The sequence below is a fragment of the Arachis ipaensis genome, chromosome B3, assembly GCF_059453495.1.
Source record: "Arachis ipaensis isolate K30076 ecotype BB chromosome B3, ASM5945349v1, whole genome shotgun sequence".
In the NCBI taxonomy this organism is placed as follows: Eukaryota; Viridiplantae; Streptophyta; class Magnoliopsida; order Fabales; family Fabaceae; genus Arachis; species Arachis ipaensis.
The window spans coordinates 8,397,056-8,519,537 of record NC_142438.1 but is presented as its reverse complement, the minus strand read 5'-3'; the positions used below and the strand labels follow the sequence as shown (position 1 = coordinate 8,519,537).

The 122,482-nt window shown below is 31.9% G+C and overlaps 22 protein-coding genes, 1 long non-coding RNA gene and 2 pseudogenes across 26 annotated transcripts; 15 read left to right on the top strand and 10 right to left on the bottom strand.

The window, feature by feature from the left end:
• Nucleotides 1-14,481: 14,481 nt before the first annotated feature.
• Nucleotides 14,482-14,799, bottom strand: LOC107632262 (auxin-responsive protein SAUR21 pseudogene; annotated as a pseudogene).
• An 8,322-nt stretch (nucleotides 14,800-23,121) lies between these two features.
• LOC148569768 (auxin-induced protein 15A-like) lies at nucleotides 23,122-23,861 on the bottom strand. The gene has a single exon (XM_088509611.1). The coding sequence runs from the start codon at nucleotides 23,616-23,618 to the stop codon at nucleotides 23,322-23,324; it is 297 nt and encodes a 98-aa protein (XP_088365737.1). The 5' UTR covers nucleotides 23,619-23,861; the 3' UTR covers nucleotides 23,122-23,321.
• A 2,726-nt stretch (nucleotides 23,862-26,587) lies between these two features.
• Nucleotides 26,588-27,077, top strand: LOC148569767 (auxin-induced protein 15A-like). The gene has a single exon (XM_088508349.1). The coding sequence runs from the start codon at nucleotides 26,660-26,662 to the stop codon at nucleotides 26,906-26,908; it is 249 nt and encodes an 82-aa protein (XP_088364475.1). The 5' UTR covers nucleotides 26,588-26,659; the 3' UTR covers nucleotides 26,909-27,077.
• A 371-nt stretch (nucleotides 27,078-27,448) lies between these two features.
• Nucleotides 27,449-28,001, bottom strand: LOC148569766 (auxin-induced protein X10A-like). The gene has a single exon (XM_088508346.1). The coding sequence runs from the start codon at nucleotides 27,912-27,914 to the stop codon at nucleotides 27,660-27,662; it is 255 nt and encodes an 84-aa protein (XP_088364472.1). The 5' UTR covers nucleotides 27,915-28,001; the 3' UTR covers nucleotides 27,449-27,659.
• Nucleotides 28,002-28,786: 785 nt separating this feature from the next.
• LOC148569765 (auxin-induced protein 15A-like) lies at nucleotides 28,787-29,283 on the top strand. Its single transcript, XM_088508350.1, has one exon. The coding sequence runs from the start codon at nucleotides 28,878-28,880 to the stop codon at nucleotides 29,151-29,153; it is 276 nt and encodes a 91-aa protein (XP_088364476.1). The 5' UTR covers nucleotides 28,787-28,877; the 3' UTR covers nucleotides 29,154-29,283.
• A 2,486-nt stretch (nucleotides 29,284-31,769) lies between these two features.
• LOC107628824 (auxin-induced protein 15A-like) lies at nucleotides 31,770-32,334 on the bottom strand. Its single transcript, XM_021118002.2, has one exon. The coding sequence runs from the start codon at nucleotides 32,211-32,213 to the stop codon at nucleotides 31,947-31,949; it is 267 nt and encodes an 88-aa protein (XP_020973661.1). The 5' UTR covers nucleotides 32,214-32,334; the 3' UTR covers nucleotides 31,770-31,946.
• A 410-nt stretch (nucleotides 32,335-32,744) lies between these two features.
• Nucleotides 32,745-33,448, top strand: LOC107628823 (auxin-induced protein 15A-like). Its single transcript, XM_016331427.3, has one exon. It carries the CDS (start codon nucleotides 33,042-33,044, stop codon nucleotides 33,306-33,308), a length of 267 nt encoding a protein of 88 aa, XP_016186913.2. The 5' UTR covers nucleotides 32,745-33,041; the 3' UTR covers nucleotides 33,309-33,448.
• An 8,807-nt stretch (nucleotides 33,449-42,255) lies between these two features.
• Nucleotides 42,256-42,925, bottom strand: LOC148569764 (auxin-induced protein 15A-like). Its single transcript, XM_088508347.1, has one exon. The coding sequence runs from the start codon at nucleotides 42,865-42,867 to the stop codon at nucleotides 42,613-42,615; it is 255 nt and encodes an 84-aa protein (XP_088364473.1). The 5' UTR covers nucleotides 42,868-42,925; the 3' UTR covers nucleotides 42,256-42,612.
• Nucleotides 42,926-43,718: 793 nt separating this feature from the next.
• Nucleotides 43,719-44,308, top strand: LOC110269930 (auxin-induced protein 15A-like). Its single transcript, XM_088508342.1, has one exon. The coding sequence runs from the start codon at nucleotides 43,843-43,845 to the stop codon at nucleotides 44,116-44,118; it is 276 nt and encodes a 91-aa protein (XP_088364468.1). The 5' UTR covers nucleotides 43,719-43,842; the 3' UTR covers nucleotides 44,119-44,308.
• Nucleotides 44,309-45,314: 1,006 nt separating this feature from the next.
• Nucleotides 45,315-46,184, bottom strand: LOC148569763 (auxin-induced protein 15A-like). The gene has a single exon (XM_088508348.1). The coding sequence runs from the start codon at nucleotides 45,718-45,720 to the stop codon at nucleotides 45,466-45,468; it is 255 nt and encodes an 84-aa protein (XP_088364474.1). The 5' UTR covers nucleotides 45,721-46,184; the 3' UTR covers nucleotides 45,315-45,465.
• Nucleotides 46,185-46,206: 22 nt separating this feature from the next.
• Nucleotides 46,207-46,882, top strand: LOC148569762 (auxin-induced protein 15A-like). The gene has a single exon (XM_088508343.1). The coding sequence runs from the start codon at nucleotides 46,455-46,457 to the stop codon at nucleotides 46,728-46,730; it is 276 nt and encodes a 91-aa protein (XP_088364469.1). The 5' UTR covers nucleotides 46,207-46,454; the 3' UTR covers nucleotides 46,731-46,882.
• A 1,131-nt stretch (nucleotides 46,883-48,013) lies between these two features.
• Nucleotides 48,014-48,518, bottom strand: LOC148569761 (auxin-induced protein X10A-like). The gene has a single exon (XM_088508345.1). It carries the CDS (start codon nucleotides 48,424-48,426, stop codon nucleotides 48,160-48,162), a length of 267 nt encoding a protein of 88 aa, XP_088364471.1. The 5' UTR covers nucleotides 48,427-48,518; the 3' UTR covers nucleotides 48,014-48,159.
• A 415-nt stretch (nucleotides 48,519-48,933) lies between these two features.
• LOC107628816 (auxin-induced protein 10A5-like) lies at nucleotides 48,934-49,723 on the top strand. Its single transcript, XM_016331421.3, has one exon. The coding sequence runs from the start codon at nucleotides 49,317-49,319 to the stop codon at nucleotides 49,581-49,583; it is 267 nt and encodes an 88-aa protein (XP_016186907.1). The 5' UTR covers nucleotides 48,934-49,316; the 3' UTR covers nucleotides 49,584-49,723.
• A 1,720-nt stretch (nucleotides 49,724-51,443) lies between these two features.
• Nucleotides 51,444-51,967, top strand: LOC107628817 (auxin-induced protein X10A-like). Its single transcript, XM_016331422.3, has one exon. It carries the CDS (start codon nucleotides 51,505-51,507, stop codon nucleotides 51,769-51,771), a length of 267 nt encoding a protein of 88 aa, XP_016186908.1. The 5' UTR covers nucleotides 51,444-51,504; the 3' UTR covers nucleotides 51,772-51,967.
• A 2,309-nt stretch (nucleotides 51,968-54,276) lies between these two features.
• On the bottom strand, nucleotides 54,277-55,945 carry LOC148569760 (auxin-induced protein 15A-like). Its single transcript, XM_088508344.1, has 2 exons — nucleotides 55,753-55,945; nucleotides 54,277-54,838 (listed from the first exon to the last, which is right to left on the bottom strand). Exon 2 carries the CDS (start codon nucleotides 54,784-54,786, stop codon nucleotides 54,517-54,519), a length of 270 nt encoding a protein of 89 aa, XP_088364470.1. The 5' UTR covers nucleotides 54,787-54,838; nucleotides 55,753-55,945; the 3' UTR covers nucleotides 54,277-54,516.
• On the top strand, nucleotides 55,632-56,301 carry LOC107628813 (auxin-induced protein 6B-like). Its single transcript, XM_016331418.3, has one exon. It carries the CDS (start codon nucleotides 55,857-55,859, stop codon nucleotides 56,127-56,129), a length of 273 nt encoding a protein of 90 aa, XP_016186904.1. The 5' UTR covers nucleotides 55,632-55,856; the 3' UTR covers nucleotides 56,130-56,301.
• Nucleotides 56,302-57,472: 1,171 nt separating this feature from the next.
• Nucleotides 57,473-58,017, top strand: LOC107628822 (auxin-induced protein 15A-like). The gene has a single exon (XM_016331426.3). The coding sequence runs from the start codon at nucleotides 57,607-57,609 to the stop codon at nucleotides 57,847-57,849; it is 243 nt and encodes an 80-aa protein (XP_016186912.1). The 5' UTR covers nucleotides 57,473-57,606; the 3' UTR covers nucleotides 57,850-58,017.
• A 594-nt stretch (nucleotides 58,018-58,611) lies between these two features.
• On the top strand, nucleotides 58,612-59,360 carry LOC107628802 (uncharacterized). Its single transcript, XM_016331405.3, has one exon. It carries the CDS (start codon nucleotides 58,767-58,769, stop codon nucleotides 59,136-59,138), a length of 372 nt encoding a protein of 123 aa, XP_016186891.2. The 5' UTR covers nucleotides 58,612-58,766; the 3' UTR covers nucleotides 59,139-59,360.
• A 2,430-nt stretch (nucleotides 59,361-61,790) lies between these two features.
• Nucleotides 61,791-65,705, top strand: LOC107632265 (disease resistance protein RUN1). The gene is given in 6 exon segments (XM_021118001.2): nucleotides 61,791-62,348; nucleotides 62,538-63,639; nucleotides 63,718-63,993; nucleotides 64,131-64,661; nucleotides 64,663-64,884; nucleotides 64,975-65,705. Coding segments are annotated over 6 exon segments (3,213 nt in total). The 5' UTR covers nucleotides 61,791-61,848; the 3' UTR covers nucleotides 65,557-65,705.
• A 3,984-nt stretch (nucleotides 65,706-69,689) lies between these two features.
• On the top strand, nucleotides 69,690-81,228 carry LOC107628789 (disease resistance protein RPV1). The gene is made up of 5 exons (XM_016331390.3): nucleotides 69,690-70,331; nucleotides 70,439-71,546; nucleotides 71,626-71,913; nucleotides 79,423-80,457; nucleotides 80,535-81,228. The coding sequence occupies exons 1-5, from the start codon at nucleotides 69,829-69,831 to the stop codon at nucleotides 81,117-81,119; spliced, it is 3,519 nt and encodes a 1,172-aa protein (XP_016186876.1). The 5' UTR covers nucleotides 69,690-69,828; the 3' UTR covers nucleotides 81,120-81,228.
• A 4,952-nt stretch (nucleotides 81,229-86,180) lies between these two features.
• Nucleotides 86,181-86,951, top strand: LOC107628807 (auxin-responsive protein SAUR21 pseudogene; annotated as a pseudogene).
• A 6,693-nt stretch (nucleotides 86,952-93,644) lies between these two features.
• LOC148569759 (disease resistance protein RUN1-like) lies at nucleotides 93,645-97,714 on the top strand. 3 transcript variants are annotated; one of them, XR_015907257.1, is made up of 6 exons: nucleotides 93,645-94,352; nucleotides 94,544-95,648; nucleotides 95,726-96,019; nucleotides 96,121-96,873; nucleotides 96,949-97,578; nucleotides 97,637-97,714. XR_015907257.1 is itself a non-coding variant. In XM_088508338.1 (5 exons), the coding sequence occupies exons 1-5, from the start codon at nucleotides 93,853-93,855 to the stop codon at nucleotides 97,504-97,506; spliced, it is 3,210 nt and encodes a 1,069-aa protein (XP_088364464.1). In that variant the 5' UTR covers nucleotides 93,645-93,852; the 3' UTR covers nucleotides 97,507-97,645. The 3 variants fall into 3 exon arrangements, 2 of the variants coding, with proteins under 2 accessions (XP_088364464.1, XP_088364465.1); XM_088508338.1 differs by having other exon boundaries at nucleotides 96,949-97,645; XM_088508339.1 differs by having other exon boundaries at nucleotides 93,774-94,352; nucleotides 96,966-97,645.
• A 2,573-nt stretch (nucleotides 97,715-100,287) lies between these two features.
• On the top strand, nucleotides 100,288-104,308 carry LOC107628793 (disease resistance protein RUN1). Of its 2 annotated transcripts, none has more exons than XM_016331397.3 (5): nucleotides 100,288-100,911; nucleotides 101,104-102,208; nucleotides 102,286-102,579; nucleotides 102,723-103,487; nucleotides 103,638-104,308. In XM_016331397.3, exons 1-5 carry the CDS (start codon nucleotides 100,409-100,411, stop codon nucleotides 103,686-103,688), a joined length of 2,718 nt encoding a protein of 905 aa, XP_016186883.1. In that variant the 5' UTR covers nucleotides 100,288-100,408; the 3' UTR covers nucleotides 103,689-104,308. The 2 variants fall into 2 exon arrangements, with proteins under 2 accessions (XP_016186883.1, XP_016186881.1); XM_016331395.3 differs by having other exon boundaries at nucleotides 103,586-104,308.
• Nucleotides 104,309-107,142: 2,834 nt separating this feature from the next.
• LOC110271604 (uncharacterized) lies at nucleotides 107,143-113,216 on the bottom strand. The gene is made up of 2 exons (XM_088508340.1): nucleotides 112,120-113,216; nucleotides 107,143-107,168 (listed from the first exon to the last, which is right to left on the bottom strand). Exons 1-2 carry the CDS (start codon nucleotides 113,153-113,155, stop codon nucleotides 107,143-107,145), a joined length of 1,062 nt encoding a protein of 353 aa, XP_088364466.1. The 5' UTR covers nucleotides 113,156-113,216.
• Nucleotides 113,217-113,647: 431 nt separating this feature from the next.
• LOC148569758 (uncharacterized) lies at nucleotides 113,648-115,938 on the bottom strand. Its single transcript, XR_015907259.1, has 4 exons — nucleotides 115,780-115,938; nucleotides 115,634-115,688; nucleotides 115,417-115,545; nucleotides 113,648-113,988 (listed from the first exon to the last, which is right to left on the bottom strand). It is a non-coding gene; the product is annotated as an uncharacterized LOC148569758 (long non-coding RNA).
• Between the last annotated feature and the right edge of the window lie 6,544 nt (nucleotides 115,939-122,482).

The window sequence follows — 122,482 nt, the reverse complement described above, 5'->3', positions numbered from 1 at the left end:
TGATGCGTTTCTTCTTATTTCGTGAGGCACAACCAGCATGATTAGGAATTACTCTGATCTGCTTGACAAAATCAAAGAGATGTTCCAGCGCAATTAGATAGCTACTTTAGTGCTCATCCAGCGCACAGCAAACAAAACAGCTAATTTAATGACTAAAACTGTTGCTTTAAACAAACAGGTGTACCTATAATAGTTACTGTCCCCTAATAATTTAGATATTATTATTAGAAAAAAGTGCTACTTTTTCTCTTGGATCTTTTTTTTATGTTATGTTCAATAAAAAAAAAAAACCACAATTCTAAGCTAAAATGAGTCTCTTCCAAAAAAACAAAAATCTCATATCTCACAATATGTTAGAAAGAGGTACTAGAACAACTCAAAATTCAACAACTATTTAAATTTCTAATAACACACTCAAACTTAAAAAAAAAAAAAAACCTCACAGCACAATTAACTTTAAAATTATTATCTATTAAATAATGTAAAATAATAATAATAGAGAAGTGCTTTTATTATTTCAACCTCTTTAAAATTATCTTGAAACATTTTTCTTGTTTGTGTCACTTTTAATAAAAATTGAATTTGTCCACTGAAAAAAGCCAAAGATCAAACAGATGATGCATGTGGACATGTGGTCACTTGATATGGCAAGAGATTGAAAAGATGCTGAGGAGGGACATTATTATTCTTACAGGAACCAATGTTAATTTTAAGTAATTATTATACGGCATGTACCATAATGCGTCCTGTACCCCTTCCCAAAGTGGATTCTCTTAAATTTTTTTTTCCCATCGGTAATAGTGCTTATCTTCAAGTGATCTCTTATTATTTTATACTTTTTAAAATTTATAAGTGAAATATAGAAGGAATATATGAAAAGACTTTGTTTGAAAAGACTTATTTTATACTTTATTTTTGTTGTCTTTAAATTTTTTAATTTTTTTTTTCGTTTTAATTTTTTAAGAATATTTTTATTGAGTTTAGTAAATTAATTAATATGTATCTTAAAAATAGGTGATACATTTATTATTAAATTTGTTATTTAATAAATACAAAATAAATATATTAAAATTTTTTTTTTTTGTATTTTCAATAAATTTTTTTAATTTATAATTTTAATATATATTTTTAAAACACAAAATAGATAGATTTTATTTTTATTAGTATTTAAACTTTATATTTGGAGATTTTTTTTCGGTTACTCCAATAATAATAATCCAGGTTGCCGACGGCCAAATATGATGATTAATGAAAGTTATTATTAAGAGGAATGTTAGGGGGCAGTAATTTTGGTATTTTGTAACTATCAATTGGCTATTAATAGTATTTTTAATAGTGTGAGATTATATTTAATAGTAAAAAATTACTCACTTTTATTTTAATAATTAAATGCTGACCAAAAAATACAAAAATTGCTACTCTTAGACTTTTTCTATTATTAATATAAGGAAGGAATTGAAGAAACCAAAGTAACTGATGATGTCTATAGTATATACTCCTCTCTTTTCCCGTCACAATATTTATTTTTTATTTTTTATTTTTATCTCTCCAAAAGTTAGATAGAGATAGAATACTGAACTAAACTTTCTCTGGTTTTTATTGGATTTTATTGTTGATTCTATTTTTTTTCATTGAATTAATAAAAGACACTGCATGTGAGCATGTGGAGCAAAAAGAAGGGAACACATGTGGTCATGTGGATACGTACGTAACTAGGAGCGTGGTTTAATTTGAGAGAACCAACACAATCATGCATGCCTCTCAAAGTAGTTATACCATGAGTTTGATTTAATTAATTAACATCGTCCTTTAGCTGTATTATCCTTAATTTGATATCTAATCATTCATTTTTACATGCCACAAACAAATTAACAATATAGTTCCATATCTTATTATCAAGCTAATTAATTAAGGACCACGCAATAAAAATGGAGTATCTATTATCTCAGATAAATCCAAAGATATATAATATGAATCGATGTATTAAATTTAACGGAAATATTTAGGAAGAAAAAAAGTTAGCAAAAAATACTCGTAATTTATCTTATTTAATATTTATTAATTATTGTGACAATTAATAAATATTAAATAAGACAAATTCTGACTATTTTTTTTTGTCTTCATAATATTACCGATTATTATTTGAGCTACGCATACAACTATATATATCATTTTTTTTTTTTTTGGTATTCACTTTCTTGAAAATTTCAGGTTTGGCCAGATTTTTTTTTTCTTTTCTTTTTTGTGGATATACAAAACGAAATCAAATTAAACCAAATGCAGGCCTACCTAAAATATACACAAATACTAATAAAGATATTTTTTTTATAATCACTATGTTTTTTATAGTGGAAGAAAACAAATTAAGAGAAGATATAATTAATAACAACTAACAACATCTTTATGTTTTTTTTCATCCTTATTCAAATGAGAAGCAAACAAAGTTTGCAATCATATCATTTTCTTTTTGAAATTATTGCTTCTGTCTCATCCTAATGTCAAGCTAACAATAATGAAATTGAATATATTACACACTACTATTGCATGGTACAATGTATTTCCTCCAAAAATTTAAGTTGTTAGCTAAGAAATTAAATTAAATATATATCAAACCATATCTAGTTGGTGAAGTTCACACACTACTATAGTGAGAGTAGAGGCATGGGGGACCAATTTGATAATTTATCATGTAAAGATTTTTGTCTATATGTATCTTCCGATCCATATTAAATCTGACAAACTTCCAATAAATAGATATAGAGTCATCACATACAGAATTTAATTATATTACCAATGCAAAATTGCAAATTGTATCTTGGATTATTTCAAAAAAAAAAAAAAATTAAATATATAAGCAATATATAACCATGCAAATTGCATATTGATGATTATTATTGTTTAAAAATTTGGTCTGCCTACAAAAATTGGGATCTTTTGTTGGATATGGCTGGTTTGCTAAATCTATGGGCTTATATTAGAGTTGATATACATTTGATATATGGTCCTATTATATGTGGGGTGTATTTTTTTTTGGGATAGCAGTAATATTTGACCCAAAGACCAAAAACAGAAATATTTTATTTATTGACGAGTAAAAGAGAAATTATTAAATTAACATTAATAATTTGATATATTGTTTTTGGAGGCTTATTTGAATTGTATTCAACAAAAAATGGAGGCTGACGATGATCCGATTTTGAAGCACAAAGAAGAAGAATTGAGAGCTGAGTATAATCTAGTTTTGGCCCAGGAAGAATTGCTTTGGTACCAGAAGTCAAGAGATCAATGGGTTCGGTATGGTGATAGAAATACTAGCTTTTTCCATATGCAAACCATCATTAGAAGAAAATCTAACAAGGTTCATGGGTTGCTGGTCAGTGATGGGTCCTGGTCTGATGATCCGGAAGTTTTGCAAAGAGAGGTCGTTCATTTTTTCAAAAATATTTTTTGCTCTACTGAGCCTGTTGAGGTTAATTGCATGGGAGAAATTCCTATGCCATCTCTTAGCCAGGATGCTTGTGATAATTTGTCTAAACCAGTAACAATGTTGGAGGTTAAAGAAGCTCTGGATAATATGAGCTCGTTCAAAGCTCCTAGGCCGGATGGTTTTCAAGTTTTTTTCTTCAAGGAATATTGGGATGTGGTGGGTCATGAGGTGTGGCGTACTGTTCAGAAAGCATTCTTAGGGGAGACTTTAAGCCATTCTTTGTTAGAAACTTTGATTGTTCTTATCCCTAAATGCGACCCTCCAACTAGATTGAAGGATTTTCGGCCAATAAGCCTTTGTAATGTAATTTATAAGCTAGTGACTAAAGTGCTGGTTAATAGATTACGACCTTTTTTGGATGAGATTGTTAGCCCAACTCAGGGAGGGTTTATACATGGTAGAGGAGCGCCTGATAATATTATTGTGGCCCAAGAAGTTCTTCACTTTCTTAAGCGGACAAAGTCTAGAAAAGGAGCTATGGCTTTTAAGATTGATTTAGAAAAGGCTTATGATAGAGTTGATTGGAATTTTCTTGAGCACACTCTTGAATCTTTTGGCTTTCCTTCTCTAATTATTCGGCTTGTAATGAATTGTGTTCAGGCTTCAAATCTTTCCATCCTTTGGAATGGGAATAGATTGGACAGCTTCCAACCTCGCAGAGGGCTCAGGCAAGGAGATCCAATTTCTCCTTATTTATTTGTTTTGTGCATGGAAAGATTGGCGTGCTTCATTTCCAAACAAGTTGACGAGGGTATTTGGGATGGTGTGGCTGTTTCTAGAGGAGGACCTAGAGTTTCTCACTTGATGTTTGCAGATGACCTCCTCCTTTTTTGTAAAGCAAAGAAAAATCAAGTTCGGAATGTTGTGCACACCTTGGAGTTGTTCTGCAAAGCTTCAGGTATGAAGGTTAACATTGAAAAATCTAAAGCTATTTGTTCTAGAAATATCTCTAATAGAAGGAAGGAAATGTTGTCTGGTGTTTCTCATATTCCTTTTACTAGTGACCTAGGCAAATACTTGGGGTGAACCTTAATCATCCTCGAGCTGCTAGGTCTATTTTTGCGGATTCTTTAGAGAAGATCAAGAATAGGATGGCTAGTTGGAAAGGTCGGCTCCTTAACAGAGCAGGCAGGCTTTGCTTAATTAAATCTGTTGCTTCTTCTCTTCCTATTTATCAGATGCAAGTGACTCTTTTTCCTACTTCAATTTGTCAAAAGATTGATTCTGTGCTTAGACAATTCTTGTGGAAGGGAAAGGTGGGGGAGCGATGCTTAAATTATGTCAAGTGGAGCAAAGTTGTCACTCCAAGAAAATATGGAGGCTTGGGAATTAGAGATACCCAGTGTGTAAATTTCGCTTTATTAGGAAAGCTTGTTTGGCAATTACTGCATAATAATGATAAGCTTTGGGTAAGAATTATGTTGGCAAAATATTTATCTGGGAGGTCTTGCTTTTCATCCAGTTTTTCTAATAATGTTTCAAGCACTTGGCGAGCGATTTATAAGACAATAGAAAAGCTTCGTGATGGTTTTGATTGGTGTACAGGCAGGATGTCTCAATCCTTTTGGTATCATGCTTGGCGACCATGTGGAACGCTAGCTCCTTTGGTTCCTTTTGTGCACATCTCTGATTCTCACTTGAAGCTAGAAGATGTCTGGTACCATGGACATTGGCGGTGGGATATTCTTTGCACAATGATTCCGGAAGAAGTTAAACTTGATTTGATGCTCTTTGATCCTATCAAGCAGGCAGGAGATAAAACAGGTTGGTTTTGGACAAACTCAAATACTCTCACCTACTCGACTAAAAGCGGGTATGAATGGCTATTGAAGAAGAAATTTGGCTGGAACGATAATGAAAATTGGCTTTGGCTTTGGCGCTTGAGAATACCGGAGAAGATAAAGTGTCTGCTCTGGCTTTGTCTCAACAACGGAGTTCCCACAGCTAGTTACCGGTTTCAAAGAGGTCTTGCTACTTCTGATTTTTGTCAGCGATGTTATCTTGCTCTAGAGGATATTAACCACTGCTTTAGGACTTGCCAAAAAGTTCGTCAGATTTGGATTAGCTTAAATTTGGGAATGACCGCTGAGGACTCTAGTTTGGATTTTGTGTCTTGGATTCGTTCTAACCTCAACAAAAATGAGTTTCTCTTTGCAGCGGCCTTTTGGTGGATTTGGAGGGATAGGAACAATGACATCTTCCATCAAGATGATCCATGGAGTAAGGAGAAAATTGTTCACTTAGTTCAACATGCTGCTCGCGATTTCTCTAAGGTTGTTACTAACCAAAAACATATTATTCCTTCCTCTTTGCAATATAACTGGGAACCACCTCCAATGAATGTCTGTAAAGTGAACTGCGATGCAAGCGTTTTTGAAAATGGGCAATTAGCGGGCTTTGGATGTATTATTAGAGACAGCATGGGAATTTGGATGAAAGGTTGTTCTGCCAGTATACCTCTTTCTAGTGTTCTCTCTTGTGAGCTTCATGCTATTTGGAGAGGGCTTGTTATGGCTTGGGATTGCGAGTATAAAGAGGTCATATGTGAAACTGATAATCTTGATGCATTTCTTCTTGTTTCGCGAGGCACAACCAGCATGATTACGAATGACTCTGATCTGCTTGGCAAAATCAAAGAGATGCTTCAGCGCAATTGGACAGCTACTTTAGTGCTCATCCAGCGTACAGCAAACAGAGCGGCTGATTTAATGGCTAAGACTGCTGCTTTAAACAAGCAGGTGTACCTAGAGTGGTTACAACCTCCTAATAATTTAGACATTATTATTAGAGAGGAGTACTACTCTTTCTCTTAGGTGTTTTTTCTTTGTGTTATGTTCAGTCACCAAAAAAATTTGATATATTATTTTGTTATATTTTTTTATCCAATTAATTATCTGCAGCGGCTAAAGATGTGGATCATAAAAATGGAACACCATTTCTTTAGGAAAAATTTTAAGTGTACCGAAAATATCGGTGTTTCAGTTGTTTTAACCGTTGATTTTTAATTTATATATATTATATATATTGTTTATAATTCAGATCAACGGTTAAAACAACTGGAATACCGGTGTTTTCCGTACATTTGAAACTCTTCCAATTATATAACCGGAAATATTGATAGGTTCTTTTGGTTTTATTTCACAGCATTTTCACATACAGGAGTTAGCAATCAAATTAATTATTTCTCGAATAATAAATGTATAATTAAATTATCGTGAAAAAATAATTAAATAATGAAAAAAAATGTTACTACATGTATATATATACTCTACTTAGTAGCAAAGCTTATTATTACCTAGCTTGTAGCTTAATACTATATGATAACATCGTCCAATCATATATGTTGCCGAAATGTTAAGAGAATTTTATTTTAATGATAATAACAATATATAAAAACGTTCACATTCGCCATTCGCCATATATACATTGAATATGAACTCTATAAGATATTACGTAATCATATATATGCAAAAAAACTATATATATTTGGAAGTTATGTTGGTTGCAGGCATGTGAGTCACATATATATGCAGGCAGCAATCATTGATTTTGATTGGGGAGTATAGTAGAAGAAGGAGAAGAAGAATAAAATAATTATACATGCTACATATTCAAGTAATATATTTTCCTTTCGGCCAAATCAAATAATAATAAAGTGCCAAAGTATCAATAATATATTAGCTAATTAATATAGTTATTTTAGTTTGAAATAATATACATAGATGATTACAAGTTTACAACATACTACTCTTCGTCTTATATGTTGTTATTTCTTTTTGTGTAGATATGAAGCTACATAAATTATTTCTACCTCGAATAATTAATTAAGGAATAATAATAAAAGATCAATAAGGTAGTATTTAAAAGAAGGAGGCCACTCAGATAAACATGCCTAAAACGTCTTTTTTTAAAGATGTCTTTATGTTGTGTTTTAATTGGTTTTGGTATAATTTATTCGGTGTTCCTCATCACATATTATTAAATTCCTCAAAAGATTTTCTTTCCAAAAACAATAAAAAACATTTAATTTGGACTAAAACAAAAAAGGTAATAGATTAACTATTAGATTTTTTTTTAAAAGATTATTTACATAAAAAAATATATCACATTCATCAATATATATATATATATATATATATATATATATATATATATATATATATATATATATATAAAAGCTCTTAAAAAATTTTATAAATAAAAAAATAATTAATTTTTATTCGTATAATATATAAAATAATTACTATACTATTATCATATTATAGATTAAAATTTACTAATTTAAATTTTGTTTTTATTTTTAATATAAGCATTAGAAATAAATAATTTTTTTATAACAAGATATATTGTAATAAAATATATATAATATTAATTAGTTTTTAAAAAATTCTGAAAAGATGATTTTTTCTAATAAAGTGTTATTAAAAAATTAACATTATAAAAACTAATTTCAACCAATATGATATAATATGATATAATAGGTTATTAAATATATTTAATACAAAACACATTGAATATAAATTTTTATTGAGTTTAAATTTTAAATAATTTTTAATTAAATTTCAAATATTTTTATTTTAAAGAGTTAGAATATTTTAACATCATTTTTTTCTTATCTTTTTAATTGAGTCTTTGATTTTTTAAATTATAAACCTTATTTATAATTAATAGTAATGTTTTAACACCACCAATTAGTCACACATATAAAAATACAAGAACAATTCTATTATCATAATTATAATCTAACTTTATAAGCAATACAATACAATGAAACTATATATAAGTAATATAACTAAATTTTATCTACTTCTATAGTCACATTTCATAAATAATATAATTAAATTATATTTATGTTTATAATTAAAATATGAATAAAAATACAAAAAAGTATCAAGATGGTTAATTTTTTTCATTCATAATTTTTTATTATTTTTGTTGTGAAAAATTTAATTATTTTAATAATTAATTATTTTTTAAAAAAAGATAATTGAATAACACAAAAAAGTCTTATTAAGAGTAATTTATTTATGGCTTTTTTACTTAAATAAATTAAACCAAGTTCTAAAATTACTCAAATCCCCTAAATCAATTTTTGATACGTAAATACCCTAATCCTAATATTATATAAATCGTGCTAGGGGAATGTGATTTATATAATATGTTAACCATTACACCTTGGAACGATTTATGCATGAATGATTTCTGAGCAATAACACATAAATCGTCTTAAGGTTGCCAACTTTATTAATTGTATGTAAATCGTTCCAGATTAGGAGGATTTACGTGGTTTCAGGCAAAAACACAAGACTCTGCCACGATTTATGTGTAAGTTATAACTCCAGCACCCTACCACGATTTATTTGTCAGCTATAATCCCCAACATCCTGCCATGATTTATGTTTGAATATCACACCTAAGACTTAACCATGAGTTACCCACAACTCTTAACATTACACACAAAAACATACAAAAACCTCCATTTTCACCATATCTAAGCATTCAGTGATAAGGTTGGAGAGAAAGAGAGCCCGCAGCGATTAGAAAGAGGCATTGAGTGACCGCATCTGGCATACAGCAGTGGGAGAATGGGCATTAAGAATATCAAATTAAATAAAAATAATTCAAGAATATACCGTAAAAATATACAAAGTCAAATAAAAAATAACAAATTTTTTTTATAAAAAATTTGTATAAATAAAAATAATAGAAATAAAAAGGTCTTCCTAATAGGATCAATAATTGAAATTATAAAAAAGGTATATTTTTATTTTTTAAGTTAAAATTTAGATAGAGATAATTTAAATTTTAAATTTAATTAAATTATATCTATTTAAATTTTAAATTAAAAATTTTAATTAATTTTTTAATTTAAATTATATCTATTTAAATTTTAACTTAAAAAATAAAAATATATTTTTTTATAATTTCAATTATTGATTCCATTAGAAAGACCAAATTAAATAAAAAAAGAGTACTGACAAATTATAATCAAAAGAATACTAAATTTTAATATATATATTAAATTTTTTTTAAAAATAGTCAAAAGGTCGTTAAAAAATATAATTTTGCATAATATAAAGTTTTTAATATTCATTATTTATATAGTTTTTTAATTATTTTTATTTATACAAATTTTTATAAAAAAAATTTGTTATTTTTTATTTGACTTTGTATATTTTTACGGTATATTCTTGAATTAATATGTACTTTACTTACTATTGTTATTTATTTATAATATAAATTACTTTTTTTTTACCAAAGATAGGAGACTCAGAACCCGCAACCTCTTAATTGAATGTGGGGAGACTATACCATTTGAGTTATAACTCATTAGCTATAATATAAATTACTTATTCCATTATAAAGATCAAATTAAATAAAAAAATATTAAAAGAGAATATTAAAATTAAATAAAATTAAAATTTTTTAATATTAAAATATTAAGAGAGAATTTAGGATTTAAAATTTATAAAAAAATTAATATAAAATTTTTAATACTCATTGTTCATATAATTTTTTTTAATTATTTTTATTTATACATATTTTCTATAAACAAAAATTTGTTATTTTTTTATTTTAACTTTGTATATTTTCACTGTGTATTCTTAAATTAGTATGTACTTTACTTACTATTGTCATTTGTTTATAATATAAATTATTTATTTCAATTGAAAGATCAAATTAAATAAAAAATACTAAATTTTAACATATAATTTATTTTTTTTTAAATTAAGAGCAAAAAATGTTGAAAAAAAATATAATTTTGCTTAATATAAATTCATGTATTTTTGAGTAATATAAATTTAAGTAAAAAATATATAAAATTTAAATTATTAAACAAAATTATGTGTCAAAATTTTAATTATAATTTTTTAGTATTCTCTTTTAGTATTGTTTTTATTTAATTTGATATTCTTAATGTCCATTCTCCCACTGCTGTATGCCCCACTGCTGTATGCCAGATGCGGTCACTCAATGCCTCATTCGCATCGCTGCGGGCTCTCTTTCTCTCCAACCTTATCACGAAATGTTTAGATAGGGTGAAAATGGAGGTTTTTGTATATTTTTGTGTGTAACGTTAAGAGTTGTGGGTAACTCATGGTTGGGTCTTAGGGTGTGATATTCGAACATAAATCATGGCAGGATGTTGGGAATTATAGCTGACAAATAAATCGTGGTAGGGCGCTGGGGTTATAACTTACACATAAATCGTGGCAGGATCTTGTGTTTTTGCCTGAAACCACCTAACCTGGAACGATTTACATACAATTAATAAAGCTGGCAACCTTAAGACGATTTATGTGTTATTGCTCAGAAGTCATTCATGCATAAATCGTCCCAGGGTATAATGGTTAACATATTATATAAACCACATTTCCCTAGCACGATTTATATAATATTAAGATTAGGATATTTACGTATCAAAAATTGATTTAGGGGATTTGAGTAATTTTAGAACTTGTTTAATTTATTTAAGTAAAAAGCCTTTATTTATATATGATTAAAAAATAATTGAATAATTATATACGGTAAAAAATTAATATTATTAAAAAATAAAAATAAAATTTATTTTAAAATTAAAAATAAAGTTTATTTAAAAATAAAATTAAAAATCATGGTTTTTTTTCTTTTTTCCAAAATTTATCTACGAGTAATTCTATAAATATTTTATGATGAATAAAAATATTAAACTCATACTAAAATTTATTCTAATAAAATTTATTTTTATTCTACTAAACGTTAAATAAATTATTGAAAAGAATTTTGTTTCCTCTATTAGAGAAGAATGATAAACTTCCATACTTCTATTATGTTATGGCAATAATTTGGCCTGTTATTTTTTAATGTACATAATAATAATAATAATAATAATAAAAAACAAGTATATCACAGTAAAAAAGAAAGCACGTCACCAAATAATTTATCATCCGAATTATATATGAATCAAATTGATAATATGAGAGCTAACACTACAAAAATCGACAACAAAGTTAGAGACTTACAAAACCTTTCTTAAGATCATAGAAAAAAAAAACGTTTATATTTGTGTGATATACAAAACAATTATCATATTATTATTATTATTATTATTATTATTATTATTATTATTATTATTATTATTATTATTATTATTATATGAGCAAAAAAAGTCCAACTGTATGTTTTAAAGTAAATTTTTTTTTAATATTTGATTAAATGTTCTTGTATTTAGTACTTTTTTTGCACTTCCTCTTAGTTAAAAATATAATCATTATAATTTTTTAGTTATTATTGCTAGGGGTGTTTACAGATGGGATATGGCTGAAATTTCGATCCAATCCACACTAAACTCATTAGATCAAATTCGATATTCGCACTTTTTATGTTTGGATCAGATATCAAATATATCCATAAAATAAAAAATATAAAAAAAATTTATTTTTATAAAAAAAGTCAATAATTTTTTTTGTTTACTTTTTTAAACATATTTATTTCTATCTGATTAGAGTGTGGATCCGATTCGATCCAATCCGATCATTTTACAGATCAGATCATATTCTCAAATTACAGATCAGATACGGATAAATACTGTGGATTTATATGGATATGATCTAATCTATGAACACCCCTAACTATTACTATAGGTTCATTGTTGCAAAAGAATGTTTCTTTTATTATAAACTATTATTAGATTTTAATTACCATTAAAACAACTGAATTGTCAACTTAATTACCATTATTATATCCATAGTTGTAAAAACCGAACTGGATCGGTTGGTTCGACCAGAAAACTAGTGAACCGGACTAGAACTGGATTATAGTCCAGTTCGGTTTACTCTTTGGACCGTTTAAGGAATAAAATCGGTGTGAACTGGTAAGAACCGGTGCAAACCGGTCTAACCAAACTGGTCTGCTTGAAAATTTTTTTAAAATATCTCCACAAGGTCTCGAACCAAGAACCTTGGAGCAAAAGTAACCTCTACTTGCCACTTAGCCATTGCACTTCTAAGTACTATATTTGACAAATACTAATTATATAGTATACATAAATATCTAATTTAATTTAATTTTTATTTTTTCTATTTTTAAAATTAATTATATTTTAATTATATACCATTATTAATATAAATATAAATTTCACTAAAAATTTATTAATTTACTTGATCTATTTTATTGCTAGTATTGTGATTAAGGTTATTTGTTTTGATGTTAGTGTTCAAATCTACTGATATTATAGTTAGATGATAGGCTTTGTGAATTAATTATTTGTTTATTGTGTCAAAATAAGACATTATTGTAGTATTAAAATTTTATGATTTTTTTATATTAGTTATTTTTAGAAGTTGAGACTTGATTCTTCATAAAATGTTAGTGAAGATATGTATTTCAAATTTTAATTTTAAGTTTTTAACTATTTTATATTTTATATTTACGTGAGACCAGTTTTATCGGTTCAACCAGTGATTTATCAGTTGAACCAATAAACCAGTGAACCAGTAGCTTGATCGGTTCGATCACTGGTTCAGTTCTAACAATTATATTTCAATCTAATTTCAAAAATTTTGATTTACTCAATTTAATAGTTATGACTCACAATTGGTTCCTAATCAAGCAACAACAAATTATGTCTCCCAATTGGTTCCTAATCAGTTCTAACAATTATGTCTCCCAACTTAATAGTTATGACTCACATTGGTTCCTAATCTTATTTTTGTCACTGTCTCACAAAATCGTTAACGACATGCTGAAATGGACTAATGACTACTACATTATACATTCTAGCGACTATTTGATGTGACAATTAAAATTTTTTTACCTTATTTTTTATTTTCAACTAAACACTTAAAACCCTAATATGAGTCACGGATACCTAAGTTAAAAAATCAAACTAAGTAAATTGAAACTTTAAAAATCAGATTAAAGCTCGAATATAACTTCAAAACAGAACTTTAACTTATGTAGTGATTAATTTAAATGAAAATCAAATAAATCAAAATTCAACATAATTTTTGTCAATGTTTTTAAATTCGAAATTTCTATACCAAAATTAACTAGGATTTTTCTTTAAATTAAAAATTTAATGAAATAGTGACTTTAATTATCTTAACCAATGTCCTAATTAATTGCTTTTATGTCTTAAAAAAACCGTATATGAGAAGAAAATAATTAATTTTTCTACTTTAATAAATAGTTATTTTACTAAAATGAGAAACTATTTTTTTAAAATTTTTAAGAACTAATTAATATTATATATATTTTGTTACACTACATTTAATTATAAAAATTTTATTTATTTCTAATACTTATATTAAAAATAAAAAAAATTAAATTAGTGAATCTTAATCTATAATATAATAATAATATAGTAATTATTTTATATATTGTACGAATATAAATTAATTATTTTTTTTATTTATAAAAATTTTTAAACGCTTGAGCTTGTTTTATATATATATATATATATATATATATATATATATATATATATATTTATGAATGTGATATATTTTTTATGTAAATAATCTTTTAAAAAAATCTAATAGTTAATCTATTACTTTTTTTGTTTTAGTCCAAATTAAATATTTTTTAGTATTTTTGGAAAGAAAATCTTTTGAGGAATTTAATAATATGTGATGAGGAACACCAAATAAATTATACAGAAACCAATTAAAACACAATATGAAAACATCTTTAAAAAAAGACGTTTTAAGCGTGTTTATCTGAGTGGCCTCCTTAAAAGAAAGATTCAGTATTATATTTAGTCTAAAATGTATAGGACTGCATTAGGTTTCAGTATTTTATTTGATTTAAAATAAGTATAAAGACTAAAACAAGTGAAATGACCAAATTACCAAAATTGTTGCATTGTAATAATCTTCACTCTTTCTCAAATTAAATACAATAATATTAATGTATGTACATAGGAAATACAAAGTTGTGGGAATGAATAATAACTAATAGTGAATCAAGCACAATAATTAGGTAGCTAGATAATTAATTAACTACTAATTAAGCTAGTTGTTGGTGATTCGAGAAGTGAGATCAAGGAAATGATCAACAGGACAAGGAATAAGAAGATGATGATTTCCCATTGGTTGGTGAAAGCCAAATTCATCCTCAGCCTTTTTCAACAAAGCTTGGAACATTGGCTGCTTCAAGAAGGAAATAGGAACCACAAACCGCTTCATGTTATTATCTTCATCTCCCACATACACCGCAAAGTGCCCTTTTGGCACATCAATTTTGTTTGCAAAACTATGATGATGAGACCTCAATCTTAGAATTTGCTTTGCATGTTGGATCATCGTCTCTGGAATCACACGAACACCCATCTTTAATTTCTTTCTCTCTTTCTTCTCTCAAATGAATATAATTCTATTAAGCTAACAACCTCTCTATATATATAGATACCCAAATGAAAGGAAAAATAAGATATTGTATGTATTTCAATTATTTATTTGAGTCTAACTTGGTCCATGCACTTATTATTAGTAATAGTAACAGTATAAGACTATATATATATATCATTATGATAAATGTGTCAGAGGAGGCATTCCCATGCAACTTGTGTATTATAGTCATGAATCTAATAGCTCCCTCCCACAGTTTTGTAGTTAATTGTTGTTGTTGTGTTCTCAATTTCCATTTCCATACAAATTAAATAACAGAGTATTGGGGGAACTTGCCACGTTCACTACGTCCCACTCTACACTCACTATGTCTATTGTCTACTTTCATATATATCATATATGTACTTATACATTATATATATTATATAAATTTATTTAACATGTGCCCTAAAGTTAGATGTTTAGGCACAGGTAAAAATTTATATAAACTACCAAAGAAAAACCCATAAAAATAGTTGAGGTTCGTTATCACATTAACAACCACAATAAAGTCTTCCTCTGCTTTTCAGCCCTTGTTCATCTTCCATCTTATCTATTCTTCTAATTGAGTGTTATGTCGGTCTTTTTCTTTCAAATCACTTGAAACGCGATTCTACCATCTTTTTCACAATGGATGCTACTCCAACTCTCTCTTATATATTCGTTCCTTATTTTATCCAATCACGTGTGACACTCATCCGTAAAAAAATTATGAATCCCGCTAGGGAGCCAATAGAGTATTTGTACAATGTGTACAATGGACTACAAACCAAACCCAGAAAAGGGGCGTACATCATAGAAATTCTTATGCTTTCATTCAAACCTTTTTGTTTTTATTATTTTAGATTATAGAATCGTTTGCTTTAATTAACTGACAGAGACGTATCATATATCCATTATTTTTATTATTCAATTATATAAATAGATATATTTATTGAATTGATATATCAATACGCACTTTAGAGAACGACATGGATTACTTGTAATCCCTTCATTCATTATTGCCAAATCAATTAAAAAATGAATCCATCAATACAAAAGAAATTAAATAAAGAAAGAGTCTTTTTTTAATCTTTTTTTTATTTAATCGTTTTTTATATTATACTTAGAGATCCTAATAAGGATCTAGATCATTAACAAGATTTGAATTTTATATGTATATATGGTCCGTAAAAAAAGATCCCTAAAGATTTATCTCATTTTATTTTCTCCCATATCTGAGCATATCGGCCATTTCCGGAGAACAACAAATGGTTATATCTTTTTATGGTGGATCGGCAAATTATTGGGTCGAGCTGGATTTGAACCGGCGTAGACATATTGCCAACGAATTTACAGTCCATCCCCATTAACCACTCGGGCATCGACCCAGGAAGAATCAATTTGATTCTTTTTAGATGATCCATGATCAACTTCCTTTCGTAGTACCTACCCCCAGGGGAAATCGAATCCCTGTTGTCTCTTTGAAAGAGAGATGTCCTGGACCACTAGACGATGGGGGCCCACTTTTCCGACTGCCGTTATGCAATGTTCTTAGTATAAACAGTTTTTTTTAATTGTCAATAGATTGGAATGATATGATTCGCTCAGAAGGATCTCCCCTCCCTTTTTGAAAACTCCATACCATATATTTGGATGCACGTGGTTCCAAGTTAATGCCAGATAAAAAAGATTTTGGTTATAGTTTTTCTTGCGATGGTCCGGGACGAGGTGGTACTTGTGATATTTCGGCTTGGAACGCATTTTATTTGGCAGTTTTCTGGATGTTAAATACGATTGGCTGGGTTACTTTTTACTGGCATTGGAAACACATTACACTATGGCAGGGTAATATCTCACAGTTTAATGAATCTTCTACCTATTTGATGGGATGGTTAAGAGATTATCTATGGTTAAACTCTTCACAACTTATCAATGGATATAACCCCTTTGGTATGAATAGTTTATCCATCTGGGCATGGATGTTCTTATTTGGACATTTTGTTTGGGCTACTGGATTTATGTTCTTAATCTCCTGGCGCGGATATTGGCAGGAATTGATTGAAACTTTAGCATGGGCTCATGAACGCACACCTTTGGCTAATTTGATTCGCTGGAGAGATAAACCAGTGGCTCTTTCCATTGTGCAAGCGAGATTGGTTGAATTATCCACTAGGTCAGTCTGGTTGGTTCTTTGCACTCAGTTTTGGTGTAGCAGTTATATTTCGATTCATCCTATTTTTCCAAGGATTTCATAATTGGACATTAAACCCATTTCATATGATGAGAGTTGCTGGTGTATTGGACGCTGCACTACTATGCACTATTCATGGTGCTACCGTGAAAAATACTTTATTTGAAGATGGTGATGACGCAAATACATTCCGTGCTTTTAACCCAACCCAAGCTAAAGAAACTTATTCAATGGTCACGACTAACCGCTTTTGGTCCCAAATCTTTGGGGTTACTTTTTCCAATAAACGTTGGTTACATTTCTTTATGTTATTTATACCTGTAACTGGTTTATGGATGAGTACTCTTGGAGTAGTCGGTCTAGCCTTGAACCTACGTGCCTATGATTTCCTCAAAAATTATTGACAGAAATCAAAATTGGTTGATAATCATAACTATATCAAAAAGTTATTCGGTAATATGATATTTTTTAATAATAACGTTAGTAATTGAAAAAATAAATAAAATAAACACCCACAAAGTTTAAATTCAAATGCATATGTGATACATTTATTTAAATAAAAATTAGAGTTAATCTACTAATCATAATCTTAATTAACATGTGCTTTTAGAATTCATTTAGATGCTTTAAGCATTTTTGCTTGGATTGAATATTAGTCAAGTTTAGAATTTATTAATTTTGAATGTTTATTTAACCTATTCTTTTTTTTCTGAAAAAAAAAAAAATTGGGCAACAGGTTGCCGGAAAGTGGCCGTCAACAAATGACTGCTACAAGTGGCTACATGTGGTTTTAGCAGAAAAGAAAGAAGAAAGAAAAAATAATGCTAATTAATAATGTGGGAGATAAATAAATAAAATTTTAAAATTTAACTTAATTCTCTTATTTTCTTTTGTACTCTTATCTTTTAGAGTATATACCAATTTTGGTCCTTAAAAAATTTCAAATCAGACATTTTAGTCCCCAACTAAAATTAATTACTCGATTGGTCCCTAACAATTAATTCCGTCAGTCACTTAGGTCCTTGGATCCGTCAACTCTAACGGAAGACAAAATAGTCCCTGAAAACTCTAACATGAGACAAAATGATCCCTGACAACTCTAACAAGGGACAAAATGATCCCTGACCCCTTTATTCTAAAATGACATTGTTCTTTCCCAATTTTCATCATATTTCGCATAACCCTAACATTCATACTCTCCTTCTTCACCTTCACAGTCTTCTTTTCCATCTTTTCCTTCCTCCTCTTTAGCTCCAAGATTAAGCCATGGTGTAATTGTCACACGTGTCACACCTACCTCAACATGTCATGGACCACACACTTCCTAAATCTTTGTGACTGGTACATCCACCTCCTCTGCACTTCATCCACCAAAAGCATCCACTTCCACGTCTTTGATAACATCATCTCCAACACCGACAACGTCCACGACATCAAGACCAAGTTCCACAACTATTCCAAGGGCACGCCTTTCTCCACTCTCTGGCAAGCAATATAGATTGTTGGACATTAGGACATCATGAGAAGATTCTTCTTTGACATCATATGCAAATTCTCATTTGAAATAGACATCGAGTGATTCATTCCTTCTCTTTCGGAGTCTTAACAAATGACTTGCTGTCTGGATTCATGGGATCCATCGAAGACGACAACTAGTTGAGAGACAGGCATTAGTTTCCTGAGTATAAATTGGTTGAGAACAAGTTGAGGATTTTTTTTCTTTTTTTTAGATAATTACATCTCCACCCAATTCCAAACAAAGTGGGCGTAATTCCAAAAATAGTAACAAAAACATAGCAATAACTACAAAGAAAACATAAAAACTAGCATAAAACAGCAAATAGGGAGCAAAAGAATATAATGATTTTAGCTCTTTCAAAGACACTTCAAGATGAAACCGATCAGTTATACAACATCAAATCATGATCATTCTCCTTCCAACTTTTACTCTGCAGAATTATTGTCCTTTTTCATAGATCAGTAAATCATGCATCAAATATCAACTTCATATGTCTTCTTATTCACCTTAGACTTGATATTTGCACTCATAAATACATCAATTACTCCTATATTGTCGATCTTGATACCATCGATTTGTGCATTCTACAACTTTCTCGTTTAACTTCTCTAATACCAACACTCCATTATTAAAGACAATGTTATTTTTACATCTCCATGTGCACCATATTACAGAAAAAAATAATACCATCCACACTTCCTTCATATCTTTTCTTATCTTTCTATCCATCCACACCTTAAAGCATTCTTTGGTGGTTCCTGGCCAAACCCAAATCACACTCCAATCCACCAAGATTGATCCCCACAACATCCACATATGATCACATGAAAAAACAAGTGATGTACCATCTCTAATCTATCCTTACATAAGACACAAAAGGATTCTGCTTCTGGTACAATCTTAAACTTACATAATCTATCTCTAGTATTTAATCTTTCTAAAATTACAAACTACATCAGCAACTCAACCCGTGGAGGATTTTTTCTTGTGAACATTAAATTTATAGAGTGTGCATTGTATAGTTTGAAGTTACAGTGTTAGACTGTTAGTGTTATACAAGATATGATGAAAATTGGAGAGAACAGTGTCGTTTCCGAACAGAGGAGATCAGGGACCATTTTGTCCCCTGTTAGAGTTGTCAGGGACTATTTTGTCCTCCGTTAAAATTAACGGAGTAAAGGACCTAAGTGACTGACGGAGTTAATTGTTAGGGACCAATCGAGTAATTAATTTTAGTTGGGGACTAAAATGTCCAATTTAAAATTCTTTGAGAACCAAAATGGGTATATACTCTATCTTCTATCATACATATAATGCCAACATATATATGATAACCAGGCACATGTGGTTCTTCTGGAGTTTATTTATAATAATGTGACCGAAACATTATGTATAAATATCCACAATAAAAAGGTGTATGAATGACAAATAATAATTATAGTTTGCAACTATATACGTTGCCATTTTACATTATGTGTACGTAGGTGCATACCCCCTACCAAATATCAATGCTTCAAGTAGCTTGTACTGCACTCGTTTTACCGAATCTATATATATACATATACATTCAAAACCAATTTGAATTGGTCGAAATTTAAATAATAATCCAAAATTATCATATTTTATATTCATTAATTAATTTAAAATAAATATATAATATTAGATATAATAAATGTGTAATTTTATATTATTGTGTGTCTAGTATTTACGGATATGAAAAATATGAAAAGATGCAGTGTATTATTGTTTCAAGTTTCAACCATCATGCTGCTGCTGGTGGTGGCGGCGGGTACCAGCTGGCACCAAATTATTGAAGAGAGTATGCAACATCATGAGATTAAAAGAGCATATCATCAATGTGACACAGTTAAGTTGTTGCGTTGGTTGTTACTTGTTACTTTGGTTTGGATTTTGGACCTCCAGTTCCCAAAAGACTAAATCCTTGTTATTTTAATTTAGTTTCTACAATTCCTTAGTTTCTTACAGGGTCACAAGGAATTGAACAAATTGCAAATATAAATATTAATTAAATCTGTTTCGGCCCATCCCAACAAGAACTGGAGTCCATCTGAGGGATCCATGACTTGCTTGAACGACAGTGTTCTTCACATAACAAATTTTTTTTGGCAGTGAGGTTTGTACAGTTGGTAGAAACTTTTACACAAATGATTTTACACAGAAAAGTGTATTCGATGACAAAGAATAAAGGAGGGGATAAGTCGCTATTATCCTAATTAGCTGTTTCATCGCATGAACGTTTACTTTAGCATTAAAATATTTTTACAGGAGAGAAACTCTACACCCACGAACTGCAGACACCATTAGGGGTGAGTATGGGTCGGTTTTGATTTGGATTTATAGTAAAATTAGAACCGAACCGATCAAAATATAATTAGTTTGGTTTGGTTCGGATTTACATTTTTTGTATATGTATTCGAACTAAACTAAACCGATTAAGAATGGATTGGTTCGGTTCGAGTAATTGGATACCCGATGACTTTAAAATTCATAAAAAAAATCAAATTTTTATCTTAAAAATTCAACAAGTACAATAAACATGTAACATCAATAGAAATAATCCAAACATATTAAACACCAAATAAATTAAAAACTAAACTCATTAAAATCCAAATATATTAATAATGAATAATCATTGTCTAATGAAAAAGTCATATATATTTTTTATTTTTTTATTTAATTAATATATGATTGGGTTTGCAGATCGGTTCGGGTTTCGCACTCCCAAAACTGATATTCGAACCAATTACTAATAAAAGTCATCAATTTAGTTCGGATTGGACCCGATTACCCATTGACTTCAGAACCAATTTAATTGATTCGGTTCGAATTCAGACGGGTAATTGGTACCCATAAACCGTGCTTACCCTAGACACCACACCTCTTCTCAAGTCTCACGCTTAGTCGCTTAGGCCCCGATTCACACTCCTAACGGCCTCTCTCCAATTGGCCCAACCAGCAACCGAACAGAATCCTTTTTTTAGTTTATCTTTAATAGCATATTATAAGTTAGTCACCGGTAAAAAAAGATAAACTGAAATATAAAATAACTACACTTTTTATTGATAGTCAAACTTTATAGACAGTATATAGTTAAAGTTTATAAATAACAGAAATATTATAATATAATTTGAATTTATTATTTTTTGACTATTAATTAGTTATCAATATTTAAAATATAAATTAAAATATATTATTGAATTACTAAACTAAAGAAATTAAATTAATGACTGAAAATAATAATTAAAAATAATAAATTTTAATAGTTCTCTAATATTTTTTTTTAAATAATATGTAACAAATTTTGATTCACACTTATAATCAAGATACAAATGAGAATATAAACACAGAATGTTGGCTGCATGTAGGTGTTTATTGAAGCTTGATTATTCTGCTGCAGGGTTTTATTAGTTTGATGGTGATAATTTTATTTAAAAAATATATAAATTAATATATATATATATATATATATATATATATATATAATAGATGATTTGGTCGCTAAATTTTGTGTTTATAGAGCATTTTTGTTTTAGTCACTTAGCATAATTACTTTTTGTAGAAAAAGAGTTAGTTCTTTATGTCATTTTTAGCTTGTTTAGGAATTAGTTATTTTTATCCACTGACTTTATTCTTCTTTCTCTTTTTTTTTCTTTTTTTTTTGTTGGTAGAAAAAAGTATGTTTAGAGATTTTTTAAGTGAATACTCCTATAAAGACATTTTCATATAAAGATTGTATTATAAACTAATAAATGGTTTGATATATTTTGATCGAATATATTGACTAAATTATCTAACGATTCACAATAAATATCATCATGTGAGTATTTTCTTTTTTTATTAGTAAGTTATTAATTAAATATTTTTTTTATATTTATAAAAACTAAATAGGTATCTTAGCATATATAATAATAAAAATTTATAATGACAAGGAATAAAAAAAAAAGACAGAGGGACCAAAGTCAATGCAAAAATTTAGAGGTACTTAAATAAAAATGAACTGTATTTAAAAGAACAAAAAGAAATTCTAATCGAAATAATTATTATATAACTATATGATTACTATTAGTTTCTAATATGATACTATTTATATTTTATCTTATAGCAAATAAATAAATAAAATCCAAGTCACTAATTTATTCATTACTAAAATATTGCAATGTTTAGCAATAAGATTGTCAAAAACAACAAAGTAAATGCTAAACAGTCTCTCTAGAAAATAATATTTTCATTTTGATCATAATTATGTTCTCACTCTTTTTTTTGGTAGATATATATTCTCACATAATTAAACGTAGTAAATCAGATTAAAATATCATCTATGGCTAAACCAGATTAAGAGATCATGATATTTGGAAATTTAAAAATAATGTGCATATATATGCATCCTAAAATCAATTTTATAGTGAAGAGTAAGAAGTAAGAAGTTAGATATTAAAGTAGAGAGAGCACTAGTCAAAACTCCAAAGTTATTGAATTCTAAATTCAAGTTCAAAATGCAACTCCAAACCCAACAATCCTTAAACAAAAGATCTACATTTTGCAAGATAAGAATTTGCTTGGACTCAGTTGCCAAGAATTTATGTACAATTTTTGTAGACATTACTTGAGGGCAATCTCCAGCACAAAATGAATGGAAATGGACCAAACTTTTGTTGCTCCTATCTAATTAATGACATGATAGAAAATCATAATCAAATCAAATAAAGAAAAAAAAATAAAAAAGAGCAATGTCCAAATGATTTAGACATTCAATTAATGAAGAGAAGAAATTAGACTAATAAAGTAATCCTCAGTGCATGGAATTGTGAGACCCCCAGTTGGGTGATTGAATCCAAATTCTTGTTCAGCCCAATCCAACAAATCTCTGAACAAAGGTTGACTCAAATAAGATATTGGAATCACAAACCTCTTATGATTCTCTCCAACATACACTGCCAAGTGGCCTTTTGGAACATCAGCAATGTTTGCTGCTGAAGCCATTTTGATTCTCTGTGACAGAGTCCTCTGCAGTTTCTGTGTTGCATGAGCAATTCTGTTACTAGTTCTCATGATGTAGAAAATTTTTTTTAAAAGGGTGTGTGGAAGTGGAGTTAGAAGACTTGTTGGAGTGTTGAAATACTGTCTTTAGAAGGTGAATATTTATAGTGTGTTCAAGCCATGCAAGTAACTAAACTTGTTTGGTTTTGATTATATGAAGAATGTTTTAGAAACATGTCAGGTGGAGGAATTAGGGTAGGTTCACATGAGTGTGCCTAATATGGACCAATACATCATGCCCCACCAGTAACGGATCTAGAAAATTTAAATAACGAGGACAAATATATAATGCATATATATAATAACATAAACAACAACAAAGCGTTATCTCATTATGTGGGGTCGGCTATATAGATCAAATGACAACATTGTCACTTATCTGTCTTCTATCTGAATCACTCTTCTAACTGGATGCTCTACCGATCTTTTTCATTTGTCCAAATTACTTGAGACGAGATTCTACCATCTTCTTAACAATAGGTGCTATTCCAACTTTCTCTCTCATAATAAGATATAAAAACAAGATATATATTCATATTTTAATAGGGATACATCATACATATCTGAAAAACTTTATAATTGGATCCAGTCTTTGTGATCCACTAACTTAGCTTGAGGAGCCAAAATAAAAGTGTGGTGCTGGTCAAAAGTTACAATGCCTTGTTGAATATTGTTTCTTGATTTGTACTAATGATGCTATGGAAATTTTTCTTTTTTTTTTTTTTTATTATAAGTTTGTGGCATGTTCAGTGATGTAAAATGACAACATGATGAATAGGAGAAAATGTTTGCATTGGTCATATCTGTTTCTGAGGAGCTTTGTATTTAGACTTGTGGACTACTTTACAGGCTATTTCTCTTGTCACTACTTGACAGCATATGATGTAATAATAGATAGACTTGATGTCTTCTGTTGTGATAATTGTCACTTTATTTCGTTCTCATAATTTGTAATTGGACTGAACTTTTCTTGATTCAATCTAATTTGATCAACATTGACTTAATCAAACAATCTTTTCTTTTCTTTTTTCTTTTTTATTTTAATTTTTTAATGCTACTGTTTCTACACTCAGTAGAATGTTCATTTTTCTAACGAAATTCGGTTATAGGATTCATAACAAACATAATATCATGTTGGGACTATTCAAGTAGAAAAAGAATTCCTGTCTAAAGACTCATAATAAGTCTTCAATCATTTAGCAGATAGATTCCCCTTTTCTAGACATGCCACATTCATGATTTGTTCATTCAGATTCAATAGTAGGTTAAATTATATACTCTCTCTCTCTCTCTCTCTTTTGTGTGAGTGTTATTAGATAACATTTGATTTTACTGTATTTCATAAAAGAGTTAAATTTTGATACACTGATTGTGTAAACTATTTTAAACCGTCATCTAATTATATTCATTTTTTAGATGACCATTCCTGCGACTAGTGTAAAAAGTAGTTATTTTTGTTGACGTGACATTACGTGATTGAGTGCATGTGTAGAACTGCCTTATGAACAGTGCATCAAAATTAAACTCTTTAAATATGAGACTGGGCTGCCTTATAATAGCACAAAGAAATTTGCATACAAGTATGACATATCAAAGGATTCGTGTAAAATTATTTAACCACAAGGGAGGTCAATGAATAGTATGATAAAATATAATAACATGATTGTATGATATAATAAAATTGTATAATTTGCAAGAATTCTATGGTTATTGAAGGCTATGCTTTAAAGAAGAATAGTAGATTACTGTGATTAAGTTACCCCAGTTTTGCACCAATTTATCTCACTTTTCTTTCACTGAAGGAGAAATATTATTGTTCTTAACCAATGACTTACACCAACTATTTGTGAATATTAGAGAGATCAACAGTTAAGTAACATGCAGAAAGAAATAGTCATAGATGAGTAAAGTAACTAAATCAATGTGATATCCTCTTACAAGATTTCACCATTAAAGTAACAAAAGGGTTAAGTTAAAAGATGTACTATAGTGTTATAATTCTGTGGATATTCCAATGGTATTTATAGAATCTACTACTGTTAAGTAAAAGTACTAACCATGTGATTGTGTAAAAGATGTTTTCTTTTTCAGCACAACATGTGAAATCTCTCGTGCTCCGGAAGATTTGGACCCGATTTTGAAGCCTCAGTGACCCCATTTTTGTTTTCAGCAGCAATTTGGCTAAGTACAATTATTCTACAGTTTTATCTCTAAAGAACATAATTTACTACCTGAATTGCCAATGTAAAAGACAGTTAAACTTTCTGCTACAACATTATCTAATGGTTATTTCAATTGTACTATTTTCTTGGTTTTAAACTTTTAATAATATATTCTTCCCATTTGGCCCTAAGTACCTAACCACCATTGCACTTATCAGAGCTGATTAAGGTTCAAACATGCATGATAAGCTTAAAAATTTGTCAATGACGTGCTTTGAATTTTTATTTTTCAGTGACCATGATTATTTGTCTCAAGTCTCAACCACTTCACATTTTAATTCTAAAAGCAATGTTAGAAGAATTAATTTCCTTGTATTATTGTAAGCAAATGCTAACAACCTCTAGTCCTTATCCAAAATAATAAACTTTCTGATTCATGTTATCAATATGAAGCAAACAACATGTCTTAACCTTGTCTAGGACAGATCTTAGCCATTAAAATTGTTTTAACATGCATATGGTTTTTGATATTACATATTTCTGGTTATTTTTCCAATTATCAAATGGGTACCATCTAGGCTGTTTTCCATAAAAGGTGGGACATCTAGATTCAAATAATTTCTTCAACTTTGTTAAAAAAATTTCAAGACACTACCATGTGGTATTCACAAGTCCATGCCCCTAACTAGACCCCAGTTAGATATCTCATAATCAATTATTATATCTATAATCAAATCAAATTCTTTATCCTAAGCCTCTCTCTCTTTCTATATATATAGTTAGTTGTTGTTTTAGGATCACAAACAAAGTCAAGTTTTTACAATTTTTTAAGGCATCAAATACTATATAGTTTATACACAAATTTTATTCAGATCTTTCTCTTGCTCTAAAATGGGATTCAGATTGCCTAGTCTTCAAAAGAAAACTTGTGTTCCAAAAGGTTATCTTGCTGTTTATGTTGGAGAGAACCAAAAGAAGCGATTCGTGATACCTATATCATACTTGAACAATCCTTCAATTCAAGACTTGCTAAGTCAAGTTGAACAAGAATTCGGATTTGATCATCCAATGGGTGGCCTCACAATTCCTTGCAGAGAAGATGTCTTCCTAGATATCACTTCTCGGTTGCAAAGATCATAAAAGGAGAAGATTTAAATGTTAATCATAAGTGATCAATACAATTTTGTACTATAACTAACACTTGTAAATTTTTCTCACCATTTTATTATATATTTGATGAAGGTATGATTTACTATTTAGTTTTTGTATTCATCACCTGCAATCATTTGAACTGAGCTGGTGCATTATTATGTGCTTATGTATCACTAAAAATTGAAAAGCAACTTATTAAAGTCCTTCAAGTACAAACATGGTCATGACTCATGAACTTATTTGTAATATTTGAAGTTGGAATGTTTTCGTTTGTAATATTTGAATTATAAATTTGAAGAGAGGGGGGGGGGGGGGGACAAAATTCAGGAAATATTATTTTGCAATGATGATTGAATTGGAAGAACATGGGAACAACAAATTAACTAAACAAGTTTATTCTGAGTTGCAGAGAGCATTAACCTCATTTTTTGTAGAAGAATCTAGTAACAAATTGGCTAAAACTCTTCCAATAAAAATGTGTATTTTGTTCCATGATCAGCTCAAGGACAAATAAGGAACTTTAATCCATATCAGAACCAGATAGTATGAAATATATGAACTGAAACTTGAAAATGCTAAATGATTTGACACAAGCTAGATTTGTTTAAACAATATCTTGTCATGAATTTGTCATTTATCAAATGAATGATACAAGGAAGAAAACAAAATATAAAATCTCAAAAAGAAAGTGCCTTCTGTACAAGTTACTCTCAACTAATCTATTCTCCATTAGCATGATTTATAGCCTACTCAACTGAGAAGTGAGGTTTAAGAACTCATCCTCTCTGCATGGAATTGTGAGACCGCCATTCGGATGATCATAGCCGAATTCTTCTTCTGCTTGGTTTAGTAATTCTTGAAACAAAGGTTGGTTCAAGTATGATACAGGAATTAAAAACCTCCTCATTTTATCTCCAACATAAACTGCAAGATAGCCTTTTGGGACATCATTGCTCTTTGTTGCTCTTCTAATACCTGGTATGCGGAAAGCCATTGTTTTTTTATGAGAAAGAAATATTTGAGTTTTTCTAAACTTCTAATACTTGAGGATATGTGAATGATTGGTGCTGCTTGAGAACACAAGAAGTGGTGTATATATAGTTGCTAGGATCTTCTTCAAACCAATTTCCTCAAGAGATAATTTGAATAAGATAGGGTCTACCAAATTGGCAATGTATTATGCATCACAAGAAATCACATGATATTGTCTTGAAGGTGTTAGGAAGTTCATTGAGAGTGCATACCCCACTTCTTCATATAATGGCCAACATATTAGCCTCTTGAAATTAATGAGATCTACATTATTATTACACAGTGAAGACCTTACATAATGCTTCTTTCATGCATTGTACTACAACTACTCCATTAATTAGTAGACACGCTTTAGACATCTCACATTTTTATTCAAATTGAGATTGCTTCTAAGAATGAAATTGTAAACCTTGACTATGACCTTATCTATTAGCTTTGAAACTATTAATAGTGAGCCAATATGAACCTCATCTTTTTCAAGTATACCAGATTATAAGCAGTACCAACTGGAATTTGAAACCATGAGCAAACATGTTTCAATTACACTTCCTCTTACGTATATATGGTGGGCCTTGTATTATCTACTATGAACTAACATTTAAGTTTCACTTAAGCAGCTAACATTTGATTGCAGGTGGCTGCTTTATTAGCCATTCCTTGACAAGGTGGGGTATGCATTCTCAAGACAGTACCATGTGATCTCTCATGCAGTGATGTGCATGCATTCCTATCATTTTCAACAATCTTTTATCTTAGAAATAGTTTTCCATAGAATCTTATAATCTATAAATACATTTGCTCCTGCCTTCAAAAAATAACACAACTCATTGGCAATCTTAAGCATCAAACACTTAAAACCACATTCTTCTTTGAAACTTGGGGAACTTTTCCTTGCTGTTATTCTTACATATATACTAAAAAAAAAATGGGTTTCCGTTTACCTGTTATTCGAAGGACATCATCATTCTCAGGTAGCCAAGCAGCTTCGAAATCTGTGGAAGTCCCAAAGGGGCATCTAGCAGTGTATGTCGGAGAGAAACAGAAGCGGTTTGTGATCCCCGTTTCATACTTGAACCAACCTTCAATCCAAGACTTGTTGAGCCAAGCTGAGGAAGAGTTTGGATATGATCATCCTATGGGAGGTCTAACAATTCCTTGCAGTGAAGATATCTTCCAACAAATCACTTCTTGCTTGAATTGACGATGAATCTCATGCTTTAGGAGACTGACATAGATTAGTATACACATTTTGTACAATAGGAAACTTGTAAAGATTACACATTTTTCTAAGTAAATGAAAGAAGAATGACCATTACTATGACAAGTTCAAAGTGTTTCCTCTGCTTTTTCTTTAATGACAAGGAAAGAATTCAACTACTCTAGTATTTCGTTTTTTTTTTTTTTAAATATTTTATATTCCCTCTACAAACAGAACATTATGCAGTATCTACTATCTAGCAGTGACAATGCTGCCTGGTGTAAGAAAAGCCATACTTCATTGTTCATTTGTTGTCATAGATTGCACTATTACACAAGTATACAAAATTATATGATTTTAAAAAGAAAAGGGATAGAATTTTGAGTGTTTTATATAAAAGAACATGCATGGAAAACTTTAATTCATGGCACGAATGATACCCAAGATGCTGCTTCTGCCAACTGCCAATGCAAATTTACACTAAAGAAATTTCTTACACGGCTGTATGGCTTATTCATTTATATATGTCCGTTCTCTTATTTCTTATTTGAAGTTTTAGCCATGCCTTAACATCTATCTATTCTTTAATATATAAAAGTAGATACATAAGTTTACTTACGTTACTTCTAAGACACCTTTCTCTTCTTACTAATGCCATGTAAACAACATCTCTTACTTGGCAAATTTTAGAATCAACCACTAATTTTTTGCCAAATCAACTATTATTTCCAAATAAAAAAAAAAAAAATATACAAAAAAATACAAGTAATAGAAATATATGTAAATTAGGTTGCATACTTACCAATGATAATAATTAAAAATTAATAGTGTCTAATCAAATTTGTAACCTACAATAATTCATATCCCTATATTTATTATATTTTACCGTTATAAACAATACAATAAATTTATAACCCCAATAATTAATTTATTAATTTTTATAAATAACTCATTAAATATAATAAATATCCATATTACAAATGTCATAATAATCTATTAATCATAATAAATTTTACGTTATAAATATTTAAATTCCATATTATTTGACCTACTTATATAAGTCTCTTATCACAAGAAATTTATTTTCGCACTACACAACATCTCAAACTTACTCAATAGAATATCATTCTTTGGACAATATCACCAAATAAACAGACAATTGGTTTATCAAAATTCGTGTGGTTCGTCTATGAAAAACATTAATACCCACAAATGTAGAAATGTTTCTTTGCTTAAAAATGATTATATTAGATGAAAAGATACAAAACAAACATATTTATTATATTTTTAAATTGTATTTCTAAATTGAACATTTTCCAACTCTATTTTAAATTTGTATCACTTGAGACATTGTCACAGAGTAGGTCAAAGAAAAATATTAACAGATAATTTCACTTTATACTATTTCAATTATTCTTTATTAAAGATAACTTATTTAAAAAAAAAATTCTACACATTTTTATTCTTTTTATTGTAGATGTTATTAGAAAACTGAATGCATATCAAGAGAGTAAGGAGAAAGAAAATCATACAAATTCAAGATATATTTTCGGAAGAAGAACATACATGCAAAGATGGAACAAACAACACAATAGAAAGTGTATACAACTCAACAATTCATAAAAAACATGCCTTCACAAGAATCTACAACACAAAAAAAAAAACAACAACTCTAACAATAACACCTTTTAAATTTAACTTTTGTTTACACATATTTAATTTAATTTTACAAACATAATTATTTTTAATATTTATTATATACTATCATTAATTTACAGTCCGCGCATCGCGTAGGTCTCATTATAGTTTCCAAAGAGCTTGTTATGTGTTGCATATTACTGATTTCATTAAGTGATATTTTCGTCCAAGGCCAACTGCAGGGGAGTTAGACTTAGTGATTTTAGTGAGGTTCAACCACAAGTAACTATTCACACGGTTCCTGCCTTTTGTAGAGAATATACTAATATATACCTCTTGATATATTGAAAGGTTTGGCTAGGATGCGGCATGCAGGACCATATTTCATGCCCTCCAAGTGCTGCAGAAGTTGGGAAATAGTCACAAAATGTGGTTCTCTCTAGGATCCTATCCCTTTATTTAATCAGTATGAAGAACCAGCCTATGTGATATGTTTTAAGCATGTCTGCACACAAGTAACCTTTCATGAAGTCATTGAAGACAATACCGTGTGGCCTTTCATTAGCCCTTTGGATTTTATTAAGTGCTTTATGAAATGAAGGAGAGAAGCATTAATTGATTTCCAGTTATATGGTTAAATTAAATTAAATAAACTGGATTCAAGTTTTGATAATTAATGTTCCCTTCAGAATTCAATATTGCTGGATTTTATGGTTCACTGCAGTCTATAAATTAGAGCCACTCTGAAAAGTGTTGAAGTTCATGGAATATCTCAAGCTTGTGTTACTTTTTACAACGACATAGGAATCCTCTTCCTTTACTTTTAATATAAGAAAACTGTGAGTTCTTAACAGATTTTCAATTGAGTTCTTAAATGAAATGAATCATCAACAGTGAATTTCTTCAAAACAACGTGGAACTTAATTTTGATTTGCTGCATAAATATATAAGAGATCATTCAGATTCATCAAAAGCCAAAAATAAAAAAAGTTAACAAAGGAGATGCAATAACTTTCTCTCATTCATGTAACATATTTACACTTTCAAAGGAATGATATAATGAAGAGACCAAAATGGACAATCTTCAAAACAAAAAGAAAGAGCCTTCTTTACAAAATTTTGTCTCAGCTAATTTATGTCAGTCTCTAGGAGCACAATTTACTGCCCACTTAATTGACAAGTGAGGTTCAGGAAGGCATCCTCGCTGCATGGAATTGTGAGACCACCTGTTGGGTGATCATAACCAAATTCTTCTTCTGATTGGCTTAGTAATTCTTGAAATGAAGGCTGGTTCAAGTAACATACAGGAATCACAAACCGCCTCATCTTATCTCCCACATAGACTGCAAGATAGCCTTTTGGAACATTAGTCCCTTTTGATGCAGAAAGTGATGCCTTTCTAATACCTGGAATGCGGAAAGCCATTGTTCTTGGAGGATTTGTTTGAGAGAAATATGTGAGCTTTGATACTTGTGGAGATGCAAATGAGTTGTGTTGTTTGAGAACACAAGTAGTAGTGTATATATAGTTGCTATCCTGAAGAAATAATTCCGATGAAGCTGTAAAATGGGGTCTACAAAGTGAAATGATCACAAGAGATCACATGCTATTGTCTTGGAGTTCATACAATTCCTACCCCATTTCCTGACATAATTGCCAAGAAACTACACATATCAAATCAAAGCCATGTAAATCAATGCAATGTAGTTGTACTAAAGATACTGAATCAGACATGTTTTGGAAATCTCACATGTTCTTCAGATTTTGAATTGCTATTGACAATGAAATCAGTAAACCTTGTCCACAACCTGATTTATATCTCTGAAACAAATTGTTCTGAGGCCAGAAGAGAACCAAAATTGGACACATGATAATGATCCAATACGAACCTCGTTTTTAAGTACACCAGATTGTTAACATATCCCTTGGAATTTGCAAAGCCATAGGCAACACGATCAAATCAAACTTGCTATTGTATACATAAATTGACCTTGAATTATCTAAGACAACACCATGTGATCTCTTTTATGACCTTGTCTCCTAATAAGTCCCATGGCTACCATCTCTTACACTTTCTCCACCAATCAGTCAAGTGGAATTATGTTTATAGCATATTCTATTATCTATATATATGTTCATGGTTGCAAGCATTTAGCAGCAACACAAGTCATTCACATCCTAAAGCACAAGAAACTCAAAAACTTACATCTTATTTTCATTTCTTAGACTAGTATTTCTTCGACACATATAAAAATGGGTTTTCGGTTACCCGGTATTGTAAGAAAGGCATCATTTACTTCATCTTCAAAAACTATGGAAATTCCAAAAGGTTATCTTGCAGTTTATGTTGGAGAGAAAATGAAGCGGTTTGTGATCCCTATATCATACTTGAACCAGCCTTCATTTCAAGACTTGCTAAGTCAAGCTGAGGAAGAATTTGGGTATGATCATCCAATGGGTGGCCTCACAATTCCTTGTGAAGAAAATATGTTCTTAGATATCACTTCTCGCTTGAGTTGATGCTAGCATCATCAAGATTAGGCTGACTTAGAAATAGATTACTTAACACAATTTTTGTAACAATTTATTGCCCTGAGAAAGATTTTCTCCATTTTTTGTTATCCTACTATTCATCTCAATGAGAAATTTATGCACATAAACATTTGTCTCCCATTTCCTCCTTAAATCTAAGTGTTTTGTTAAGTTCAAAGGCAATAATATGCAGAAACTGCCGTTCATAAAATCAATTTTCACTATGCTGTATAACAAGTGAAAAGGAACCAGAAGGTAACTTTTATGATGAAAGTAAGAAAAAGTTATGACAAAAAGAAAACAGTAACTAAGTATGAATTTGCATGATATTAATTTCAAACTTTCAATAATGATAACTTGTTTGGTCAATTCAATTATACAATTATCATCATAGGATGATTAAACATCTTCAAGGACAAGTCCCTATATTTACCATGTCCCACTTTGCTTTCATCTGTCTTTGAAATCTCTGTGGACCCTTCCCACTTTGTACATGGTGGTCACTATAAACTGTGGCCTGAATTCTGAAATGACAATTGATATTGAAGCTTATCAATATGTTAAAAAAATAAAATAAAATAGAAACTTTAATGCAGTTGAATTCCAGAATGTGATGGTAACAATGTATAAATTATTTGGACTATGTTTGTGCAATTGCCTTTGATGAAGAAATATTATGACAATAATCATAATCAATTGTATAATCATTAATTGTGAGAATAATATTTTTAATTACATATAAGTGTTGTTAATTTCTATTTCTTAGATAAACTATTTATAACATACATCTATCTGTCTATTCTTAATATATAAAAGTAGATGGATAAGTTTACCATGCTGAACTAAGTTTAAATTTGAGTTTTATATATGATGACAAATATTACAAAGCTCAAATTGATGTAATGTGTGTGCTAAATAATGCAGGCCCACTTGTATAATTGCTTCTTAAATCCAATACTTGCTAATTGAGAAACAAATCAGTACATGAGGCAAGAGAGAGAGAGCACCGAACACAAAAAAAAAAAAAAAAAAAAAAAAAAGAAAGACATCTATTAGCAATATGAGACAGCTGTAACACTAAGACAAGAACAAGGACAACTGGGATCACTCTCATTATAAGGACATCAGCAAAAGAAACACTCAGAATATGGGAGAGCAAAATTAAATTTGCCCAATAGTAGAAGCAGTAGAGTAGCTCCTTGGATAGCAGAAATAATAGAGCAGAGGATAAAAGAAATGCATGCCAAAGGAAAAAGCAAAGCCAAGAACAGTAGAAGTGGTGGAATGACTCCTCAACCAGCAGAGTTAGTGGAACATGATGAAAAAGGACTGCATGCACTCAGAGACAGCTCCAACGGGTTGATGGTACGAGAAATTGGAAGAGGCAATAGAAAGCGAATTGGAAGAGCAAGCTGATTCTATAAAACAAACCTCACCTCAACATATGAAAACAAGAAAAAGAGAGGAAAATGATCCTCTCCAATTTTTTTAACAATTTATAGAATACAGTGTGATCTATCAACTTTGATTCTATGAGTGGACCAGAAATAAATAAGAGAGAGAACAATGAATGGTTAGATTGAACACTGGATACCATCCAGTTTTTTTCTCACTGGAAATGATCCACTCCCAAAAAGAGAGCACATTCAAGAACATCATCTCAACACTTGAGCTGAATTTTTTTTCTTCTACTAGAGCTTTATTTCTGATTTTATTTGTTATGACTATCTTGTGTCATCTTTTATTTCGAGAAAATGCTGAATACGTGAGTTGAAAAATGCAGGAGAGAAAATGCAAAAATGATGCATGAAAGAGCCACTAAAATTCTGTGTAATTGAGTTGTTGAATTAGGATTAGTTTCCCTTACCAAGTTGGGTTAGCATTTGGTGAATTTGAATCTGTTTAGGTTTTCCTTCCAAGTTGGGACAACACTTGGGAAGCTGAGCTTTGGTGAAAAAAGCTTGGTGGTAAATACTAGTTGAATTAGGGTGTAATTCAATAGTATTAGTGATTATAATTAGTTGATTATAGTGGAAATTCCACCATGGTTGTGGTGGAGACCAGATGTAGAATTCATGGCACTTAGAATCAGAATCAGGACTTCTTTTTCTTATTCCCTTCTCTATTTTTTTCTTCTGAGTATGAGACAAAACGAAAAAATCTCCTACAAAACTAGCTTCCGCACAAACAGAGCTTGAAAGTTAATTTTGAGCCAGTTCAATCAACCTACATTATTTTTAAGGCATGTTTCTCCTCCTACTAATGCCATCTATCTATCTATTTATAATATATAAAAGCTAATACCAACTTTCTCCACAATGAGTTTAAGCCATCTTTTCTTTGCTAATGATGACACATCAGTAATTCTGATGACTTGGCAAAAGATGAAAATTAACCAATCACTATTTAGTAAAATAAAATATTTTAAAAAAATTAAAAAAAATTCTTATCTATTATTATTCAATTGAAACATCAAGTACTAATTAAATGCAATAAACATACATTAAAAGTATAATAATAATAATAATAATAATAATTATAAAAAATTTTAGTTACAAATATTTATATTTTACAACTTATACATATTAAGACTCTTATTATTCTTCATTTCTTAATCTCTCATGCTAATTGTAAAAGATTTCTTAAATTTAATATAACATTTTTATTTACAAACAAACAAAAAACATAAAAAAAGACAAAGTGTAGTAATTAATGCAAAACGAAAAATAAAAAAAATTATGAAAATAAAGTTTTATATAACTCTAATATAAATAACCTATGTCTTTTTTAAAAATAAATAAATTCAAAATCTATTTATAATATGTTCTCTAACATATTTTTAATATAACGTTTATTAAAATACACTATATAGTATAAATAATCTACCTATTCGCGCATTGCGCTGGTCTCACTCTAGTATCAATAATATCGCTTACTTGGCAAAACTTTAGAATCAACCACTCAATTTTTGCCAAATTAATTATTATTTTTAAATCAGCAAAAAGAAAATATACGAAAAAATTTATAACCAAATTATTAATAGTGTCTAACAAAATTTGTAACCTATAAAGGTATTGAATCTATATATCTATATTTATTATATCTTATCGTAATAAACAATACAATAAATTTATAACCCCAATAATTAATTTCTATAAATAACTCATTAAATGTAATAAATTCATATTACAAATGTCATAATAATATTATTAATCATTGTAAATTTTATGTTACAAATATTCAAATTTCATACTATTTGACATACTTATATATGTATTTTATTACTATTCCGTCAAATAACATCAAATTTAGCACAAAAAATTTATTTTAGAAATACATAACATCTCAAATTTACTCGAACATCATTCTTTGGACAATATCACCAAATAAACAGACAATTTGTTTATCAAAAATTGCGTGATTTGTTTATGAAAAATATTAATACCTACAAATGAAGAGGAGTCTCTTTGTTTAGAAACGATTATATTAGATGAAAAGGAGACAACTACATTTGTGGCACATGTAATCAAACACCACAATATCCAACAATAAAGTAACTATATTAATAAGCCACTAAAATCAGCCACCAATGTATTTGTGTATAAATACATGTGTGGTTTAATTTATTTTCAATGCGTATTTGTATTTCAACATGTATTTTATACTGGTGGCTGACTTTTGTAGCTGATTTTGGTGTACACGTAGCATAACCCACATACTTTTTATAATCTCATTTATCAAATTATTAGTTACTAACCAAATACTTATTCAGATCAAAGTGCAATAACAATTTTTGTACTAATTGATGGCAAAAAAAAAATTGTTGGCACAACTGTTTCAAATTTAACGACACTCGAGAAAAAATTTGTGCAACCTCAAACTTATATTTGAAGTCAAAGTATAATTTTAATCTCAAAAAAGGTTTTCAATAATACACTATTACCAAGACACCAAAAAAACTGAACCTCAACACCCATTACAATAAATAAAACAGGTAATACTCCAAAAAAATTACTTATTCAAGACATCATTTTTATTTCTAATTTAAATTATTCATTGATTATAGGAACCAACTTTACCAACACTAATATCATTAGACAAAAATCACATACCTATCAAGAGATTAAGGAGAAAGATAACCATTCAAATTTAAGACAACTTCGGAAGAAGAACATAAATGCACAGATAAAACAAACAACACAATAAAAAATGCATACAACTCAACAATTCATAAAGAATATACTTTCACAAGAACCTACGACAAAAAGAAAAAAGCAACAACTCTAACAACAACCAATAAAGAAAAAGGAGGACGAGCGACATATAAGAAGACTAAGTTCATCAACTTAAACAAATACAAAAAAATTTATCAACTTAAACAAATGCAAAAATCAAACCACTAAATAAATATATCATTTTATACAATTTCAATATTCAAATCTTTTGTACTACAAATTATTTTAAATAAAATATTTTTTAAATTTAACTTTAATTTATACTTATTTAATTTAATTCTACAAAATATAATAATTTTTAATATTTATTACATATTATCGTTAATTTACCGTTTTACGTATCATGCAGGTCTCATTTTAATAATAATTAATGTCTATTTTTTAATATGCTATTAACAGGTAATTCTATGGTGGCCAAGTTTTAGAAGAATAAAGGTGGCCACCGAATCAGAGATGGACACTTGCTGATCTTTGTTGGAGGGATTGGAATTTTGCACTCGCTAGTCTTCTCGGGATTAATGTAGGCGTGCGGTAACAAGAAGCGAGTTACCGTGGGGGCATAAGGGTCAATTCAATTTTATCTTCCACAATATTCCATTTTATACAGGTAAGTCCAAATTTTCCACTCATATGAAACTGCAACTTCACAGAGCTACATATTTAGAATTAATAGTTAAAATCACTCAGAAAAATATTTTTATTTTTATTTTTATCATAAAAAAACAAACCAATCAAATTCATCTTTAAAAGATAATTGATTTAGTCGCATTAGTCTTTTAATTATGTTCTTCGTTGAAGTGGCTAGTGCGCACTTATTTAATCCGTTAACTGGCAGACACTCATTTAGTAATAATAGTATACTTTTATTACTGATATGGTAAATTTGTTAAATTAATCCTAAATAAATAAACCCTAATCCTAAATTCACCACCAGCTTAAATCCTAGCTGTTCGTCAACTCTGTCCAAAAGCACTCTTTCGCTCCATGGATTTGGGGAATCCTCGACAACTTCAACCTATATTTACCAATTTGTCTATTTTCATTTTTTGAATTTGAGAAACATCTTTCAAATGAATTTAGGGCTGGCAATGGGTAGGGTAAGGTAGGGTAGGGTCCAAATCCTACCCTAACCCTACCCGCGCGTTGAAAATTCTATTAAAACTCTATCCTACCTTATCCGCGGGTTGGGAATCTCTCAACCCTAACCCTACCCGTACCCTAAAGTTCTAAACCCTACCCTACCCTACCCGCAGAAATGTCAAATTTTTTTAAAGTAAATATAAAATTCAATCATTTCAAATTTTATATATATTAATAACATAAAAAATAACAAACTAATGCTCTAAATTACTAAATTAACTAACTAGTTTAGTGGTTATTCACTTATTGTAAGTCATTACATAAGAGAGGTTGTGGGTTTAACTCTCACTTCCTTCACTATATACCTAATTTTTATAAAATATGTGTTATATTTGAGGTGCGGGTAGGGTAGGGTAGGGTACACCCTAAACCCGTACCCTACCCTACCCGCAGGCATACCCGGACCGTACCCTACCCTACCCTACCCGGGTTGGGTACCCGCGAGTAGGGTATGAATTGCCAGCCCTAAATGAATTACCCTCTCCCTGCGACGTTTAATTAGAGGGAGCTATTTCGATAAACACGTCTAAAATATTTTTTTAAATATATTTTTTAATAATTAAAATTTAATAAATATAATCGATTAAATCATATTATTTTTGTCAAAATTAGGTCAGATAAAATAATTTGATCGAAAAATGGTAAATCAAATTTTGAACCGATCTAAATAAATATTATTTTTTATAAAAAATAACTACAATACTCTTATTATAAAAAATGACTAAAATACTCTTATTATATATATTAATTTTAAAAATTTTAAATTTTAGTCTATTTCTTTTAATTGGGTTAAAATTTTTAGAGTTTTTAAAATTAATATATATATATATATATATATATATATAAAGATACAGAAGTTTGGTTTCTATTCCTTCTTCTTATTTTACTCTTTTTTTAATTAAAAAATGACTTTATGCCACGATTGAGTTTAAAAACTGATTCACTTTTAATAAAAAATACTTAATTTTTTTTGTTAAAAAATTGATTTTACCCTACTAGTGTTTAAAATTGATTCACAGGTAATATAAAACTTAACATGTATTCTGATAATTTATTTTTTGGTTATAAATTTAATTTTGATTAATATTTATATTCTAATCTTTGAAAAATTTAAGAATGAAAGCTCATGATAATAGAGTTCGTCCAAGTATCAGTCGTCATAATAATATAATTGGTTGATATTTTATAACAAAATTAATTAAATTAATATACATGATTTATATATTTCTGATATTTATTGTTTAACTTAAAAAAAATTTACATATAACCAAGTACTCCTTAGTTAAACAATATATAAAGTTACTAAAGTTTGGTGTCCAATTTTTATAGACATCGTATATTCTTACACAATCCATTTAATAAAATCTATACAAGGAATAGGAGAATTTGATATTTAATTTTTGCTTTTCAATCTTTAACAGTGATAACAAATAGTGATTAATATAACTGTCATGTTAAAAATGGTCAAAAATATAATTATTAGTAAATTTTTTTTCATTCTTATTACATCTATCTTTTTATTTTACATATGATTTTTACTTATGTTGTCTTCTTCTTTATTCTATGGAGTACATATAGTACTCTCTTTCTCTCTATTTTTTTTTTCATTTCATGAGAAAAAATAATAATAAATATATATATGGTGAATGGTAAAAAAAATAATAATAAAAATAAAAATAAAAAAAAACATTTATAACAATATATATATAAAGGGAATAAGAGTTTTGTGTCTAATCTCCACTTTTCTCTCTTAACTCTATTAAAATTTTGGTTCTTTCACTGGTGAAATAGGATTACTGTAGTTTCATATCTCTATGGATATGCGAATCCTATTGTGATAATTCCTATACAACGAAACCAAATGCTTAACGAACGTAGTACATGTAAGTATAAATTCATTATTCTAGAATGATGATTTTTTTGAAAAAATTATTTATTTATTTATTTATGTTATAATTGCATTATGTAATTTTGGTATCTAATTTTTATTTTTTCATGTTAATCTTATTAATAAATAGTGATTAATATAACTGTCATCTTATTCTTAAAAATAGGTAAAAAATATAATTATTAGTTAATTTTTTTCATTCTTCTTAAAATTATTTTTTATTTTACACATAACTTCTATCTATGTTATCTTCTTTTTTATTCTATGGAGTACATGTAGTACTCTCTCTTTATCTTTCTTTCACTTAGTGAAAAAAATAATGATAAATATGTGTATGGAGAATGGTAAGAAAAAAATAAAAATAAAATTAAAAATTTTAAAAGAATAATAAAACTAGCAACGATTTAAGATATTGAATATAAAATTAAAAAGAAAATATTTTTAGCAATTAAAATTATGTGAGAAAAGATTTCTTTAAATTTAAATTTTTATATCTCCTTCAAATTAAATAAGATTGAAAAAATAAATAAATTTATAAATATTTATAAATTTTTATCTTGATTGTTACATATAATAACAACATAATGATTTTAGTATTATACTTAAATTAATTTAAATTTTATTATTCTATACATTAAAAAAATTAAATAACTTATTAAATTTTTATTTTTATTTATTAATAATTTATTATTTATTAAAATTTTTATTTTTTATCTCAAATTTATAAAAAGAAAGCCATAAAAATTAATTTTCTAAAAATATTAGAAAAAAAACAATATAGAAATTACTATTTTGTTTTGAAATTAAATAAAACTTTAAGAAAATCTTTAAAACTTTATTAGTTAGAGACATAGAAGTTGATATATTAAATCTAGAGAAAGATTAAGAATTATTACAAAATAGTATTAAAAATAGGAGAGATATTCAACCATATAAATTTTTATATTCAATTGTATATGTTAATAGTAGTTAAAAGAGTAGTTTCCATATAATATTACTCTTTTTTTTTTTTTTACCAAAGATATGAAGACTCGAACCCGCAACCTCTTAGATGAGTATGGGGAGTTTATGCCATTTGAGCTATTACTCATTGCCATATAATATTACTCTTTTAAGAAGATATAATATATTTGATATTATTTTTTATAATTATTGACAAATTTTGATAATTTGATTAACAAAAAATTTAAATGTTTGATATCTTAAATTTTTTCTTAAAGCAAATAAAATATGATTTAACAAGTAAGTGTGAAAAATAATAAGGATCTATATAATAGTTATACATCTAGATATCAAAATTAAAGAAAAAAAAATTCTTTTACCAAATATTTAATAACTCAAAAGTTAACACAATAGATAGTTATGGATTAAAGTGATAAATAAAATTAATTTCTTAAACTTAATAGGACTATTTTAATTAAAAATATTGTAGTCATTTTTTGTAAAAAAAAAAATATTAATTTAGATTATTTCAAAATTTAATTTATTAATTTTTTGAATAAACTGATTTGTCAGTCTAATTTTAATAAAAATAATATAATTTAATTTATTATATATGTTAAATTTTAACTTTTAAAAAATATTTTTAAAAGAAGACGTTTTTAACGTCTTTATCTAAGCCTAGTTTTTCCGGTCTTCAATTAGTTTTCTTTACAGTCAAAGGACGCCCAAACTTCTTTCAAAAGTTCCACGTGTCACGCAGTGTATGGTGGCTTCACCTTAGCCAGCTTGATCACCACAGAAACTCTATTAACGAACTTACATAGTCCTCCATGGTATCACAACATTGAGTCAAAGAGAGATTGACAATGGCAACATTATATGAACTGAAACATGAAAATGCTACTCATGCATAAATTTGATTTCATTCAGATTTGACACAAGCTGAATTTGTTTAAACAATATCTTGTCATGAATTTCTCATTTATCAAATGAATGATACAAGGAAGAAACCAAAATATAAAATCTCAAAAAGAAAGTGCCTTCTGTACAAGTTACTCTCAACTAATCTATTCTCCATTAGCATGATTTATAGCCTACTCAACTGAGAAGTGAGGTTTAAGAACTCATCCTCCCCGCATGGAATTGTGAGACCGCCATTCGGATGATCATAACCGAACTCTTCTTCTGCTTGGTTTAGCAATTCAAGAAACAAAGGTTGGTTCAAGTATGATATAGGAATTAAAAACCTCTTCATTTTATCTCCAACATAAACTGCAAGGTATCCTTTTGGGACATCATTGTTCTTTGTTGCTCTTCTAATACCTGGTATGCGGAAAGCCATTGTTGTTTAGGAGAAAGAAATATTTGAGTTTTTCTAAACTTCTAACACTTGAGGTTATGTGAATGATTGGTGTTGCTTGAGAACACAAGAAGTGGTGTATATATAGTTGCTAGGATCTTCTTCAAACCAATTTCCTCAGGAGATAATTTTGAATAAGATAGGGTCTACCAAATTGACAATGTATTATCCATCACAAGATATCACATGATACTGTCTTGAAGGTGTTAGGAAGTTCATTGAGAGTGCATACCCCACTTCTTCATATAATGTCCCACAGATTAGCCTCTTGAAATTAATGAGATCTACATTATTATTACACAGTGAAGACCTTACATTGTACTACAGCTACTCCATTAATTAGTAGACATGCTTTAGACATCTCACATGTTTATTCAAATTGAGATTGCTTCTAACAATGAAATTGTAAACCTTGACTATGACTTTATTTATTATCTTTGAAACTATTGGTAGTGAGCCAATATGAACCTCAGCTTTTTCAAGTACACCAGATTAGAAGCAGTTCCAACTGGAATTTGAAACCATGGACAAACATGTTCCAATTACACTTCCTCTTGCATATATATGGTGGGCCTTGTATTAACTACTATGAACTAACATTTAAGTTTCACTTGAGCACCTATCCTTTGATTGCAAGTGGCTGCTTTATTAGCCATTCCTTGACAAGGTGGGGTATGCATTCTCAAACAACTGCTTAATCCTTGAGAGAGGCCTCTAGGACAATACCATGTGATCTCTCATGTAGTGATGTGTATGTATGCATTCCTATCATTTTCAAAAATATTTAATCTTAGAAATAGTTTTCCAGAGAATCATAAAATCTATAAATACACTTGCTCTTGCCTTCAAAAACAACACAACTCATTGGCAATCTTAAGTGTCAAACACTTAAAAGCACATTCTTCTTAAACTTGGGAACTTTTCCTTGCTGTTATTCTTACATACATCTTTAAAAAAATGGGTTTCCGTTTACCTGTTATTCGAAGGACATCATCATTCTCAGCTAGCCAAGCAGCTTCAAAATCTGTGGAAGTCCCAAAGGGGCATCTAGCAGTGTATGTCGGAGAGAAACAGAAGCGGTTTGTGATCCCCGTTTCATACTTGAACCAACCTTCAATCCAAGACTTGTTGAGCCAAGTTGAGGAAGAGTTTGGATATGATCATCCTATGGGAGGTCTAACAATTCCATGCAGTGAAGATGTCTTCCAACAAATCACTTCTCACTTGAATTGACGATGAATCGCATGCTGTAGGAGACTGACATAGATTAGTACACACATTTTGTACAATAGGTTACTTGTAAAGATTACACATTTTTTTAAGTAAATGAAAGAAGAATGACCATTACTATGACAAGTTCAAAGTGTTTCCTCTGTTTTTTGGTTTAATGACAAAGAAAGAATTCAACTACTCTAGTATTTCATTTTTTTTTCTTTCTTAACTATTTTATGTTACCTCTTCAAACGGAACAATATGCAGTATCTAGTAGTGACAATGCTGCCTGGTGTAAGATAAACCATACTTCATTGTTCATTTGTTCTCATAGGTTGCACTAATTCTCAAGTCTATAAAATTATAAGATTTTAATATAGAAAAAAGGGATAGAATTATGGAAAACTTTAATTCATGGCACCAATGATACACAAGAAGCTGCTTCTACAACCTGCCAATGCAAGTTTACACTAACAAAGGGTAAATTTCAACTGATAACATCTCCTTTATAGCTAAAGAAATTTCAAACGTGGGATGTATGGCTTATTTATTTATATATGTCTGTTCTCTTATTTCTTTATTGAAGTTTTAGCCATGCCTTAACATTTTCAAAAAGCAAAGATCAGTCTTACATTTAACTGATTTAAGTTCTATTTTTGTCCAAGTCCAACTGCAATTTTACTCAATATATGGTTAACTTTTGGTTAAATTTTCTGAATCATCTCTTATTTATGCAGCAAATCAAAATTGGATTCAAGTTTGGATAATTAAATGTTCCCTTCACCTTTTTTTTCCCTGCATTCTGAAATTATGAGCAATCTATGTGTTCAAAAATGAATGCAATGGAGATGTTAAAGGTTAAGATATGAATTTGCAGTTCTATAACACAGCCCTCTATAAAATTAGAATCACTGTGAAAATTGAAGTTTGTGACACTCAATCATGGAATGTCTCCAGCTTGTGTTACTATTTATAATGACATGGAATGTCTCTTCCTTTTACTTCTAATATAAGAAAACTGTGAGTTCATAACAGATTTACAATTGTAGTTTCAACTGCCATTCAAAATTCTAATTTAAATGAAATGAATCATCAACTTCAGTGAATTTCTTCAAAACAATGTTGAGCTTAATTTTGAATTGCTGCATAAATATATAAAAGATGATTCAGATTCAACAAAGCCAATAAAAAATAAAATTAGCCAACAAATGAGATGCAATAACTTTCTTTCATTCATGTGCTATTTTTACACTTTCAAAGGAATGATACAAGGAAGAGACCAAAATGGACAATCTTCAAAATGAAAAGAAAGAGCCTTCTGTACAAAATTTGTCTCAACTAATCTATGTCAGTCTCTATGAGCACAATTTACTGCCCACTTAATTGACAAGTGAGGTTCAGGAAGGCATCCTCGCTGCAAGGAATTGTGAGACCGCCAGTTGGGTGATCATAACCGAATTCTTCTTCTGATTGGCTTAGTAACTCTTGAAATGAAGGTTGATTCAAGTAATATACAGGAATCACAAACCTCGTCATCTTATCTCCCACATAGACTGCAAGATAGCCTTTTGGAACATTAGTCCCTTTTGATGCCTTTCTAATACTTGGAATGCGAAAAGCCATTGTTCTTGAAGGATTTGTATGAGAGAAATATGTGAGTTTTGATACTTTAGGAGATGCAACTGATTTGTATTGGTTGAGAACACAAGAAGTAGTGTATATATAGTTTGCTATCCTGAAGAAATAATTTTAATGAAGCTGTAAAATGGGGTCTACAAAGTGAGAAATGATCACAAGATGTCACATGGTATTGTCTTGGAAATTTCTATCAAAGGTTAGGTCTCTATCTATCCGTTGTGGTAAAGCTACTCCATTAAACATGCTTTAGAGTTTAGACATCTCACATGTTTCTTCAGATAGACATTTATAGCTCTGAAACACTGTTCTGAGGCCAGAACAGAACCAAAAGTTGGCCTCACAAGACAATATGGACCTCAACTTTTCAAGTACACCAGATTATAAACAAAACTCCGTGGTATTTGCAAACCATGGGCAATTAGATTTCCTCTTGCATAAATAAGTTACAATTTTTTGGCCTACCCTCTAATGAGGACAATACCATGTGATCTCTTACATGCCTTTGTCTCCTAATATGTCCCATCTGATAGCCTTCCTCCACCAATCATTCAAGTAGCTACATGTTTATTACATATCCTTCCATCTATATAAATATTCATGGTTGGAAGCATTTAGGACCAACACAATTCATTCACATCCTCAAGCAATAAGAAACTCAAAAGCTTGTATCTTATTTACAAGTCATTTCTAAGACTGGTCTTTCATCAACACATACAAAAATGGGTTTTCGTTTTGCTGGTATCAGAAGAAAGCTATCATTTAATTCAAACCAAACATCTTCAAAGGCTTTGGAAGTCCCAAAAGGCTATCTTGCTGTCTATGTTGGAGAGAACATGAAGTGGTTTGTGATTCCCATTTCGTATTTGAACCAGACTTCATTTCAAGAATTACTAAGCCAAGCAGAAGAAGAATTCGGATATGATCATCCAATGGGTGGTCTCACTATTCCATGCAGTGAGGAAGCCTTCTTGGACCTCACTTCTTGCTTCAACTGACCATATGTAATTCTAAAGGAGACTGACATAGATTAGTTGAGAGACAATTTTGTAGTGAAAGCTAGTAGTTATCATCTCACTGAGATGCCATAGATGTAAATATCAGAATTTTTTTTCACAATTTCAATGAATTTATACACTTCATCATTAAATATGTATAGACTCAATTACTTTGGTGTATTCTCTTCAATTATATTTATTCCTTCGTTGTGCTGCTGCTACTGTTTTATTAAAAGAAGTCTATTTATACTCGAATGCTGCAGAGTTTTACTTTCTAAAGCACATCAGCACTCCACCATGTGAATTAGTGAAATGAAGGAGAAGCATATGGTAAAGTTAACTGGATTCAAGTTTGAATTTTGGATAATTCAATGCATTTTGAAGTGTGGTCTTTTGTTGTAGATACACTAAGTTATTTCTCTAGAATACTAAGAAAGTAGTGCCATTGATGAAATCCAAATTATATCATTCTCTGCAGCAACTTCTTCTATTTGAGAGATGTAGTTCTTGTAAGTCTCTTAAAGTCCCTAACTGTTGTTGTATAGGACCTTCGATTCGGTTTGAAGCAAGTGAAAGAAATGTTAGATTCTTGAATTCACCCAACTTAGAACGAATGGTAGCGCTAAGAGAATTGAAGGAAACATCAAGAACTATGAGTTGAGTAAGACTTGAAAGTGATCTTGGAAGCTTTCCATGAAGATTATTATAGGACAGATCAAGAGTGACAAGTTTCGAAAGAGTACCTATCTTGGCAGCGATGATTCCAGTGAGGCACATGAGGTAGGTACAGACTGACTAAATTGGAAAATGCAGTGAGGTTCAAGTTCTGAAGCTTCAATAATGATGGGGAAGGTTGAAAGGGCAGTAGTGTGCACCCATTTGTGCACTAAACAGATTTATTAGACAACTGAGCAAATCATTGATGTTCTTGAAATTCTATTAACATGAGGACTAAACTTTATTAGACAACCCTCAAAGCTTCTGCTTCTATATATATATATTATTTTTAAAACAACGGCATGGAACTATGGAAGTGCTTCTTCCTTTAATTTCCTAAGAGTCCTGGCCTAAACAGATTTACAAGAGTGGTTTCAAACCACTGTTAAGAAACTGTAACTTAAATGTTTGAAGGAAATGAATCATCAAATTTGGCAAAAGTCAAACTTAGATAGCCTAACATATTTTAAGTTTTCAATAGGAACTTAATTCTGATATTGTTGCATAAATAGGAGATAATAAAGATTCAAACAAAAGGCAAAAGGAGGTTTTAACAATGAGATGCAATAACTTTCTCATTCATATAATTTTTTTACACTTCCAAAGGAATTATAAAAGGAAAAATCAAAATGGACAATCTCCAAAGTTAAAAAAAAAGAGCCTTCTGTACAAAATTTGTCTCAACTAATCTATGTCAATCCCTGTTAGTTGTTTATTGGCCACCGAACAGAGAACTGAGATTTAAGAACTCATCCTCACTGCATGGAATTGTGAGACCACCGGTTGGATGATCATATCCGAATTCTTCTTCTGCTTGGTTTAGTAATTCTTGAAATGAAGTCTGGTTCAAGTAACATACAGGAATCACAAACCGCCTCATCTTATCTCCCACATAGACTGCAAGATAGCCTTTTGGAACATTAGTCCCTTTTGATGCAGAAAGTGATGCCTTTCTAATACCTGGAATGCGGAAAGCCATTGTTTCTTCTTGTTTTTCAAAAGAGAAAAGAAATAGATTGTTCTTGAAGGATTTGATTGAGAGAAATATGTGAGTACTGATACTTGAGGAGATGGAACTGATTTGTGTTGTTTGAGAATACAAGAAGTAGTGTATATATAGTTGCCATCCTGAAGAAAATAATTCTGATGAAACTGTAAAATGGGGTCTACATAGTGAAATGATCACAAGAGATCACATGGTATTGTCTTGGAGGTCTCTTTCAAGGACTTGAAAGTTAAGTGAGCGTTCATACATCATACCCCACCTTCTGACATAATTGCCAAGAGATTATACATGTCAAATCAAAGACATCTACATTAATTTCAAGCATTGTAGTTATACTAAAGATACCGAATTAGACATGCTATAGACATATCTCATGTTTCTTCAGATAGACATCGCTATTGATAATGAAATCTGTAGACCTTGGCCACAACTCTGAACCAAAATTAGGCACATCCTCACAAACCAATGTGAACCTGATTTTTCAAGTACACCAGATTCTTAGAAACATATCCCATGGAATCCGCAAAACCATAGGCAACATGATCTAATCTGTGTTGGCCTCCTCTTCATAAGGTAGAGTTTGAACTATCTACTAATAACAGGTTTGAAAAAATTCCATAAGACAACACCATGTGACCTCTTATATGACCTTGTCTCCTAATAGGTCCCATTTCATAGCCTGCAACCACAACCAACCATTCAATTACCCATTTATTACATATCCTTCATCTATATATATGTTCATGGTTGCAAGGATATGGCAGCAACACAAGTCATTCACATCCTAAAGCACAGGAAACTCAAACACTTGCATCTTATTACAAGTCATTTGTAAAACTAGTCTTTCTTCATCCCATACAACAATGGGTTTTCGGTTATCCAGTATTGTAAGAAAGGCATCATTTACTTCGTCTTCAAAAGCTATGGAAGTGCCAAAGGGTTATCTTGCAGTTTACGTTGGAGAGAAAATGAAGCGGTTTGTGATCCCTATATCATACTTGAACCAGCCTTCATTTCAAGACTTGCTAAGTCAAGCTGAGGAAGAATTTGGATACGATCATCCAATGGGTGGTCTCACAATTCCTTTTGAAGAAAATATGTTCTTAGATATCACTTCTCGCTTGAGTTGATGCTAGCACCATCAAGATTAGGCTGACTTAGAAATAGATTACTTAACACAATTTTTGTAACAATTTCTTATCCTGAGAAAGATTTTCTCCATTTTTTGTTATCCTACTATTCATCTCAATGAGAAATTTATGAACATAAACTTTTGTCTCCAATTCTCTCCTTAAATCTAAATTATTGTTAAGTTCAGAGGCAATAATAAACAGAAATTAAAGTGCTGTTCATAAAATCAATCTTCACTATGCTGTACAATAAGTGAAAAGGAACCATCAGGTAATTTTTATGATGATAGTAAAAAAAAAGTTATGATAAAAAAGCAGTAACTAAGTTTGAATTTTCATAACATTAGTTTCAATAATGATAACTTGTTTGGTCAATTCAAGTATCCAATTAACACTATAGGATGATTAAACAGCTTAAAGGACCAGTCCCTGTATTTACCATGTCCCACTTTGCTTTTATCTGTCTTTGAAATCTCGGTGGACCCTTCCCAGTTTGTACACGGTGTCACTAAAATGTGGCCTCTGAAATGACAATTGAGATTGAAACACTAATCCAGTTGTATTCCATAATGTGATTGTTACATTGTATGATGAGTTACATTTGTTTGCTGCTATCAGCTAATGACCCCATTTCTTCACATGAACATGTTATTTGGTTTGAGGGCCACAACAAAATTATATGCAATTGACTGGTTCCTCACTGATCCATATTCACCACAAACACATTTGAAGATATCCAAATCCACTATTCATTGCGATATTTCCTTCTTTCCAATAATGTCAGTTTAACAGGATCAGAAGAAGTGGCTGCCGGGATTCTTTGCAGTTATCTGGAACATTTGGGTGGAACGCAATGCGCGGATCTTCAATAATCAGAACACAGATGTGGAGTTTGTAATAAGAAAGACGATTCTGAGTTATGACGAATGGACCACGAGCGTTCTGTAGGGGTTGATGGCATCACTGAAAGTTAAAAAGTTTATGTAATTTTTTTAAGTAATTGTTGTTTCTACTGTTGCTCCACTTCAGTGTGTTGAGCCTATTTTATTTCAAAAAAAAACAAATCAAAGAAACTTTAGGTCTAAAATAACCAAATAGACCAAGGGCCAGTGACTTGTATAACAGCTGTCATGAGTATGAAGCTAAAACCAGTATCAAACCTTCCACTTTTTAATTTGAACAGATGTGTCTTGGTCTTTCTTGGTATGATACAATGGTTCCTACAAAAATTCAGAATTATCAAAAGGAATCTAACTGTTGTATGAATCCTTATCCAAGAAAAAAAAAGGAGTTCAATGCATATATAAGTCTGAATCTATAGTCTGATTGGAGCATGCTTTGAACTTTATGAACATATCCACTGGCATGTTATCATGTATGCTAATATGCTATGTTGGTTCTCTTTGTAACACTATGTTCAAATATAGCAATCAGGTCTTGCTCATGGTTTACAAATTTGATAATTTATCACTCTGGTATGAGTTGGCACCTTGTAGATGAATGTCAACATCAATGTCAATCTGAGGGAGGAAAAAAAAAAAAGAAAAAGAGAACGTGTGATGTCTAAAGCATATGTACTAATATATTATCTACGGTTTAATGCATGAAAATATTTTTGGTGTCACCTATGCTATGCATATGTCTTTGCTTTCAAGAGAGTAATTTGTTAGCCACTGTATCAGAAAGTGGGGTATCCAATCCTTTTCAACTTAGCAATCCACAGTAACACCTGCAAGACAATGCCATGTGATCCCTTATCACTCATCAAAAATAATTTCAGTTGGAAATTGATTTGAAGGTTCCCTTAGCATCTATATATACCAAATTTCTTGAGGTCTAAAGCAACACAACTCATTTGCATCCTCAAGTATCCTAACTCAAATACTTATTTCTCATACAAGTTCTTTGAAAAATATACAATATGGGTTTCCGGATTCCAAGTATTAGAAGGGCAGCAAAAACAATTTCCAAGGGACTTGAAGTACCAAAAGGCTACCTTGCAGTCTATGTTGGAGACAATATGAGGCGGTTTGTGATTCCGATATCATACTTGAACCAACCTTTATTTCAAGAATTGTTGAGTCAAGTTGAAGAAGAATATGGATATGATCATCCAATGGGTGGTCTTACAATCCCATGCAGTGAGGATGAGTTTCTAAACATCGATTCTCGCTTGAATGAGATGTAGATCATGCTATTCGGGTGTAGATAGATTAGTTGAGAGATATATTTGTACAGAAGGCACCTCTTTTTTTTTTCTTCTGGAGAGTTTCCATTTTGCATTCATTCCTATGGAATTGTAAAATGAATTTTCTGAATGAGAAAGTAGTTATGGCAAGATACTGTTGCAACTTGAAACACCTCTTGCTATTGTTATATTTCAATTCTCGGATGAACTAACTCGTTCAAATGATATACTTAACAAGTGAATATAGATCATTAGCTAGCATTTAAACTTTGTCATCTTTCTTTATACTAGAGTGAGACCCGCGCAATGCGCGAAGAGATAGATTATTTATACTATATAGTATATTTTAATAAATGTTATATTAAAAATATTTTAGAGAACATATTATAAATAGATTTTGAATTTATTTATTTTTAAAAAAGACATAGGTTATTTATATTAGAGTTATACAAAACTGCATTTTTTTTTATTTTTTGATTTGCATTAATGGCTACACTTTGTCTTTTCTTGCGGTTTTTTTGTTTGTAAATAATGAAAAAAATAAATGAATGAGAATGAAAAAATATAAAAATGTTATATTAAATTTAAGAAATTTTTGACAATTAGTATAAGAGATTAAGAAATGAAGAGTAGTAAGAGTCTTAATATCTATAAGTTGTAGAATTTGAATATTTGTAACTGAAATTTTTTATAATTATTATTATTATGACACTTTTAATGTATGTTTATTGCATTTAATTAGTACTTGATGTTTCAATTGAATAATAATAGATAAGAGTTTTTTGTTTTAATTTTTTTAAAACATTTTACTAAATAGTGATTGGTTGATTTTCATCTATCAATTTTGGGTATTAACTCTTCCGGTCTGTCGTTACCACTGCAAATCCTTCTACAACAAACAGAATAAGACATGGTCAAAGAATGATAATCCATTCTAAGTAAATTGTGGAAGCACATGTGAAATAACAATTTGAAAAAGAGGAACACGTAAATATAAATTGTGGAAGAAGTACTGCACATGTAAAATAACAATTTATAATTTGATGATGAAATATTGCAATCGATAGTATATAGGGAGCAATAATTTTAAATGCACATTAATTTTGGTTGTGAGTGTTGGACAAAACCGTTTACAAAAGAGGAATACATAAACTTGTGCTACTTGCAATGAGTTCACAATTAAAATGTTATTATTTATAACAAATAAATAGGGCTATTGAAAATGATATTAAACAATGAGAAGAGTAAACGGCAAAGTTGAAAATCTTTAGGAAGATACTAGACAAATTTTCTATGTTGGCGGCGCCGAGTCTGAGACCCAGAATCAAGCTCTGGCAGGGAAACCGCAAGAGGAGGAATGGAGTTTGCCCTGGTTTCTACAATTTATGCAATGCGGCTCTGTCGGAGATGGACCTCGCGATGTACAATTTGTTTCGAGGAAAAAACAATGGCTCATAGAACCGGAAGAGAATGGAGGAAATAGGATGGGACCGGAAGAGGATGGAGGAAATAGGATCTTGGTATGGAGAGGTGCTAAGAGGGTGAGGGTTTGAAAAAGGTAATAAGCTCTTTGGTTTTGAGAGCTTTTTGTTGGGGTAAATGTTAATTTGTGTTTTTGTTGTTTTAGAAATAAGGATTGATTTGGAAAAAATTAATTTGTTGGTTTTTATTGTGTTTTTTAGTTGTTTTTTTGTGTGTTTTTTATGTGAAAATAAAAGTTGATTTGACAAAATTTGAGTGGTGGATTCTAAAATTTTGTCAAGTAAGCGTTGGTGCTAACGTTAGTAGAAGAAGAGAAATAACTTATAAGTAATGTGGGTAAACTATGTATCTACTTTTATATATTAAGAATAGATTCCTTTGCAGAGAAGCAAGAAAGATGTACATAACAAAAATCAAACACAGATTATTGCAACTTTCTCACTATAGTTTAGTTCAATTTCTTTCTTTCATTTTCTCATGACTTTTTTTCCAAGTTATCAAGTAAATATATTTGCAGAATATGTATGCTAATGCATGAAACTGGTTAGTGGCCCCTTCATGAGTTGCTTCCTTCTTTATTTTGTTACTTATGATTATTAAATTTTGTTAGCATTCAGATTCATAGATAAATCAAACCCGGCAATGTAAGAAGCATAGATTACTACACCAAAACTAAATCACCATGTTCTTCAAAGCTTAACAATAGGTACCAGGTGAACAATAATGATCGAAATAGTTAAACAGTAGCGCCTTTCGAGGTAATAGAGCTGGTAACCTGCAGACCCCTGCTTAGAGATATTAGGTTAATGACTTAAAAGATAAGTTATTCATGCCATAAATTATCAGCTGAAAATATTTATGTATCTGGAGTCACTACCTATAATCAGAGATCCAGCTTCTAATTATAGTTTTCATGAACAAAAACAAGCCAGCAGTTACAACTATAATAAGTTTGATCAGTATCTCCAACACAAATACTTAGCTTAGCTTAGTTCCCATAAAAAACTGATAGCCGACTATATACTAACTGAATTTGAATAGGATCTGATGCATATATTTCAATTAATTCTGATTTAACAAAAGTGTTTCGAAAAGAACTTGTCATATATAATAGATTTCTCATTCAACCAACTCTTTTCCACTTCCAAAGGAATGATACAAGGAAGAAACAAAAAGAATCTTCATAATAAAAGAAAGTGCCTTCTGTACAAATTTGTCTCAACTAATCTATCCTAGTCTGTAGTCTCCATTAACATGATTTATTTACAGCCCATTCAACCGAGAACTGATGTTTTGGAACTCGTCCTCACTGCATGGAATTGTGAGATGTCCATTTGGATGATCATAACCAAATTCTTCTTCTGCTTGGTTTAGTAATTCTTGAAACAAAGGTTGGTTCAAGTATGATATAGGAATCACGAACCGCCTCAGGTTGTCTCCAACATAGACTGCAAGATAGCCTTTTGGAACATTAGTCCGCTTGGATGAAGAAATTGATGTGGCCCGTCTAATGCTTGGTAAGCGGAAAGCCATTGTTTCTTGTTGCTCCACACAAAAAGCAATATATATTGTTCTTGAAGGATTGCTGTGAGAGAAATATGTGAGTTCTATTACTTGAGGAGATGCAAATGATTTGTGTTTTCAGAGAAAACAAGATATAGTGTATATATAGTTGCTAAGGGGTTCCATTAAGCAATTCACAAAAGAAATAATTTTGATAAGATGGGGTCTACTAGTGCCAACTGACAAAGGGATCACAAGACATCTATATTAATGCACAGGTGAAGCCTAATTCTTGTTCTTGCATTGTACTATTGACATGCTATAGACATCTCACATGTTTCTTAGGTACTGATAATGAAATGAATAAATTATTATCAGGACCTTATCCATAGATTTGTTAAAACAAAGTATTCAAATGACAGAAGTGAACCAAAATTAGGTACTTTCTACGGAGCCAATATGAACCTCACCTTTCAAGGGGAAACACCATGGAAATTTCTCAAACCATGGGAAACATGATGCGGCATTAGACTTTATTTGCATATATATATGTCTATTTTACTGCCAGTGGAGCAATCTGTTGGCATGCTCTTGATGCATTGTCTCCTAAGTCCATTATCAATAGCTTTCAGCTTCATAATAATTCATCACACAGATATATACAGTTGGCTGTATCACCTTACCATTGAATTGTGTTTTCAAAATGATGAAAACAATGCAGGTTACATGCATCAATCATGTCTACAAAAATATGGAGTATGCTATAAATAATGTATGAACTAACATTTAAGAAGCTAAGCTCTATTGGCCTGTTTTTGGAGAAGGTGGGGCATGCACTTAGCACTCTTAAACAATTGCTTACTCATTGTTAGAGGACTCTAAGACAGCATCATGTGATCTCTATATGTATGGTCCCCATCCTTAAACCCAAATCAAATAATGATTTCTCTTAAGTTTCCTTAGAGTCATAAAATCTATAAATACACTTGCTCTTACCTTCAAAATCAACAAAACTCATTGGCAATAAGCATCAATACTTGAACACATTCTTCTTATAATCTCTAGAGCTCTTTCTTTTTCTTACATACATACAAAGAAAGATGGGTTTCCGTTTTCCTGTCATCCGAAAGGCATCATTCTCTGCTAGGCAAGCAGCTTCAAAATCTGTAGAAGTCCCAAAGGGGTATCTTGCAGTGTATGTCGGAGAGAACCAGAAGCGTTTTGTGATTCCCATTTCATATTTGAACCAACCTGCATTCCAAGACTTGTTGAGTCAAGCTGAGGAAGAGTTTGGATATGATCATCCCATGGGAGGTCTCACAATTCCCTGCAGTGAACATGTCTTCCAGTTAATCACATCTCGCTTGAATTGATGATGAATCTCACACTATAGGACACTGATATAGATTAACATAGACATGTTGTGTACAATAGATTAGTATAGAGCATCAGAATGACATTCAAAGAGTATGTCTTCTGTTTTTTGTACGATGACAAATTGACAATGAATTAAATTCAGTTACTCAATTATTTCTGTTTATGAAATCTTTCAATTCCCCGAGCAATTATCATCTTATATGAGCAAATAAATTTGAAAGCAGGAACAGAAAATGCCAGTAAGAGAAAGATAACTCAATTTTGGATGAAGTTAATTTTCTGTCTTTGAACCAATATCTGCAAACGAATTATCATAAGGTTAAATAATTCCATTGAATAACACTACCATACTTCTAGAGAAAAATCTTTCTATCATACCATCGACAGTTTATCTATAAATTTGTATGTGCAGATCTTCTGTTCCTCCTCTGCGTCAAATTTCCAAAACTCAAAGATATCAGGGATGTATCTGTCATATTTCAGTGCTACTTACTGTTTCTTGGCTATTCCATATTGTTCTCATTCTAACTAGCTCAGTAGATAAATTAGAAAAGTGGAAAAATATTGAACCGATTTCTTTGGTATATACTAACACTGAGCTCAAAAACTCTGGATAGGCTCCATTGATAAGAGAATAAGTATTCACAAATCTGAGAAATTTAACACATAAATCAAGTAGAGTTATTTTAAAAGTTTCTTAATATGCATGCTATTTACACAGATTTTAAGGGTAAATTACATTAACCTCCTTTGAGATTAAATAATATTAGACATAACATTATTATGTAATTTCATCTAACCTCAAAGAAAACAAATAATTTATCCTAATTCTGAATGCTTTATTGGGTAGATTGTATAATTGATGTACCTCTTGAACTACTTGCATAATGGAAGTACCTTCCTGGATGGTACAACCAATACATAACTACCCACCCTAAAGTAGACAATTATTACTATTTTAGTAACTAGTGTAAGTGGTTGGCTCAACTGTAGGACCATACTTCATTTTCATGTCTTCTAAGTACTAGTAGTATCAGGTACGGTATTTTCCACAAAATGTGGTCTTCTATGCAGATAAGATTCTATTAGGAGGAGCCTAAGTGATATGTTTTGAAATTGTCTGCTACATAAGAAATAGGCCATTAAGTTTGCCATGCAATTATTAAGCTTATTTTGTTGTAAAGTCTCTTTCTGAAGGTGTCAACCTTGATGGCTTTGAAATTTGAATTCTCAAATCTTAAGTAATCTTTTAATCAAACACCTTGAATACACTACCATGTGATATACCATATAAGCCCTTGTGGGCTTGTCTATATGAAGACCCCATCAAATAGTACCCTAATAAAGAGACTCTCATGTTATATCTTATGTCTATATATACACACTATGACTATGGAACTCTCAAGCAATTCAAGTAACTCACAAAGTTATAATTGAAACATTTCCTTCTTACACAAGCAACAGAAAAAAACAATGGGATTCCGTTTACCTGCTATTAGAAGGGCATCATCAGAAGTTCCGAAAGGCTATCTCGCAGTCTATGTTGGAGAGAAAATGAAGCGGTTCGTGATTCCTGTATCATACTTGAATCAACCTTTGTTTCAAGAATTACTAAACCAAGCCGAAGAAGAATTCGGATATGATCATCCAATGGGTGGTCTCACAATTCCTTGTAGTGAAGATGCTTTCTTAGATCTCAAGTCTCGCTTAGCTTGAAGTAGCTACTTATTAATTAATCATAGTAGAGAAATCTGACATAGATTATTATAGATTAGTCGAGGAAAATTGTACAGCAGGCACTTTTGCTTTTCATTTTTGTCCTTTTTTGTAACTGCAAAATGCAATCTCATTGATATAGTAATGAACAAAAAATTAAATAGTTCATCTATATTAGATATTCTTTTATCATTTCAATTTATTGTCACATGAACTCTATATCAGCTTATAAAATGAGAAGAAAATGTTTAATAAATGAATAATTGAGTAAGCACATAATAAGAGGAGTTAATAAATAATGAAAAAAAAAACACGAAATTTTTTTGAAAATTCTTTTATATAAGAATATTTTAAATTCTGTTTTTAACTAAATAAAATATTTCATAAAAATTCTTAAAATTATTTCTATTAATATTCAAATAATCCTAAAAGATACATTCCCTACGTCAAATATATTATTCAAACACAATTTTAATATTTTTATTTTATTATGAAAAAAAGAGTACTGAGATAGTTGAGATTTTTTTAAATAAAAAAATTAAAAAATAGCTGGCCTTCCAATTTTTTTTTTGTAATTTAAACGGAGCTAGCCCAAGAAGGAAGAGCAGGCTAAATCTAAAAACTAGCTAAATGTTTTTAATTTTTATTTAGCTGGCCCTCCTTTTCATGGAAAATGAGCAATATGGCCCATAATTAAAATTTTCAGCCCAACTTGGGTTTTTATTCTTCCATATTGTGTTTTTGTTTTCTTAACCAACTAAACTACCGCCGCCTCTGTCCATTAAAAAAAAAATCACCGCCTAAATCCAGAAGCTAGCTGCGGCTGCGTAGGTCGGTCCAGACTCCGAGAAGAAGAGGTTTTGGTGACTTCCCGTCTTCCATCGCTCAATTCGGAACTCCGAATCAAAATCGCAGAGATGTCTGATCCGTACGAGCGGGTGAAAAGTGGAAGATTGGCCTTCAAAGGAGGAACCCTAGCCACTCGCACCAAAGGCATCGACAAGAAGAAGAAAAAGAAGAACAAGAACAAGAACCCCAACGAACATGATGAAAACCCAGCCATCGACGAGCAGCAGCAGCAGCAGGAAGGTGAGGAGGTTCAGCAGCAAGGTGAGGGATCTGCGTCAGGAGAAGCGTACACGATTGACGCCGCGAAGCGAATGAAGTACGAACAACTCTTTCCGGTTGAAGCCAAGAAATTCGGTTACCAACCCAAAACTAACTTCAAGTCCGTTGAAGATGCTCTCGATGACCGCGTCAAGAAGAAGGCTGATCGTTACTGCAAATGAGTACTCCTTTTATTTGTAAGAATTCACCTATTACCCTCTAGTCCTTTACCTTTCGCAATTTTTAGGGTTTGGAAGTTGAATTGAATTGCTTGAGGATGCAGCCATTTTCGGCTTTGTGATCAATTCTGATTTGTACATTTTGAATGAGCTGCACTGAGATTAAAATCTTGTGTAATTTATCTCTCTTTCTTAGTTAATACTTAATACAGTGATTAGCCTTCATTACATTGTGCATAAAGTTTTATTTTTTATTTTTAGAAAAGAAAAGGAGACTATATAATTTATTGGTAATTGCCTAATTTGTAATTTGCAGTTATTTATGAGATCTCATAATTCTTTTATGTAATACCACAATAAAAATTTGCTACCTGTGCTTCAATTAGTGACTTAGGGATACTCATTGGTCAGTGATACTCATTGCTTCCTTGATCCTTGTTCCTGTTACATGAATTTTACTTATGGGATGATAAAATTAGAATTAGTGGGTGTATGCTTGTATGGAGTTTCATTTTTTTCCCCATGAAAAACAGAAAAAGTGATCATATGAAGGTGCTGAGGGGTCAGGATGATGTTTGTTTTCTAGTAAAAATAGGGATAGTGAATTAATGATTTCAATTCTATGTCCGTCGACTATGTTCCATTTTTTTGTGGTTGAATTCCTTAAACAACTCACCAAACATAGCACCACCGTATTCATTACAAGAGCAACGAGAACCAAACATGGCACTACCATATTCATTGCAAGAAAATTCCTTCTTTCAAACGCAACAATGCTCTTACTATTCTCCGCAAATCCCCCTCTTTCAAGATCTGCCACACTGTCCCTGAACCTTGAATGCACCAATTCAATGATCCTCCTAAGCCTGAGATTGGCGGAGGTGATTGCAGTGATGGTGGGGGTGGTGGCGACGGTAGCGGCACTGGTGGTAACAGTGGAGAAGTAAAAGAGAACGATGGAGATGAAGAGTTCAAGGTTTTGTTGGATTTTGAAGCGGTTATGAAGGAAGCGGAAGCATGTGGTGTGAAGCTTCCATTGGATATGGTGGAGGCAGTGAAGACCATCGGCATTCGAAAAAATTTCCTTCAACGTTACTTGGACTTACATGTGGGTTTCTTTCAAAGTTTGAATTTTTGGGGAAGGAAAAGATCATTTCAGTGGTTAAGGTCGATTTGGTGTTTTTGTGTTGCAGGGATTGACTTGGTCAGTATGGCTATCGTGTGTGATGAAGCACTGCTCTATTATGAGAAATTGAATGCTTGTTGACCCTCGTTTTCTATTTAAAGTTGGAATTAAGGTTTGTTTCTAAATCAATGAAGTGTTACATACTTACATTTCCCCTGCTTGATATAATGTAATCGTCTGGCTTACACCAAATGAAAATAGTTGTGACTATGGAATTGATAAGTGGTGTTACAAGATGCTAGAATATTAGGAGAGGTAAAGAGATGAAAAAAGTGAAGGAAAAAGATTTGCAGATCCTCATATGAACCGTATCTAACATACACGTTATGGTTATAATGGTAAAATCACAAAGTTGTGTGTTTATCTTTAAAGAAATTTTGTGTGTATTTATTATCATAAAATTTATATTTTTTTCCAATAAATTTATGTGTTTTTTTTATATTTTTCCTTCAAAAAATTGTGTTTATCTTTTAAAAAAGATATTCTGTATTTATCGTCAATAATTTATATGTTTTCTTCTTTTATTTCTCTTCCAAAAATTGTGTCTTTACCTTAAAAAAGCTTTTGTTTACTGTTGTAAAATTTTTATACTTTTCCCAAACTTTTCAAAAAATTGTGTTTATGTTAGAAATTTCTGTATTATCATAAAGTTTCTGTGCTTACTGCTTAGTGCTTAGTGTAAAGAGTATATGCTTTTTCCTTATACATTTCTTCTTTTCCATTTTTTTCTTGTTAGTCACATTTTAAAAAATACACAAAAAAAAAAAACCGAAAATGCACAAGAAAAAAAAAATAGAAGAATGGAGGAGAAATAAAAGATCTAGAAAAAAAAAAATTAAAGGTGGAAAAAGAAAAAGACACAGAAGGAGGAGGAGGAAAGAAAAGGAAGAAAAGATGTTGGGAGCTCAGCGTGTGAATAAGAATATAAGATAAATGAAAAAAATCACTTAAAAATACTTGATTAGAATCGATTATAAAATTGACATGGTCACAAGCATTTTTGAAATCTAAATATACGCTAACATAATAGCAATACATTTTTTTAAAGAATTTTGAAAAATAACAATTTAAATATTGATAGAGAATTGCAGTGAAATAATCAATGTCTCAATTGACAACTTATATAAAATCAATCATCCATTCTTCCTTTAAAAAAAATACAAATATATATCTGCAATTTTAGATTCAATTTGCACCTTACAATATTTGTTGTTTGCTTCCATTTGCATGGGAATAGATAAAAAAAATGGTGCAATAATTGAAGGAATGCGAGTTTACATCTACTGGCACTATTAAAGGAATGCGCATTATGTTGGAAAGTAATATAAAGGTTAACACGTTACTGATCTAGTAAAAAGTATGTCTCCCACTTCAAAGTGTTTTCTTCTATTCATGCTGCCATGCTACGCTATCCAATCACTATGAAGCCACTATATTTATACACTCTTCCCCGAATCCTCGGTATGCATCTCATTCCCATACAAACTAATCCTGATTGCATTGTATATTCCCAGTGCACACACACAAATGGATTGCAAGAGAATCCAAAGCACCCTGTACCATAGTAAGAACTGGAAATATGATGTGTTTGTGAGTTTCAGAGGAGAGACTCGTAACAACTTCACCGATCATCTTTTTGATGCTCTCCGCAGGCACGGCATACTTTCCTTCAGGGATGATACTAAGCTCGAGAAAGGAGGACCTATATCAGCACGGCTTCTGCAAGCTATTGAAGGATCGCAGGTTCTAATTGTGGTCTTCTCAATGGACTATGCTTCATCCACATGGTGCTTGCAAGAACTCGCGCAGATAGCTGATTGCATTCAAATACCGGGACACCGTGTTCTGCCTGTATTCTATAATGTGAGTCCATCTGAGGTCAGAAAGCAAAGTGGAAATTATGAAAAAGCCTTTATGGAACATGAAGAAAGATTCAAAGATGATGCAGAGATGATGGAGCAAGTGCTAAGATGGAGGGCAGCTCTAACACAAGTAGCCAATCTCTCTGGCTGGGATGTGAAGGATAAGTGAGTAATCAGTTCTATGTTTTGCTATTTATTCTTTTGAAATAATTTGATCACCATTCCTAACATTAATTAAGACATTTCAAAGATTTCATTGAATATAATTATGGTTGATAGATATGTAGGTTTTCTTTTGCTGTCTTAAGTGAAGATTTTTTGTTGTTCTCCTTTGTTTTTTCTTGATGTATTTAGGTCACAATCTGCTGAGATTGAAAATATTGTCAAAGTGGTAACAAGCATTCTGAGTCCCAAACAATCATCAAGTGTATCTAATGATATAGTTGGGATGCATTCCCCTGTACAAGAATTAGAAAAGCTTCTAGTTTTGGACTCAGATGATGATGTTCGAGTTGTAGGGATTTGTGGAATGGGTGGCATAGGAAAGTCAACTCTTGCCACCATCTTATATGAAAAAATCTCACATCAATATGATGCTTCATGTTTTGTAGATGATGTAAGTAGAATTTACGAAGGTTATGGTCCACTTGGTGTACAAAAGCAACTTCTTTGTCAAGCTTTCATGGAAGAAAATTTTCCAACGTGCAATCTTTCATTGGCAAATAATCTGATTCAAACTAGGTTACGGCATAGAAAGGTTCTGATAGTTCTTGATAATGTTGATCAAGGGATTCAATTGGAGAAGTTGGCTATAAAACCGGAACGGCTAGGCAGAGGAAGTAGAATGATCATAGTTTCCAGAGATGAGCATATATTGAGAGAGTATGGAGTGGACGACGTTTACAAAGTTAAACTCTTAAATGATGAGAATGCTCTCTAATTGTTTTGCAGAAAAGCTTTCAAATGTAATCATGTTGCAAAAGATTATGAAAACCTGACAAATTCTGTGTTAACATATGCTAATGGACTTCCGTTAGCAATTAGAGTATTGGGCTCATTTTTGTTTGGGCGAGATGTCTCTGAGTGGAGTAGTGCATTGGTTAGACTGAAAGAAAATCCAACAAAAGATATCATGGATGTGCTACGAATCAGTTTTGATGGACTTGAGAATATGGAAAAAGAAATATTTCTTGAAATTGCATGTTTCTTTCACAATGAGTTTGTAGGATATGTAAAGGATATTTTGAATATTCGAGGTTTTTATGCTGATATTGGTATAAGAATTCTTATTGATAAATCACTCATAACTTGTAATCACTGGGGTTGGATTGTTATGCATGATCTGTTGCAAGAGTTGGGTAGAAGTATTGTTCGAGAAAAATCACCCAAAGAACCAGGAAAATGGAGCAGGTTATGGGATCAAAAGGATCTAAGATATGTCAAGCAAGAAAACAAGGTAAAATAGTTATTGGTAATATTATTCTTTACTACTATTTTTAGAATCTAAATAATTTTAAAAGGTCTAATGTTTCAGACAGCTGAGAACGTTGAAACCATAGTTATGCGAACATATGATGAAGCTGGGAAAGAGTTGTCAGCTGAAACTTTGTCACAAATGAGTGGCCTGAAATTACTCATACTTCCCAAAGGAAATTTTTCCGGAAGCCTGCATTTTCTTTCTAATGAGTTGGGATATCTTGATTGGAAAGAATATCCTTTCACATATTTGCCATCAAACTTTCAGCCAAATAAACTAGTTAAATTAATCCTTAAGTATAGCAACATCAAAGAACTCTGGGAGGGAATAAAGGTATGATAGATATTATTGTCTTTATTCATGTTGATTTTATTTAAATGAAAACAAGAGGACAATTTTCTCATCTTTCTCTAAATTAACAATGAGTTGGAAAGTAGTTATGATGCCCCCTTTTTTTTGTTTTGTTGTAGGATCTACATAACTTGACACATATGGAACTATGTCATTCCAAAATTCTGGTAAAGATACCAAATTTATCACAGGCCCCAAATCTTGAGCACCTAGATCTTGAAGGATGTGTTAAACTTGTTCACCTTGATGCTTCCACTGGTTCTCTAGAAAAGCTTCATTTTTTGAATCTGAAAAACTGCAGAAGTCTTGTTAGTATTCCCAATAGCATATTTTGTCTTAATTCACTGTATGATTTAAATCTATCTGGCTGCAAGAGATTGTTTAAATATCAGTTGTTAGAGAAATCCAGGCCAAGTAAGCAATTGAATGCGGGTCAAAGTGTAGAAAGGCACATGACATCATCCATACGCAAAACTCTTACAAGGCCTCTCCAGTTTTTGTCTTCTAGAAGGCGTGCCAATTCAGTTGGTTTGTTGGTGCCTTCTGTGTCTCGTTTCCCAGCTTTGGTATCTCTTGATATAAGTTTCTGTAATCTGATTCAAATCCCTGATGCTATTGGACTGTTACGTTGTTTAGAAGATTTAAACATAGGGGGGGAACAATTTTGTGACGCTACCTCATTGCATCAAGGAACTTCCCAAGCTGACTTGGTTGAATTTGGAGCACTGTAAGCATCTAAAGTGGATGCCTAGTACCCTTTTGCCGATACGAGGAGGTAGCAATGGAGGAATATTTGTTTACAACTGCCCCAATTTGAGTGACACGGAAGGTTGTCGTGTGACAGTTATTTCATGGATGATAAAAATGATTCAGGTGCCAATTTCAATTCCTCGTTTGTTTTCCCTTTTGGCTTCTCTATGTATATTATGAACTGATATGGATAGCTAATTTCTTTGATTCCAGGTGAACATGCAATGCCCTTTAATTAAATGCAAATTTGAAGTTGTTATTCCAGGAAATGAAATTCCAAGGTGGTTCAAAAAACAGAATACGGGTGATTCAGTGATCTTGGATCCATATCCCATTCTGGATGACAATGATTGGATTGGCATTGCTGTTTGTGCAACATTTGTTTCACATCATGCTCCAACTCAATTGTTTGAAGAAACAATAGATCATCAAGATCTAATTAGTTTTGGTTTTCGTTGTACTCGTTCTGATGGGAACATTTATTCCCGAGTTCCAATATGTCTTAAGAAAGATTTGATCACAACTGAAGTAGATCATATGTTAAGTTTTATCTCCCGGGAAGTTTTCATTAATTTTTATGCAAGTCATATAAAAGAAGGAGCATCAGATCTTCATGGTATTAAATTGCATGCCGCAAGTGATTATCCAGAAGAAGTAGTAGAAGTGAAGAGGTGTGGTTACCGTTGGGTATTTAAGGAAGATTTGGAACAATTTAACCCAACTATGATGTTTAGCGCCAATTCTTCAGTTCAGAGTCCGAAGCACAAGTTTCTGGCAATTGAAGATCAGCAATAAATAGCATTCTCTTATTGTTTAATGGTTCAGTTCTTCTAGTGGCTTTTGCTTTACATTTACAAATGTGTTATTGTAATTTAAATCTTTTTTAATTAAACTACTATAACATAAACATCAATCAATCAAGTTCTTAATTCTGCAGGTATAAACTTGCTTCAGTCATTTTTAAAAATATTGGATTCAAAATTAAATATTCAATCGTAAGTTTATTCTGATGTCATATAATTATATAGATTAAGTTAAAAAATATCCTTAAAACATTAGTTCAAATGGTAAAAGAAGAAATTTTATCTTTTCCAATACACTAAATACATAAAAAGAAACTTTAAATGTTGACTTATACGTTATATTTTCTATGAAAAGATTTTCTTATAATATCCTTAATTATATATATAATAAAAACAATTTAAGGATCCAATCCAACCAACAATGGGTACACCTTTGTGTCTTTTAGAAGAAAAACTTCTAAATAAGTATAAACTAGAATGAGACTCGCGCCACGCGCGGAACGGTAAATTAATGATAGTATATAATAAATATGAAAAATTGTTATGTTTTGTAGAAATAAATTAAATATGTGTAAATTGAAGTTAAATTTAAAAGGTATTTTATTTTAAATAATTTGTAGTACAAAAGATTTGGATGGGAGTTGTAAACATTTTTAAATATTTTTATTTGGTGGTTTGATTTTTACATTTGTTTTAGTTAATGGACTTAGTCATCTTATATGGCGTTCGTCCTCCTTTTTTTTTGTTGGTTGTTAGAATTTGTGCTTTCTTCTTTTTGTCGTAGGTTCTTGTGAAGATATGTTCTTTATGAATTGTTGAATTTGATGCACTTTTTATTGTGTTATTTGGTTCCATCTTTGTATGTATGTTCTTCTTTCGAAGATGTGTCTTGAATTTGTATGGTTTTCTTTCTCCTTAATCTCTTGATGGGGTGGTGCTTCAATGTCATTATTTTTTTGAAATGTCATTAGATTTAAAGCAGTTGTGCCCAATAAGTTTTTTGTGTCGCCATCAAATAGTACAAAAGTTGTTGTAACACTTTGATCTAAAACCTTTAATTGAATTCTGAACCTAAAATAAGTATTGGGCTAACAACTAATAATCTGATAGATGAGATTATGAAAAGTATATAGAGTTACCTTATTGTTGGATATTATGGTGTTTGATTACATGTGCCACAAATATTGTTGTTTCTTTTTTTATATATGCTTTCTTCGGACACCTTTTACATTTAACACAGTTCTATCCTAATTTGTCATTAATTTCGTTTATAGTTGCTAAAATTGTGAAGATCTTTTCCTATTCCAATATTCAATTTATGTTATCATTGGGTATATGATATTTGAGAAAGTATGAATGTATGATGCATGTTGTGATTTTTGTTGTCATACCTGATCATCATATTCTCATTGCATGGCCATTAGATCTAATCGTTCTGCTCTGAAAGAATGATGCTCTATTGAGTAAGTTTGAGATATGCAGTTCGAAAATAAACTTTTTTGTGCTAAATTTGATGTTATGTGAAGGAATAGTGATAAGAGACTTATATATGTAGTTTAAATGGTATAGAATTGAAATACTTATAATGTAAAATTCATTATCATTAATAATATTATTATGACATTTGTAATATGGATGTTTATTACCTTTGATGAGTTATTTATAAAAATTAATAAATTAATTGTTACGGTTATAAATTTATTGTATTGTTTATAACGGTAAGATATAATAAATATAGGAATATGAATTTAATGTATTTGGAAGTTACAAATTTATTGGATTCTATTTTTTAGTTTTTTATTTGTATATTTTATTTTTTTTGCTGATTTAAAAATAATAGTTAATTTGGCAAGAATTGAGTGGTTGATTCTAAAGTTGTGTCAAATAATAATTATTCTAAAGTTGGCAATGCAATTAACGTAGTCAATGGCCTAAACTTATAGAGTTGAGGTCAACATAATTATTGTAATAATTATATAATTAGATTTGTATCCATGCATGATGCATCTTATATGTACAAATATACGCAACAAAAGCTAAAAGTTAAACATTTTTAGTAAAAAAAAAAAGAAAATAGTTAATTAGTGTTTTGAGGTAAACATGCATGCATGATGCATCTTATATACTACAAATGTATCTAATATGAAAATGTATGTCTAATATCATATATTTTTTGGTTTCGTTTTGAATATGAAAATGTATGTCTAATATCATATATTTTTTGGTTTCGTTTTGATACTCTTTTAATAAATTTGTTTTTTTTTAGTTTTCAAATATTCTTTTCAAAATTTATATTGGTAAAATAAAATAGAATTTGTTTTTAATAATAAGTAAAAACTACAATAATAGTTCTTTGTACCTAGTGTTACTTCTAAAAATTAAAATGATTATTTTTTTTTACCAAAAATACAGAGACTCGAACTCGCGACCAATATGGGAGACTATGCTATTTGAGGTATAACTCATTGGCAAAAATTAAAATGATTATAATAAACATAATTATAATAATAAAATATAATTTTCATTTTTTAAATTTTTAATTTATAAATTAATTGTTGCGGTTATAAATTTATTGTGTTGTTTATAACGGTAAGATATAATAAATATATGAATATGAATTCAATGTATTTGGAGGTTACAAATTTATTGGATTCTATTTTTTAGTTTTCTATTTGTATATTTTATTTTTTTTGCTGATTTGGAAATAGTAGTTGATTTGGCAAGAATGGAGTGGTTGATTCTAAAGTTATGCCAAGTAAGCAATATTGTTGATATGGCATTAGTAGGAGGAAAGAAATGTCTCAAAAGTAATGTGGTGCATGCTTATGTATCTACTTTTATATATTAAGAATAGATATTCTGGGAAATTTAGATGCCGAAAATATTGAGGCCAGATAGCTAGTATCTCCCAAAATTCAGCTCCAATTTCAATTGTTTCTTAATACACACTATTTTCTTGCAACAGTAGCATCTAAAAAGTAAAAATACACTTGAAGAACATATGCAAATTGCAAAACAATAGCATTCTATAAATATTTGGTGATAAAATGTATTAATCCATTTCTAATATTAACATCTTTGACATCTAATTCAGATGCTAGTTTCCACTAAAAATGAAGGATGAAAAGAAATTTCTGAGTGTCTTATATGCAAAGTTGTCCCTCAACTACCCTGTGTAAGTTTCTTTTAGTATTACTTATAATCCATTCAAGCATGAAGTGAGGTCCATGAAAGCATTGAGATCGTCCATTGAATGACATATCCAAAATCTTCCTCTGCCTTGGCTTAGTATCTCTCAAAACAAAGGTTGATTTAAATATGAAATTGGAATCACAAGCCCCTTCATTTTCTCTCTTAACAGAGATTGAGATAGCCTTTTTTGAACTTCATCAACTTTACAAGATTCTTGGCTAACACCAGATGATACTCTTTTAATAGTTTGTTTCCTTTTAATTTTTATTATCATAGGCTATGGACCCCTTTTTCACATTTCTATTGGGATGGTTCTGTTTCTGAGTTAATTTTACTACTGCTTGAATTGAACCAGTCAACAAACTCGTCTCGCAGATTAGTATATAGCACTTATTTAGTTCTAAATTCAACTTAGTCATATACAAGTAGACACTAGTATTCTACAAAGAAGTCCACCAAAAAAAGGGAAGAAGTTTACTAGAAACGTGTGCTTTTGTTCTTGTTTATTCTATGTTTCGTGATTGTAGCAGAAATGTTTTTCTATTCAATTGAAACATATTAGGAAGCTACAATTCATGTATATGAGATCCTTCCCTACAAATATTCATGAATTTCGTTAGTCATCCATCACACAGTCATAAAACGAAAATGAGACTAACGACACTTATATCGTTCAAGAAATTGGGTAGGTGCCATAGAGAAAATGTTTAGCAAATCATGACAAAGATTTGGAGCAAAGAGCTACGAATATTGAAGCAATGCGTGTCAAATTGGAAGTTAAGAAAGGATAACGTCACTACTTATCTATTTTTTTTAAAAAAAAAAAAGTATGTCCCACACTCCCATTTCAATGTTTTGTTTTGCTCATAATAAAGTATAAACCACTCACTGCAAGAATTTTCATCTATCCTTTCCTCCACAGAAAAACTACTACCCTGCAAACTAACCAAAAGACACGTCCATTGACTTTAATATATATATAAATCCCTTATCCTCGGTGTGCATCTCATTTTCATAACAACTAATCCTTATTTCTGCATTGCTTATTCCTTATTGACTGTGCACACATACAATGGATTGCATGAGAATCCAAAGCCCCTTGTCTCTTAAGAAGAATTGGAAATATGATGTGTTTGTGAGTTTTAGAGGGGAGACTCGCTTCAACTTCACTGATCATCTTTATGCTGCTCTCCAAAGACACGGCATATTTGCCTTCAGGGATGATACTAAGCTCGAGAAAGGAGGACTTATATCTGCAGGGCTTCTGAAAGCTATTGAAGGATCACAGGTTCTGATTGTTGTCTTCTCTATCAACTATGCTTCCTCCACATGGTGCTTGCAAGAGCTGGCAAAGATAGCTGACTGCATTGAAACACCGGGACAGCGTGTTCTGCCAGTTTTCTATGATGTGAGTCCAACTGAGGTGAGAAGGCAAAGTGGAAATTATGAAAAAGCCTTTATGAAACATGAAGAAAGATTCAAAGATGATGCAGAGAAGATGGAGCAAGTGCGAAGATGGAGGGCGGCTCTAACACAAGTAGCTAATCTCTCTGGCTGGGATGTGAAGAAGGATAAGTCAGTAACCCCTTCTATGTCTTCTATTTATTCTTTTGAAATAATTTTGTGCTGTAGTAAGTGATGATTTTGTGGGTTTTTTTTTTTTTCTTAATTGATGTGTTTAGGTCACAATCTGCTGAGATTGAAAATATCGTCAAAGTGGTAACAAACATAGTGAGTCCCAAACCATCATCAAGTCTATCTGATGATATAGTTGGGATGCATTCTCCTCTACATGAATTAGAAAAGCTTCTACTTTTGCTCTCAGACGATGATGTTCGAGTTCGAGTTGTAGGGATTTGTGGAATGGGCGGCATAGGAAAGTCAACTCTTGCCACCATTTTATATGGAAAAATCTCTCATCAATATGATTCTTCATGTTTTGTGGATGACGTAAGTAGAATTTACGGAGATTATGGTCCACTTGGTGTACAAAAGCAACTTCTTTGTCAAGCTTTCATGCAAGAAAATTTTTCGATATGCAATCTTTCACTGGCAAATAATCTGATTCAAACTAGGTTATGCCATAGAAAGGTTCTCCTAGTTCTTGATAATGTTGATGAGGGGATTCAATTGGAGAAGTTGGCTATAAAACGGGAAAGGCTAGGTAGAGGGAGTAGAATAATCATAGTTTCTAGAGATGAGCATATATTGAGAGAGTATGGAGCGGATGAAGTTTTCAAAGTTCCGCTCTTAAATGATGAGAATGCTCTCCAATTGTTTTGCAGAAAAGCTTTCAAATGTAATCACGTTGCAAAAGATTACGAGAGCCTGACAGATTCTGCATTAAAATATGCTAATGGACTTCCTTTAGCGATTAAAGTATTGGGCTCATTTTTGTTTGGGCGAGATGTCTCCGAATGGAGTAGTGCATTAATTAGATTGAAAGAAAAGCCAACAAAAGATATTATGGATGTGCTACGAATCAGTTTTGATGCACTTGACGATATGGAAAAGGAAATATTTCTTGATATTGCTTGTTTCTTTCCATTTAAGCGCGAAGAATATGTGAAAGAGATTTTACGTATTCGAGGATTTTATCCTGATATTGGTATAAGAATTCTCATTGATAAATCACTTATAACTATTTTTGATGGATGGGAGATAGTTATGCACGATCTGTTGAGAGAGTTGGGTAGAAGTATTGTTCGAGAAAAATCACCCCACGAACCAAGAAAGTGGAGCAGGTTGTGGAATCAAAAGGATCTAAGCAATGTCTTACGAGAAAACAAGGTAATATAGTTATTGAAATTGTTGTAGGTTGCCACTTTTATTTAGAATCTAAATAATCTTAAAAGCTCTAATATTTCAGATAGCAGAAAACCTTGAAGCCATAGTTCTCCGAGAATTTTGTATCTACAGGGAAGAGTTGCCAGTTGAAGCTTTATCACAAATGAGTAACCTGAAATTGCTTATTATACTTAGTCTTACTGAAAATTTGAGTTTCTCAGGATGCCTGCATTTTCTTTCTAATGAGTTGGGATATCTTGAATGGGAAAGTTATCCTTTCACATGTTTGCCATCAAGCTTTCAGCCAAATAAACTCGTTAAACTAATCCTGGATTATAGCAACATCAAAGAACTCTGGAAGGGAATAAAGGTATGGCAGATATCCTTGTCTTTGTTAGTATTAATTTTATAATTAAATTATTTTTTTGACATCTATAATTTTATCAAATTTATAATTAGATCCTTATAATTTAAAAATGTTCAACTAAATTCTTATACCATTAAGGTAGAAGAATAAAATTAAGAGAAAAATAATTTAAAAATATAAAATTTTAAGAAAGAGAAAATTAATTTAAAAATGTAAAATTTTAAATAAATGTCAAGTTTTTTATTCATAAAATATGTATTCTTTTCTAATTTTTGCAAAATAGTCATTATTAACATATTCATATTTACTTAAAACCATTTTTATATTCACAATAAGTTGTTTCTTGTAATAGTTAATATATATATGTATTCATTAAGTTATTTGATAAAATTTTATTTAATTAGAATTACTTGCATAAATGAACTAATTATTTAAATTTATAAGCTAAAAGTAATTATTTATGCTATTGATTTTTGTAACGTATTCTCTAATTACAAGAATAAAACCCCCTTTAAAAAAGTTATAATTAGATAGGTGGATATTATAAACTATATACAGTTATTCATAAAATATTAATAATATCAATATATACGAATACAATTGGAAAAAGAATTTGAGTTGTATTTATATTTGTAATTATAAATTAAAATAATTGATAAGAAAAGTATATCAACTAAATAACTTATTTGTGAATTTAAATATATAGTTTCAAGTAAACTAGTGAAGAGCCTCGTGCATATGATAAGTTTAATACAAAATATTTAATATTAAGATATAGTTAGATTTTTTTTTTTTTTTTTTTGATGAACATCGGGGGGCAGAAACGCCCAAAAACAAGAAAACTAAATAGAGACTACTCTAGAGAGAGCAATACCTATAGAATCAGCATGAAAAGCTAAGGAAATACAAGAGGGCAGATTAAAGAAAATATGGCAGCCAGATGGAAGACTATGACCAAAGTGAGCCAACCTATCAGCACAAGTATTTGCTTCCCGAAATTGGTGATGAATATTCCAGTTAGTAAGCCTGCTGCATCTGTTTCTGATAGCCAAGACTAAAGATCTAGTAGCATGTAAGTTAATTTCCTTCTGGAGACAAAGCTTCACTGCAACAAGGGAGTCTGCTTCAATGATCAGATGAGAGCAACCAATATTCAAAGCTAGCTCCAGGCCTAGTAAAATTCCCAAAAGCTCCGCTGTCGTCACTGTTCCACCGTCCAAATTTGCACTAAAGCAAGCTATAAATCTTCCATCAGAGTCCCTTAGGATCCCACCACAAGCTGCTCTTCCTCCATCTAACACAGAGCCATCTGAGTTGAGCTTAATAAACGGGTGATCTGGTGGCTTCCATTTGATCTGTCTTTCAATGAAGTTGCAAACCTTTTTCCTGCTCTGAGCAAGCTCGAGGTGTGCCATAGAGTAGTCCTTCGCTAAACGGAAGGCCAAAAAATGAATGCTATTCTCTGCTACGGCCTCATCGCTATCAAAGATCACCTTATTTCGACGAAGCCAGAGTGCATTCATTATGCATACAAAAAGGAGGGGCCAGTGAACCCCTTTGAAGAGGGATTGGGATGATAAATTCTCCAACAACCAAGGGAGAAGGGGGGTGTTGAAAAAGTTACCAAATCTCAATCTGGCATCAATGCTCATCCATGTTTGTCTCGCAACTCTGCAGTCTCGGATCACATGGAGCATCGATTCGATTGCCTCACCACAACTAACACAAGATCCATCCTGGGTCATATTTCTTTTGACTCTAATCTCATTTGTTAAAAGCACTTCATTTGCAACAAGCCAGCAAAAAGTACGCAGCCTTTGGGGAGCTTCAAGCTTCCAGATCTTCGAAAACAACTCAGCTTTAGAATTATCTGAAGGGCTTAGATAGAGAGAGCAAGCTGACTTGATAGAAAACGCACCGTCTGATGTCAACAGCCAGGCTAGAATATCTTCTCCCATCTCTGGTTCAGGTGTTTTCGTCGACCTGAAAACGGGAATCCAATCGTCACCTAGGACTACTGCAATTCGATTGAGATCCCACCTCCGGTCTGATACATAGTCACACACCCGTTCCTCCAAAGATATAGTTAGATTAAGTATTTAATATGGACTTTTTACATTAAATTGGATCATAAGAATAAAGATATATAATTTTACTTTATTAAAGAATTCAAAAATATATAAGATAAAATTTGTGAACAAAACAATTTAATAAAAGTTAATAATTGTATAAGAAAAGTTGTGAACAAAACAATTTAATATTAACTTCCCATAAAAAATTTAACTTTAAAATTAAAATTTTAATAAACAAATTAGTAATCCATACTGTGCACGGAAAAACCTTATTCAAGTTAATAATTTTTTTATAAGCATATTGAAAATAGCCATAATATTTATAGGCTTCCATCAAATTTAAAAGTAAATATGATCAATACAACAATAATTTTCTATGATTCTATCCAATGATTTTTTTTTATACGGGATTCTATCATATAATTACATATATGATAGAATTTATATAATTTAACAAATTTTTTAATTAACAAAACAAAAAAATTAAAATGCTACGAAAAAATAAATTTTTTTATAACTCTTGTGAAAGAAAATGAATTTAACCATTATAAAAACAAATGAAAGACAAGATGTTATCTAAAAATTAAAAAGTCTTTTTGTATGAAACAAAAATAAATTAATCCAGTCCAGCTCCCTATATTCCCAAGCTTAATCCAGACTTGGTCCTATACAACTCCGATCATCACCGAATTAGTTATAGATTTTCAAAGTTTCTAGCTTCATTTAAAAAAAATGCAGAAAACCAGGTTTTACGATTTAACTTTGAAAAATCATAACTAATGTTCCAGTTATACGAAACCTTCAAAATTGAATCTTAGCAATTTTACTTATTCTACTTTACTTGGCTTTTAATCTCGTATCATTTCAATCACTATTGAGTAACTGGTTCACTTTCCAAATTTGCCGTTGAATTCAAAATTCAGATTTCCAACAAGTTAGTTCAACTTTTCAAAATTCAGCTCTCCAACTATCCTCTAAACCAAACTCCAATCAATTTACCAACTAAGTCCATTACAATAACCAGTTCAACAGTAATCAACCAATATAATCCATTAGGATTCAACAATCACAGCAATTATTGGTCAAATAATTCACAATTCGCATAATCAATCCATATCACTAATTAATAATTCCAATCACACATCACAAGCACAATTCAGCATTCATATCATCAATTAATCACTCACAACAATTAAAGCTATTTGCAATTTACTCAATAAATCTTGTGGACATTCTTAAATTAAAATTGTTTAATTAAACCCCCTACATATGCAACAATTCAAGGTTTAAACCATAACATGGTTAACTTGCACAAGGTAAAGTAACTTCAAGCAAAAATGCTTTTTCGGATCATAAATTTGGAACTAAGAAACAGCTGAAAATCAGTAAACGGATTAAGAACTTGTGAGTAAAGGGTCTTCAATGAAAATCCAAACAAGCAAAGCATTGCAAAAGTGCAAGGGTAAAACTTGCATTGATTAAAAGTTTAAAACAAAGGTCTATAAAGGAAGAAAGCTTGAACATTCAAAGCACTTTTTCATACAATAAATAATGTTACAGTATTAAAAAAAAAATCAAACAAATAAAATGCACAAAAAGAGAGAACTAACCAACAAGTATATATTCAAAACTTTTGAAAGGTATTGAAAACAATGCTCAACTCAGGTGTTGAAAAACAACAAAGAATCTTAGATTTCAGAACATGATTGAAAAACAAATGAAGGAGGAAAGAAAGACCCTTCTTCAGAATTCAATGCAATATTCAGTACACAATAAACTAAATTGGTTTGAGTTGTTTTTCACAACAAGGTAAGGGTATTAATCCAAAGCAGCATCAACCAGTAGGAAAACGAAAAAGGAAAAGAAAAAAGAAATCATGGGTTTTGAAAAAGTGATTACTACAAAGAAATTTCTATTCACAAAAATTCATGCCCCCTAATTTGCGTGCTATTTTGAGTCATTTTACCATGAGAAATATGAAGTGTGTAACTGAGCAGAAATAAAATGAGTCAAAAATTGAAATCTAAATTTCAGAATCAAAGGAATCCTAAGATTGAAAAGGGAAGAACTTGAAGGATCCCAAAAGAAATAGTGCCCTTGAAAGAAAAGCCACGTTCAACAAACAAAGCCATAGCAGAACAGATTATCAAACAAAAAAAATTCAACTAAACTTTCAGATCGGAAAAGATCTTCAATTCCACTAACAGATCATAAAAGAAAATTTGCCACACCTAAACAGAGAATATTATAATTCCAATCTAGCAAACAAGAATAACACTCCATGCATATATTCGTCACGTAGTTCTTCTACCTAAGCAACCGAATAACTGTTTTTTTTTTTATTATTGATTCGAAAGAACAAATCACGAGTGGTTCAAAATTATGTTAACTTCAAAGATCATCAACATAAGAAGAACAACCTTGTTTTATCAAAATCCAAAACAAAGCATCTCAATTAGCAGCTAAGTGAATCCACAATCCACAAATCCAAATACTGTTCTATGAGAGGAATAAGATAATAATTCACAGTAAAAACATATCGAATCTTCTAGATAATTGATGAAATATTGAAATCAGAAACCATAGAAAATAACATGAAAATGAAGAAGATTAAAGCAAATATTCACAAAAGCGTGAAAGATTAGAACTCGCTACAAGGCAGGAATTGCGAACCGGAACCGAAACTAAAGTCATTGCAAAAGCAAGTTTAAGAAAAGCTACCAAATAATAACTCAAGGATGGGTACAAAGAAGAGAAAAGAGGTGTCAAGAATCGACAGATGACTCATGATGACAAGAACCAAAAGACAAGAATGACAAAAAGAAAAGGATGACATTCCTATAGGCCTCTGATAGTGCCACAATTTGTACAAATAGGCGCGCTTCTATTTATACAATTGTGATCCTACTATAGGACACTTGCTCCATATTACACTGATTAAACCTAAGCTCTGATACCACTTTATCACGGCCCAAAATGAGCCATGACCGGCGCTCAGGAAAATAGTCCCTTAGCAAGCCTAAACCGACTCAATTATAAGTTGAATAAGAAAGTTATAAATATTTTACAAATTCTAAAATAAATAGTTATATATATTTTTAACAAAAATAAAATAATTACAAATGGTTGGATCCTGCCTGTGACATATGGAGCATATACATCTAGGAACTCGACAAAGAATACGTACTCGCTGCAGATTGTTACTCTTGAATAAAAAGTCTCACATAGTCAAGTATTTGTTCCTGAAAAATGTTTTTAAAAAAAAAGGGATGAGTTTTACAACTCAGTGACTAGACAATACATTTATAATCGACATGAGACCATATAAACATTATTATCAAAGTAACTTTAATTAGAAAATAATAGTTAATAATAATAAGTGAATCAATAAGGGAGTTCTCATACAGAAATCAAATCAAAAGTCCACACATGGACGGCTCCACCTCTATGGGTAGCCCTTTCCTCTTGTGTGTCCTAACAAAATAACAGATCTAACGTGTGGCCTACACTTTAGGCTAGCAACACCCCTGCTAGCTGGAGTCTGAGTCAGATGCATCTAAGTTAACGTCATAACCGCCGTTAACTACGGTTTTCTAATACGAGCCTCCCAAACCAATTCAAAACATATAGTTTCAAATACAATAAATCTTTAATCTCTCAAATATATAAGGTATCGAATCAAATCAATCAGATAATACTTTCTTATCAGAAATATTTTCACATCATACTTTTTCAATCATAGAAACATATTTCATAATTTCTATGTGTGTGCCAACAAATACTTTAATACTTCAAAAGTATATATTCAAATAAAATCAATATTCTAAAATAATATAAAATTTTATCAAACATATATATAGTCTCATGTAAAAATTCCTAATATATGAATTTCATAAGAAGAATTGCTCAGCTATAATAAATCAAGTATTATAATCAAATCAAAGTTCTTCAATAATAGTTTTATAAATATAATTAAAAACTCATAATAGCATAAACCAAAAGCTTAACGGTTATAAATGTAAAGCCTACTCACAGCATGGTCCTAACGGACCGAAGAGACCAAACCCAGAGTGCGTCTCACGACAGCGACAATGACCACAACACCAGGCAGTCATTTCAAATCGAATACAGAGACAAAGGCAGATAAAATTCTGGAAGATCCAAAACAGAACAAGGACAAAAATAAATCAAAACAAGGACAAGGTAAAAATGAATTAGTGGCAGAGATAAGGTGAAAACAGGACAGACTAAGGGAAGAAGCTAGACCAGAACAGTGGCAAGGTAGTGTTGCCGGTGAGTTTGGAAGCTCCGACGTGTTTTCCGGCGACGGTACCGCCGTTCCTAGCGACTAGAGGCATGGCGACGAGTCTCCTTCTCCTCCGGTGAGTTCCTCCTCCCCCCTCTGTTCGTGTATGGTGATGTTTCTCTTTCTGCGAACTCTCTCGTTCTCTCTTTCCCGCTAGAGCTCCTCTTCCCGGAAACCTAACAGTGGCAGCGGCGGTGCAGCAGCTTGGCGATGGGGTCTCCATCGGCAAAGACGGATCTGATGACGATGAGACTGACCGCGTCCCTCTTCCTCGCGGGTCCTCCTCCTTCTCGGCGACCATGATGGCGGCACCGCAAAACGCTAATGGCAGCGACACTCCTCCAGCTTCCTTCACCTCGCAGACTCCCTCTTTCTCTAGGGTTGACGTCGATGGCGACTTGGCAGCAGCAGAACTTCGGCGACGAGGCGTGGAGGCAGCAGCCCCTTCTACCGTTCTCTCCTTCTTCTTTTTTTCTGCGTAGGTGTATTTGTGTATGGTGTGAGTTTTGAAAAGAAGGGGGCTGTTGTTGATGAGGAAGAGTGGAAGTTGTTTAGTAATTTAGGGTTAGGGTTGGGTAGGAGGAATAAGGGTAATGTAGAAATTTTGATAAAATTAAAGGGTAGGATAGTAATAATAGAAAAAAAGAAGCTTGGAACATTACAGGAAGAATACATACTTTCTGAATAAAAATATTAAATTAAAATTTGTTTATTTGATTTCATATCACTTTTTGTCTTTGTTCTTTTTAAGTAGTTACTTTTATTTATTATTTCTTTTGTCTTTTAAAAGTTACATTTAAATATATACTATAGCATAAAAATGAAAATATTTGACAAAATATATAAGTACGAATGTAATGTTTGAATAGTTGACAATAATATTTAATTTTTTAATTTTATATTTTATGAATCATAAATACTATCTATTTTTAACAATATTATTATTACAACTAGGTGATATATTAAAAGAGTATAAATTGTTGAAAGAGAAAAAAAAATGATATATAGGAACAAAAATAATGTATAAGTAATGAAAACAATTAGGTGAAAAAGGACAAAAAATTAATGAGTTGGAAGGTAGTTAACTAGATAGAGTAATATTACTTGCTTTTATTGGATTTTTGTTGGTTGCAGGATCTACCTAATTTGACACATATAGCACTAAGAGGTTCTCATAATCTTGTAAAGATACCAAACTTATCTCAGGCCCCAAATCTTGAGGAACTAAATCTTGAAGGATGTGTTAAACTTGTTCACCTTGATCCATCTGTTGGTTCTCTACAAAAACTTCGTTTCTTGAATCTGAAATGGTGCAAAAGCCTTGTAAAGATACCCATCTTAGCTCGGACTCCAAATCTTGAGGCAATAAATCTTGAAGGATGTGTTAAACTTGTTCACCTTGATCCATCTGTTGGTTCTCTAGAAAAACTTCGTTTCTTGAATCTGGAATGCTGCAAAAGCCTTGTAAAGATACCCATCTTTTCTCGGACTCCAAATCTTGAGATGTTAAATCTTGGAGGATGTGATAAACTTGTTCACCTTGATGCATCTATTGGTTCTCTAGAAAAACTTCGTTTCATGAATTTGGAAAACTGCAAAAATCTTGTTAGTATTCCCAATAGCATATTTCATCTTAATTCTCTTCAAGATTTAAATCTTTCTGGGTGTTCGAAATTATTTAAATATCAGTTGTTAGAGAATCCAAGACAGAGCGAGCAGTTGAATACAGGTCAAAGTGTGCAAAGCCACATGACATCATCCATATGCAAAACTCTTACAAGGCCTCTCCATTTTTTATCTTCTAGAAGGCGTTCGAATTCAGTTGGTTCATTGGTGCCTTCTTTGTCTCGTTTCCCAGTTTTGACATCTCTTGACATAAGTTTCTGTAATCTAGTTCAAATCCCTGAAGCTATTGGACAGTTACATTGTTTAGAAGATTTAAATATAGGGGGAAACAATATTGTTGCGCTACCTCATTGCATCAAGGAACTTCCCAAGCTAAGGAAGTTGAACTTGGAGTACTGTAAGCATCTAAAGTGGTTGCCAAGTACACTTTTGCCGATCAGAAGAGATTGCTATGGAGGAATATATGTTTTCAACTGCCCAAATTTGAGTGACACGGAAGGTTGTCGTGTGACAGTTATTTCATGGATGATAAAAATGATTCAGGTACCAACTTCAATTCCTCCTTTCTATGTATATTATGAACTTATATTGTTAATCGTACCTAATTTCTACGGTGGCAGGTGAACTTGCAATGCTCTTTCCCCAAATACAGCATTAGAGCTGTTGTTCCAGGAACTAAAATTCCAAGGTGGTTCAGCGAACAGAATGCGGGTAGTTCAATATGGCTGGATCCGTCTCCCATTCTAGATGACAACAATTGTATTGGCATTGCTGTTTGTGGAACATTTGTTGCACATCATGCTTCACCTCAATTTGTTCGACGAGTGACAGGATCTCTTTTACATTGTCATTTTCATCGAAGTTGCTATCGGGGGGGCGTTTATTACATTGTTCCAATACGGTTTAAGCAGGATTTGATCACAACTGAATTGGATCATATGTTGCTAATGTTTTGCTCCCGGGAAAATATCATTCATTATTTTTCAGAGGTTTTAAAAGAAGGGCCATGTTATCGTGATGGTAATGAATTGGCCATCGAAAGTGATTATCCAGAAGTAGTAGAAGTGAAGAGTGTTGGTTATCGTTGGGTATTCAAGGAAGATGTGGAACAATTTAACCCAACAATGATGTACGGAGCCAATTCTTCATCTCGTCACAATCAGAAGCACAAGTTTTTGGCAATTCAAGATGAGCAATTAATGTAGCCCGCAATCCTTAAATTGATGAATGAATGAAAATGTTGCATCTGCGTTTTGTCTACTACTTAAACATTTTTAACACCTCCCACAATATATAAAGCATTCTCTTACTGTTTAGTGGTTCAGTTTGTTTAGAGCCTCTTGCTTTACACTTACAAATGGCTTCATGTAATTTAAATGTTTTTAACTACTATATCTCTAAAAATAACTATCTTTCACATTAGTCACAAAAAAAAAAATTATCTTTCACATTGATATTGTAAATGGTCATCCAAAAAAACAGATGTGATTGCACGTTTTACACTGTCGGTACATCAAAATTAAACTCATACATAAATACATAAAAACTTTAAAAAATTAACTTAAAATAAAAAAACACTTCTCGTAAGTTGTAACATTTCAAACACCTCCCAAAAAATATAAAGCATTCTCTCATCTTATTGTTTAATGGTTTAGTTTTTCTAGAGGTTTTTGCTTTACATTTTCAAATGGTTCTTGTAATTTAGATGTTTTTGATTAACTTACTTATATCTATTCTTAATATGTAAAAATAGATAGATAAATTTATTCACATTACTTTTAAGAGATTTTTCTCTTCTTACTAATACCATGTCAGTAATATTATTTAGCAAAATTTTAGAATCAACCACTCATTTTTTGCCAAATCAACTATTATTTTTAAATCAATACAAAAATAAAATATACAAAAAAATATACAAATAATAGAAATATATACAAATTCGGCTGCAAAATTACCATTGACAATAATTAAAAATTAATAGTATCTAACCAAATTTGTAACCTATATAAGAATTCATATCCCTATATTTATTACATCTTATCGTTATAAATAATACAATAAATTTATAACCCTAATAATTAATTTATTAATTTTTATAAATAACTCATTAAATATAATAAACATTCATATTACAAATGTCATAATAATCTATTAATCATAATAAATTTTACGTTACAAATATTCAAATTCCATACTATTTGAACTACTTATACAAGTTTTTTATCACTATTTCTTCAAATAACATTAAATTTAGCATAAGAAATTTATTTTGGCACTACACAACATCTCAAACTTACTCAATAGAGCATCATTCTTTGGACAATATCACCAAACAAACAGACAATTGGTTTATCAAAGTTCACATGGTTCGTCTATGGAAAACATTAACACCCACAAATGAAGAAAAGTCTCTTTACTTAGAAATGATTATATTAGATGAAAAGATACAAAATAAACATATTTATTATATTTTTAAATTGAATTTACAAAAAAATACTTTAATTATTTTTACGTTTTATACTTTTTATATTATTTTATAATACTTTATATATAATTATATTTTAATATCGTTAAAATTATATTTCTTTCGATATGCTATTCATTGTTCCTTTTTTAATAACTTAAAAAAAATTAATGTAATCAATTTTTTTAATTAATTATTAGCTATGATTTACTAACACTGCAGAGAACATATCTTCATGTAATTGTGAAGAGAAATATGATGAACAAATTCAAGCATTTGTTACAAGCAGGAAAAGTCTATACTATAAAAAATTTAAAAATAGAAGATGCAAATGAGTTGTATAGACCAATTAAACGTACAATAAAAACAAACTTTTTACTCATAACTGTTGTGAAAGAAATTAAAGATTCAATTTTGAACATTTCTCAACACTATTTTCAATTTACATCACTTGAGATATTGTGACAAAGTGGGTCAAAGAAAAATATTAATAGGTTATTTCACTTTATACTATTTCAATTATTCTTATTAAAATAACTTGTTCAAAAAAAATTCTACACATTTTTGTTCTTTTTATTGTAGATGTCGTTGAAAAATTGCATGCACATTAAAAGATTAAGGAGAAAGAAAACCATACAAATTCAAGACACATCTTCGAAGGAAGAACATATATGCAAAGATAGAACAAACAACACAATAGAAAGTGCATACAACTTAACAATTCATAAATAATATGTGTTCATAAGAACCTACGATAGAAAGAAGAAAACAACAACTCTAATGATAACCAATAAAGAAACTGGAGGACGAGCGCCACATAAGAAGACTAAGTCCATCAACTAAAACAAATTCAAAAATTAAACCACTAAGGATGTGTTTAGCAAATGCGTTAGAAGAAAAGAAGTATGTTTAGATTTCTTGAAAGTTTTCAACTTTTGGTTTGACAATTTTTTTTATAAATGCAGAAGTGATTTTTTTACTAAAACTACGTTTACAAGAAGTAACAATTTCTAACTTCTGCGTTTTCTTAACGGGCTTTTAGCCATGAATACTAAATATTTATTTATCTTTTACCAACTTTATCCTGTATGTATGTTATTGTATTATTTATAGAATTCTTCTTATTTGTATTTATATGAGTTCTGTTTTTTATTATTTATTATTTTTATTTTTTTTGTCAACTGTTTGTTTGACATTATACACTTTTATAATTGTGATTTTTGTGTATTATGTTTGTTATTATCTTTTTAATAATATGATTTATTGATCCTATTAGGTAAAGTAAATTAAACAAAAAATTAAACGTAAATAATAATAATAGTAAAAAATTATAGTAAACTAAAAAAGAGTACTAACAATACTAAAAATATACTATATAAAAAATATCATCCAGAACTTAAATTTATTTCAATCACTACAAAGTAAATTTTAATTTTTTATTATTTTTAGTACTCTCTTTTATAATTGTAATTCTCGTATGCTATTTTTTAGTGTAATTTTTTTTATAATATAGATTATGATTTCATTAAAAAAGATAAATTAAATAAAAAATTAATCATAGATAATAATAAAATCATAAATGTTAAATTTCAATAATATTAAGAATAAGATTATTGAGAGTACTAAAATAAAAGTACGATGTTAAAAAAATACTAAATTAACATTCTCACATTAATACTTAAAAAATATAACATATTTGATTATATATATATATATATCTAAAATTTATATTTATATTTTTATTTAAAAATATATTTTGTCTACTTTTATATGTTATTTTTATTTTAGTGAGTAAATATTAATTTTATTATAAAATTAACTAATAAGATCTATTCAAACAATATTTATTTTACTATAATCCATTTTGATACAAAAATTATCAAACATAAATCACTTTAACACAAACTTACTTTTTATCAAAATCAAGTTTGCAAAATCAATTTTATACAAATTACCGTTTGTAAACTGTAATCCAAACACACACTCAATAAAAATATCACTTTGTACAACTCCAACATTTAAATCTTTTGTACTACAAATTATTTTAAACAAAACACCTTTTAAATTTAACTTTAATTTACACATATTTAATTTAATTCTACAAAACATAGCCATTTTAAATATTTATTATATACTATCATTAATGGATGCGTGGGTCTCATTCTAGTTAACATAACAATAAATCAATCATCAAGTCCTTAATTCTACACGTGCATACTTTTTTCAGCCATTTTAAAAATATTGGATTCAAAACTAAATATTCAATTATAGTTTATTTATTTCACATCATATAATTCTATAAATTAAGCTAAAAATTTTCCTAAAAACATTGGTTAATTTTTTGTTACAATATCCTTTAACTATATCGTCGATAAGTTTTTATTGGTCTTTTAAGGATATATTCATATACTATATAGTAAAAGAAAAGAATCATCACATGCATGTAAATATGAAATATGAAGTCTCAGTTATTATTGTTATTGTTGTTGTTGTGAAATTTAGCAAATTGATAACAAAAATGGTTAATAATAAAAGCAACTAAAGGATCCAACCAACAATGGGTATACTTACATTTCAGACATTACACATTATTAAGGATATTTGGAAGAAAAACTTCTAAATTTGTAAGAATAAAGATTCAGGGGAATTTAGATGCTGAAAACATTGAGGCCAGGTAGCTAATATCTCCCAAAATTCAGCTCCAATTTCAATTGTTTCTTAATGCACACTATTTTGTTGCAACAGTAGCAGCTAAAAAAAACATGTGAAGAACATATGAAACTTACAAAACAATAGCAGTCTAGAAATATTTGTTGATAAAATGTATCAATCCAGAGAAATTGTGAGGGAGAAATTTCTAATATTTACATCTTTCACATCTCATTGAGATGGTAATTTCCACTACAGCAGATGATGCTCTTCTAATAGCTGGTAAGCGAAAGCCCATTGTTTTATGTTGCTTAACACAAACAACAATAAAAATGATATCAAAGTGTGTAGAAGAAGAATGATTGTTGCTTGAGAATGGCATAGTTTTGGTGAATATATATAGATATAACAGATACATGTTATGTGGAGGTAGTTCTCTTCAGAAATGAATGGTTAATGTACTATTTGATGGGGTCAAGGGAGAGACAATGGCAAATGAGATCACATGGTATTGTCTTGTCTTCAATGAGGTTTCTTGCCAACATAGTTTTATCTTCAGAAAGAGACTTTTAGAGACTGAAGCCAATATAATGCAAATAAAGCCATGGCCTACTTGTTATGCTATAGACAGGCTCAAAACATATCACTTAGGTTCTTCATGTATATCCACCATATCCTCTTTTATAATCAAGTAGTTTGGTATGCTTTAATAATGCCAAATCTATCTATAATGCTAACCATAATTGCTTGGGGAAAAAAGAAAGCAAAACAAAAGGAAAATCATGTAATTAAAATCTTAACCCTTGATCCAAAATATAGTTTCTGTCCACCATGTCTAGAGGAAAGTTCCTACATCCACAAATTATTGTACTAAGATTTTTAGAACATGAGGGTGCCAAGTATTCCATCTTTAACTAAAATTGTTGGGTGCATGTCCCAATTTATACTTCTAGTTTCAATCATAATTTAACACTTGACAGTGCTTTGAATAACAGAACCATGTGATTCATCAAAATGTTATTGTCTCACCAAATTTCATGTCGTTGCTTATCTCCAAATCTTGCTGAGTAAATCTATCTCTATATATATGCATGCAGCATCTCAGAATCTTTCATCAAGTTTTCACAACACATTATCCATCAACAAGTAGTTTCTTCTAAAAAAGGAAAAAAAAATCCACATTCTCAGAAAACTATGGCTATTCGTTTGCCTTCTTCGGTGATTCATGCTAAACGTGTCCTCAGCCGGTCTCTTTCAGGTGGCAAAAAAGTGTCTGGAAATGTGCAAAAAGGGTATCTTGCAGTGTATGTTGGAGAAGAGGAGCAAAAGAAGAGATATATGGTTCCTATATCATACTTGCATGAACCTGCTTTTCAACAATTGCTAAGTGAAGCCGAGGAAGAATTTGGATTTAATCACTCAATGGGAGGTCTAACAATTCCTTGCAGTGAAGACATCTTTTGCAGTGTGACTTCTCAGTTAAAAAGTTAGAAAGCAAGCAGGTTCATCATTCATTTCACATGCTTTTCTTTCCACCGATATGCCAAAAGCATGCAACACCAAAAATGCAAAAGCTACTTGAATCGAGTGGCAGTCAGTAGCAGATCGCAACAGCTTGAGAGCAAATTGATCTGGCTATGATCTTTGCAGCCATTTCAGATGGACTAGGACCAAGGATTTCAATCCATTCTGCTGTTGAATTTTGCTGAAATGGAGACCAAGCATCTTGGATATCACTTCATGCTTTATCCAACTGATGATCACACAAAATCCCATAATGGATAGAGTTGATCGTGAGAATTTGAGTTGATGATCAAAAAGCTGAAAATGCACCATCAGCTCTATGTAATTTTGTATAAGAGTACTGAGTTGTTCCAGAAATATTATAAACATTTTTTTATATTTATGAAATAAACATCATCAGTTGATGGCAATATGTGAATTCTTATTTAGCATAGTGTCTCTCTTTTTGCTATGTTTCTCTGATGATTAGCTTTATCAAATAAAGTACTCATTTGCTATTTGGATTAAATTGTGATAAGATTTGAGAAGAGTTGATGATTTGTTTAAGGTTTATTACAAGCAAAATGAACAAATTAATTTGAGAATCAAGTATGTGGTACATGTTAAAATAAGTACGACTCTCAAAAGTGATCAAACTCATTTTCTTCTATGGTTCCCAGCAGAGAAATCAAAGTGAAACTGAAAAAAAAGGGATATGTTAGTAGCTGAGTTTATCTTGCTGCAATGTCTCAATCTCCAATTAAATTATATACTTAATTATGAATTATATGCTTAATTATGTTTTTGAAGGTTAAAAAAATGTGAGGATGTAGATGGAGACTACATTCAGAAGTACTTTTTGTACTCTTCACAAGACTTGTCATGCAAGCTGTTGTGAGAAATAAAACCTTTGATTTTGATTGGTAGACAACCATCAATAGGGTTGTCCCTTCTTGCCTCCAAAAACTACAATTATTTCTCTCTATGAAATTATCCAAAAGCTACAAACCAAATTAATGGATTGTATATCAGATTTCAAATTTCAAGATATAGTACTTTTAGCTGTCTCTTAGCGTATGAATATTATAGAAAATGTTATATGTCATGATCATGTCTTCAACTTATGAAGCAAGGAATTACATTGGTTAAATAATGATCTTGTTAGCAAATCTTCTACAACACCTTGTAATGGCTCATGAGCCTGTTCTTCACTAAAATGGCATACCCCATAGAAAACAAGGATCTAAGATATGTCCTGCAAGAAAACAAGGTAAAATAGTTATTGGTAATATTATTTTTTACTACTATTTTTAGAATTTAAATAATTTTAAAAGGTCTAATGTATCAGACAGCTGAGAACGTTGAAGCCATAGTTCTGAGAACATATGATGAAGCTGGGAAAGAGTTGTCAGCTGAAACTTTGTCACAAATGAGTGGCCTGAAATTACTCATACTTCCCAAAGGAAATTTTTCCGGAAGCCTGGATTTTCTTTCTAATGAGTTAGGATATCTTGATTGGAAAGAATATCCTTTCACATATTTGCCATCAAACTTTCAACCAAATAAACTAGTTAAATTAATCCTTACGTATAGCAACATCAAAGAACTCTGGGAGGGAATAAAGGTATGATAGATATTATTGTCTTTATTCATGTTGATTTTATTTAAATGAAAACAAGAGGACAATTTTCTCATCTTTCTCTAATTTAACGAGTTGGAAAGTTGTTATGATGCCCCTTTTTTTGTTTTGTTGTAGGATCTACATAACTTGACACATATGGAACTATGTCATTCCAAAAATCTGGTAAAGATACCAAATTTATCACAGGCCCTAAATCTTGAGCACCTAGATCTTGAAGGATGTGTTAAACTTGTTCACCTTGATGCTTCCACTGGTTCTCTAGAAAAGCTTCATTTTTTGAATCTGAAAAACTGCAGAAGTCTTGTTAGTATTCCCAATAGCATATTTTGTCTTAATTCACTGTATGATATAAATCTATCTGGCTGCAAGAGATTGTTTAAATATCAGTTGTTAGAGAAATCCAGGCCAAGTAAGCAATTGAATGCGGGTCAAAGTGTAGAAAGGCACATGACATCATCCATACGCAAAACTCTTACAAGGCCTCTCCAGTTTTTGTCTTCTAGAAGGCGTGCCAATTCAGTTGGTTTGTTGGTGCCTTCTGTGTCTCGTTTCCCAGCTTTGGTATCTCTTGATATAAGTTTCAGTAATCTGATTCAAATCCCAGCTTTTGTTTTGAAATCTAAAGACCAGGTGCTCAGAATCTTCAAACACTTTCATGCAAGTGTTGAAAGAGAAACAGGAAGAAAATTGAAATGTGTTCGAGCAGATAATGGTGGTGAATACAGGAGTCCGTTTGAAGAGTATTGTAAAGGACATGGGATCAAGCTTGAGAAGACGGTTCCTAAGACTCTTCAACATAACAGAGAGAATGAATCGTACTATCAATGATAGAGTCAGGTATATGCTCTCTCATGCAAAGTTGCCTAAATCCTTTTGGGGTGAAGCGATGAGGACTGCAGTAGACTTGATCAACCTTTCTCCTTCTGTTCCACTTAATGGTGATGTTCCAGAGAAAATTTGGAGAGGGAAAGATGTCTCCTATAGTCACTTGCGAGTGTTTGGCTGCAGGGCTTTTGTTCACATTCCAAGAGATGAAAGGTCTAAACTTGATGGGAAGTCAAAGCAGTGTATCTTCATGGGTTATGGTCACGAAGACTTTGGTTACAGATTATGGGATCCGGTGAGCAAGAAGATAATTAGAAGCCGAGATGTGATTTTTCTTGAAGACCAAACTATTGAAGATCTTGAGAAGACAGATAAGCCAACAGTAACTGTTAGACGTTCTGTTGATGATGAACCTGGTCCTTCCACTAGACCTCCTGTTGATGGGGGAGATGTGCAAGTTGATAATGATGGTGATGATTTGCATGATGAACCTACACCTCAACCTGAGGTGCCAGATGTTGAAGTTCCACTTGAACCACCAGTTGAGCCTGAATTGAGAAGATCTACTAGAGAGCGTCATCCTTCTCAAAAATACTCTCCTCATGAGTATGTGATGAACACTGAGACTGGGGAGCCGGAGAGCTACCAGGAAGCTATGTCTGATGAACATAAGGAAGATTGGTTGAAGGCCATGCAAGAAGAAATGAAATCCTTGCATGAGAATCATACTTTTGAATTGGTGAAGTTGCCGAAGGGTAAGAGAGCATTCAAGAATAAATGGGTGTTCAAGTTGAAATCAGATGAAAATGTCTCACGGCCAAGGTACAAAGCTCGATTGGTTGTGAAAGGCTTTGAGCAAAAGAAAGGTATTGATTTTGAGGAGATTTTCTCTCCAGTTGTGAAGATGTCCTCTATTCGAGTTGTGCTTGGATTGGCGGCTAACTTGAATTTAGAGGTTGAGCAGCTTGATGTGAAGACTGCATTCCTTCACGGTGACATAGATAAAGAAATCTATATGGAGCAACCAGAGGGTTTCGAGGTTAAAGGAAATGAGCATCTTGTATGCAAGTTGAAGAAGAGCTTATATGGGTTGAAGCAAGCGCCAAGGCAGTGGTACACGAAGTTTGATTCCTTCATGGAAGGTCATGGGTATAGTAAGACTTCTTCTGATCATTGTGTCTATGTTAAGAAATTCTCTGATGGTGATTTTATAATTCTCTTACTTTATGTTGATGACATGTTGATTGTTGGTCATGACACTAAGAAGATTGAAAGTCTTAAGAAAGACTTGAACAGATCCTTTGCTATGAAGGATTTGGGTCCTGCAAAGAAAATCCTTGGCATGAGTATCACTCGTGACAGGAAGAATGGAAAACTGTGGTTGTCACAGCAGAAGTACATTGAGAAGGTTTTAGAGAGGTTTAGCATGAGTAATTCCAAACCTGTTAGTACTCCACTTGCTAGTCATTTCAAGCTGAGTTCGCAGCAATGTCCTACAAATGAGAAAGAGAAAGCAGAAATGAAGAAGATTCCATATGTATCTGCAGTTGGTAGTTTGATGTATGCTATGGTTTGCACCAGGCCGGATATTGCTCATGCCGTTGGAGTTGTTAGTCGGTTTCTCTCTAATCCTGGCAAGGAACACTGGCAAGCAGTGAAGTGGATTCTCAGATACCTTAATGGTACTTCTAGAGTTTGTTTATGCTTTGGGAGTGGCCAACCTGTGTTGGATGGTTACACAGATGCGGATATGGCTGGGGATCTTGATTCAAGAAAGTCTACTTCTGGTTATATGATGACTTTTGCAGGGGGAGCTGTGTCGTGGCAATCTCGACTTCAGAAATGTGTCGCTTTGTCTACTACAGAGGCAGAATACATTGCTGTTGTTGAAGCTTCTAAGGAACTCTTGTGGATGAAGAAATTTCTACAAGAGTTAGGCATCAATCAAGAGAAGTTTGTGTTATTCTGTGACAGTCAGAGTGCTATCCATCTAAGCAAGAATCCGACGTTTCATTCCAGATCGAAGCACATAGAGGTGAGGTATCATTGGATACGTCAAGCGCTTGAGATGAAGTCATATGCACTTGAGAAGATCCATACTGATGATAATGGTTCAGATATGATGACTAAGAGTTTACCTGCAGTGAAGTTTGATTCCTGCAAAGAGAAGGCGGGCTTGGTGGAGCAGCCTATCCCCACTTGAGTTGGTGAGGGGGAGATTTGTTGGTGGGTCTCCAACCTCAAGTGGGACCCACACATATTAAAACAAAAAAAAAAAAAGAAATAAAGAAAGAAAGTGGCTTTAAGCCACGAGGGTGGGAGAGAAGAGTTTTTTTTCATTCATTTGAATGAAAGGAAAAACGAAGCCTGCTTCGTCGTCGGAGGAGAAGAGAAATTTGGGGAAAAGGGCAAGCCAACTTTGATCACATTGACTTGGTAAACTTGCTCCATTTCTTATAAAATTTTAGTATGTTATTCCTGGCGTAGAGATGAACATTAGGATATAACTTATTTGTTGTATTGTCTTCTATTTTGTCTGATTTGAGATACCCACTTTGTGGAGGGTTTATGTTGATTCCCCTAGTTTTGGTGATGTATTTTGTTGATTGTTGAGATGCCCTAGTGTCACTAGGAAGACTGTTTGTGTACCCATTATTCTGATAGTGAAAGATTTTACTGGACTAGGTCCCGTGGGTTTTTTGTCCCTCTTTTGGGGGTTTTCCCACGTTAAAATTCTGGTGTCTGATTATTTAATTTCTGCCATTATATTTGCTGCTTGGAGTATCTTTGGCATTGCCCATTTAATTGCACAGGTTGTGGAAAAATTATTTTTGGTACTTCCGCTGTTAGACAGGTTCTTGTTTGAACCTTTTGTTGAGATTTTCCCAACAACTATGATGTTTACCGCCAATTCTTCAGTTCAGAGTCCGAAGCACAAGTTTCTGGCAATTGAAGATCACCAATAAATAGCATTCTCTTATTGTTTAATGGTTCAGTTCTTCTAGTTGCTTTTGCTTTACATTTACAAATGTGTTATTGTAATTTAAATCTTTTTTAATTAAACTACTATAACATAAACATCAATCAATCAAGTTCTTAATTCTGCAGGTATAAACTTTCTGCAGTCATTTTTAAAAATATTGGATTCAAAATTAAATATTCAATTGAAGTTTATTCTAACGTCATATAATTATATAGATTAAGTTAAAAAATATCCTTAAAACATTAGTTCAAATGGTAAAAGAAGAAATTTTATCTTTTCCAATACACTAAATACATAAAAAAAAACTTTAAATGTTGACTTATACGTTATATTTTCTATGAAAAGATTTTCTTATAATATCCTTAATTATATATATAATAAAAACAATTTAAGGATCCAATCCAACCAACAATGGGTACACGTTTGTGTCTTTTAGAAGAAAAACTTCTAAATAAGTATAAATATTCTGGGAAAATATTGAGGCCAGATAACTAGTATCTCCCAAAATTCAGCTCCAATTTCAATTGTTTCTTAATACACACTATTTTCTTGCAACAGTAGCATCTAAAAAGTAAAAATACATTTGAAGAACATATGCAAATTGCAAAACAGTAGCATTCTAGAAATATTTGGTGATAAAATGTATTAATCCATTTCTAATAATAACATCTTTGACATCTAATTCAGATGCTAGTTTCCACTAAAAATGAAGGATGAAAAGAAATTTCTGACTGTCATATGTGCAAAGTTGTCTCTCAACTATCCTGTGTGAGTTTCTTTTAGTATTAATTATAATCCATTCAAGCATGAAGTGAGGTCCATGAAAGCATTGAGATCGTCCATTGAATGACATATCCAAAATCTTCCTCTGCCTTGGCTTAGTATCTCTCAAAACAAAGGTTGATTTAAATATGAAATTGGAATCACAAGCCCCTTCATTTTCTCTCTTAACAGAGATTGAGATAGCCTTTTTTTGAACTTCATCAACTTTACAAGATTCTTGGCTAACAGCAGATGATACTCTTCTAATAGTTTGTTTCCTTTTTATTTTTATTATCATAGGCTATGGACCCCTTTTTCACATTTCTATTGGGATGGTTCTGTTTCTGAGTTAATTTTACTACTGCCTGAATTGAACCAGTCAACAAACTCGTCTCGCAGATTAGTATTTAGTACTTTTTATAGCTCTAAATTCAACTTAGTCATATACAAGTAGACACTAGTATTCTACAAAGAAGTCCACCAAAAAAGGGAAGTTTACCAGAAACGTGTGCTTTTATTCTTGTTTATTCTATGTTTCGTGATTGTAGCAGAAATGTTTTTCTATTCAATTGAAACATATTTGGAAGCTACAATTCATGTATATGAGATCCTTCCCTACAAATATTCATGAATTTCGTTAGTCATCCATCACACAGTCATAAAACCAAAATGAGACTAACGACACTTGTATCGTTCCAAAAATTGGGTAGGTGCCATAGAGAAAATGTTTAGCAAATCATGACAAAGATTTGGAGCAAAGAGCTACGAATATTGAAGCAATGCGTGTCAAATTGGAAGTTAAGAATGGTTAACGTCACTACTTATCTATTTAAAAAGAAAAAAGTATGTCCCACACTCCCATTTCAAAGTTTTGTTTTGCTCATAATAAAGTATAAACTACTCACTGCAAGAATTTTCATCTATACTTTCCTCCCCAGAAAAACTATTACCCTGCAAACTAACCAAAAGACACGTCCGTTGACTTTAATATATATATATATATATATATATATATATATAAATCCCTTATCCTCGGTGTGCATCTCATTTTCATAACAACTAATCCTTATTTCTGCATTGCTTATTCCTTATTGACTGTGCACACATACAATGGATTGCATGAGAATCCAAACCCCCTTGTCTCTTAAGAAGAATTGGAAATATGATGTGTTTGTGAGTTTCAGAGGCGAGACTCGCTACAACTTCACCGATCAACTTTTTTATGCTCTCCACAGATACAGCATAGTTACCTTCAGGGATGATACTAAGCTCGAGAAAGGAGGACTTATATCTGCGGGGCTTCTGGAAGCTATTGAAGCATCACAGGTCCTGATTGTTGTGTTCTCTATCAACTATGCTTCCTCCACATGGTGCTTGCAAGAACTGGCAAAGATAGCTGATTGTATTGAAATACCGGGACAGCGTGTTCTGCCTGTTTTCTATGATGTGAGTCCGACTGAGGTGAGAAGGCAAAGTGGAAATTATGAAAAAGCCTTTATGAAACATGAAGAAAGATTCAAAGATGATGCAGAGATGACGGAGCAAGTGCGAAGATGGAGGGCAGCTCTAACACAAGTAGCCAATCTCTCTGGCTGGGATATGAGGAATAAGTGAGTAAACAGTTCTATGTTTTGCTATTTACTCCTTTAAAATAAAGACATTTCAAAGATTTCATTGGACAATTATGATTGATAGACCATCTCATGGTATACATAGTTTTGTTGAACTAAGAATTTAAGTTTTCAAAACTCTATTATCATGTTCTGTCTTTTGTTTTTCACCTTTTTTACTATATATTCAGGTCACAATCTGCTAAGATTGAGGAACTCGTGAAAGCGGTAACAAGTATATTGAGTCCCAAACCATCATCAAGTCTATCTAATGATATAGTTGGGATGCAATCCCCTTTAGAAGAACTCAAAAAGATTCTAGCTTTAGGCTTGGATGATGATGTTCGTGTGGTAGGGATTTGTGGAATGGGTGGTATAGGAAAGTCAACTCTTGCCACCATTTTATATGAAGCAATCTCTCATCAATATGATGTTTCATGTTTTGTAGATGATGTAAGCGAAACATACAGACATTATGGTCCACTTGGTGTACAAAAGCAACTTCTTTGTCAAGCTTTCAAGGAAGAAGATTTTCTTATATGCAATCTTTCGTTGGCAAATAATCTTATTCAAACTAGGTTACGCCATAGGAAGGTTTTCATAGTTCTAGATAATGTTGAAAAAGGAATTCAGTTGGAGAAGTTGGCTATAAAACGAGAATGGCTAGGTCCAGGGAGTAGAATAATTATAGTTTCTAGAGATGAACATATATTGAGAGAGTATGGAGTGGATGGAGTTTATAAAGTTCAACTCTTAAATGATGAGAATGCTCTGCAATTGTTTTGTAGAAAAGCTTTCAAATGTAATCATGTTGCACAAGATTACAGACGTTTGACAACTTCTGCATTAACATATGCTAGTGGACTCCCGTTAGCAATTAGAGTGTTGGGCTCATTTTTGTTTGGGCGAAATGTGTCTGAGTGGAGTAGTGCATTAGTTAGACTAAAAGAAAAACCAACAAAAGACATTCTAGATGTGCTTAGAATCAGCTATGATGGACTTGAGGAGATGGAAAAGGAGATATTTCTTGATATTGCATGTTTCTTTCCCTCTGGGAATGGAAAATGGGATGTAGAAGATATTTTAAGTATTCGAGGATTTCAACCTGATATTGGTTTAAGAATTCTCATTGATAAGTCACTCATAACTTATAAGTGGGACGATATTATCAATATGCATGATTTGTTGAGAGATTTGGGTAGAAGTATTGTTCGAGAAAAATCGCCCAAAGAACCAAGAAAGTGGAGTAGGTTATGGAATCAAAAGGATCTAAGTGATGTCTTGCGGGAAAACAAGGTAAAATAGTTATTGAGAATATTGTTCTTGACTTTATTTTTAGAATTTAAATAATTTTCAAAGGTCTAATGTTTCAGGCAGCAAAAAACCTTGAAGCCATAGTTCTGCCAAGATTTCATCCAAATAGAGAAGAGATGTCAGAAAGGACAACACTGAGGGTTGAAGCTTTATCACAAATGAGGCACCTTCAATTACTCATCCTCCGAGAAGTGAATTTCTTAGGATGTCTTAATTTTCTTTCTAATGAGTTGGGGTATGTTGATTGGGAAGACTATCCTTTTACATGTTTGCCATCAAGCTTTCAGCCAAATAAACTCGTTAAATTAATCCTACATTATAGCAACATCAAAGAACTATGGGAGGGAATAAAGGTATGATAGATATCATTGTATTATTCATGTTTTAATTATATTTGAAAGAAAACAAGAACACAATTTTCTTATTCTTTCTCTTTTCGTTCACTTAATTGCAGGATCTCCATAATTTGACATATCTGGAACTATGTCATTCCAAAAATCTTGTAAAGATACCAAATTTATCTCAGGCCCCAAATCTTTGGTACATAAATCTTAAAGGATGTGTTAAACTTGTTCACCTTGATGCATCTATTGGTTCTCTGGAAAAGCTTCATTGTTTGAATTTAGAAAACTGTAAAAATCTTGTGAGTATTCCCAACAGCATATTTCATCTTAATTCTCTTCACGATTTAAACCTATCTGGGTGTTGGAAATTACTTAAATATCAGTTGTTAGAGAAACCAAGACAAAGCAAGCAGTTGAATACAGGTCAAAGTGTGCAAAGCCATATGACAGCCTCCATATGCAAAACTTTTACAAGGCCTCTCAACTTTTTGTCTTCTAGAAGGCGCTCCAATTCAGTTGGTTTGTTGGTGCCTACTTTGTCCCGTTTCCCAGCTTTGATATATCTTGACATAAGTTTCTGTAATCTAGTTGAAATCCCTGATGCTATTGGACAGTTACGTTGTTTACAATATTTAAACATAGGGGGCAACAATTTTGTTACGCCACCTAATTGCATCAAGGAACTTCCCAAGCTAACTTGGTTGAACTTGGAGTACTGTAAGCATCTAAAGTGGTTGCCTAGTACCCTTTTGCCGATAGGAAAGAGGACTGGAGGAGCAATATATGTTTTCAACTGCCCGAATTTGAGTGACACTGAAGGTTGTCGTGTCACAGTCATTTCATGGATGATAAAAATGATTCAGGTACCAACTTCAATTCCCTTTTTCTGTATATTATGAACTTATATTGTTAAACATACCTAATTTCTACGGTGGCAGGTGGACCTGCCATACAGAATTGAAGCTGTTGTTCCAGGAACTAAAATTCCAAGCTGGTTCAGCGAGCAGAATACGGGTGATTCAGTGATCTTGGATCCATCTCTCATTGTGGGTGACAATAATTGGATTGGCATTGCTTGTTGTGTAACATTTGTTGTGCATGATACTCCAACTCAATTGCTTGAAGAAGCTGTATATCCTCCCGCTCTAATTAGTTGGGGTTTTCGTCGTAAAGGGTATGATGGGGGCATTTATCCCCAAGTTCCAATACGTCTTAAGAACGATTTGATCACAACTGAATTAGATCATATGTTTCTAATATTTTTATCCCGGGAAGCTTTCATTGATGAGTTTCCAGAAGAAGGACCATCTGATTATGGTATTGTATTGGCCAGCAGGAGTGATTATCCAGAAGAATTAGTAGAATTGAAGAGGTGTGGTTACCGTTGGGTATTTAAGGAAGATGTGGAACAATTTAACCCAACAATGATGTTTACCGCCAATTCTTCACCTCAGAGTCCCAACCACAAGTTTCTGCCAATTCAAGATCACCAATAAATAGCATTCTCTTATTGTTTAATGGTTCAGTTCTTCTACTGCCTTTTGCTTTATATTTACAAATGGGTTACTGTAATTTAAATCTATTTTAATTAAACTACTATAACATAAACATAAATCAATCAGTCAGTTTTAAAAATATTGGATTAAAATTAAATATTCAATTGAAGTTTATTCATTTGAATTTATAGTATTACTCCATTTTTAATATTTACATCTTTGATATCTAACTAAGATGCTAGTTTCACGACAAAAGAAGGATTGAAAAGCAAATTCTAAGCGCCTTATATACAAAATTGTGACTCAACTACCCTGTGTGAGTTTCTTTTAGTATTACTCATAATCCATGCAAGCGAGAAGTGAGGTCCAAGAAAGCATTCTCTTTGCAAGGAATGGTGAGACCGTCCATTGAATGATCATATCCAAATTCTTCCTCTGTTTTGGCTTAGTAACTCTCGAAACAAAGGTTGATTTAAATATGAAATTGGAATCACAAACAGCTTCATTTTCTCTCTAACATAGTCTGCGAGATAGTCTTTTTTAAACTTCATTAACTTTACAAGATTGTTGGCTAACAGTAGATGATACTCTTCTAATAGTTTGTTTCTTTTTTATTTTATTATTATAGGCTATGGATCCTTTTTCACATTTATGTTGGGATGGTTCTGTTTTGAGTTAATTTTACTACTGCCCGAATTGAATCACTCAACAAACTCGTGTCGCAAATTAGTATTTAGCACTTGTTTAGTTCTAACTTCAACTTAGTCATATACAAGAAGCTGGATGACTATAAATAAGATTGAGAATTTTTTTTTTGGTGACTAATAAGATTGAGAATTTGAATTGTAATTGTGTCAGTTATTTATAACAAATACTTGAATAATAAAATATTTTTTTTATTAAAGTTTCTATTCTCTTATATTCTCTTTTACTCTTAGTTTTCTTATTAAATATTTAGGATTAAGTTGATTTGGTTTTAATTTAAATAGTTAAATAAATTCAAGTGCTGATACAGTAACATTAGATTAGAGTGTATTCAAGCTAAGACTGTGACACTAATCTCCTTAGATAGGTAAAAACTTTTATTATTTTTTTTTTGTAAAAGTGATCCATTGATTCTATGAATTTTTTCAATAATTCATAAAATTTATAATTTTATATTACTTCGTAATATTATTACTAGCAAAAAAAATCAACTTAGTCATATATAAGTAGACACTAGTATTCTACAAAGAAATTGACCAAAAAAGAAAAAGTTTACTAGAGATTTTTTGTTCATACTTTTTTTTTTTATTTTATGTTTTGTGGTTGCAGCAGAAATGTGACAAAAAAAAAAATTGAATATGGATTTTTACAGACCGAACATGTTACCAAGCTATAATTCATATCTACTAGATCCTTTTCTAAATATTCATCAATTTCGTTAGTCACCATCACACAGTGTCATATAAGAAAAATGAGACGAAGATTTATAATAAGATTCTTATTTATTAATTTAAAAAGAAAACAAAAAATACTTAAAATAAAAGGACTTACTTAAAATTTTAATTTAGTATAGAAATTTAATTATAAATTTTTAAAGTATAAAAAATTAATTAAAAATTTAATAAAACTATAAAAAAAATAGAATAATTAAACTTTACATTTTTTTTTATAAAGACATCCTTTAGATTTGAAAGAATCATGTGATCTATATTGGTCATGTTAGAGATATTCTTGTTTGCAGCACAAGCCATAGTGGAGAAGATTCACTGTAGATAGTCAATATTGTAAATTTTTCGTCGTTCATGTGAAGAATACCAAACATGCTAAGAAGCTACAAGTCATGTATATGAGATCCTTCTCTATAATTACTCATCAATTTCGTTAGTCATCCATCAATGACATGGGACCAAGACTGCTAAGATCAAGAAACACGCACCATTTGCCATAGGGAAAATGTTTGGCAAATGAAAAGATTTGGACAAACGAATCTGTTTTTCTATTTTTAATTTACTGAAATTGATACCTACTAGTGTTCTTAAATAAAAAATATTGTCACGTCAGCTTAATAGTGAATTTTGCATAATTTTTTCATCTATTTTTTGTTCTACATATATAGTAATATTAAAATTCTTTTCCCTTATTTTCTTCCTTTAAAGTAGTTAAATGATATTCTATGAAACAAAAAAGTGAAATCTTAAAAATCTGATTTGAAGACAATTATTACAAATCACAGTAATATCTTGAGGACTTTGTGCCCACCTTCCACATATTATTTATCACTAAAGGCTTCACATGGGTGATGGAGTCAATCGAGAAAGGACAACATACGCGTATATGATTTTTTAAAAATTCTCCACAAATAATTCTCTACATGTATAAATTTGTTATTTTGATAAGAAAAATTATTCTTTTATTTTTAATTTTATGTTTGGAATTTTATCAACAAAATTAGGGAAAATACTCAAATAAAAGAATATCCATTTATAAGTCTTTATTAGAAAAATATAATAACTACTGAAAGATTGTAATTTAGAATCTCTCTATTCTTTCTTTACAAATGATAAAAAACATTAGAGTCTTTGTTTAAATTATATTTAGATTCACAAATCAATTGCTTAGTGCAATTATTACTGTTAAATAAACTCTTTAGTTGATTAATCTTCAGCGGGACAAATGCAATTCAAATTATTTTTGTAGTTGCGTTGTTATTATTCTTATCGGTAATAATAGCAATAATTGAAAGAAGCGCGTGAAGTATTGGAAGTTAATTAAGGTTGTGTCCCACTAGAGTGTTTTGTTCTTTTCATGCTGCAGTGCTACACTATCCAAATGCAAGAATTTTCAGCTAAATAATCACTATGACGCCACTATATATATATATACTCTTTATTAAACTAATCTTTATTAATCACTTACAATGGATTGCATGAGAATCCAAAGCCCCTTGTCTGTTGAGAAGAATTGGAAATATGATGTGTTTGTGAGTTTTAGAGGGGAGACTCGCTTCAACTTCACCGATCATCTTTATGCTGCTCTCCGCAGACACGGCATACTTGCCTTCAGGGATGATACCAGGCTCGAGAAAGGAGGACCTATATCATCAGGCCTTCTGGAAGCTATTGAAGGATCACAGATTCTGATTGTTGTCTTCTCTATTAACTATGCTTCTTCCACATGGTGCTTGCGAGAACTCGCACAGATAGCTGACTGCATTAACATACCGGGACAGTGTGTTCTGCCTGTTTTCTGTGAAGTGAGTCCATCTGAGGTGAGAAAGCAAAGTGGAAATTATGAAGAAGCCTTTATGAAACATGAACAAAGATTCAAAGATGATGGTGAGATGATGGAGCAAGTGCGAAGATGGAGGGCGGCTCTAACACAAGTAGCTAATCTCTCTGGCTGGGATGTGAAGAAGGATAAGTCAGTAACCCCTTCTATGTTTTGCTATCTATTCTTCTGAACTAATTTGATCACCACTCGTAAAACTAAATCAAGACATTTCAAAGATTTTATTCAATAATTATGGTTGATTGATATGTATATTTTCTTGTGTTGTCATAAGTGATTATTTTGTGATTTTCTCTTTTTTTTTTTTTTTATTGATGTGTTTAGGTCACAATCTGCTGAGATTGAAAATATTGTGAAAATGGTAACAAGCATAGTGAGTCCCAAACCATCATCAAATCTATCTGATGATATAGTTGGGATGCATTCTCCTCTACAAGAGTTAGAAAAGCTTCTTGTTTTGGACTCAGAGGATGATGTTCGAGTTGTTGGAATTTGTGGAATGGGCGGCATAGGAAAGTCAACTCTTGCCACCATTTTATATGAAGCAATCTCTCATCAATATGATGTTCCATGTTTTGTAGATGATGTAAGCGAAACATACAGACATTATGGTCCACTTGGTGTACAAAAGCAACTTCTTTGTCAAGCTTTCAAGGAAGAATATTTTCTTATATGCAATCTTTCATTGGCAAATAATAATCTGATTCAAACTAGGTTACGCCATAGAAAGGTTCTGATAGTTCTTGATAATGTTGATGAGGGGATTCAATTGGAGAAGTTGGCTATAAAACGGGAAAGGCTAGGTAGAGGGAGTAGAATAATCATAGTTTCTAGAGATGAGCATATATTGAGAGAGTATGGAGTGGATGGAGTTTATAAAGTTCAACTCTTAAATGATGAGAATGCTCTGCAATTGTTTTGTAGAAAAGCTTTCAAATGTAATCATGTTGCACAAGATTACAGACGTTTGACAAATTCTGCATTAACATATGCTAATGGACTCCCGTTAGCAATTAGAGTGTTGGGCTCATTTTTGTTTGGGCGAAATGTGTCTGAGTGGAGTAGTGCATTAGTTAGATTGAAAGAAAAACCAACAAAAGACATTCTAGATGTGCTTAGAATCAGCTATGATGGACTTGAGGAGATGGAAAAGGAGATGTTTCTTGATATTGCATGTTTCTTTCCCGCTGGGCATGAAGATTGGTATGTAGAAGATATTTTAAGTATTCGAGGATTTCAACCTGATATTGGTTTAAGAATTCTCATTGATAAGTCACTCATAACTAATGAGGGGAATACGATCTGTATGCATGATTTGTTGAGAGATCTGGGTAGGAGTATTGTTCGAGAAAAATCGCCCAAAGAGCCAAGAAAGTGGAGTAGGTTATGGAATCAAAAGGATCTAAGTGATGTCTTGCGGGAAAATAAGGTAAAATAGTTATTGAGAATATTGTTCTTGACTTAATTTTTAGAATTTAAATAATTTTGAAAGGTCTAATGTTTCAGGCAGCGAAAAACCTTGAAGCCATAGTTCTGCCAAGATTTCATCAAAATAGAGAAGAGACGTCAGAAAGGACAACACTGAGGGTTGAAGCTTTATCAGAAATGAAGCTCCTTAAATTACTCATCCTCCGTGGAGTGAATTTCTTAGGATGTCCTAATTTTCTCTCTAATGAGTTGGGGTATCTTGATTGGAAAGACTATCCTTTTACATGTTTGCCATCAAGCTTTCAGCCAAATAAACTCGTTACATTAATCCTACATTATAGCAACATCAAAGAACTATGGGAGGGAATAAAGGTATGATAGATATCATTGTATTATTTATGTTTTGATTATATTTGAAAGAAAACAAGACAATTTTCTTATTGTTTCTCTTTTCGTTCACTTAATTAAAATGAGCTAGAATATAGTTATAATAATAGCCTTCTATTTTATTGCAGGATCTCCATAATTTGACATATCTGGAACTATGTCATTCCAAAAATCTTGTAAAGATACCAAATTTATCTCAGGCCCCAAATCTTGAGTACATAAATCTTAAAGGATGTGTGAAACTTGTTCACCTTGATGCATCTATTGGTTCTCTGGAAAAGCTTCTTTATTTGAATCTAGAAAACTGTAAAAATCTTGTGAGTATTCCCAACAGCATATTTCATCTTAATTCTCTTCATGATTTAAACCTATCTGGGTGTTGGAAATTACTTAAATATCAGTTGTTAGAGAAACCAAGACAAAGCAAGCAGTTGAATACAGGTCAAAGTGTGCAAAGCCATATGACAACCTCCATATGCAAAACTCTTACAAGGCCTCTCAACTTTTTGTCTTCTAGAAAGCGTGCCAATTCAGTTGGTTTGTTGGTGCCTACTTTGTCCCGTTTCCCAGCTTTGGTATATCTTGACATAAGTTTCTGTAATCTAGTTCAAATCCCTGATGCTATTGGACAGTTACGTTGTTTAAGACGTTTAAACATAGGGGGAAACAATTTTGTTACACCACCTCATTGCATCAAGGAACTTCCCAAGCTAAGGCAGTTGAACTTGGAGTACTGTAAGCATCTAAAGTTGTTGCCTAGTACCTTTATGCCGATAGGAGGTACCAGTGGAAGAGGTTTCTATGGAGGAATATATGTTTTCAACTGCCCGAATTTGAGTGACACGGAAGGTTGTGGTGTGACAGTTATTTCATGGATGATAAAAATGATTCAGGTACCAACTTCAATTCCTTCTTTCTTTTCCCATTTTGCTTTTTTCTGTGTATATTATGAACTTATATTGTTAATCGTACCTAATTTCTACGGTGGCAGGTGAACCTGCAATGCTCTTTCTCCACATGCATAATTGATGCTGTTGTTCCAGGAACTAAAATTCCAAGGTGGTTCAGCAAACAGAACACGGGTGATTCAGTGAGCCTTGATCCATCTCCCATTGTGGATGACAATAATTGGATTGGCATTGCTTGTTGTGTAACATTTGTTGTGCACGATACTCCAACTCAATTGCTTGAAGAAGCCATATATCCTCCCGCTCTAATTAGTTGTGGTTTTCGTCGTAAAGGGTATGGGGGCATTTATCGCTATGTTCCAATACGTCTTAAGAAAGATTTGATCACAACTGAATTAGATCATATGTTGCTAATATTTGTATCCCGGGAAGCTTTCATTAATGAGAATACAAGTAATGCAAAAGAAGGAACATCTGATCTTCGTGGTATTGTATTGGACAGCATGGGTAATTATCCAGAAGTAGAAGTGAAGAGGTGTGGTTACCGTTGGGTATTTAAGGAAGATTTGGAACAATTTAACCCAACAATGATGTTTAGCGCCAATTCTTCAGCTCAGAGTCCCAACCACAAGTTTCTGGCAATTGAAGATCACCAATAAATAGCATTCTCTTATTATTTAATGGTTCAGTTCTTCTACTGCCTTTTCCTTTACATTTACAAATCGGTTATTGTAATTTACTAATTTAAATCTTTTTTGATTAAACTACTATAACATAAACATAAATCAATCAGTCGGTTTTAAAAATAGTCAATTCAAAATTAAATATTCAATTGAAGTTTATTCATTTGAATTTATAGTATTACTCCATTTCTAATATTTACATCTTTGATATCTAACTAAGATGCTAGTTTCACGACAAAAAAGGATAAAACAAATTCTAAGCGCCTTATATACAAAATTGTGACTCAACTACCCTGTGTGAGTTTCTTTTAGTATCACTCATAATCCATTCAAGTGAGAAGTGAGGTCCAAGAAAGCATTCTCTTCGACAAGGAATGGTGAGACCGTCCATTGAATGATCATATCCAAATTCTTCCTCTGTCTTGGCTTAGTAACTCTTGAAACAAAGGTTGATTTAAATATGAAATTGGAATCACAAACCGCTTCATTTTCTCTCTAACATACCCTTTTTTCACATTTCTGTTGGATGGTTCTATTTTGAGTTAATTTTACTACTGTCCGAATTCAACCTCTAACTTCAACTTAGTCATATATAAGGAGGTGGACGACTATAAATAAGAGTGAGAATTTGAATTGTAGAAATATGAGTTATTTGTAATAAATATTTAAGTAATAAAATATTTTTTTATTAAAATTTTTTTCTCTTGTATTCTTAATTTTCTTATTAAATATTGAGGACAAGTTGATTTGGTTTTAATTTAAGTAGTTAAATAAATCTAAGTGCTGGTACAATTATATTAAAGTGTGGCCAAAACTGTAACGCTAATCTCCTTAGATAGATAAAAACTTTTATTCCTACAATTTTGTTGTAAAAGAGATCCATTAATTCTATGAATTTTTTCCATAATTCATGAAATTTATAATTTTATAATATTATTTCGTAATATTATTACTAGCAAAAAAAATTAACTTAGTCATATACAAGTAGACACTAGTATTCTACAAAGAAATTGACCCAAAAAAAAAAAGTTTACTAGAGATTTTTTGTTCATACCTTTTTTATTTTATGTTTTGTGATTGTAGCATAAATATGACCAAAAAGATAAATTGAATATGGACTTTTATAGACCGAACATGTTACCAAGCTATAATTCATGTCTATGAGATCCTATCAATTTCGTTAGTTACCATCACACAGTGATAGAAGTTCTTGATGAAAAAGCCAAAGCAAAAAATCATCCAAATAGTCTAATAAAGAGAATTTATTTCCTTATCAATAGAGAATGGCAACTCCAATTCAGCCATACATATAGGGAAGGGAACCGTGTGGCTGACTGCTTAGCTAAGCTAAGTACAAAAAGAGAACCTGGTTATCATTTTGTGGATCTGCCTTTTGGTATCCTTAGAATGATTGTTGATGATGATACTAGAAGGGTTATTTTACCCCGCATAGTTACAGTGTAGTCTCTTTTGCTTCTTGGACTTCATGTCCCGTTTAAAGTACCAAAAAAAAAAAATATAAAGAAAATGAGACGAAGATTTATAATTCGATTCTTATTTGTTAATTTAAAAAGAAAGCAAAAAATACTTAAAAAGGACTTACTTAAAAAATTTATAGTATAAAAATTTAATTATAAATTTTTAAAGTATAAAAATTTAATTAAAAAATTAATAAAATTATAAAAATAATAGAATGATTAACTTTACATTTTTTTTATAAAGACATCCTTGAGATTTGAGAGGATCATGTGATCCATATTGGTCACGTTAGAGATATTTTTGTTTGCAGCACAAGGAATAGTGGAGAAGACTGAGTGTATATAGTGATTATAGTCAATGGTGACCACATTTTTTGCAAACAATGTTGTAAATTTTTCGTCGTTTCTGTGGAGAATACCGAAATCCCAAAAATGCTAAGAAGCTACAAGTCATGTATATGAGATCCTTCCCTATAATTACTCATCAATTTCGTTAGTCATCCATCAATGACAGTCATGAGAGGAAAGTGGGACTAAGATCAAGAAACACGCACCATTTGCCATAGAGAAAATGTTTGGCAAATGAAAAGATTTGGACAAACGAATCTGTTTATCTATTTTTTAATATACTGAAATTGATACCTACTAGTGTTCTAAAATCAAAAGTATTGTCACATCAGCTTAATAGTGAATTTTGCATAATTTTTTTATCTATTTTTTGCTCTACATATATAGTAATATTAATATTCTTTTCTATTTATTTTCTTCCTTTTAAAATAGTTAAATGATATGCTATGAGCCAATGAGTAATAGCTCAAATGGCATAGTCTCCCCTTACTTAATTAAGAGGTTGCGGGTTCGAGTCTCCTATCTTTGGTAAAAAAAAAAAATGATATGCTATGAAAAAAAAAGTAAAATCTTAAAAATCTGATTTAAAGACAATTATTACAAATAACACTTATATAAATAAGTATCTTGAATGTAACACCCTACCACACAAAGCTTTACGCTTAAGTCGTAAAACAGAGGTGATGTGGTATTACGACCTCTAAAATAAAATAAGTACATATAATAGCAGAAGAGTTATAATATACTAGGAGCCTTGAAGGATAGGGGAAATAAAAATCGCGAGATAAAAGCGCAACGCTCAAGGAACGAGTTAACTTGCATGCTAAGAAAATCGTAACTGTCAAACATAAGATAACAGAAGTAGGAATAGAGTGCCAAAGATACAAAATAACAAGCTCCTAACTCAGCCTGCGAAGTCAAGACTGGCCGGAGAATATTTACACATATATACATACATATCCAAAACCCAAAAGTACATACACACAATCCTGCCTCTCCATAAACCTCTAAGAGGATAAAAAAGGACAAGTTATAAGGAGAGAAAGCTAAGTACATATATATACATCACTGTAGAATAAAACTATACAACAACACTATCCAGTAACCCCCCCGCTTTAAGAGTCCAGACGCCTAACGAGATGGCTCCCGACCTGCATCTGAAAAACAACAACATAGTATGGAATGAGAACCGGAGGTTCTCAGTATGGTAAAGGTGCCACACACATAATATATAAGGTCCTGGGAATGCCAGAGGCAATCCTAGAACGCCGACACTCAGATTGTAGAGCTTAAAGTATTAAACAGAAGCCATAAAAGGTGGTTTCCTAAAAATATTTAATCCTAACTTAACTTAACCTTAAATCTAAGTCCTATACTGCCATTCCTCCATACCTCCAATTCCATCATGCATTTTCACAGACAAATAAACAGATAAAGGCAAACACAAGAAAGTTACAACTACTGCAGGTAACAAATACACATTTAGCATGGCAAATACAGATAGGCACACCCAATTAGAGCACAAGCAAGTAATTCAAGTAATATGCATATGATGCATGCCTGTCCTATGGCTGATGAGGCTCATCTGTCGGTTATCCAGCCAATCCGACAAGTCTGAATTGTCCTTAGACTGTCCCCCGACGTGCATCCCCAAGAGTCTATGCATAGATTTTTCTCAAATAATCAATATTGCTCAATGGGGGTAACATTCCCGGGAATTTATATAGTGCCCGGTCACACTTACGTCGTAGGGTCAACAGAGTATCGAGTTTTCAACCAAATATAAACTTCAACCAAATATATTCATCAACAAATTACTAAACATTAAACATACACCTGCATTCCAACTTATCCTATGGCCGTCTAGCCTAAGTTCTCACAGAACATTATATATTAAATGCAAGAAACCTAAACCATACCTTAGCCGATTTCCACGTAACGACCAAAGCTATTTATTCAAAACCAAGACAGCCCCTCAAAACTCAACTAATCCGCTTCCTCCAAGTTTTAGTATTCACAATTTCAAGCTCCAATTATTTATTTTCAACCTAATACACATTCATAATACATATATACCCAATTTAATACTCAAAGCTCAAATTTAATGAAATTAAAATAGAATTATCGTATCCTCACCTTACCCAAGCTTCACATAAGTAAGAGTGAACGTTTCTCTCAAGCTAATTGGATCCTAAAACATCAGAAATCAAAGAAATTCAATATTCCCACTTAAAATTCGAAAATTGGGGGAAGATGAAGCTGAGAGTGATTAAACAAGTTACCTATGAAATTGTTCCGATAGAAATGTAGAGCTCGACGCGGTGAACGCGTGGCCGCAAACGGTGCGGCGATTGGAGCTCGGACGGAGAAGTTACAGGGATCGGAAATTTACGTTAGGTTACGGGATATTTCTCGTTTCTCTTCTCCCTGGAAGCTGAAAGCTTCGTTGCTGCAGTAATGAGGGAGAAGACAAAGCTGGGTTCATTTAATAGGGCTGGTCCGGTTGAACCGACAGCCCGGTTCGGGTCCGATTCAGCCGGTTCGGTCCTTTCGGTCCATTCTTGGACCGTTTTCTTCAAAATTAGTGTCAAAATTCTCGTTTCGATGAGCTCTACCCTATTTTGATATAATATTCGCATTTCTAATCCTTCTTATTAAAAAATAATTTATTAACTAATTATCTACTAATTTAACCGGGTTTACATCCTACCCACCTAATAAAGAATTTTGCCCTCAAAATTCAAATATAGTTACTTGAAAAGAGATGTGGATAGTCCTTTCGCATATCTGATTCGAGTTCCCAGGTATGTTCCTCGATACCATCTCGTCTCCAAGCTACTTTTACCAATGATACTTCCCTTCCTCGTAATCGTTTAACACTGGTGTCATCAATCCTCACCGGAATTACTGGGAGTGTTAGATCTTCTCTCACTTGGATTGGTTCTGGTTCTAGAACATGACTTGCATCAGGAGTATACTTCCGAAGCTGTGATACATGAAATACATCGTGCAAATTCGAAAGGTATGGCGGTAAGGCAATTCTATAAGCCACTGGTCCAATTCTCTTCAGAATCTCAAACGGTCCAATATAACAGGGATTCAGTTTCTTGGTCTTAATAGCTCTTCCCACTCCAGTGGTTGGTGTTACTTTCAGAAAAACATGTTCTCCTTCCTCAAATTCCAAAGGCTTTCGCCTCTGATCAGCATAACTTTTCTGGCGGCTCTGGGCTATAAGCATTCGATTACGAATCTTCTTTATCTGCTCAGTTGTTTCAGCTATCATCTCAGGCCCTAATAAACTCTTTTCTCCAGTTTCATACCAACACAACGGAGACTGACATTTCCTGCCATACAGAGCCTCATATGGAGCCATTCCGATGCTCGCATGATAGCTATTATTATAAGCAAACTCTACTAATGGCATATACCGGTCCCAGCTTACCGGCTGGTCCAAAACACAAGCCCTTAGCATATCCTCCAAGGTCTGAATAGTTCTTTCTGACTGACCATCTGTCTGAGGGTGATACGCAGTACTCAAGCTTAACTGAGTCCCAAATGCACGCTGAAAAGCTCCCCAGAACCTTGATGTAAAACGGGGATCTCTATCAGATATAATAGTAGAGGGCACACCATGTAACCTGACAATCTCTTTGATATACATTCGAGCCAATTCCTCCATTGTGCAACTTATTCGGATAGGAAGAAAGTGAGCTGATTTTGTTAGTCGATCTACAACCACCCAAATAGCGTCATAACCTGATCGGGTTCTAGGCAACCCTATCACAAAATCCATTGCGATACTCTCCCATTTCCATTGTGGAATCTCTAAAGGCTGAAGGGTCCCTGATGGTCTCTGATGCTCAATCTTAACCTTCTGACACGTTAAACATTTAGATACATGCAATGCCACATCATTCTTCATACCTGGCCACCAGAACATCGCTTTCAGATCTTGATACATTTTAGTGCTCCCTGGGTGAATTGAAAACCCGCTCTTGTGAGCTTCCTTCAAGATACTTTGTCGTAGGTCTCCAACATCAGGCACAATAATCCGGTTCTTGAACCTCCATAAACCATCATGACCTTCTGACATTCTCCACTGTTTTCCCTGTTCAACTGCTGGTAATACCTTACGTAACGCTTCACTATCTTGATGAGCCTTCAGAAATTCTGATTTAAAATCACTAGAAATTTGCAACTGACTCAAACACAGGATTCCAGATTCTTCTCTAACTCCCAAATTCAAACCTTGGAATGCCTTCAGTAACTCTTCCTCCCGTAGCATCATCCAAGCTGCATATAAAGACTTCCGACTCAAAGCGTCCGCTACAACATTCGCTTTTCCTGGATGATAATTCAATTCAAAATCATAATCTTTCAGAAGTTCCATCCATCTCCTCTGACGCATATTCAATTCTTTCTGCTCAAAAAGATACTTCAAACTCTTATGGTATGAGAAAACATGAAACTTAACACCATAGAGATAGTGCCTCCAAATCTTTAAAGCAAACACAACAGCAGCAAGTTCTAAATCATGTGTCGGGTAGTTTATCTCATGCGGCCTTAACTGCCGTGAGGCGTATGCTACAACATTCTGGTGCTGCATCAGAACAAACCCTAACCCTTTCAGAGATGCATCACAATACACTTCAAACGGTTCACTTGGTTCAGGTAATACCAATACAGGTGCAGTAGTCAACCTGTGCTTCAATGCCTGGAAACTCTCTTTACATTCCGGAGTCCAGATAAAAGGTGTATCCTTCCTAGTCAACTTAGTTAAAGGTAAGGCGTGCTGTGAAAATCCCTTAATGAATCTGCGATAATACCCTGCCAAACCTAAGAAACTCCTGATCTCTGTCACTGAAGTTGGTCGCTCCCAATTCATCACTGCTTCTACCTTAGCAGGATCCACAGCTATCCCCTGCTTACTCACCACGTGGCCGAGAAACTTCACTTCACTCTTCCAGAACTCACATTTAGATAACTTAGCATATAACTTCCTATCTCTCAGAATTTGAAGCACAATCCGCAAGTGATCAGCATGTTCCTCTTCAGTCTTAGAATAAACAAGAATGTCATCAATGAAGACAATAACAAACTTGTCCAGATACGGTCAAAAAATCTTGTTCATATAATCCATAAATACTGTCGGGGCATTAGTTAACCCAAAAGACATCACTGTATACTCATAATGACCATAACGGGTCCTGAAAGCAGTTTTCGGAATATCCTCGTCTCTAACCCTTATCTGATGATATCCGGATCGCAGGTCAATCTTAGAAAACACACTGGCACCCTGTAGCTGATCCATTAGATCATCGATTCTAGGCAACGGATATTTATTCTTCACAGTGATCTTATTCAATTGCCGATAATCGACACACAGCCGCATACTCCCATCCTTCTTCTTTACCAGTAACACTGGCGCTCCCCACGGAGAAACACTTGGTCGGATAAAATGCTTACCCAACAGATCTTCCAGCTGAGCTTTCAGTTTAGCCATTTCTAAAGGCGACATCCTATAAGGAGTAATTGAAATTGGACCGGATCCAGGTACCAACTCAATTGCAAATTCAACCTCTCGGTTAGGTGGGAATTCATTAATATCATCCGGAAACACATCTGGAAATTCACATACAACCGGAATTTGCTCTAAACTCTGATCATCACCTGATACTTCCGCAGTTAATAACATAATACCCTGACATTCAGTTCCAGAACAGTTTACTATCATAGAATTCAAATAGTAACTATTCACCACAACTGGTGCTTCTGACCCTTCCGGCATAAACTGTACTGACTTTTCAGAACAATCAAGTAAAACATGATTCTTGGATAACCAATCCAATCCCAAAATGAGATCAAGACCAGTCATAGGCAAACAAATCAAATCATGCACAAATTCACGTTGTTGCACTCGAAAAGGAACTTGTGGACATTCTATCCTAGTCACCATAGCTTCATGAGTAGCATTATATACTTTCAAATCATAACTTAAAACCACCATTCTCAATCCTAATTCATTGGCCTTTTCAAATGCAATAAATGAATGAGACACTCCTGAATCAAATAAAGCATTTAAGATTTTACCAGCCATTTCACAATTACCTCTAATCAGTGTCTCAGATCCCTCAGCACCAATGGTAGAAGTGGTGTATACTCTCCCCGGCTGCTGCACCCTACCAGTCTCATACTTCTTCTTCTCAGGGCAATTACTGGCTATATGCCCGGGCTGTCCACAGGAATAGCACACTCCAAGTCCTAATCTACACGGAACTCCAGGATGATATTTTCCACACTTCTGACAATTCAGATCCTGCTGTGGCTGCTTCCCAAACCTTTTTCCTTGATTCGCAGTAATATTCGGCCTTCTATAATTACCCTGACCCTGAGTCTGCTGCGGAACAAAGCCTCCACGCTTGAAATTCCTACCTCTCGGAGCAAAGTTCCTCCCTGAAGGCCTCTGAAAAGGCACCCTCAAACTTCCTTTCTCTGCTGCCGCCTTCCTCACACAATCCTCAGCAACCCTACTCTTATTCACCAATTCAGAAAACACCCTGATCTCCATTGGGGCAACGAAGCTCAGAATATCGCTCCGAAGACCTCCCTCATATTTAATACACTTCCATTCAGCAAAATCTTCAGGCGCACCTTGACAGATATAAGAAAAGCGATATAACTCCTCAAATTTACTGGTATACTCAGCAACAGTCATTTGTCCCTGCTTTAACTGCATTAATTCAAGTTCCTTGGCATTTCTAGCTGAATTAGGAAAGTATTTCTTATAGAACTCTGTCCGGAAAACCTCCCAAGGAATCGCAGCACCATCAGGCTGCAGGATACGTCGTGTTCCCTGCCACCAATACTGAGCTTCACCTTGCAACTGATAAGTTCCAAATTCAACCCATTGCTCTTCAGGAACTTGTTGTGCCTGTAATGCCCTTTCCATAGCCTGAATCCAATTATCTGCATCAGTGGGATTTGAGGTTCCCCTAAAAGTCGGAGGGCGAACTTTCAGAAATGTAGCAAGTGTCATAGGACCGTTCTCATCATTATTGTTCCCATGATTACCCTGATTTATCTGATTACCCAGTGCCTCAGCTGTTGCCTGCATAGCTGCAGCCATATTTCCCAAGGCAGCCATAAAGTCTACTGGATCAGTCCCTGTGGGTACAGGAGTAACGGTGCCTGTCCTACCTCTACCTCACCCGCGACCGCGTCCGCGAGTCGACATCTGGTCCCTATACACACCAAACAAGTGATATTAAGTTGATCAGTCTCAATATCGCAGGTCTAATGCTTTAAGTTCCAAATGCATGCTCACAAACGTTTATGCCATATATATCAATCAGATATCCTAATAGCACATAAACACATATACAGAGAATGCACAGAAGCACAATCAGTCCGTCTTTCAGGCTCTATAGGAACGAACTGCTCTGATACCATTAATGTAACACCCTACCACACAAAGCTTTACGCTTAAGTCGTAAAACAGAGGTGATGTGGTATTACGACCTCTAAAATAAAATAAGTACATATAATAGCAGAAGAGTTATAATATACTAGGAGCCTTGAAGGATAGGGGAAATAAAAATCGCGAGATAAAAGCGCAACGCTCAAGGAACGAGTTAACTTGCATGCTAAGAAAACCGTAACTGTCAAACATAAGATAACAGAAGTAGGAATAGAGTGCCAAAGATACAAAATAACAAGCTCCTAACTCAGCCTGCGAAGTCAAGACTGGCCGGAGAATATTTACACATATATACATACATATCCAAAACCCAAAAGTACATACACACAATCCTGCCTCTCCATAAACCTCTAAGAGGATAAAAAAGGACAAGTTATAAGGAGAGAAAGCTAAGTACATATATATACATCACTGTACAACAAAACTATACAACAACACTATCCAGTAACCCCTCCGCTTTAAGAGTCCAGACGCCTAACGAGATGGCTCCCGACCTGCATCTGAAAAACAACAACATAGTATGGAATGAGAACCGGAGGTTCTCAGTATGGTAAAGGTGCCACACACATAATATATAAGGTCCTGGGAATGCCAGAGGCAATCCTAGAACGCCGACACTCAGATTGTAGAGCTTAAAGTATTAAACAGAAGCCATAAAAGGTGGTTTCCTAAAAATATTTAATCCTAACTTAACTTAACCTTAAATCTAAGTCCTATACTGCCATTCCTCCATACCTCCAATTCCATCATGCATTTTCACAGACAAATAAATAGATAAAGGCAAACACAAGAAAGTTACAACTACTGCAGGTAACAAATACACATTTAGCATGGCAAATACAGATAGGCACACCCAATTAGAGCACAAGCAAGTAATTCAAGTAATATGCATATGATGCATGCCTGTCCTATGGCTGATGAGGCTCATCTGTCGGTTATCCAGCCAATCCGACAAGTCTGAATTGTCCTTAGACTGTCCCCCGACGTGCATCCCCAAGAGTCTATGCATAGATTTTTCTCAAATAATCAATATTGCTCAATGGGGGTAACATTCCCGGGAATTTATATAGTGTCCGGTCACACTTACGTCGTAGGGTCAACAGAGTATCGAGTTTTCAACCTGGTACACGTGGTGGCAAGCCACGACACTTAATCCAGGGAATCTCGTATCTCAGATTATTCAAATTCATAAGCCATATAAATAATTCAATTATAATTCCTCAACATCCGCATCATTCTCAATTGCATCTCATTCATCATCATACATTAAACATATTCAATCCTTATCCTTCATTATCACACCTCCCATTCCGTCCATCAATAGTTTCAATTCAAAACATAATTCATTCTTTTCTAAGAATCAAACTTCAAACTTAAAACATACTCACTTTCTTAATAACTCAAAATCAAACCATATAACATTTAAATCTAAATCTCTTTTAAATAATCATTTAAACAAAATCTCTAATTTTTTATAAAATTTCGGCAGCATCTCCTCTAAAACTCGGATTTTGCCACCCTTTTCGGGTCCAAACCTGCTTTCTTTTCAATTCAACATACCCTTCCTCGTCATCATAACAGTTACCACAATAAATCTACTTCAGATTAACAATTATATTCATACAATATTCAAATCCAACAACCAAAATTCAACTAAGGATCATAGTTCACTAACCCTAGGCTTCTAACACATAATATCTCAAATCAATAATTCACCAAATCATTAGCACTAAACCAACCATGTTCATCAACAATAACATTCACCATCCAAGATTAATAACTAATTATCCAATAAACTTCAACCAAATATATTCATCAACAAATTACTAAACATTAAACATACACCTGCATTCCAACTTATCCTATGGCCGTCTAGCCTAAGTTCTCACAGAACATTATATATTAAATGCAAGAAACCTAAACCATACCTTAGCCGATTTCCACGTAACGACCAAAGCTATTTATTCAAAACCAAGACAGCCCCTCAAAACTCAACTAATCCGCTTCCTCCAAGTTTCAGTATTCACAATTTCAAGCTCCAATTATTTATTTTCAACCTAATACACATTCATAATACATATATACCCAATTTAATACTCAAAGCTCAAATTTAATGAAATTAAAATAGAATTATCGTATCCTCACCTTACCCAAGCTTCACATAAGTAAGAGTGAACGTTTCTCTCAAGCTAATTGGATCCTAAAACATCAGAAATCAAAGAAATTCAATATTCCCACTTAAAATTCGAAAATTGGGGGAAGATAAAGCTGAGAGTGATTAAACAAGTTACCTATGAAATTGTTCCGATAGAAATGTAGAGCTCGACGCGGTGAACGCGTGGCCGCAAACGGTGCGGCGATTGGAGCTCGGACGGAGAAATTACGGGGATCGGAAATTTACGTTAGGGTTACGGGATATTTCTCGTTTCTCTTTTCCCTGGAAGCTGAAAGCTTCGTTGCTGCAGTAATGAAGGAGAAGACAAAGCTGGGTTCATTTAATAGGGCTGGTCCGGTTGAACCGACAGCCCGGTTCGGGTTTGGTTCAGCCGGTTCGGTCCTTTCGGTCCATTCTTGAACTGTTTTCTTCAAAATTAGTGTCAAAATTCTCGTTTCGATGAGCTCTACCCTATTTTGATATAATATTCGCATTTATAATCCTTCTTATTAAAAAATAATTTATTAACTAATTATCTACTAATTTAACCGGGGTTTACATTGAAGGCTTTGTTGACAACGACGGTGAAACTAGAAAGAAGACAAGAAACGTATTTTGAGATGAAAGTGAATTTGAGAATTTTATTTTTTCTGTTACACGAAGAATAAATTTATATTTTTATCATTGTTTACACCTTTTTTTTATCAGTTTTCATTTGATGACCGAGAAGTTTTAGATGGCTTCATACCACTTCTTTATTATTTTTTTTAATTTTTTATCCTGATCCAAACAATGAAAATTTTAATTTTTCATTCATTTTTCATACCTACATTTTTTTTTCTACTCAATTTTCTTTAAACCAAATAATGTGTAAGGACGACTTCACATGGGTGATGGGGTCAATTGAGAAAGGACAACATACGCGTACATGATTTTTTAAAAAATCTCCACAAAGAATTCTCCGCAGGTATAAATTTGTTATTTTGATAAGAAAAATTATTCTTTTATTTTTAATTCTAAATTTGGAATTTTATCAACAAAATTAGGGAAAATACTCAAATAAAAGAATATCCATTTATAAGTCTTTATTAGAAAAAATACAATAACAACTGAAAGATTGTAATTTAGAATCTCTCTATTCTTTCTTTACAAATGATAATTGTCGAAACATTAGTCTTTGCTTAAACTATATTTAGATTCAAAAATCAATTGTTTAGTGCAATTATTACTGTTAAATAAACTCTTTAGTTGATTAATCTTCAGCGAGACAAATGCAATTCAAATTATTTTTGTAGTTGCATTGTTATTATTCTTAATGATAATACTAGAAAAAGAAAAATAGTCGAAACTTATTTTATTTAACATTTATTACCACAAATCTAATTCTCAAAAATTAAAAAATTTTCAATTATAGTCGCAATACTAATAAAAATAATATTTAGAAATAAAAAATAGCTCACAATAAAATGTTTAACTATGAGTACATGCATTTTAATGATTAAAAAATATAATAATATTAACATATTATATTATATTTTAATTTAAACTACAACATAGTTAGAATATTGCTGTGTAATCTCACTAGAAAAAAAGATAGTAAAATTCTACAAATAATTTAACCAAAATAAATTTTATTTTAATTTATATAATATATATGTCTACTAAATAATTATTTATATATATGAAAAAAATGTTCATATATATTGTCCCCACATCAAATGAGTTTACATCTAGTGGAAAATTAGCAATAACTAGAATGAGATCCTATAGCGAAGTTGGTTCCTATAATCAATGAATAATTTAAATTAGAAATAAAAATGATGTCTAAAATAAGTATTTTTTTTTAATATTATCTGTTTTATTTGTTGTAATGGGCGTTGAGATTCAGTATTTTTTGTTAGAACAAATGTCTTGGTAACATTGTATTGTTGAGAACTTTATTTAAGATTAAAATCATTTACATTGACTTCAAATATAAGTGAGGTTACAAAAATTTTTCAATTGGGGTAGTGCTTCAAGGTCATTACTTTTCTGGAGTGCCATTAGATTTGAAACAGTTGTATCTAATACTTTTTTGTTTCGCCATCAAATAGTACAAAAGTTGTTGTACCACTTTGATTAGAAACCTTTAATTGAATTTTGAACTTAAAATAAGTATTGAGTTAGTAACTAATAATTTGATAGATGAGATTATGAAAAACATAAAGAGTTACCATATTGTTGGATATTATGGTGTTTGATTACATGTGCTACAAGCGTAGTTATCTCTTTTTTCATATGCTTTCTTTTTACACTTTTTACATTCAACATATATTTATCTCTATTGAGTAAGTTTGAGATGGTGTGTAGTTCGGACATAAATTTTTTGTGCTAAATTTGATATTATTTGAAGGAATACTAATAAGAGACTTGTATAAGTAGTTCAAATAGTATGGAATTTGAATATTTGTAACGTAAAATTTATTATTATTAATAATATTATTATGACATTTGTAATATGAATGTTTATTACATTGAATGAGTTATTTTGTCACGGCCCAAAATGAACCATGACCGACGCTCAAGGAAACAGTTCCATAGCAAGCCTATCAGACTCAAATATAAATTAAATAAGAAAATTACAAATATTTTTAAATAAATTTACAGTTTCTAAAATGAATAATTACATATTTTTAATAAAAGGTAAAATAAGTAAATATAGATGAATCCTGCCTGTGACATATGGAGCATATGACGTCTAAGAACTCAACAAAAATGAAGTACCAATTGCAGATCATTACTCTTGAATAGAAGGCTCACACATTCAAGTATTTGTTCCTGAAAAAGATTTTTTTTAAAAAAAAGGGTGAGTTTTGCAACTCAGTGACTAGACAATACATCTATAATCCACATGAGACCATATAAACATTATCATAAAAATAATTTTAGTTAGAAAATAATAATTTATACGAATATGTGAATCAATAAGGGAGTTCTCATACAGAAATCAAATCAAATAATCCACACTTGGGCGGCTCCACCTCTAAGGGTAGCCCTTTCCTCTCGTGTGTTCTAACAGAATAACAGATCTAACGTGTGGCCTACACGTTAGGCTAGCAACACCCCTACTAGCTGGAGTCTGAGTTAGATGCATCTAAGTTAACGTCATAACCGCCGTTAACTACGGTTTTCTAATACGAGCCTCCCAAACCAATTCAAAACATATAGTTTCAAATACAATAAATCCTTGATCTTTCAAATATATAAGATATCGAATCAAATCAAATCATATTATATTTTCTCATCAGAAATCTTTCCAATCCTACTTTTTCAATCATAAGAAATTTCAAATATATTTCACAACCTTTAAAGTGAGTACTAACAAATACTTCAATGCTTTAAAAATAGATTTTCAATTAAAATCAAACATTTTAGAATAATACAAAACTTCTTCAAAAATATATATAGTCTCATGTATAGTTCCGAAAGTATAAACTTCATAAAAACGAATTATTTAATTCTAAAAAATCAATTATTCTAATCCATTTAAAATCATTCAAGGCAGATATAGTGAGTATAATTCAAAAATCATAATTGATATATATCAAAATAATTATAGATGCATAATCAAAAAATTATAAATGTAAAGCCTACTCACAACATGGTCCTAAGGAACCGAAGAGGCCGAACTCAGGTGCCAAATTAAAAGGGTACGAAAGAGCGCGAAACTTGAACTGGGACAGTGCAGCAACTTCAATTCTTACGATAGCAACAATGGCCACGACACCAGCCAAAGGCAGTAGATTCAAATCGAATGAAAGACAAATACAAATATAGTTCTGAAAATCCAAAACAGAATAGAGGCCAAAAATAAATCAGAATAAGAGCAAGACAGAGAAATGAAATGGCGGCAGAGATAAGGTGAAATTGGAACAGATCAAGGGAAGAAACTAGACCAGAACAGTGGCAAGACAGTGTTGCCGGCAAGTTTGGAAGTTGTAGCATGTTTTCCGGCAACAGTAAGAGCTACACTGGTGAAGCAAAACAGTAGTGCCATTAGATCTTCTCCTCCAGCAGTGACATCAGTAACTCCGACGAAAACAGGGAGGCCAAGGGTTAGCCACGGTGGAGCAAGTTAGGGGATGAAGTAGCTCTAGTGCACCAGCGGTGAGTTCCAACGACGGCAACAGCAGAAACCTCCATCGTCACCTCCTCTCACGACTGCCACCCTCCTTCCTTCCATCTTGTAGCTCTCTCACCCTCTCTTCGTACTCTGCGCTTTCCGTTGCAACGACAAGGTCTCCCTCCAACGGCGATTTCTTCGGCGGCAACGACGGCAAGGCGGCGCGACAGCAAGCTGAATGCAGCTGCGCGAGACGGGTGCGGTGGCGGCGCGATGGCAAGTTGGATACGGTGAGGCACGACACCGGTGCAGTAACCCTCTCCCTCCTCTTCTTCTTTCTCTCCTCCTCTCCTTCACTCTCTCGATCTCCATCTTTCTTTTTTTTTTCTTTTCTCAGCTCGTGGGTGTGTGCTGTGAGGAAGAGGGTGTGGGGGAGTGTGTGTGCGGCTGTGAGAAGTGAGTGAGTATGTTAGAAGAGGGTTAGGGTTTGGTTTGAAAAAAAGGGAAATAAGGGTATTGTAGGGATTTTACATTCTACCCTACTTATAAAAATTTTCGCCCTCGAAAATTGATATGATCTGCAAAACTTTACATGGTTTTAGCACTTTACCGAACATGAGAAATGTGTATAACGAGGTGCAAAAGTTACAAGATAGGATCCTGATAAAACGATGTCGTTGGCATATCCCTACTCTCGTTCTCTTGACAACTCAGATATACATAGCCTTCTTCACGTCGTTCGTCAATCTTTTCTAAATACAATCTTGGTTCTGTAGTACATATGCATGGTAGCAACCAGTCTTATGTCAAGTGTTTGAATTACAACTTTTCGAACTTCAGCATCGATTAGCTGTGTCCTAAAGAACTAACGTATCGCTTGCTACATCTGGGAATCGCACGTGACATTGAAATAATCACGAGTTTGCTTAAAAAGATTCAAAACTTAGGCAGAAAAGAGCAAACATCACAGATGGTGTTCGCAAGAATTCGGGGAGATGCGTAGGATCGCAACTAAACAAGGATATACAAAAACAGTGAAGCATGCCAAAAAGAGAATCAATTGCATCTTAACAAGGAAATCTGAATCAAGAAACTTTAATATAACAATAAAAGAAAAGATGGTATATAAAGTCAAAACAAGTTTATGTTGGATCAAGAAGTACGAAGTTCACAAGAGATGACCACTTAAATCAACAGTAATATTCACAAAGATTTAAGAGAATGATTAGGTACACAATCAGGCAAGAAAAGAATCAAATCAAAAAAAAAATTTCCAAGAAAATATGGGACAAAAATTCGAGGAGAATACTAGAAATATGGTGTATCACAGTAAAGCAAGTTCAGAGTACATCAAGGAGTTATACAGTTCACGTAAAGGAATGCAACATCAACACCTATGTTGCCGAGAATCTATAGAATAGCCAAAAGCACGATCAGATTGAAATATGCTTAAGATGTAGGACATGAAACAAAATAATCAAATTTCATTTCAACAAGAATTGAAACAAGAAACTCCCAATATGAAATATAGAGGAATGAACGATCCATCAAATTACGCGGCACGATTATAGCGCATACTTCAACACAAACTATCCCAAGAAGAACACCTAACATTCCCAAACTTAACGATTACCATTACTCAAATAAAAGAAACGCAGGAGTTTAAAAGAACTATTTCTCGTAGGTTAAAATTTTTTGCTCTGTATGCACCATGCTCAACAATCATACCACAAAATGTGACAACGCTAAATAGAATGTAGAAATATATACATATTTTACAACAAAACTAGAAAGCGAACAAAACAAAACAAAGTCCAGTAGAACAATATCATCATAGCATAAGAGGCTTTACGGCATAAGTAAATGTTGAAATCACCGAAAAAGCTTTGCCATATTCCTTATTCCATAACCATTCCTAATCAACATCATCATCAAGACTCTAAAAAGACCAAAAACGGTAAGAATATTGCAAATAATTGAAAGAGCAGATTAGGAAAAGGACATAGATGTTGCATCCAAAATTAGAAGCCAGCATATATAAGAAAAAAAAATAGTATCACCCAGAGATTTCTACTTCTAAATATCAACAATGATAACTAAATGAAATATTCAAACACAATCAATCAAAGTATATTAATAAAAAAAATATTTAGAATGAGCAAATGCAACATATGAAAAAAAATTCGAAATAAATGAACCAACTAAAAATAGGAAACTCATGAAAAGAAAAAAAATATTGATAAATTTTACATCTCCAAGATCAAAATGTCATCAATCCATACCCATCATTTCTCATGTTAACAAGTTATGATGAAACAATTTAAGATCAAACCCAGTGACTCAAAGTGAACCCATCAGTTTATTTAAAGTTTAGACATCTCTAATCTTCATACATAGCAAACAAGTATCAAAGCTGTCTTAAAATAGTAAAATTAGAAAAGTAATCAATTTTTTTTACAATGCCTACTTTATAATAATCCGTGAATATAATAAGAAAAAAACTCATATAAAGAATTTATTCAACTTTAAGTAATTAGATATCCAATCTTTTCTATTTGAAATTACCAGAAATTATCTTCAATATCTAAGACCTACGATTTCAACCTCACAAGTTCAGAAAACCAATCTCCCCAAATCTCTGAGAAGAAGAACAATAGTTGAGAACAGAGGGATTTTCAAAAAAACAAGGATTAAGAAAATGTTCAAGTTTCAGATCTTAGCCAAAAAGCAAAGGTCA

Excerpts from the sequence above, each read along its gene's own strand:
- LOC107628802 (XM_016331405.3), top strand. The coding sequence starts at position 58,767 with ATGTCTGATCCGTACGAGCGGGTGAAAAGTGGAAGATTGGCCTTCAAA.
- LOC148569759 (XM_088508338.1), top strand. The coding sequence starts at position 93,853 with ATGGATTGCATGAGAATCCAAACCCCCTTGTCTCTTAAGAAGAATTGG. Across the intron at positions 94,353-94,543 it reads GGCTGGGATATGAGGAATAA|GTCACAATCTGCTAAGATTG; the intron begins GTGAGTAAACAG and ends CTATATATTCAG. Across the intron at positions 96,874-96,948 it reads GGATGATAAAAATGATTCAG|GTGGACCTGCCATACAGAAT; the intron begins GTACCAACTTCA and ends CTACGGTGGCAG.
- LOC148569765 (XM_088508350.1), top strand. The coding sequence starts at position 28,878 with ATGGGTTTCCGTTTACCTGTTATTCGAAGGACATCATCATTCTCAGGT.
- LOC110271604 (XM_088508340.1), bottom strand. The coding sequence starts at position 113,155 with ATGGCTGCCTTGGGAAATATGGCTGCAGCTATGCAGGCAACAGCTGAG. Across the intron at positions 107,169-112,119 it reads ATCTGAGACACTGATTAGAG|ATGCAGGTCGGGAGCCATCT; the intron begins GTAATTGTGAAA and ends GTTGTTTTTCAG.
- LOC148569766 (XM_088508346.1), bottom strand. The coding sequence starts at position 27,914 with ATGGCTTTCCGCATACCAGGTATTAGAAGAGCAACAAAGAGCAATGAT.
- LOC148569763 (XM_088508348.1), bottom strand. The coding sequence starts at position 45,720 with ATGGCTTTTCGCATTCCAAGTATTAGAAAGGCATCAAAAGGGACTAAT.
- LOC107628813 (XM_016331418.3), top strand. The coding sequence starts at position 55,857 with ATGGGTTTCCGTTTTCCTGTCATCCGAAAGGCATCATTCTCTGCTAGG.
- LOC148569761 (XM_088508345.1), bottom strand. The coding sequence starts at position 48,426 with ATGGCTTTCCGCATTCCAGGTATTAGAAAGGCATCACTTTCTGCATCA.
- LOC107628817 (XM_016331422.3), top strand. The coding sequence starts at position 51,505 with ATGGGTTTCCGGATTCCAAGTATTAGAAGGGCAGCAAAAACAATTTCC.
- LOC107628789 (XM_016331390.3), top strand. The coding sequence starts at position 69,829 with ATGGATTGCATGAGAATCCAAAGCCCCTTGTCTCTTAAGAAGAATTGG. Across the intron at positions 71,914-79,422 it reads AACTCTGGAAGGGAATAAAG|GATCTACCTAATTTGACACA; the intron begins GTATGGCAGATA and ends TGTTGGTTGCAG. Across the intron at positions 80,458-80,534 it reads GGATGATAAAAATGATTCAG|GTGAACTTGCAATGCTCTTT; the intron begins GTACCAACTTCA and ends CTACGGTGGCAG.
- LOC110269930 (XM_088508342.1), top strand. The coding sequence starts at position 43,843 with ATGGGTTTCCGTTTACCTGTTATTCGAAGGACATCATCATTCTCAGCT.
- LOC107628793 (XM_016331395.3), top strand. The coding sequence starts at position 100,409 with ATGGATTGCATGAGAATCCAAAGCCCCTTGTCTGTTGAGAAGAATTGG. Across the intron at positions 100,912-101,103 it reads TGGGATGTGAAGAAGGATAA|GTCACAATCTGCTGAGATTG; the intron begins GTCAGTAACCCC and ends TGATGTGTTTAG. Across the intron at positions 102,580-102,722 it reads AACTATGGGAGGGAATAAAG|GATCTCCATAATTTGACATA; the intron begins GTATGATAGATA and ends ATTTTATTGCAG.
- LOC107628824 (XM_021118002.2), bottom strand. The coding sequence starts at position 32,213 with ATGGCTTTCCGCATTCCAGGTATTAGAAAGGCATCACTTTCTGCATCA.
- LOC148569762 (XM_088508343.1), top strand. The coding sequence starts at position 46,455 with ATGGGTTTTCGTTTTGCTGGTATCAGAAGAAAGCTATCATTTAATTCA.
- LOC148569768 (XM_088509611.1), bottom strand. The coding sequence starts at position 23,618 with ATGAGAACTAGTAACAGAATTGCTCATGCAACACAGAAACTGCAGAGG.
- LOC107628822 (XM_016331426.3), top strand. The coding sequence starts at position 57,607 with ATGGGATTCCGTTTACCTGCTATTAGAAGGGCATCATCAGAAGTTCCG.
- LOC148569764 (XM_088508347.1), bottom strand. The coding sequence starts at position 42,867 with ATGGCTTTCCGCATACCAGGTATTAGAAGAGCAACAAAGAACAATGAT.
- LOC107628823 (XM_016331427.3), top strand. The coding sequence starts at position 33,042 with ATGGGTTTTCGGTTACCCGGTATTGTAAGAAAGGCATCATTTACTTCA.
- LOC148569767 (XM_088508349.1), top strand. The coding sequence starts at position 26,660 with ATGGGATTCAGATTGCCTAGTCTTCAAAAGAAAACTTGTGTTCCAAAA.
- LOC148569760 (XM_088508344.1), bottom strand. The coding sequence starts at position 54,786 with ATGGCTTTCCGCTTACCAAGCATTAGACGGGCCACATCAATTTCTTCA.
- LOC107628816 (XM_016331421.3), top strand. The coding sequence starts at position 49,317 with ATGGGTTTTCGGTTATCCAGTATTGTAAGAAAGGCATCATTTACTTCG.